This window comes from Gavia stellata, chromosome 20, assembly GCF_030936135.1.
Source record: "Gavia stellata isolate bGavSte3 chromosome 20, bGavSte3.hap2, whole genome shotgun sequence".
Lineage (NCBI taxonomy): Eukaryota > Metazoa > Chordata > Aves > Gaviiformes > Gaviidae > Gavia > Gavia stellata.
The window spans coordinates 1,301,029-1,433,586 of record NC_082613.1 but is presented as its reverse complement, the minus strand read 5'-3'; the positions used below and the strand labels follow the sequence as shown (position 1 = coordinate 1,433,586).

The window sequence follows — 132,558 nt, the reverse complement described above, 5'->3', positions numbered from 1 at the left end:
AGGCACGCCACCCAGGAGAGCACCATCCCACCCTGGCCGGTCCCGCCTGGTCCGCAGCCCCGCGAGATGCACAGGGATGCGGGGCTCTGCCTGCACCGGCTGGGAAGTTGGGCAGGGAGCAGGAGGCGGGTGGTGCGGGGACAGCGGGATCTGTGGGGTGGAGGGAGCCGGGCAGCCCCCATCCCCTCCCGCTCTTGGGGGCTGCTTTCCCAGCGTGGGCAGCAGCGCGGCCCCTTCCGCTCCCCCCGGCCCCCGCCGAGGGACCGTGCCCCCGCCGAGGCCGTCGCCCCCGGGAGGGACCGAATGGGAACCTCATGGCGGGGCCGCCAGAAATAGAAAAGCCTTTGGGAAAGGCAGCTCCCCCGCGGGCTGGGAAAGCGGAAGCGACATCTCAGCTGTGTCCGCAGCCGGCTTCTTCCCAGCCCCGAGCGCTTCCCCATGGCGGGGCAGCACCGGGCACCGGACACCCACCTTCCCCGGCCGATGGTGGCCTCCCACCCTCTGTGTCCCCAACCCTGGGAAACCGAAGGCTGGGGACTGGCAGCTGATGCCGATGCCGATGCCAGCCGCTCCCTGCCCGACTGCTCTGCACAGGCCACCCCAGCTTGCCAGCACACCTGGGCGCACACAAGCCCGTGCCAGGTCCCGGCGAGAGGAAACCAGCCGGCACCACAGCCCGGGAATCTTGGCAGCCGGTGCCCGAGGGGGGTCCCCCGAGGCAGTGCAGCCTGTGGGCAGCTCGCTCCGTCTTCCCGATAAGCTTCAAAGGGCCTGGAGATGGGTTGTGCCATGCTGAAAGACTTCCAGGGATGTGCCTGGGGGCTGTGCCGAGCACTGCCAGGCTCAGCCGGGGCGTCGAGGGAGGACCTGGCGAGCTCCCTGAATGACCCACTGCATTCCCGCTCCCCTCTGCAGCTGGAGAGCTACATCCAGACAAGCATGAAGCCGGAGATGGCTCAGCTGCGGCAGACGGCGGTGCAGAACCAGACCGCCACCATGCTGGAGATCGGCAGCACCCTCCTCAACCAGAGCGCCGAGCAGAGCCGCAAGCTCACCGACGTGGAGGCCCAGGTAAGGGGTGGCCGGGGCGCATGGCACGTGTGTCCCCATGTCCCCACCACCTCTGGGACCGCGGTGGGCAACATGGTTTCTCTGCTACTAAAAGTGGGGCGATTCCCCGAGGTGATGCACGGTTTAATGCACCGGTGCACAGAGGTACCGGGGTTGTGTGCCGGGGAGCCATGAGCCCGGTGACACCGAGGACGTGACGTGGCCCTGACTGCTCACGCCAACGCTCCCCTCCGCTCCTGGGGCAGGTGCTGAACCAGACGTCGCGCATCGAGATGCAGCTGCAGGAGAACTCCCTGTCCACCACCAAGCTGGAGAAGCAGCTGCTGCTGCAGACGAACGAGATCCACAAGCTGCAGAACAGGAACAAGTAGGGCCTGGGGCAGCTCGGGGACCCCCGCAGCCCCCAGGCCCCAGGGGGAGGCTGGTGTCTCCCTCCCCAGGAGCGCGGCTGCACTTTGGGGGGGCTTGGACCCCTCCAGGGGCTGGCTGGGGTCCCTGGGGGATTGCACAGCCCCGGCACAGCCCCTCGGGCTTTGTTTCCCCCTAGCTAAGCACGTCCCAGGGGTGCCCGGCGGGGTGCGATTCAGCGAGGGCGGCAGGGGACGGGGACAGTTCTGGGTCCCCGCAGATGTGCCAGGGCACCACAGCTGGGGCTGGGTCCTCTCTGCCGCCCGCTCCACGCTGGGCTGCTCGGCACAGGCACAGCCGCCCTGTCACCGCTGCCTCTCCCTTTCAGCATCCTGGAGGTGCGGGTGCTGGAGATGGAGACGAAGCACGAGGAGGAGCTGGCGGGAGCCCGCTCGGAGAAGGAGAAGCTGCAGCGCCTGGTGAGCCGGCAAAGCGGCACCATCGAGGAGCTGGAGAAGTCGCTGCTGGCCGCCAGCGTCAACACCAGCCTGCTCCAGCGCCAGCAGCTCCAGCTCCTCGAGTCGGTGCAGAGCCTGGTGCGCCTCGTCTCCCAGGGCAGAGGTGAGCCGGGGCACACGGGCAGGGTGCAGGCAGCGGGAGAGCTCCTTGCCCCCCTCCCGTGAAGGTGCAGGGCCCCTGCGCTCAGCTCAGGCATGGGGGATTTCACCCCAAAAATGAGCCCTGCATTGCACCCATGGAGCAGCTCCGAGTCCCCAGGGGAGGGTCCGTGTCCCAACTCTGTCCCCAGAGTCAGGACATGGCAAATCCCCAGGCTTAGGCTGGCGGCGGCCCCGGTGCATCGCAGCCGCTGCCTCACTCAGCCCCAGGGAGACGACATGGAAGAAAGAAAAATAATCCATGGGCACTAAAGCATCCAAAAGGAGCGGGGAAGAGCAACAAAACCAGGCAGGGCTGTAGGGCTGGTGGGGTTTCTGCCGTCTCACCGTCCCCTCTGCCGCAGCCCCGCTGCCTGGGCAGGAGCAGCTCTTCCAGGACTGCGCCGAGGTGCGCCGGGCGGGCAACCACGCCAGTGGGGTCTACACCCTCCACATCGCCAACCTCAGCGAGCCCAAAAAGGTGAGCGCAGCCCAGAGAGGGCTCCCAGCGCAGCACCCCAGTGCCACTCGGTGCCACCCAGTACACACTAGCCCCATTCCACAGTGGGTGTCCCTGTGGGACGGGCACATCCCAACCCCTCCTGCTGTGGCAGTGCCCCCCTCTCCGTCTGGCCGTGGGGGCTGAGGTGACTCATGGGCTGCAGAGGGGCAGAAGGCGGGGGGTAAAATTGATTTCAAAGGCACCCCCACAGCCCACCCATAAGCACCGTGCCCCAGCCCCTGCCCACGGCTACAGAGGGAGGAGAGACACCCCCCCCAGCCAGGCACTGGGCATGGCACATGCTTGCCAGCCCCTCGGCAAGTTCTAGCACCCATGCAGCACCCATGCTGAGCTGCCCAGCCCAGGGGGGCCGACGCATCCAGCTGCCCACCCCGACCCAGCCCTCATCGCCCCGCTCTGCAGCCCGTCCCGGCTCTCCCCGCTGCAGGCGTACTGTGACATGGAGATGGACCGAGGGGGCTGGACCGTCATCCAGCTCCGCACCAACGGCAGCGTCAGCTTCCAGAGGAGCTGGAGGGAGTACAAGCAGGTCTGTGGCCGCCCGGGGAGGGGGGCACCCTGGGGCACTGCAGGCACTCTGCGCTCACCCACCCCGCTGCTCCCCCAGGGCTTCGGGAACGCAGCGGGCGAGTACTGGCTGGGTAACGAGGCTGTGCACCTCCTGACGAGCCAGGTGCCCTACGTCCTGCGCATCGAGCTGCAGGACTGGGAAGGCGGCCAGGTCTATGCCCACTATGGGAAATTCCAGCTGGGGAGCGAGCGGCAGCTTTACAGGTAGGAGGGAGGCACCGCGCGGGTGGCCGCCCAGCCCTCGATGTCTCTGGCTGTCCCCAAGCCCCACGGGCAGTGGTGACCACGGGCAAGGGCTGGTTGTGGTGTCTCAGGGAGGCACGTGGCCCCGGGGGGTGCAGGATCACACGGGGCTTCACTGGGATTTCCCAGGGGGGTTACGGCTCAGCAGAGCTCCAGGAGGGCATCGCTGCACTGCCCGCTCCTTCTTCTCTCCCCGGGCTCCCCAGATTTTTAATGTATGAAATTGCATCAAGGCCATGGGATCTCCCGCCCTGGCTGGCAGCCAGGCACGGTGCCAGCAGGCAGCCGGGGCACTCGCACCGTGGCTGGACACTTGGGCAAATGGGGGTGACACAGCTGCAGCCGTCGGGCATTCCCAGGGGGTGCTGGGCACCCCCAGGCTGCTACGCCCGTGTCCGGGGAGGGATGCTGCGCTCCTGCCGCCGGCTTGCAAGGACGGCGTGTGCTCCCAGGAACCTCAGCCTGGCTGCAGGCAGGAGGGGTGGCAGGCAGCTGGGTGCTGCGGTGCTGGGCTGGAGATAGGACCAGACCCTGGAGATCTCCTGCACCATGGATCCTGTGCATGCACCGAGCTGACCCCCAGCAAAGAGGACCTGAGGAGCCTCGTGGGGGTGTCCTCTCTGCCCCAGCGTAGCACAGCCTCCACCCTTGGGGACCCCCAGGACAGGCCCTCCAAGCCGGCAGACCCAGGTCAAGCTGGAGCTGCAGGATCTCTGCCTGCGTCCCTCCGTGCCGGCCCTTGCTCAGCTCATGGCATCCCGTGGCCTTCGACTCCCCCTGAGCAGGGCTGAGGGGCTTTGTCACCCCCCCCAGCAGCAGCCAGCCGGCACTGATGGTGGCCGTGGCCATGCCGCGCCACGGCGGGCGGCAGGCTGTCGCTGCAGGACTACAGCGGCACGGCCGGGCAGCAGAGCGGCATGGCACTGCAGGGCACCCGCTTCAGCACCCGCGACGCCGACAATGACAACTGCCTCTGCAAGTGCGCCCAGATGCTGTCGGGAGGTGAGCGAGCGGTGGGACGACACCCACGCAGCCCCTGTGGGTGCCCACCCGGGGTGCCACCCTCCCACCCTGCTCCCTCCTCGCAGGCTGGTGGTTCGACGCCTGCGGCCTCTCCAACCTGAACGGCATCTACTACCCGGCCCGGCACAACATCCGCAAGCTCAACGGCATCCGCTGGCACCACTTCCAGGGGCCCAGCTACTCCCTGAAGGGCACCCGCATGCTGATACGACCCGCCAGCTTCTAGCGTGTCGGCAGCCGGCGTGGCACCGCAACTGGTGCCAGCCTGGCACAGAGGGAGGGGGCCGGGAGAAGGGATGGCTGGGGGAGACTGAGCCCTCCCGGCCACCGCAGGGAAGCTTTTCTCCCAGTTACTGGTTTTTTACTCTTTTTTATCCCATCCTCTGACATCCTGTGCGTCGCGGAGAGGGGCTGAGCCTCCAGCTCCCCACGGCACCTCCGTCACCCAGGGATGCGGGTCCAAGACCCCCCCGGAACCCCCTGCACGGGGTAGCAGGAGCAGGGGGAGTCTTTGGGAAACCTGAGGGGACCTGGGGGTCTGTCCCCAAGCTGGGATGGACAGCTGGGGGCGGCAGCGCTGGCAGGGCCTTGGCAGATCCCCGGGACGGGCAGGATGGAGCTGAGGGGTCACGGGTGGGGAGGGGGCTGCAGTCTGAGATGGGGCTGGGGGGTGGGAGGTGGTGGGAAGGGTCCTGGGGGCGGCTTTTGGGTGGGGGGTGTTTGAGCTGGGGCAGGGGAGGGAGGAGATGGGGGTGCAGGAGGGGGAAGTGGGGCACGGGGCTGAGCCCCCTCGCCCGCAGTTGCGTTGAGATGGCAAACCCGCGCTGAGGGCACGTTTGGGAGCAGCCTGGGAAGAGCGGGGCGCTGGGCAGCGGGGTCTCCGGCCAGCAGCACTGGGGCCTCCTGCCCACCCCCCCGAGCTGCTGCAGTTTGGGCTGGAGGCGTGTTTATTTTTGTACTAAGAGATATTTATTTTCCAAGCGGCGGCGGGGCGGGAGCGGGCGGGGGGGTCCCCGCACCCCACTGCCCCGGGACAGGCACCCATCCCCGTGTTTCAGCAGCTGGGACAAAAGGGTGGGCAGAAGGGCTGCAGGACAGGGCAGGACAGACGGACCCCGGGCATGCCCAGGGGACCCTGAGCCCTGGGCAGCTCAGTGCATGGGTGAGCCTGCGGGAGGGCTGGGCTCGGTGACACCCGCTCACAGCCTGTCCCTGTCACCCTTCTGCAGGTGTCCCTGTCCCCCTGCAGCCCCTGTCTCCATCCCTCTTGGCCCCGTTGCCACTGGAGGCCCCCCACAGCCCCGTGGCAGATCCCCGCAGCACCCTCACCCCTGGGGGACAGGGGTGCCCCACTGGGTCCCCAGGTCACCCGTCCCACTGGCACCCAAGCCCTGGGGACTGGCGACAGCGGTGGCAGCTGCCAGGGACCTGCTGCCCCCATGACACCCAGGCGCCCCTGTGCCTCCCTCCCCAAAACGGGTCCCTCTCGCCCCGGGCAGTGGTTCGCCGGGTGGGTGACAGCAGAGACCCCACAGAGCCGAGGAGCAGAGGTGCCAGGGGACCCTCCGCTGCCACCTAACCCCGGCGCCCACCGCAGCTCCCCGGGGGGACAGGGCCAGTGCCCTGGGGTGGCGCAAGGGACACAAGGACGTGTTGTCCTCCCCGTCGGGACGGTGGGACCCGCTGGCAGGGTGCTGGCACTGGCACCAGCTGCGCACGCGGCGGCGAGGCTGCTGACGCCCTGCCCTCAACGCCATCCCGAGGCATTTGCTAATTAACGGTGATTAAAGCACGTGACGTAGTTGGCACTTCCAGAAGATGCTCATCAGTGGGGCTGTGCGGCATAATTAAAAAATGGAAAATACAGGGTGGGGGGGCCGCCCGCAAGCCTCGCCCCACTCCCAGCGAGCGGCACTGCAGGCAGCAACAGTCCCAGCGCAGCCATGGGCCCGGCCCCCCCCCGGCCCCCTGCACCCTGCCAGTGGCTGGCGCGGCACGGCTGCACCTGGGTGCACAGCTGTGCCAAGTTGGGGGGGCGGCCCCCGCCCCAGGGTGCTGGGCCTGGCTCCCCAGACTGGGGTGCTGCCGGGTTTCTCTCTCTCCCGGCTGCCTGCCTGCAGCCCCTGCCTGCACGTGGGGCACCCATGGGAGACCCCAGCATGGGGGGGGCGAGGGCGATGGACACCCTCCCCAGCCATCCCTCCTCTCTAGAAATAACAGACGGGCTCAGCTGCGGCTCCCCACCGAAACCGGAGCCGGCGAGAGGCAGCTGCCAGGGAAAGTGATAGGGAGCGCTGGGACTGTCCTGCTGTCCCCAGCAGGGACGCGCAAAGGGGGGGCATTCTCAAGGGGGGCACATGTCACCTCGCCGCGGCTGCACTGGCGTTTCATGCAGTCAGTCCCGTGGGTGCCGGGTCAGATGAAGACTCCTGCCTCGGGAACGCAGCTCCTCCTGTCCGTGCATCTGTGCGCACACACGCATGCACATGGACATGCATGCACACAAACACATGTGCACATGAACACATGGACACACAAGCATGCAGGCATATGGACGTGCATGCACACATGGACGTGCACGCACACAAACACGCATGCACACTTGGACACACGTGCACACAATCACACGTGCACACACGAGCATACAGGGCTTTGGACGGCCACGCAGCCACGGCAGGTCTCAGCCACGCAGGTCGCGGCATGCCAGGATCAAGCCGAGGGCCAGCAGCGCCTGGAGGGGCACGCCGGCTGCTCGGCCCCGTGCCTGGCGGGGGGCTGGTGGGGGCCCCCCCTCTCCTTGGCAATAGCAGCAAATTTAGACCAAGCCCTGGACACGCTGGGCTCAGGAATCTGGCAGCACAGCCGGTCCCAGCCGCTGGCGGGGATCCAGTTCCCGCAGCGTTTTCCCCGAGGGCGAACCCTGTCCCGGAGCGGGTGCCCGGGGTCCCTGTCACCCCCCGGTTTCCGGCTCCTCAGGGAGGCACCCAGCGCCACACGTGCCATCATTAAGGATCCCTTGGGTGCGTGCTTCCTCCCCAGCCCAGTTTGTCAGCCTGACTCATGGGCCAGATGCCGTCCCCGTGTCCTGCCCGCCACATCCTGAGCAGCCGGAGCTGCCTGCACCCCAGCGGGAGCTGGACGGATCCTGCACCCTGGGCAGTGGCTCTGGGTGGACGTGCATGGTGCAGAGCCGGGATGGGATGGGAAATCCTTCTTCCCTGTGAGGGCTTTTTTGGGGACCTCCAGTGCTGGGCGGAAGCCCCGGTCAAGGGGAGCCCCGGTGCTGCCCCGGGCAGCGGCTGCTGAACCCAGGCTGTGCCGGGGGGAGGCTCTGGCTGGGGTGGGACGGGGTAGCAGCAGCTCTGGCCCCTTCAAAAAGGAAACCTGCAGCCCTGGGGCAGGCGGCTGGACCTTGTCCCCGGCCCATCACCACCACCACGCACGTGGCGTTTGCCAAGCAGCACCTGCGCCAGGCAGGCTGGCTGCCTGCACGTGCGGAGCCATTTGCAGCCACGGCCGCACCACCACGGCTGGAACCAGAGGGAGGCAGCGGCAGGGCCGGTGTCCAGGCGGAGTTCCCTGGGTGCAGGCGCTGGTGGCTTTGGTGCCACCTTCCCCAGAAGCCACTTGCCCGCGTGGGATGCACCAGCATCGCAAGGAGCAAGGGGACCTCACCGGCGCAGGCAGCGCCCGCAGTGCCGGGGGGCCGCGGTGCCGCACGAGGCTACCTAGGGAAAACACACGGGCGTTTTTCATCTTCAAAGCGCTCCCTGCGCCGACTTTCATCCTTGCGCCTCCCCAGCCCGCCTGGGAGGTCTCCGCTATCACCACCCCATCTCACAGCCCCGGAGGAGCCGGGACTCGGCCAAGCTCAGCAGCGCTTTGCCGGAGCGGGGCGAGGAGGCAGGGGAGGGCTGCATGGTTGGCACGGTGCTGGCTGCGGCACAGAGGGAAATCCCACCGGCCAGGGCTCTGCCGGGACCTGCCGGACCCAACCGCCGCCCCGCTGTGCCCGCCGGGCCCCGCGCTGGCACGCCACAGCACGGCACCCATCGCTCCCACTGGCACCCGGCCGCTCAGCACCGCCAGCCCCTGCTGAGCCGTGGGAACCCTGAGGGTCCCTGTCCTGTCCCGACCTCCACCGCCTCGAGAGACAGCAACGCACACGGCCTCCGAAGCACAGAGATTTAATAAAAACAGCTGCTTTATTATTATTATTATTAATTTTTGTACAGTTCTAACGTCAGGAAAAACAGTAGAAATGAGGAAGAGACCACCATAACCGTCGTCTTCATAAATAAGAGAGCCCAGCGTGCCCAGAGCTGTGCACCCGCCGGCACCCGGGAAGGGACACGAGTGCTCGCAGACACTCTCACACACACGCAGCCCTGGGCTGCTCGAGGTGGGGGTCAGGTTTGCCCCCCCTGCGAAGCACCCCAGACCTCCAGCATTAAGATGGGGGCTGCCAGGATTCGGCCCCCACTCCAGGCAGCGTGGCCCCCGCTGTGGAGGCTGCAGGGGCGCAGCTCCTTCCCCCAGGCTGTGTCCCGGCTCCGTGCAGGGAGGGACCAGCCCCTTACCCCCCACCCTTGGGTGCCGGTGAGGAGCAGGGCAGGTGGGAGCTTCTGGCAGTGCAGGCAGGCTGACCACACACGGGATCCCACGGGAGCGGGTGACGGGAGCATGTTGGAGACCGGCCGCGCACCCAGGGACACACGTGTCCTCTGTCCTCCCGCGGGCTCACGGGGACCTGGCTCTCCCGTGCCAGCGCGGGGGTCTGACAGAGCCAGAGCCAGCAGGAAGGATGCCCGGCCACCACACCGGGGCTCTGCCGGTGCCGCTGCGGTACGGGGGGCAGGGAAGCAAGGGGGGGGCTGAGTTCGAGGGTCCTGTCACCACCGAGAGGTCCCTGCTCCTCCGGGGGCATAGCCTGCGCTCCCTCCCCATCCGGAATTGTCTGCTCGCGAGCAACCCGTCCCCGGCGCCCGCTGCCACCGTGGCACTGCTACACATTGGAGACCTGCTGGGGCTCCCTGGCCTGGCGCAGCCCATACAGCCACTTGATGACGCGGGCGTTGCGCTCAATGACAGAGATGCCATAGGGGACGCGCTCAGCCTGCCGCCCCTCCGGTGTGGCGGCGCTGGGTGGTGAGCGGCCACCCTCCGAGCTGGCCGTGCTCACGCTGTGAAACTTGAGGGACACGATGTCGGAGCTGGCGCGGGCGAAGCGCTCGGCACCCATGTCCTGCACCTCCTCGGGGTCAAGGCCGCAGTAGTTGAAGAAGCGCTCCAGGTCGGCGGTGGCCCGTGAGAGCCGGTCGCTCAGGTCCGACTTGGAGCGGTGCAGCAGGGGCTGCCGGCGGGCGCTCTCGGGGCGGGCAGGCGAGCTCTGTGCCGGGGTCACAGGCAGCCCACCCGGGATGGGGGATGCAGGCACCGGCGTCACTTGGCCCCGTGGAGTCCCGCAGGGACGGACGTCCACCCTCCGCACAGCCACGCTGCCGGGGGGCCTGGCAGCGGTGGGGCTCTCGGGCGGCTTGCCAGCACCCTCCGTCCCGCCACCCAGCGCAGCCGGAGCCTCCGCCCTCCACTTGCACTCCCGGCCCAGCGGGCTCTCCGCCTTGGGGAAGGGGCTGTCGCAGAGGTTGATGAGGTTATTGAGGATCTCCAGGTCAAGGGAGGTCTTCGGGCCACCAGCCTCGGCGCGGCGTGGCCCCGGGGGTGCCCTGCGGCTGGGGGTGAATGCAGCCCGGCGCACGCCCGGGGTGAAGAGGGGCTGCTTGAGCAGCGGCGGCTTCACCGGCTCCTGCTTGGTGCTGGCGACCCGTTGGCTCTTCACGTACTTGGCCTTGTCGGCCTCCAGCCTCTCCACTGCGCTGGGCTTCCCGGCACCCGGCTCGGCGCGCCGGCGGAAATATGCGGGGCCCTTGCGGAGGATGCGGACGGGCATGGCAGAGGTGAAGGGTGCCGTCACCGTCACACCCTTCATGGCATCACCAGCTTGCAGCGCCTCGACGGGCATCCTCTGCGCCGGCACCGGGGCGTGGGGTGGGCAGCCGCCACGGGCAGCGAGGTGCTCAGGTGCTGTCGGCTGCAAAGAGGGGCCGGAGTGAGGGGCGGTGGCGGTGGCCGGCTGGCGGGCGCTGCCTGCCTGCCTGGCCCCTGCCCGCGCCCCGGCCTCGCCGGCAGACAAAGGCTGCACGGGGCTGTGCGGTGCCGCACTGTCTGCGCCGGCCGCGCCGGGCTGCCTATTTGAAGGCAGGGACCACGCCTCCTCCCGCCACCGAGGCCTCCCCGAAACGTCCCCTGGCCAATCCGTGGAGCAAGCCTGCTTCAAACCGCATCCGGGCCAATGGGGCCCGTGGGGAGGGCACCCCGGCCCCGGCGAGGGGCACCCTGGGGAGCGAGGCTGGGGCCGAGAGGGGCGGTTTGGCCCAGCACCCCTCACCGATGCTCTGCCCACATCCCCTGTGCCCCAGGGTGCATCGCCCGTGCCCGGGGGTGCATCGCCCACATCAAGAGGTGCATTGCCTGCGTGCAGGGGTGCATCCCCCACTCCCAGGGGAGCATCGCCCACATCCAGGATGCATCACCCATGCCCAGGGGTGCATCACCCACTCTCAGGAGTGCATTGCCTACACCAAGGAGTGCATCACCTTCACCCGGGGGTGCATCCCCCCATGCCCAGGGGAGCATTGCCTGCTCCCAGGGGTGCATCCCCCATGCCCAGGGGTGCATCACCTGCCCCACTCACCCACCACCCTGCAGGCTGGGGGATTTGCTCAGCCCCCTCAGCTCTCATCCCCTTTGCAGGCTCTGGGACTGCTCCCAGGCTCCCCGCTCCCACCCTGGAGCCCCTTGGAAAGCACCGGCGGGGGTTTCCACCCGTGCTTCCCCGGCCGAGGTGTGCCAGGAGCCACGCTGGGGCCCCGTGAACCCCATGTCCTTGGGCCCCCGCCAACCCCAACAAGCACAACCTCCCACCCCAACGGTCGCGCAGAGGCACTGGCCCGCCCACAGTGTGGGGGGGCCCAAATCAGCCCGGCACCCCTCTGCAGCCCCCTGCCCGGCTGTCCCCAACGCCCCTGCCTGGGGGTGGGCACAGCCGGAGGGGCCCCCACACACAGAGGGGCTCAGGCAGCGGCGGGGCGCGCAGGGGGACGTGCGGGGTCGGACCTGCCCCCACCTCCCCCTCCCTTCCCATTGCACCCCTGGGGTCCCTGGCTCGGGGCGCGGACGAGCCCCGAGGAGGTAACAGCAAGCCCCAGCACTCACCGGGTGCGGTGGTGGGCACGGCAGGGCCCAGCGTGCCGCGGCCCCGCTCTCCTGCGGCGGCCCCAAGCAGGCTGCCGTCACCGTCAGCCGCTCGCCTGCGTGCACAACTTCCTGGGTGCAACCCAGGGCCTGTCCCAGCGTCGGCCACGGGCGGCGGGAGCCAGCCCCGGCACCCACAGCACCGCACCACAGCCACGCCGAGTCACGGCTGCACCGTCTGCAAGCCCACGTATGCCATGTCACCCCCGGCCCCCCCGGGGTCTGTACCCCAATGGGGTCCCCGCGCAGCAGCCGTCCCGGCATACAGTGCATCTGCCTGATGCGCTGTGACGGGCGAGCGCCCGGGGGGAGGCTGGCTGTCCCTGTCCCCATCCCTTGCCCAGGGGGACACGCTGCCTTCTGACCTGGAAAGTGTCTGCAGGGGGGCCAGCCAGGCTTGGGGACAGCTGGGGACGGTCCCAGCGCCAGCACAGACCCTCCTGCCTCCTCCCCTGGGGTGGCTTTCTGCACCCCTCTGCAGGGAACCCAGCGCAGGAGTGACGTGGGGACAAAGCCAGCAGTGCAGGCCACCAATGTCCTTGCTGGGCAAGGACAGGGACAGGCGGGGTACCCCTGCCAGAGCCATGCTTACAGCCCCCACGGGATGGAAGGCTGGGCTGTGCTTGGCGCTGCCCAAATGCACGGACAGAGCCGGGTCCCGCAGCCCAGCTGGTCAACAGAGACCCGGGGTGATGGGGAGCACGGGGTGCCAGCCGGGTGCCCATGCAGCAGTGCCCCTTTGTTCCAGCGCTGCCCGGACCCCATGCCCCGCAGCAGCACCCTGCCGACGGCCAGCCCCACTGCCCTTGTACCCTGTGGCAGGCTCAGGGAGGGCTCCCCAGCTCGGCACCCGGGAGCCCTCGTTGGGGACTGGAGCTCAGCTCGGTGCCAGAGGCTCAGCCCCGAGGCCAAGCCACGGAGGGCACGGCTGTTGGGGCGCAGGGACGAGGACACACGGCCCCCCAGCACAGCCACCTGCGGCCAGCGTGGGCTGCCCTCCCCTGCCTGGCCAGCAAGCACGGCCCGGCCGGGCACAACCTGCTGCTCTGCATTCCTGCGGTGCTGAGCCGCCTGCCCTGGCAGGGCCATGCAGCGCCGGGCTGCACCGAGCCCAGCCAAGCTGAGCTGAGCCACCCTCCGAACAGCCCCAAATCACAGCGACACCATCCCATGCCCCACGCCCGGCCGGAGCACGGGGACCCGAGTGCCAGGGCTGACAGCCCCGCTCATGCCAGGCAATGCCCGGCAGTGGCCCCGGCTCCTCTCCCTCCTCTTGTGGGCAGCCCAGCCGGGCTCACTTGGCACACCGGATCACCTCCTGCCTAGAGTCAGCTGCTCGAGAGAGCTGTGCCAGGAGGTGTGCGGTTGTGCCTCCCTCTCACCGGCTGACCCAGCCCCATGCTGCTGGCACAGGACCGGCACAGGACCGGCACAGGACCGGCACCACCTCCACCACCTACCTGGATCGGCCCTGTGACGTGGTGGCCTCCTCGGCTCAGCTCAGCTGCCACACTGCTTCTCCCTGCGAGGGGTGTCCCGATGTCCCCGCGCCTCGTCCTCCCCAGCCACGTCCTCCCCTTCTCCCTGCGGGACGGCGGCTGGCGGGGCGCTGGAGCGGCTCCGTGCTGCGGCTGCTCCCGCTGACTCAGCGCCGGGTGAGGACGCCCTCCGAGGCAGCTCAGTGCTCACATGGGATTAAAATCACGGGGCATTCCTCCATGCCAGGCTGTGTCACGCAGCGTGACGGTAACTGGTGACGTCCCGGCGCGGATGCCGGTTCAGCCCGCAGTGCCGGCTGGGTAGCGCGGATGCACGGCCTGAGGTGCTCATGCTGCCAAAGCCAAAATGGTTCTGGATGTCCCCTGCCCGCTGCAGGCAGAGGGTCCTGATGCCATGCCAGGGCTTCAGGGAGAGGGGAAAATTCCCAGCCCTCCCGCAGGCAGGGAGCTGCCGCCCAGCTCCCCACGTGCCACCGGCACAGCCAGCTGGCAGGGCCTGCTCCGATTTGGAAAACTTGCCTTGTTTCCCCATGCACCTGGCAGCAACCCTCTGCAATAAACTCCAAAATGCAGCAAAATAACCCGGATAGCAGGAAGGGAGGTGACAGACCGGAGCAGGGTCACCAAGCCCGCACACGCAGGGACCTGCTGGCCCGAGCCCAGCCCCGGGGTGGCTCCTGCCCCATGGTACAGGCATCTCCCGCGGCAAAGACCGGCTCTGCGTGGAGGGGCCGAGCGTTTCGCCCACGCAGCACGGAGCTCGATTACAGCCGTGCATTTTTCAAACTGCTCTTGGAAGCAAGACAAGGAGCTGGCGGAGGGAGGAAAGCCGAGCGAAGCACACGGAAAACAGCCATCTGGGCGCCGGAGGGCTGCCCTGCGCTTGGGCAACGGCAAAGGTGGATCCGCACAACGAGCTCGGCTGGAAAAACACTGCCTGGCACGGCGGGCGAGGGCAGAGCCTGCAGGCGCCTGCCCGGCCCGGCTGCGTCCCCCGCGGCCGCCGAGCCTGCGCTGGGTGCAGGCAGCGGCTGCAGGCAGCTGCCCGGGCACGTCTGGGCAGCCGGGTGTTTCTGGAGCGGGGCGTTGGAGCCAGGCAGCGTCCCGGAGCCTCGCCCTCCCTGGGAGCATCCCGGGATGGGTTTCGGGAGGGCAGCCCACCGCAGGAACGCTCCCCCAGCACCTGGCTCAGCACCTCTGCCCCTGCCCCAGGGACGCGGGGACAGGGCAGGGACGGAGGAATGGCGTTTGGAAACAGGGGGACAGGCGGGTGCCATCCCTGGCTCTGCTCTCACCTCCCACAGAGGCTCGGGGCTGGGCCCCCCCCCTCGTGCTGCTTCGAGGACCTCCTGGGAGCTAAATGCAGCCGCCAACGAGCAAAAAACATGCTCAGTGGCCAGAACCTTCCTGGAAGTGCCGGGTGGAGGCGGCTGCAGGAGCCCGGCAGCACCCGTGGAGCAGCGAGGCCGGGGCTCGGCATGGCTCGGGCAGCCCCAGAGGCGCCCCAGAGCTGGGAGCCCCCCCAACCCCCTCGTCTTGGCAGGCGCTAATTCCTAGTGTTTAATTACAGGCCCTCGCCACGCTGAGGCTGTGCCCAGCTTCGCAGTGGGGGAACGGCCCCTGCACCACGTGCCCTGACCCAGGGTGAGCCACCGCCAGCTCCTGCCTCAGTTTCCCCAGCTGTAGGCTCTGCAGAGCAGCTCTGCCAGGCAGGGGCAGCTTTCCAAAGGACTTGGGGACTCAATGGAGAAGCTGTCACCAGGACCAGCATCGTCTTGCTCCCTGATGCAAGCAGGCAGAGGGAAGGATGCTGCCCGCACCCGGCTCTCCCCACACGTCTCCGCAGGCAGCAGCTCGGGGCCAGGAGCCGAGGAGGTGACAGATGGGGACATGCCGGGCGCGAGGCCTTTGTCTGCACGGTGATGACGGTACGCGGCGGCACGGACCCGCAGATGGCGGCTGCCAGTGGGGCCGGGGCCGCAGCCCGTGGCCAGGCAAGCGCCGGGCCCTGGGGATCCAGCCCTTTTGTCGGGGTCTCACCTCCGGCAGCGGCCCCTTCCCGGCCGCCCCCCACCAGCCTTTCAACTTTCAACTTGACCTGCTCCTTTCACATGGAAATGGGATGCAAATGGGGCCGGGGGGCTGCCAGGGGCCAGCGGCTGCGACCTGCCAGCGGGTCCCCACACCCAAGTCTGGGGGGTCATACCCCCTCGCCTGGGGCAGCCGGTGGTCCCTGGGGTAAGGGGGTCCCCTTTGTCCCCCGGCAATGGAGCAGCAGCCTTCCCCTACCCAGGAAGACCGTCCCCACTGCTCTCAGCTGAACGCAGATATTAGGGGATGGCTCTTGCCTGGGCTGAGCTCGAGGACGGACTCCCGCTCTCCCGGGCTGCCGATCCCCCCATGCCCTCCCACCATCCGGGCACCCCCGCGGCACGGGCAGCATGCCCACCCCGGGGAGCCCCGCTGCCCACCCTGCCCGGCAAAGTCCCGCGGCCGGGGACCACTCGGCTACCAAATGTTGCCATCTGCCTCTGGGGCCTTCGCTCACATCTGCCGGGGGTGCGGAGGGGCACGGGGCCGGGGGCTCAGCTGCAGCGTGGGGAGGGGGCGGAGGGGGCACAGCCGTCTCACACCGCACAGGCAGGGCAGGCAGCACGTGTCGGGCGGATTTGGGTGAGGAGCGTGAACTGGCGGTGTTGGGGTCCCGCATCCAGCACCCCCTCGGGCTCCGCTGCCCCTGCACCGCAGCCATTTGCCCTTGGGAAGGGTCTCACTGCCAGCCGCACCGCTCCTTTGTGCTACCAAATTAAACACAGGACAATCGCCGTCCCCTTCCCATCCGCCCTCCCCGTTCCCTTCCCCATGGACGCATGGGGACCTCAACTGCCCCGGGGCCAGCCTGAGCCCCCCCGTGCCTTGTTTCTCCCAGCATCTTGGACCTGCTCCCCTCCTCCCAGGTCCCCCCGGGTGCCTGTACTGGTTTTGACTGGGATAGAGTTAATTTTCTCCATAGGAGCTGGTATGGAGCTGTTTTGGATTTGTGCTGGAAACAGTGCTGCTAACCCAGGGATGTTTTAGTTATCGCTGAGCAGTGCTTGCACAGTGTCAAGGCCTTTTCTGCTTCTTACACCACCCCACCAGCAAGCAGGCTGGGGGTGCACGAGGAGCTGGGAGGGGGCACAGATGGGACCCCACTGAGCAAGGAACATCCCAGACCATACGATGTTGTGCTTAGCAATAAAAGCTGGGTAAGAAGAAGGAAGGAGGGACACTCCGGAGTGACGGCATTTGCCTTCCCGAGTCACCCGCAGGCGTGCTGGAGTGCTGCTGTCCTGGGGGTGGCAGAACACCCGCCTGCCGTGGGCAGCAGTGAAGGATTGCCTCCTTTTGCTTTGCTCGCGCACACAGCTTTTGCTTTCCCCGTGAAACTGTCTTTATCTCAACCCACTAGTTTTTTCCCATTTACCCTTCCCGTTCTCTCCCCCATCCCACCGGGGCGGGGGTGAGCGAGCGGCTGGGTGGTGCTGAGCTGAGCTGAGCTGAGGTGCCCCTGTACTCGGCGCTGGTGAGGCCACACCTCGAATGCTGTGTTCAGTTTTGGGCCCTTCACTCCAAGAAGGACATTGAGGTGCTGGAGCGTGTCCAGAGAAGGGCGACGGAGCTGGTGAGGGGTCTGGAGCACAAGTCTGATGAGGAGCGGCTGAGGGAGCTGGGGGTGTTCAGTCTGGAGAAGAGGGGGCTGAGGGGAGACCTCATCGCTCTCTACAACTGCCTGAAAGGGGGTTGTGGTGAGGTGGGTGTTGGTCTCTTCTCCCAAGTGACCAGTGATAGAACGAGAGGAAATGGCCTCAAGTTGCACCAGGGGAGGTTTACGCTGGATATTAGGAAAAATGTCTTTCCTGAGAGGGTGGTGAAGCACTGGAAGAGGCTGCCCAGGGAGGTGGTGGAGTCACCATCACTGGAGGTATTCCAAAAATGTGTAGACGTGGCACTGCGGGACATGGTTTAGTGGGCATGGTGGGGTTGGGGTGGTGGTTGGACTTGATGGTCTTACAGGTCTTTTCCAACCTTAATGGTTCTGTGATTCTGTGATTCTGTGAGCTGCCTGCTGGGGTTAAGCCACAAACTGTGTCCTCTCGCCGCTGGCACCCAGCCGTGCCAGCACCGTCCCCGCAGCCCCAGGGGCACAGGGACACCCTTGTCCCCGCTGCAACCCCGTAGTCGGAGCGGAGCCGGAGCCAGGAGCAGGGCAGGGTGCAGGGGCGGGCTGCAGCCCCCGGAGGGACAGGCACAGGCGGGCAGGCCGGGCAGGGCAGGCAGGGCGGGCAGGGCGGGCAGGCCACCGGAGAAGGCAGCCCCGGGTTTTGCAGGGCTGCAGCCTGCTCTCCCAGCGACACCCGGTGGGTGCTGGGGGAAGAGCCACCGTGAGGCATCCCGGGGCGGTGGGTGCTGGGATGGGATGGGATGGGATGGGATGGGATGGGATGGGATGGGATGGGATGGGATGGGATGGGGTGGGATGGAGGGGCTTCTGCTGCTGGGGGTGACCTTGCCTCTGTCTCCTCACCTGGGTCACCTCCCGGCCGGCGCAACTGGCTCATCCGCCGGCTCACAGCTTGGCTGATCGCCTGGTCCCATCTCTCTGGACGTGTGGTCAGAGGTGCCCAGCCCCACAGTGCACCCGAGGTGGGACAGCCGCCACGCTCAGGGTTCTCCGAGGGCCCCATCCCAGCCTGGGACCCTGCAGAGATCCCCGGTGGGGACAGGCACCATCACCGGGTGAAGAAGCAGCCTGAAATAGGTGGGACGCAGTTCAGCCGGGGACAAGTGCAAAGTCCAGGACACCACCAAGAATAATCGCTGGCACCCAGCCAAGCTGGGGTGCATCGGGCCAGCGATGACACTGCGGCGAGCACCCTGCACCGCGGCCGGGCAGGCAGCGGGCGTGGGGCCATCCCTGGCACCAGCGGTACGTGGGGACAGAGGGCAGGGGTGGCCCCCAGGGCAGGGCGGGGGCCGGGCTGTCCCCGAGGCTGGCAGGGAGAGGGCAGGAGGTGTCAGCAGCTGGAGGTGGCATGGTTGGACTTTGGCCACCGGGATGGAGTTTGGAGCGCCCACCCGGGGAGAGGGGCTGTGCTGGCAAAAATTGGGGACCCACTGAGGCATGAGTGGGGGGGGGGGTCCTGAGCTTCTGCCCACTCCAGCTGTGCCCCCGTGCCCAGGCTGACCCCAGCCCCTGCCCTGTGGGGGGGACAGATAGGACTGGAGCTGGTCCCTCTGGCCCCTGGGCACTCCTCCCTCTGGCCACGAGGGTCCCCTGGGGAGTGGGACCCCCCCTCATTCCTCCAAGGACTTCAGAGCTTTTCCTTGCGCTTCCTTATCGCTTTTATCTCATCACACCCTGTGCTGGCAGCCGGCCATCCCCGCAGCTCATGTGTCCCCAGGACTCGCTGGGACCCCCCCACCTGGGGCGGGAGCCCCGACACGCGGCCTTGGACTCCGCTGCCGAGCACGGGGCAGGAGGGTGCGGGGTCCCCCCGGCCACCCCCCGACCCGGGGACTCTGCCCGCTGGGACCAGGACGGGGGGCAGAGCGGGAACCGGGCCGTCACCCATCTGCATCCGGAGGTCGTGACGTGCCTGCCCGACGTCACGGCCCCGGCAGCCGGGACTGGCTCCCGCCCGCGTGCTGCTGCCGAGTCCCCAGAGCGCAGTGAGTCCCTGGGGAGAGTGCCGAGGGGCCGCTCAGAGCGGGAGCCCGCTTCCCTCCCGCCTCCCGCTCCCCACCGGGGCCCCCGATGCCTCCCCGCGGGGCCGGGGCCGTGGGTGGGTTGCGGCACCCACCGCGCTCAGCCGCGGCAGCGGTGGGTGCCCTCCGCCGGGCTGGGCGCTGCGGCGGAGGGCTGGAGCAGGGCTGCGGGGGCCCGGGGACGGGGGGCCCTGGGGGTCCTCCTTCCCGGGAGCGGGATGGGAGCCGGTGCCCGGGGCGGGCAGGGGCTGTGGCCCGATCCTGGCTGACTCAGCTCGCTGGTATGAGCCGAGGCGGGTTTGCAGGTGGGGCTGCCGGGGCCCTTCTCCCCGCGGCCGCCGGAGCCTGCCGGGATCCCACGGGACCCGGCTGGGAGGAGACGGGCGCTGCTTTGCCCTGCCCTGCGGATGCGGTGGGAGGTAGGAGGCCTCGGCTCCCAGCAGAGCAGCTGCCCAGGCCTCCCGGCCCGCAGGTGAGAGCCATCTTCGCCCCGTGCCAGGCCGTGCCATGCCGTGCCGTGCCAGGCTGTGCCGTGCGGCGCCGTGAGCTGGGGCAGGTTCGATGCCCTGCCAGGTCCATCCCAGCCCTGCGCCTGCTGCTGCCGAGCCCCAGAGCTCCGGGCCGGGGCCCGGGCGGAGCCGAGCAAGTCCCGCACCCCGTGCAGGAGGGCGCAGCGTCGTTGCCCGTGGGGAGCGGGGGGCTCAACTGGGCTTGCGGGGGGCTAAGGGGGGCCGGGCCGTGGGGAGGCCAGGCTGCTCCGCGAGTCCCGCACCCCCATGGCGTGTGGGAGAGGAGCAGCTCTGCCTGCCTACCTGCCTGCAGGAGGGGGAACGCAGGCAGCGGTCGCGGGAGGCCAGGGTCAGGGTCCAGGGGGGTCGGGTCTCACCCCGCCACTGATCGAAGCCTCTCCCTGCAGTGCAGCAGTGTTGCCCCCGCGCCCGGGCACCCGTACCCGAGCCATGGTGCTGCTCACCCACCTCCTCGCCTGCGCCTTCGGCACGGGCTCCTGGGTGGCCGTCAACGGGCTGTGGGTCGAGCTGCCGCTGCTGGTGACGGTGCTGCCGGAGCAGTGGGACCTGCCCTCCTACATCACTATCATCATCCAGATGGCCAACGTGGGGCCGCTCTTCATCACCTTCATGCACCGCTTTCGGCCCGGCTTGCTGAAGGAGGTGGCCGTTATCTACGTGGTCGTGGCCGTGGGTGTCGTGGCCTGCTTGCTGCTGGCCTTCCTCTGGAACTACACGTCCCCCATCGCCGGGAGGCCCCACAGCACTGCCTTCCTGCTCCTCACCTTCTTCCTGGCCCTGGTGGACTGCACCTCCTCCGTCACCTTCCTGCCCTTCATGATGCAGCTGCAGCCCCAGTACCTGAACACCTTCTTCATAGGTGAAGGGCTCAGCGGGCTGATCCCCGCGCTCATCGCCCTGGGCCAGGGCTCCGGCATCTCCAGCTGCGCCAATGTTACCCATGTGGTCAACATCACCACCGGCAACGAGACCGTGGAGAGCACCGTCTTCCAGCTGGAGACCCGCTACCTCCCGGCCAACTTCTCGACCCTCCTCTTCTTCCTCCTCATGACTGTAATGATGCTGACCTGCTTGCTGGCCTTCTTCTTCCTCACCAGGCAGCCCAAGGTGTGGGAGCTCTCCCAGCAGCAGCTGTTTCCCAGCACCATCATGCTGAGCTCATTTGACCAGATCCCCGATGAGGGACCTGGCTCGTGGCTGAGCGGAGACTGCCCGTGCCCGAAGGATGCCAGAGGGTCTGGGGACATCCCGCTGGAGAAGGTCTCCTACCCCCTGGCCAAGTTCACCTTCATCTACCTCCTCATCGCTTGGGTGAGCGCTCTGACAAACGGGGTCCTGCCGTCCGTGCAGTCCTACTCCTGCCTGCCCTACGGCAACACCGCCTACCACCTCGCGGCCACGCTCAGCTCCATGGCCAACCCCCTCGCCTGCGTCGTGGCCATGGTCCTGCCTGGCAGGTGGGTACTGGGGCGCCGGGGGCTGCGGCAGGGTGCACCCCGGGGGCTTCTGCCCCAGGAATGGCCCCCACTTTGCAATGAGGTACGGGGAGAAGGCACCGGGTGGGAGAGGGTCCACAGGGTGCCAGTGCCCTGGCAGCAGAGACACCCCAGGAAAGGAGGATGGGGTCAGCAGGGAGCCGGTCAGCTCGTGCCACGGGTCTGTGCCGCTGGCTGGGGCTGGGCTGGCAGCACTCCCTGGTGTCACCCGCATGTCCCTTGCAGGTCCCCGGCCCTGCTGGGCACCCTCACCATGGCCGGGACGGGCTTTGGCGCCTACAACATGGCCATTGCGGTGATGAGCCCCTGCCCGCTCCTCCAGCAGTCCCGGTGGGGCAATGCCATCATCGTAAGTCACGGGGTCCCTCTCAGCCGGGGAGGTCACTGCGCTGTCTCCCGTCCCCGTGGCGGGGGACATCTGTGGCCCCGCTGACTGCTCTCCCCCTCTGCGCTGCCAGGTCCTCTCCTGGGTGCTCTTCACCGGGACGCTCTCCTACGTGAAGGTGATGGTCGGGGTGATCCTGCGGAGCCGCAGCCACAGCGCACTGGTGTGGTACGGGGCGGTGGAGCAGCTGGGCTCCCTCCTCGGGGCCCTGCTCATGTTTCCCCTCGTCAACATCTACGGCTTCTTCAAATCCGCCGACTACTGCAGCCTGCAGTGCCCGGCGTGAGCGGGATGGGCACCCCTTGCCAGCACGCACCCCCAAAACCAGTGAGGGCCGGGGGGCCGGGAAGCAGTGCTGGGACCGGGGCGGCTGCGGGCATGTCGCCCCACCGGGCTCTGCTGGGTCCCTGGGCGGGAGCAGCTCGTTGGCTTTGTCCCCAGCCCGGGCACGGGCCGTCCCCATTGCGTTCAAAGCAATAGAAGGTGTTTGCTCAGCCCTCGGCCTCTCTGGTGCCCGTGTTCCCCCATGCCGGCGGGCAGGGAGGGGCTGCCGGTGCCCCCCACCTGGGTACTGCTTGGCTGGGGGGTCTGGCGCTGTTTGGCATCGTGCCCCAAAACCACCACCCCTGGGACCCCGCGGGTGGGCACAGCCCCAGCTGCACCTGGCAGCACCGGCGGCGTTCCCGGCCCCGTGCCGCAGCGGAAGCAGCAGCTGCCCCCGGGACGGTGGGTTTGCAGCCAGCTGCGGGGAGCGGGGACAAAGGTGGCTTGGGCAGGGCTGTGCCGGAGCCTGCCCTGGCCGTGAGGAGAGGGACCGGGGGGGAGCGCGGGGTGGGGGGCTTTTACAAGGACCCCAATAGCAGCTAGGGAAACTGAGGCACGGTGGGACTGGGGGGACCTGCCTGGCGTTTGCCACCCGGTGCTGTGGCCCTGTCCACACTTTCTGCTCCCTCCCCGTAGCCCTGTGCCCCACTGCACCCCATCCCAGCCCCACTGCACCCCGAGACGGGCAGTGCTGGGGGTGCAGAGCCAAAGAGGGGCCACGGCACAACCCCACGCCCAGAGCGGTGCTGGGCACGGCGCCGGTCGGGGGAGTGGCAAGGGACCAGTGCCAGCGCTGTGCCACCTGGTACCCAACTGCGCCCCGGCCATGCCAGCCAGGGTGGGGGTCGGGTGGGCACCGGGGCATGGCGGGCGTGGGGGGTCGGGGGGCAGCGGCAGCCCCCAGGTCAGGCCAGCACCCGCGCCCCACACGCGCCTGCTCCCCTTCCCGGGGCACGAGGCAGCCGGGCCTTTGTCCCCGGCCCTTTGTCTGGCAATCTGCTCCTCGAGCCGGCGGCAGCGCCAGACCTGCGCCTGTCGTGCCACAAAGCCACGGATTGGAGCCACTTCGGGGCTCCGGCTGCGGCCCGGCTGCCTCCGGGAAGGACGCGGCTGGAATAGCTAATGGCCAGCAGCCCCCCGAGTCGGCGGCGCTGGGGGGGCCCCACGGCTGAGGCGGCAGAGAAGGCAGGGGCGAGGGCAGCGGGCTCTGCCCCCCGGCCCCACCGGCCATCCCCCCGGCAGCTCCTGGCTGGCCCCACAGCAGCACGTGCCCAGGATGCGGCCCCGTGGGGGATGAGGACCAGTGGGAGGTGTGGGAGCACCGTGGGGTGGCTTGTCTCACCCTGGGAGGAGGACGCGTCCCGTGGCCCTTGCGGGGAGACCGGGAGCCGAAGCGGGGACCCGGCCCCTCTCCCCCTGCACCCCCGGAGGATGCTCCTGCCCTTGGAAGCCCCCAAAGACCCTCGCCCACCAGACACCCGCCGCCCCCTCCCTCTCGCCGGGAAATAATCGCCTCCAATGGGAATTATTTCCATACAGCTGCTCGGGAAGGCACGAATTCAGCCCTCGCCCGGCCACAGCGGAGGAGAAAGGCTGAGCCTTTCTTCTGGCGCTCCCCTCCCTCCCCACCGCGGCGGGGGCAGGTTTGGGGGGGCCCAGCCGCTGCAGTCAGCAATATTAGCACAGCTCGGCAGGACTGATTGCAGGTTATTACCATACATTATCTCAGTCCCCTGCCTCTGAAAGGAGCCGGGTTCCTATTCCCCCTCTCCCAGCCCTCCCTCCCCCTGTCTTTTACACTTAATTACCTCCCTTATTACACCACAGCCTGGAGAGAGACAAAATCCCGGGCAGCGGGCGGGCGGGCAGGCCTGGCCCAACTAGGGCGTAAGTAATCGCCCGTTCTCCAAACGTGCCTTCAAGGAGAGAAACGGCACACGCGCGGATAAATAAACCGGGGAGCCGAGGCCGGGAGCCCGGTGCGTGGTGGGGATGCCGGGAGCAGCCCGGCAGGCGACGTCCCTCCCGGGGCCGCGGCCCTCTGGGAGAGGTGACCTTGAACTTGGCAGAGCCCTGACGTCAGGGCTGCGCTGCGGGGCCAGATGGGACTCGTGTCGCTGCCTGCGAGCCCCGGCCGAGCGCTGCGGGAGGGGGGAGGCGAGACCCCCAGCCCACGTGGGGAACAGCCCCGGGACCCCCAGCCCCGAGAGTGGGCCTGGCGGGGTGGGCTGCGGGGTGCCCTGGGCTGTGGGATGCTGTGGGATGCCCCGGGGTCTAGGGTGCTGTGGGATGTGGGATCCTGTGAGATGTGGGATGCTGTGGGATGCTGTGGGCTGTGGGATGCCCTGGGCTGTGGGATGCTGTGGGATGCTGTGGGCTGTGGGATGCCCTGGGCTGTGGGATGCTGTGGGATGCTGTGGGCTGTGGGATGCCCTGGGCTGTGGGATGCTCTGGGATGCTCTGGGATGCTGTGGGCTGCGGGATGCCCTGTGCTGTGGGATGCTGTGGGATGCTCTGGGATGTGGGATGCCCTGGGCTGTGGGATGCTGTGGGATTCTCTGGGATGTGGGATGCCCTGGGCTGTGGGATGCTGTGGGATTCTCTGGGATGTGGGATGCCCTGGGCTGTAGGATGCTGTGGGATGCCCTGGGCTGTGGGAGGCCCTGGTCTATGGAGTGCCACACAAAGCAGTGAGTGGGGGCACGCTGGCCCGATGCGACGGAGAGATAGCCCCAGCCCTGGCTCTGAGCATGGCTGAAGGAGCAGACACGGCTGTCAGCAGGCAGGCCCAGGGTGCTGGCCGCAGGGGTGCTGCTTTTGGCCCGCAGGCCTGATGCCACGTGCCCGGCCAAAGGGGCTGGTGCCTTCCGAGGCCAGGGGTGCCCAGGGCTGCCCTGCACCGGCCGTGCCAGCGCTCTGCCTGCAGTGACAGATGAGGACTGTCCTTAGTTAAGTGCAACGCTCTCGGTGTAGCACAGGGCTCGGGGAGAGCAGGGCCCGCTGCCAGCCAGGTCCCAGTGTCACCCACGAGCCCCTGGCTGGCACAGCCCCAGGGAGAGCCAGCCCCAGGGCCACCGCCTGCCTGCAGGACCGGGGCCTCATCCTGCGCCGGGGAGGGCGGCAGCGCGGCGAGGGGAGGCGGGGGAGTGGGGGCTCCGGCAGGGAACAATGCACCGCCACGAGCCCGGCTATTGTTGTGGGCTGCGAAGGTCACGGCGCTTCCCAGGGACAGGGATGGGGACACGGGAAAAGGGGAGAAGGTGGGGAAAGGGATGGGGAAGAGGAATGGGGAGGGGGAAAGGGACAGTGGGCAGGGATGGGGACAGGACAGAGGCTGGACAGGGATGAGGGCAGGGAAAAGGGGACAGGGATGGGGACAGAGAACAAGGGACAGGGGAAAGGACAAGGGAAAGGCGTCAGTGGGAAGGGACAGAGATGAGGACAAGGAAGAGGGACCAGAATGGGGACAGGGAACAGGGATATGAACAGGGAGCAAGCATAGGGACAGGAGAAAGGGGCAAGAAACAGGAACAGGGGACAGGGATGGAGACAAGGGACAGGGGACAGGGATGGGGACAGGAACAGGGACAGGGATGGGGACCCCCGCCCCGCAGCCCCGTCCTTCACAGGCCCTGGGGGCTGGCGGCAGGGAGACAAAGGCGGTGGGAGGCAGCGCTCCCACCCCCGTCCCCGTCCCCGCGTGTCCCCATTGTCCGTGGCCGGTGGGGGGGGGGGTGAGAACGGGGGGGAGGGAGCGGGGACCCCGCACTGCCGTGATGCCCGGGGCGCCCGGCGCTGCCGGCGGCGCGGGGGGCTCCGGGGGGGGCTCCGGGCGCGGCCGGGCGGAGCGGCCCCCTCCCCCCCGGCCGCCTGCCTTCCTCCCCTCCTCCTCCTCCTCCTCCCCCTCCCCTCCTCCCCCTCCCTTCCTCCTCCTCCTCCTCCTCCTCCTCCTCCTCCTCCTCCTCGCCGCCCTGCTGCCTGCCTGCCTCCCCGCCCCTCGCACTCGGCTCCCCGCTCCTCGCCGCCCGCACAGCCGGGGCCGGAGCGCCGGGCGCAGCGCGGGGCCGGGGCGGGGCGGGGCGGGGGCCGGTGCCGGGGCCGGGGCCGGTGGCGGTGCCGGTACCGGAGCTGTCCAGTGCTGAGGGCGCCGGCCCGGCCCCGCCATGCCCCGCTCCTTCCTGGTGAAGAAGCTGAAGGCGGAGGCGTTCCCGGCCGCCGGGGCCCCCGCGCCCCCCTACGCCCCCCTGGAGCCCCCCTACGCGCTGCCCGGCCCCGCCGCCGGCGATGGTGAGTGCGGGCCCGGGGGCTCCGGGGGGGCCCCCCCGCCGCTATTGTGTGTGCGCCCGGCGGGGCAGCGGGGGAGCCGGGGGGGGGGACGGGGGTCGCGGGGGGCCCCGGCGTCGTGCGGGGGGTGCGGCGGGGCGGGGGGGGTCATCCCTCCCCGCCTCGTCCCGCGCCCCGGGGCCACCGGCCCCTGCCGAAGTTGGTCCTTGGGGAAACATCCCCTGCGCGACAGCGGCAGCCCCCGTGGGCAGCCCACGCTCCCGGGGTGCAGCGGGGGCCGGCGCCTTCCCACGACAAGTTTGGGGGGGGCACGAAGCAGTCGGGCTGCGAGGGCAGGCGGGGGGGGGGCGGCGGGGGGAGCGGGAGCCTCGCCGTGCCTGCGGGTTTCATTGTTCGCAGCGGGGCCCCGAGCCCCCCCGGCAGCGCGGGGAGCAGGCCGGGGAGAGGCGGGGGGCAGCCCCCTCCCCGCAAGGCTGGGAGAGGTGCGAAGGGCCGGGCTGGGGGTGGCCGGGGACCCCGGAGCCCCGTCCTGCCGGGGGACACCGGGGCGGACGCCGGGAGTCACCCGGGCTCGGCAGAGACCCCCGACGGGGCGGCCCTGGGACCTGCCCTGGAAGAGGGTGCGGGGGGGGGGGGGTCCCGGGCCGTGGGCTGGCGGGTCCTGGCTGCTCGGGGACCGGGAGGTTGAGCTGGATGCGGGAATGGGCCTGATCCAGCCACGCACAAGCCAACGTTGCCCGACCGCTGCGTTGCTTGTCCCCCCCTTTTCTACTGCTCGCCGCCCCCCAGCCTTTGGTGGGCTTTCTCTGCTGGGGGCGGGGGTGCCAGGCCCCCCTGGCCCGGGGGTCCTCTGCTCCCCCCGCATCGGGAGCCAAGAGCCGGTGGGGGAGGGATGTGCTGCAGCTGGGCAGAAGCTGCCGACGCTGCTCTCCTGGAAATAACCTTGCTGCATGCTCGGAGGCAGCGTGAGAAATTGCTGAGCAGAGCGCTTTCTGCACAGCCCGCGCGACCGCGCTGTCAGCACGGCGCGGGGGGACGGGGGGGGCGAGCTCTGCCCCCACCACGCAGCCCCCTCCCCACCGCAGGCACCCCCAGCCTCCCTGGGGCAAAGGGCAGCAGCCGCTCGCCCTGGGCAGGGGGTCCCATGGGCGGGGGGTCCCATGGGTGGGGGTTCCCATGGGTGGGGGGGACACCTGGATTTAGGGGATGCTCGGCCGCAGCTGGGGTGGGGTGTCCACGCTGTCCTGCTGGCATGCGCGGGTGAGCCTGGCCATGCACTGACCCCAGGCCCCCGACAGCCCCCGCTGTCACCAACAGCAGGGACGTGTCCTCTGAAGCAGCTGGCAAGGGCCAGTGTGCATGAGGCAGAAGACCACTGGGACCACTTTGGGGTACCTGGGGTGGCAGCGTGCCCCACAGGGTCACTGGCCCAGCAGGGAGAGGGCTGCGCTGCTCCTCCCACGGTGACCTTCATGTGCCAGCACGGAGGGATGGGATGCCCACGCTGCGCCCACTCTGCCACGGGTCAGGAGTCCCTTACCCAGAGCCAGGCCATGAGCAGACCTGCACCAATGTCACACCGGGGTGACACTACTGGAATGGCGCCCAAGCCCCGCTCTGTGCCCGGGGGGCTGTGGGTCTCTCTCCTCGGCGGGAGCCCAGGGCCCCGGTGCTGCTGGCCTCCCGGTGCTGCCCCATCCCTGGGGAATAGCCCCTGCAGGGAATGGGGACCAGGTGGGGGGCCTTTCCCAGCCCCTTTGCTGGGGAAGGGAAACCCGGGGCAGCCTCTTCCCCCTCGCCCCGGCTGCCCCGGGTTTCTGGAGGCGAGGCGGTGGACGGAGCAGAGCTCATTACCGGCGCCTGCCCCGGTGAACAATGAGGCTCTCGGCACCGACAGCTGTCGGGCGGCTAATGGCCCCCGGGGGCTGCCTGCAGCCGGGGCAGCGGGGCGGCACCCGGGCAGGCGCAGCTGGACGTCCCGCAGCTCCGTACCCGGCTCCCACCCCGGGCAGCCCCGCGGGATGGGACCCATCCTGCCGGCAGATGCGGACAGGAGCTGGGACAGACTCAGCCCCTGTGCAGGTGAGGCAGCTCTGGTGCTCAGGGGCAGCTCCTGGGGCTGAGCGGGGACAGGGACCGGTGCATGGGGGACAGCCCCAGTTCTGCACCCCCGATAGGCATTTTTGGCTCATGGCTTTTCCCCGTCCCCAGTGCGGCTGGCCCGGAGGGACAGTGACCCCAATGTGTCATCCTCACAGGGTACCTCCAGCACTGCCTGGCACCCGCTGGCTACGACACCGACAAGAAGCAAGGTCTGCCACCGCCACCGCCGGACCCAGCCTACGCGCCCGGCCAGGAGGAGTACAGCGACCCCGAGAGCCCCCAGTCCAGCTTTTCCGCCCGCTACTTCAACGGGGAGGCAGCGGTGACGGACAGCTACTCCATGGACGCCTTCTTCATCACGGACGGGCGGTCGCGCCGGCGCAGCGAGAGCCAGCGCCGCGGCAGCCACCGTCACTCCTGCCCCGAGTGCGGCAAGACCTACGCCACCTCCTCCAACCTCAGCCGGCACAAGCAGACCCACCGCAGCCTGGACAGCAAGATGGCGAGGAAATGCCCCACCTGCGGCAAGGCTTACGTCTCCATGCCCGCCCTGGCCATGCACGTCCTCACCCACAACCTCAAGCACAAGTGCGACGTGTGCGGCAAAGCCTTCAGCCGGCCCTGGCTGCTGCAGGGCCACATGCGGTCGCACACCGGGGAGAAGCCCTTCGGCTGCTCCCACTGCGGGAAAGCCTTCGCCGACCGCTCCAACCTGCGCGCCCACATGCAGACCCACTCCGCCTTCAAGCACTACAAGTGCAAGCAGTGCGAGAAGACCTTCGCCCTCAAGTCGTACCTCAACAAGCACTACGAGTCCGCCTGCTTCAAGGGCTCCGAACACAGCTGTGCAATAGGGAACTAGCCCCCCAGCCCCCTGCGGCACATCCCCATGCTCGTCCCCATCCCCATCCCCATCCCCATCCCCATCCCTATCCCCATCCCATCCCATCCCATGCCATCCCCAGCCCGGTCCCGGTCCCCGCACCAGCACTCCTGCAGCTGCAGCCGGCCGGTTTGTGGCTGCGCCGTGGCTGGAGGACGCATTCCCGCAGACTCACTCCCCACCTGGGAGGAGGGTGCCCCAGCACTCCCCAGGAAGGGCCGGATCCGGCCGGGCCCACAGCAGGACCTGGCTCCTCGCCCGTGGGTCCCTGAGCCCCCCCGCAGCCAGGCAGGTCTCTCTGCGGGGGACTCACCCGGGGACCTCTTCCAGACCCAGGAGAGACTTTCCTCCCCCAGCTTGTGACTTTCACCTCTATTTATTTAATTTATTACTATTATTTATTTAGAGCTGCTGCTTCTCCTTCCAGGGGATCCCGGGGGAGAAAAGACACTTTTCTGCTCCCCTCAGGAGCAAAACCTCACCCGACCCTAACTCAGACGGGACCATGGGTCAGTACGACTGACGGCTCGGCGGGACTGACGGACGATGCGGCTGATGGCAAGGCAGGGCTGTCAGTCGCCCTCGGAGGCTGGGGTCGCACCGCCCGGGCCCTGGGGCACCCCAATGCCCCCCTGCCCAGCACGGTCCCATGGGACATGGCCCCGTGGCACAGTGCTCACCCTGACACTGCGGCCCCGCAGGCCCGGAGTCAGGGGAAGAGTGAGGGGCTCCCGGCAGAGACCCGTGGGACACGTGCCCCGCCGGCTCCCAGCTCCCAGCTCAGCCAAGCAAGACTGGCCCCCGCCACGGTGATGGGCTGGGGATCAGCCCCCCCGGGAAGGTGCAGACCCCTCGCCGTGCAAAGGGCCAGGCTGGCGGCTGGGCTGGAGACCCAGCCCTGGGGCAGCATCGAAACCCCATCTGCCCCCCGCGCACCCCCAGCCTCTGTCCGGACCCCTCCCCGGCTGGCTCCTGGCCCACTCACCATCGCCCTCCGCCTGCGCTCAGGAGGAGGGGGTCAGTGTAGCCGTAAAGTTTGGGTGAGTCTATTTAAATGTTCTTATTTATATTATTTATAACTTATGCTTTTCACTATTTATTTGCCAAGACTGGCAGGGCCATGCCGACGCCGGCTTGCAGGAGGTGGCAGAGCTGCAGCAGAGCCGCCGTGCCCAGGACACAGCTGCGGTGACACGGACGGGGACAGGACCCCGAGAGCTGACCGTGCGGCAGGCATGGAGGCAGGAGAGCACGAGCTGGCCCAGCAGCCCGGGCTCCTTGCCCTGCAAGCCTCCCCCAAAGGCAAAGCCCTTCTCCTTCGTCTTCCTCGCTGCCGCAGGCTCCTGCTCTGCTCCCTGCCCCGCACCAGCCCGGCGGGGACAAACCAGCCGTTCTATGCAACCTCCCGGTGGAGCATCCCCGCACCGGCCCCAGAGCGAGCACTGCGCGCACGGCATCCCGGAGTGGGGCCCGACCCGCGTCTCCGCTTCCTACCTCGGGCCGCGAGCTGCCATGGCCCCATCACCCCGTGCCGGTGCCCAACACCTTTGGGGTTCAGCCCGGCACCCCACGGGGCCACGCTCGTGTACCCCCACACTGTCTTCCTGCTCCGTCTTCCTCCCTGCACCGTCTTCCTCCTGCCACCTCGGTGCCCGCAGTGCCATGGCCGTGGCTCGCGGGCTCGATGCCTCTCGGGGACGTCCCTGGCACGGTCCTCGCTGCCGTGGCATGGTGGCCACGCACCCACACTCCCGTGCAGGGGAAGAGCATCGCCCCGGCCGCGCAAGCACCCCACCAGCGAGGACGCAGTGGTTCAGGCTTTCCCTGCGATGCCAGCGCCTTTCCACAGCAGCACCGCGTCCCTCGGCCAGGCAGGCACAGAGCGCCGCGCTTCTGCCCCTGTCTATACTGTAAATAGCAGATACTATAGCAATAATTTTCCGTGCATGATAGATTTTTTTCTGCCAGGTTTTGTACTCGACAGCCCCCAGTAAGAGAAGTCTACTGAGAACCGGCCACCTGCAGTATTACTTGTAATGCAATTCAGGGATATAAAAGGGATTTCTGCCACTAACCGTGTGTCTCGGGAGATTTGTACAGGTGGTGGCGGGATGGCGGCATGTGAGCACCGGACAGGGGAAGCCAGCCGCTGGCCTGCCCGTCCTGCGGTGCCCTGGGCAGCCCCGGGGCAGGTGCATTGCAGAGAAAACATCTGCCCCAAAACAAGGGGTGGAGATGCCCCGGCATCCGGCTGACGCACCCAGAGCATCCAGCGCTGCCCGCTTTGCCTTGCCAGCCCCAGTGGCCGGTGGGCAGCAGCCAGACAACCCCCCCGCCGCCACGGTGAGCAGAGGGTTTGTAATGCCACCCTGCTCGCGAAAGCACGGGGGAAGCTGCGAGCAGCGGCAGAGCATTGACCTGGAAATAAAGCGCCGTGCGAAATCCTGGCAGCGGGGCAGAGAGCCCGGCGGGCAGCCCGGGGGGGTGCCCAGCCATGCTCACGCAGCCCCAGCCTCACCCCCAGGGCTCAGCCATGCCGAACAGGAAGGGCTTGGTGAACCGATTTTATTTCAGCTGCTGTCACATTCACATCCACTCCCGCCCGCACGGGCAAAGGTCGGGGGCGGTGGGAACAACCCGGCAGAGCCCCGCTCCCAGGGGCAGCCAGGTGCTCCTGCCCCCCACCCCTCTCACTGCCTTCCTTCCCCACAGACGGGTGCCAAAGGGGGAGGGCAAATTATTTTTGCCCTCCAGCTCGTTGGCAAAGCTCTCACTGAGCCCTACGTTCCTGCTGACATCGGTGCTGCCCCGCAGGCGAGAGCGCAATAATTCACCTGCGAAGTCATCACCGGATTCATCCTACAAAAAGATCATCCTGGAGCCTCGCGAGCCCGTCCCCCACTGTCACTGTCCCGTCCCTCGCACAGGGCAGAGTCACCCCGCGTGTTTCTGAGTCAGCACTGGGGCTGGGGACCCTCTGTGCCCCCCGGGAGCCAGGGCAAGGGGGCTGGCAGCAGCCGTCTGCCACTGCCATGGCCCCGCTATGGATCCAGGCTGCCCCGGCTCCGGCAGCCGGTGGGGTGGGAGACCCAGTTCTTGCTGGGAGCCTCTCCGCCATTTGGGACATTGGTCTGGAGAAATGACCTAGAAAGATTCAGGGCTGGAGCACCATGGTGTCTGCCCGGCCACAGAGCATCCGTGCTTGGCTGCTCAGCTCTGGGGCTGTTTCACGGTGCCTCTTCCTCGCCAAGGACCCCGCGGGGATCAGCGCAGCAGGGAGGGGGCTCTGGGGTGGGGACGCGGTCCTGGCATGGCCAGGCAGGCGGGGGGCTCTTCCCAGCTCCCGGCTGAAAGTGCCGTAGGCAGATCCTTAGAGCCCTGGCACGGCCAGGTGGGAGCAGAGACCCCCGGGCAGCCCCGGGGCAGGAGGCAGGATGGGGACCCCCAGCACACCGAGCAGCCTCGGCGGGGGGTCAGCTGCTGCGTGCCGAGGGGTGTCCCGCTCGGACAAGGAGCTGAGGGCAGCCCCAACCACAGCCTCGCCGGGGCAGAGAGGAGCGGGCAGCAGGCCAGCCAGCGCTGGCACTGGTCCCGGCCACCGGCCCTGCCTGTCCTGCCCCTTCACTGTGACTCTGCAAAACGGCGGGGCGGTGGCGATGACGATGGCGATGGCTGGGCCGGGAGGAAGCAGAGGGGCCCGGCTGGGTGCTGTGCTGCTCGGGGCGGAGCGGCAGGCTCGGCTGGCCAGGCAGGAGGAAGGACGAGGCCAGCTCCCGGTGCCAACCATGGCGGAGGCCGGGGACCAGAGCATCCACACGCAGCATATCTCGGCCGTGCACAACGTGCCCATGCGCATCCTCATCCGGCCCATCCCCACGCAGCTGGAGCCGGGCAAGGTGCAGAGCCTGGTGGAGACCCTGCAGGTGAGCGCGGCCCCGCTCCCCCCGGGGTGTTCGGGGCAGCCGCCCCTGCACCGACCCGTGCCACCCTGGGGAGCACTGCCAGGGAAGCTCGCGGCACCGAGGCCCTGGCACAGGCGGGTCGGTGGGTGCCGGGGCGTGCGTTGCTCTCGAGGGTCTCTCCCTTCCCAGGAGGATCCCGAGCGGGTGCCCCCCATCGACGTGCTCTGGATCAAGGGCAGCGAGGGGGGGGATTACTTCTACTCCTTCGGGGGCTGCCACCGCTTCGCCGCCCACAGGGCGCTCAACCGCGACACCATCCCCGCCAAGATCATCCCGTCCACCCTCAGCGACCTCCGCACCTACCTGGGCTCCTCCACGCCCCACCTGCGCTAGCCCGGCGCCCCGGGGGATGCACGGCCCCCCGCAGCCCCCCGTCCCGGTGGGAGCCCGTGGGCTGAGCTGGGCCTGATCCGGGGTCCCCGTGAGCCTCCGGTGGGGATGGGGTCAGGGCTCCCCGGCCCTGGGGGCTCCCGGGGGTCCCTGCGGGGCGGGGGTCTCCGCGCCCCCCTCCAGCCGGGACTGGGTCAGGGTCTCGCTGGCACCGGGAGGAGCCCGGGGCGGGGCGGGGCGGCGGGGCCGGCAGGTGGCGCTATTGTGCCGCGCCGCCCCGAGCGGCCGCGGGGACCGGGACGGGACGGACCGGGATGAACCGGGACGGGATGGACAGGGATGGGACGGGACGGGACGGGACAGGACGGACCGGGATGAACTGGGATGGGATGAACTGGGATGGGACGGGATGAACCGGAACGGGATGGACCAGACCAGGATGAACTGGGATGGGACGGGATGAACTGGGACGGGATGAACTGGGACAGGATGAACCGGGAGAGGATGGGATGAACCGGGACAGGACCGACTGGGATGAACTGGGATGGGATGAACCAGACCGGGATGAACTGGGACAGAATGGGATGAACCGGGATGGGACGGGATGGACCGGGATGAACCAGGACGGGACAGGATGAACCAGGACAGGATGGGATGGACTGGGATGAACTGGGATGGGATGGGATGGGATGGGATGAACCGGGATGGGACGGGATGGAACGGGAAAGGCTGAACCAGGACGAGACAGGATGAACCAGGACAGGCCAAACCGGGGCACAGCTCAACCGGGACAGGCTGAACCGGGGCACACTGGAACTGGGCCAGGTCACAGCCCATCCAGGACACAGCCAAACTGGGAAGGGATACACACAAACCAGGACACAGCCGAATAGGGACACAGCCGTACTGGGAGGAGGCACAGCCGAACCGGGCACGGCCAGTCCCCAGGCCTCCCCCAGCGACTCTGGACTCACCCTGTGCCCGGACCAGGAGGACCCTGGGCTGTGCCTGCCCCGAAACTGCCTGCTGCCATCCCTGGATACATCCCGTGGTCCTCCTCTCCGTGGGGGACATCTCTGAAATGGGGTGGTGGGGACACCCACTGCTGCACCTGGAATAAAGGCAATCAAACCCCCGCGGCTCCGGGGCCTGGTGCTGGGGGAGGCTGGGGTCGGGAGCAGGCATTCAGCGGCGTGACACGGCACGGCACAGCATGGCGTGGAGGCCTGGCACCTGTGAGAGCGGTGGCTGCAGGCACACGGGACAGGGACAGATGCTCTGTCAGAGGATGGATGCTCTGCAAAGGACAGATGTTTCCTGGGGGACGGAGGGTCTGCGAGGGGATGGATGCTGTGTTCGGTATGGATGCTGTGCCGGGGGATGGATGCTGTGCTGGGGACGGATGCTCTGCCAGACCACACTGGCGTGCAGCTGAAGTCAGGGTTGGCTCTGGCCCGGCTGTGAGAGCACATACAGTCCCGCCATGCTGGATGCCGTCACTTCTGCAAACACCACGTCTTCCCCCCATGTGCAGGCTGGAAAAACCGCCCCGAGCATCCCCTGGGCGTCTCGGCATCCCTCTGAGCCGGGAACCTCGGTCCAGGGAGGGGAAAGGCCACTGACTCACCCCACCACGCTGTGAGTCAGCAGCAGGACTGGGACAGGAACCGCAGCCGGACACTTCTGCCCTCGCTCTGCCCCCTCGGCCACACTCCTCCCCAGACAGATCCTGTCCTCCCAGGGCAGAAACGGGCGGGGGAGAAGGTTTGGGAGGTGGACACGGCCCCCCCAGGCACCCGCTCCGCAGGGCAGCGTACACGGCAAGAGCTGGCAGCACTGCCCGCCGGACGGGGCACACTTTGCCGCTGCCTGCCAGCGCGGCGTTTCCGCAGGAGTCGCTGGGGAGGAAGGGCAGGGTGGGCTGGGGGCTGCTGCACCAGAGCGTCCCTCCGGCCCCTTCCCTCGCGGAGGTGAGGGAAGGGGCCGGAGGGAGCCTCTGGCGCGGCAGAGCTGCATGTGCCGCATCAAAGCTGCTCTCCGCCAGGAGGAAACCCTGCAAGCGTTCACAGAGAGAGCAGCCCTGGTCCACTGCTCCCTGATGGGCCATAAATTTCTCGGAAGAATTGTGGCGTGCTAAAAAGTTTCCTCTTGTTAGAGAGCGGGGGGGGGAAGGGAGGAGGTGGCAGCTCTTGCAGCAGCACAGGACATCACCAGGGTGCCCTCAAATGGGTGCCCCCATGGTAGGGACTGGTTTTTGCCCAGGCCCTGGGCTGTGCCCCCAGTGCTGGGCATCTCCCGTGGGTGCTGCTCACCCCTTCTCCCTGGGTTTGTGCCCCTTACAAAGGGAGCTGGGCGTGAGGCAGCTCAGCAGAGCTCGGACCCCATGAGTGGGATGGATCCTGCAACCCCCTCTCCCATGTGCCTGCACCTCCTGCCTTCCAGCTGGGAGACCCGCTGCAGGATCCACTCTTCCAGCGTCCCATCCTCTGCAAACAGTGCCAGGACATCCCTGCCAGCCCTGCAGGTGCCCCGTGGCACTGCTCACGGGGCTTGGTGGCACCGGCACATCCCCAGGTCTGGCACGGTGCAGGCAGCGTGAGGTGACCCCCAGCCAGTGCTGCCAGTGCTGCAACGCCCCAACTGGCAGAGGACTGGGTCTCACCAGAGCCGGCGATCTCTGCATCAGCTCTGTCCGTCTGTCCCTTCATCCCTCCACCTGTCCCCCTTCCCTCTGCCTGACCCGCGGGGTCTCCGGTGTCATCGGCTGACAGCCGATCCCGGCTGCCTCCAATCCATTCGTTCCAGGGCAGGAACAAAGAGGCTTTGTGGTCTCCCCCCGGCCCGGGCTGGGTGGGGGGGTCCCGGCTCCGGAACTGGGACAGACTTCCCCGCACGACAGGCGTGTAATGCCTTCCAGACCGGCGGCCCTGGCCTGCAGGTACAGCCCGGCAGGCGGAGGGGGCCTGGGGCTCCCCACACTGCCCCGGGGACCCGCCGGGACACCCTGCCACAGCCCTGACCCCGGGGGGGGGTCAGGCAGGGAACTCTCCCAGGACAGGGGCAGCTCTCACAGGGAAATGCCTCTGCCCCCCAAAAGGTTTCACAACGCCCGGTCCCCTTGAGCCCGTCTTGTTCCTCCCCACCCAGGGGCGCTCCAGGGGCTCCCACCCAGGTTTGCCGGCCTGTGGCTCCCTGTGTTAGCAAGCAGGGACAGCCACCCCTTGGATGAGACCGTGTTCCAGTGGGAAGCGGCTGAGCTTGGATGCTGCATGCGTCCAGCGGCCGGGGCAGAGCTCCCCAAGCTCGCCTGCAACGGGGCAGCTCCGCGGGGCTGCAGCCTCGCCGGCCTGAACTGCCCCGAAATCGGGGAGCTGCGGGCAGAGGGGCCAGTCCCGGACACCCCCTGCACTGGGGGCTGGTTGGGGGCTGCGGGGCAGGCTCGGGGGCTCTCAGTGGGGTGGGCTGGGATGAGATGGGATGGGATGGGACAGGAGGGGATGGGATGGAATGGGATGGGATGGATGGGATGTGATATGATGGGATGGGGTGGGATGGGATGGGTTGGGTCAATCCAGCGCTACTTTGCCGGGGCTCAGCAGGGTCAGGCCTGCCTGGTGTCCTGGCGGCCACATGTGCCGGCATTGCCGCGGGTCTGGAATCCATTTGCCTCGCCGGCAGCGGTGTTTTCCCAGCAGGGCCGGAGCAGCCCCACGGGGCTGGGGGCAGCCCTGGCCCCCCGGCCCATCTGCTCCCTGTTTATTTTCTTACACTTAAGTATCACCTCGCAGATAAACACTCTCTGGAGCGGGGGGCAGGGGACATTTCCCCGCCAGCGGAGGCAGGACCCAGCCCTTGGGGTGCCCAGCACCCCGACGCCGGGGGTGCCCCCCCACTGGCCAGCCTGCACCTTGGTGGGTGCCTGGTGGGTTGGGCTGGGGCCATGGCTACGACCCCATGCTCCGGCCACGTCCCCTCTGTGCCACGTGTCCCGGGCAGGGTCCTGTCCGCCCCCAGCCCACCATGCATGCCTGACCCACCGCCCGGCGCTGCCCGCTCCGTGCCCAGGGCTGTGCAGTGCGGCACCGCTCTGCCGGGACGGCAGCTCTCAGCCCAGAAGCCGGTTTGTTTGTCTGGATCATCTGGGAGAGTCATGATGCCAAACACAAGCGTGTCCTGGCACCCACTCAAGTCTGCCGCGTGGTGCAGTGACCGGCGGGAGGTTTGCGATGCCGCAGCCCCTGGCTGCACCTCGTGCCACCCGGCTGAGTCAGGCCCAAGGCACTCGGTGTCGGGGGGGCCGGGGGGGGTCCAGGCACAGGGACGCACGTCCTGTCCTGCACGCCCGCCGGGCAGCACAGGAAAACCCGGCTGCTGCCGCGCGTCCTCCCTCCCCAGCGGCAGCAGCATCCGCAGGCAGCTGGCGGCGGGACAGGCAGGGACTCGGCAGCATTTGCTGCTTCCCATGGCTCCTGTTGCTCTCCTGGCCAGGACTGCACACGTGTGCCAACCTGGGGAGCTCTCTGCAGCAGGAGGTGGTGGCAGTCGGGGTGTATAAGGCACCGTGCACACACAGACCTGCTGCATGCCGCAGCACGCACACGTGTGCACGTGGATGTACTCACACACGTGTGCAACTGCGTGTACACACACCCCTACTCACGTATATCCATGCACACACATGCACGGGTATACACATCCACGCACAATGCCCACACGTGTATGGATGCACGTGCACATACGTGTGCACAGCTGCGCATCCATGCCAATGCACACATGCAGATCCATGCACACACCTTCATGCACATGCATGCACACGTATGCACTGCCCCCCGCCCCACACCGAGCCGTCTCCAAAGCCTGCTGCTCCTTGTCCCCAAGTGCCCCATCCTCTACTGCAGCAGCACAGGGCACCAGCACCCCACACGTGGCCGTGCCCCCCAGAAACACCCCAGGGCAGCTCGGCTGGGCCCTGGGCCTGGGCTTTCCCCCCCCCAAGCCCTGCCTGGCCCCATCAGCTGGTGGCCATGTGTGGGGTGGCCGCAGCTGAGTACACAGCCCCTGCCATCCGTCTTGCCGCCTGTCAGGGCCGGGGGCTGCTGCAGCCCCCCAGCCACAGCCCAGCGGGACGCCGGGGCAAGAGCGGGGCGAGAGCGGGGGTTCCCTTCTCCACGCAGGCACCTGCCTGCTCCCTGCCTGCTGCGCCGAGGGCTTGCCCGTCCCCAGCTCTGCCCCGGGCACCTCTGCAGGGGTCGAAACAGCCCCCGCCTGCGCCCGGGCAGGGGCTATTGCCAGGGCCGGGAGAGGGTCGGGGTCCCTCGCGGGGACCAACGCGCAGCAAGAGGCGGCAGGGGATGGAGCCAGCAAGGGACACGTCCCCATGGCAGTGCAGACACCCGGTGCAGCCCTGCATGCCCCCAGCCCCAGCAGGACCTCCGGCCCCCAGTGCGGCCCTCTCCCCCCTGCCAAGTGATTTACAGGCTCTGCGCAGGCAGACAAATGGCGAAGGAAAACAGGGCAGGGGGGTCCCGCCAGCGAGGGGCTGCCTGCGCCCCGCGGGGGGGAGAGGGGCCGTTTGCTCACAGCCTGCTGGGCTGGGCAGGCAGCAAACCAGTGCCGGTGCCGGTGCCAGTGCCAGGGAGCACGGCCGCCCTTGCCACAGTCTCCCCGCATGCACGGGGAGAGCCCTGTGGGGGACCCACCAGCCTGGGAGCCACCTTGCGAGCTCCAGTCCGGCAGCCACAGGGCTTTGGCCGTGGGGTGTAGTGGGACATGACGCCACCCCATCCCCTGGCCCCCAGACCCCCTCAGCAACCACCTCGCTCTGGGGTTTGCAACATGCCCGCTGCATTCCGCGGCTGCTGTCCCAGCCCCCGGCAAGCCCCTGAGCTGGCCCTTTTTGCCTTATTATTAGCTGGAGATTTCCTCCGGCATCCCCCTCCGGCTGTGGGGCCAGTGGGGCAGATGGGGACCGCAGCTGGGATGGGCTGGCACCGCAGCTACCGCCAGGCTCCGGGGTCACATCCCCAGCAGCCCCGGAACCATCCGCCGGGAGCTGGGTCCTGCCCTCCGTTTGCCTTTGCTGCTTGACCTGCCGTGCCCGGAATATCACCGAGCCGCCGACCTCCGCTGAGCCGCAGGCCGGGGAGGAAGGCAGGCAGGAAGCCTCCTGCCTGCTCGGCTCAGCTGGCTGCCCCCCTGCCTGCTCTCGGGGGTGCCGGGCTTGGGACCGGGGGGGGGTGAAGGCAGGGCGAGACCCACACAGACCTCCCCAGTGAGGAGGAGCAGGGGGTGGCCATCGCCTGTGGTAGTGGGTACCCAGAATGGATCGGGAGCTGACCGCAGGCTGGGGGGGCACCCCCAGCCCTCCCCGGGACGCCGGCGGCTCCCGCTGCTGCCAGCTCATCTCTCCCCCCGCAGGAAAAGACTCCGTGTTTCCACTGCCGGCACACACCTTCCTCCCGGGTGGGAGGAAACGCTCCTGGCTGCCTGGCAGTGCTGCCTGCAACACTGCCCGTGCCCCTGGCCGTGTCCCCCTGTCCCCTCCCGCGGTGGGCAGGCGGGGTCCCAGGCCCTGGGGACACAGGGGCGAGGGGTGCAGAGCATCCCTGCAGGGCTGCCTGCCCTCACCGCTCCCTGCCCGCCCCGGGCATCCTCCCGGGCACAGACACCATCCCAGTGGGGCACGGCAGATGTCGGGAGCAGCGTGTCCCCCATTGGCATCCCTTCCGATAAACACCCCAGGGACCACACTGGTGCCACCCGCTCCCGGATAACTGCCCCATCCCGTTTCCCGTGCCCTGTCCTTGCCCGTGCCGCCCTGTACGGGATCCGGGGCTGGCTGGGCACAGGTGGGCAGGGGCTGGGGACACGCTGCCCATGGGCTGGCACTGCATGTGGCATCGCTTCGCAGGCACTGGGGGCCGAGGGCTGCGGCACGGGGAGCGCTCGCCGTGCGGTGGCCCTGGCACTGTCTGCGGCACTGCTGGTGTCCGGTACCACCATGGGCACGACCTGGAGCCCGGCCCCGGGTGCAAGGTGCCTGCGGCCAGGCCGACGTGCCGGAGCAGGGCCAGGCCCGTGGCCGGAGCCAGCGCTGGCTCCCGTGGGCTGGGGCGAGGATGCTGGCCGCTGGCCGGAGGCTCGGGGGGCCGGCTGGGGGTGGGCTCCGGCGCCAGCCCCTCCCCGGCCGTATAAATCCCGATTCCCCCCGCAGACAGTCGTCCCAGCCCTGCTCGGCCGCCGGAGCGGAGCAGCAGCGGGAAGGCGTCCGGAGCCGGCCGTCGCAGCCGTGCCGGCGGGGGAAGGCTCCCCGCAGCCCGGGGGGTCCCCCCAGCAGGGCCGGGGGCGTGGGTGGGCGCCACGCCATGGCCTTCACCATGCTGCGCCCCGTGGCCGCCCGCGTGCTCTACCCCGACCTCAGCATCCTCTCGGAGGACGAGGAGAACCGGAGCGAGAGCGACACGTCGGACCAGTCGTTCGGCTGCTGCGAGGGCGCCGAGGCTCGCCGCAAGCTGCCGCGGAAACCGGGGCCGATGGTGATGGTGAAGCAGAGGCAGGCGGCCAACGCGCGAGAGCGGGACCGGACCCAGAGCGTCAACACGGCCTTCACCGCCCTGCGGACCCTCATCCCCACCGAGCCGGTGGATCGGAAGCTGTCCAAGATCGAGACCCTCCGCCTGGCCTCCAGCTACATCTCCCACCTGGCCAACGTGCTGCTGCTGGGCGAGGGCTGCGAGGACGGGCAGCCCTGCTTCAGTGCCATCTACGGGGCCAAGGGCGACCTGGACAGCAAGCAGCCCCGCAGCATCTGCACCTTCTGCCTCAGCAACCAGCGGAAAGGGGTGAGCGGGGCGGTGGGACGGGGGTCCCTGGGCTGAGCAGGGCAGTAGGCTCAGCAGGTCCCCATGGGATGGGGGGACAACAGCTCCTGCCCGGGCAGAGAGGGGCAGGAGGCTCGGCACGACCCCGTGAGAACCACAGGCTCTGGCTCCAGCCCCCGCTGGAGGTTTTGGCTGCTCCTGGCCAAATCCTGCTCGTAGCCGCACGCCCACAGCTCCCGCTAGCGTCAGAGGGCCGGGCTGCTCCCCCACGTCCGCCTGGGCCAGGAGGTCTCGGGGGGTTAAACAGTCACCCCAGTGCCGGGGGCACTTGGCCTCCCCGGGGGAGGAATTCAGAGCTTGCAGGCTGACCCCATCCCCGTCCCCAACCCAGTCCCCGACCCCGCCAGCCCCCCCAGACGCTGCGGCAGGGCTGCCCCAGGCAGCACCCTGACATGATGGAGACAGGCGGGGCACGGCAGACACCCCGCATGGGGGGGCCGGGCAGGGTTCCCCGTCCAGTGGCCCCACTCAGCGTCTGCTGGCGGTGCCGGCACGGCTCCCACATGGGGCGGGGGGCTGACCTGGGCACCCCTGCCCTGCCGTGCCGTGCCCTGCCCGCCCAGCTGACCCCCCCTCCAGCACTTTGCAGCTTGGGGAGCACCTTTCCCATGGTCAGCCCATCCCGCTGCCCACGCCGGGGTCCTGGAGGCCCCTGCCCTGGGATGGGCCGTGCAGGATGCAGGGTGAGGGACTGGCAGCTGCCCAGCCCCATGGGCACCCCCGGGCAGGGCCATGGGCAGGGGCTGCCGGACCCGCACCATCCCCACGAGACCCCCAAGCCGTCCCATGTGCAACCTCGAGCAGCGTGGGCACGGGGCACACTCCAGCCCTCAGGCTCTTTCGGTTTCTGCTGCTCCATTTTTAATTGCTCCTCCTGCTCCTGTCCCCCCCCCACCGTCACCGGCCAGACTCTGCAGCCTCCCTGGCTCCCCCCTGGGGACCCCCAGCCCCGGTCCTTGGCAGAGCTGCCCCTGGCTGCGCCCCTCCGGCCGGGACCCTCCAGCCAGGGCTGAGGTGTGTCCCTGGGCTGCTCCCTGGCGCTGGAGCTGGGGGGCTGGCATGGTGCTGGACCCCCCCAGGGGACCCCCCAGAGGCACCGGGGCTGGGGAGCCCCTGCAGCACCCGGGACCCTGGGGGCAACAGCAGGACCTGGGCTGGGACCCAGCTCTGTGACTTCTGGCTCTGGGGCTGGGCTGGAAAGGGGCTGAACTGGTCTGTACTGGGCTGGAAATGGGCTGGGCTGGGCTGGAAATGGGCTGTACTGGGCCATGCCGGGCTGTGCTAGGCTGGAAATGGGTTGGGCTGGGCTGGAAATGGGCTGGGCTGGAACTGGGCTGTCCTGGGCTCTGCTGAGGCATGCTGGGTTATACTGGGTTGTTCTGGGCTAGACCTGGGACACGCTGGTCTGTGCTGGGTTATACTGGACGTTACTGGGCTGAAGTTGTGCTGGGAGGTGGGGCTGAGCTTCCTCATCCCCAGTGGGACTGTGGGTCTGTCCTGGGGTCGTGGGTCTGTCCACGGCTGTGGGTCTGTCCTGGGGATGGGGGCCTGTCCTGGAGCCGTGGGTCTGTCCAGGGGCTGTGGGTCTGTCTGGGGCTGTAGGTCTGCCCCAGGGTGGCACCAGCCCTGCCCATGGGTCCGAGCATTGTGGCACTGAGCAGCCACAGGGGCCGTGTCCCTGTAGGGTGATGGGGCTGCGGGTGGCCCCCCCACAGCAGCCACCCAACAGCCACCTACCCAGCCGCTCACCAGGCACAGCCCCGTCTGTCCATCCATCCCAGGCAGCACTGAGCCACCCCAGGACTGCGGCACCCGCCGTTTCGGGGCAGCTCCTCCGTCTGGAGCCGGCACAGGGTGGCAGAGGGCAGGAGCGGGGCACCCCCGGCCGGGGCACCCCCCCAGCACCTGCAGCTCTCCCCTCCTCTCTCTGCAGGGTGGCCGGAGGGACCTTGGGGGCAACTGCCTGAAGGTGCGGGGGGTGACCCCACTGCGAGTGTCGCGGAGATGAGCCGGGGTCTGGCAGCACCCGCCTGAGACAGCGGCAGAGCCGGCCGGAGCCCGCGCACGCCAGCCCCAGAGACCGGAGCGGGGAGGGGGGGAGCTGCCTGCCCGAGGCGGCAGCAGCCGAGCCCAGGGCCACGGGCCGGGACCGCACCGACACCGGCCCCGGAGCCGGCAGCGGGGCGGGAGGACGCTCCCGCGGCCAAGGCTGCCCGCGCGGGGCAGGGCCGGGGAGGGGGGTCCCTGCGCCCCGGGGCTGGACTGGAAAGGGCCCGTGTGTGGCCGGCGTCGAGGCGCTCTGGGGGGGACGGTGTTGCGGCCCCGCAGGCGCTGGTTGTGCACATGCAGCCGCTTGGAAAATAAACCTTATTTTTCCGATGGGCCGGTGCCTGCCTGCTGCCCTGCTGTGGGGCAAGGTGGGGGGAACGTGGGGTGCCCAAGATGGCCCCGGCCCCCTGGCCCTGCACCCGCCGCTGCTCTGTGCCGCTGGAGCCAGTGCGACCGTCCCGGCTCTCCCCAGGGGTGCACTCCTGGGCCCCAGTGGGATCCACGTGGAGCGAGCCCCCTGGGCACATGTTGTCCCCACGTCCCCAGGCCCTGCCGACAGCTTTGGCCCCGCAAAGGCTACGGGAGCCCCAGCGTGGTCTGCACTGTGCCGTGCCGTGGGATGGGGACGGCATTGCCAGCCCCGTGCCACAGCCACGAGCGCCGGATTGGGGTTGGTGTTGCTGCTTTTGTGCCTTCCCCTCTGCCTGGTACATCATGGCTGCCACGACTGCCACCGCCACCGCGACTGCCACCGCTGCCATGACTGCTACCACTGCTGTGACTGCCAACAATGTCACTGCCACCACCGCCATGACTGTCCCCACTGCCGTGACTGCCACCGCTGCTGCAACTGCCACCACCGCCGTGACTGCCACCGCCACACGACAGCCGTGCACAGTGGGGCTGCAGGCAGCAGCACCTGCGTGGGGTCAGGTGGGGACACGGGGGGCTCCCAGGCCAGGCCCCCCCCCGGGACCGTGCTCGGGGGGGCCAGGCTGGGCTGGGCAGTGGGGAGCGCCGAGCCTGGGAAAGGTGCCGTGCTGGGGCCGGTGGCTCCCAGGGGACGGCGTGTCCCGCGGAGCAGAGGCAGCTGCGGATGGGGCAGACGGGGGCTCCCGGGGCAGCCCCCCGAGGGCTGCGGGACCGGACCTGCCCCATCGCCCCAGGGTGCTGGAGCCAGCAGGGAGCAGGGGGAACACCCTGGGGGTCCCGCAGCAGCCTCCCCCAGCCTGCCCCGGAGACGGGGCGAGGGCAGGAGCCCACCGGCACCTTTCAGCCCCCCGCTCGGCCGAGGCAAGCCTGCCCCGGGCTCCCTCCCCCCGGGTTTGATTTATGGAGCTGACAGCGCGGCGCAGCTGTGAGAGCTGGTCCCAGGCAGGGACCGGGGTGGGTGGGAGAGGTTTGTTCTCAGCGTGGCTAATGTGTCCCAGACCCCAATAAACAGCCGTGAGATTCTCCAAACAGCCCGGGACACAGAATCCCTGCCCCCGGGTTTATCGGGGGGCAGGGGCAGAGGGGGGGGACGGGGGGGCTGCGCTCTGCAAACAGCCCGACCCGCACGTGAGAGGGGGGCGGCCCCTTGAAGCGGCAGCTCCGGAGCCCTCGGGGGCCAGCGAGGACTGGTGGTCCCAGTGCTGGGGGCACAGCAGGTCCCAGTGCTAGGACGGGGGTCCCAGTGTGTCCCAGTGTCTCCCAGCATGTCCCAGCACTGAGTCTGCGGGTCCCAGTGTGTCCCAACCACCGGGTGGTGGGTCCCAGTGTGTCGCAGGGCTGAGCACAGCATGTCCCAGTACCAGTGACTAGGGCCCTATCAAGCTCCAATATAAAGACCGTAGGTCCCAGTAAGTCCCAGTACAGGAGCTGTGCACCCAGTCCCAATGCCAGGGACCAGGGCCTCAGGAAGCCCCAGTGTAAATGCCACGGATCCCAGTATGTCCCAGTGCTGAGGCTGTGGAATCCAGCACATCCCAGTGCTGGGGTCATGGGTCCCAGCACATCCCAGTGCCAAGGACTAGGGCCCCAGCAAGCTCCAACATAACAGCCATGGGTCCCAGTATGTTCCAGTGCAGGAGCTGTGCACCCAGTAAGTCCCAGTGCTGGGGGTGTGCACCCAGTATGTCCCAGTGCTGGGCTTGTGGGTTCCAGCACGTCCCAGTGCTGGGGCTGCAGATCCCAGCATGTCCCAGCACTGGGACCATGGGTCCCAGCACGTCCCAGTGCCAAGCCCATGGGTCCCATCATGTGCCGGTGCCAAGCCCACGGGTCCCAGTACATTCCAGCCCCTCCCAGCACCACGAGAGGGAAACGGTGACTCAGAGGCGCTGGAGCCTGCCGGGCTGGTGGGAGCCGGGCGCCCCTTTGCCCCACGTGGGGTGAGCGCCGCAGCCACCGCAGCCGATAGCCCGCTGATGCTCCCGGCTCCCCGGCAGCCGCGGCCCCGCGCCGAGCCCAGCCGCACCGCCTCTCTCGCGCTCCCCTCCCATCCTCTCCCCTTCCTGCGCGCGGACACCCTTGGAAAGGCTCTTGGCCGCTTTCTCTGAGACAGGAAGGTGTCCCCGAGTCTCAGGAAGGAAAAACACTCAGTGCTGAACCCACAAAGACCGTCTCCGAGGGGCCGGGGCTGGAGAGGCTCCAGGCCTGACATCACCTGGGAACTGGAACCAGAACCACAGCTGCACTCCGCGCCTGGTATTTTTTTCTTTAACTTGTGTTTTTAAACTTTCTTTTTATAGATTTTTTTTTTCCCCTTTCCCTTCTCCATTCCCCTCCCAAATATTTCAGCCTCTCCGCAGTTTAACCTTGCCGGGCCAGCGAGGCTGGAATGCAGCAGGGCTGCACCCGCGGCCGGAGCCCAGCGGTGCCGAGAGCTGCCGCACTGGTGGGGCGGCTGAGGCCGGGTCCGGCTGGGCAGGAGCTGCCAGAGCCGCGGGCAGGGGGCTCGGGCAGGGGCTCAGTCCCTGGTGATGGGGGACCAGGACCCCACAGCCCCCGGCACCACTGTGCACCAGGGCTGGTGGAAAGAGACTTGTGGCCTCGTGGGGACCTGGGATGGTCCAGCCGGGCACAGGGGCGTGGGAGGATGGAGCTGCAACGGCAGAGAGGTCTGGCAGAGCCTGCAGTCGGTGGGCAGCACTGGTCTCCCAACCATGGAGACTGGGGGCCAAGCCATGCCTGAGCCTGAACCGGAGCCGGAGCCGGAGCCAGAGCCAGAGCCTGTGCCAGCTGAGCAAGCGGAGCCAGCCGGGGATGTGGGACATGAAGGCAGGTTTCAGCCCCAGGATCCAGCCCTCCGCATGCCTTGTCCTTTGGCAACACCTTTGGGTGCCACCTGGCCCTCCCTGGGCTCCTCCTGGAGCAAAGGCTCAGGACAAAGACCCCAACGTGTCCTGCACTGGCACCGGAGCAAAGCTCAGCTGCTCGCTGCTCAGGGAATCCTCCCTGTTGCAGTGACCGCAGCGATCCACCAAGCAGTGCGGGTCACCCCCGGCCCTGTCGGACCTGGGAGCAAAGGACTGTGAAGTGACTGCCAAGGTCTGGATGGCAGCGGGTGGGGACAGAGGGACATGGGGACAGGGGGACAGGGCTCTCTGCCCAGGGCAGGTTGGAGGAAATGGGGAGGGATGGGCAGCTAGGCCTGGGATGGGATGGACACAAAATGAACCAGGGGGTGATGGGCACACTGGAATGGGACGGGACGGGATGGGCAGACCAGGGGTCAGTGTGATGGTGCCCAGGCTGGGATGCCGGGCAGTCCCTGCCTCCCCGTGCCGGCAGACACAGACCGTACTTGACCCCGCCAGCACCCTGCCAGGGTCCCAGGGCAAGGAACGGGGCAAATGGTCTGCTTGGGACCCGCAGGACACCCACCAGCTCCTCACCACCCCACCAGGGCCAGCAGTGGCCCTGCAGCTGCTGCGCCCTGCGCCAGCTGCTCCATGGGCACCCGCACTGCCAGGCAGCACCGGTGCCACCACCCTGCCGCATCCCCCCGTGCACTGGACCCCTCGGAGCTGCCCACCCCGCCGGGACCCCGTGCCGGCCACGGTCCCCAGGGATGCAGGCCCCGCTGGCAGGGACAGGGTGTGAAGCCGCGGCGCGGGGTGAACACCAGGTTAATCTCCCGCTGGAGCTTCCCTCTGCAAACAATAAGACAATGCCCGGCCGGGGGCTGCCTGCGTAACCAGCGGTGCAGAGGGGAAGTTGTAATATTTGGATTTAGCACTCGGTAAATTAAGGAAGAAAAAGGAAAAAGCGCTGGGGGTAATCAGAGGAGGGCTGGCCTCGTGCCCTGCCCCACGGCCAGTAGCCCCAGGGGTCTCAGCCCAGCCTGGGGATGGCTGCTGAGCGGGGCCAGTGTCCCCGCGAGCCAGCACAGCAGGGCACGGCTGGGAGCAGAAGATGTCCCCGAGGGCCAGGTAGGGGACAGGCATGTCCCCACCATGGGGACGCGCAGCCCAGAGGGTCGAGGCTCGGGCATTCAGCGGGGCTGTGGGCAGCGCTCGCGGCAAACACAGCATCTCCTGCGACACCAAAAATAGGGATCTGGGCCAGGAGTCTATTTTAATCCAGACCTGCTTGTGCTCATGGGAAATACAATCCTGGTTCTGCAGCTGGGGTGGCCGGCCAGGATAGGGCCCTGGGGGGACGGTCACCTCCAGCTGACAGCGGTCAGGGTGGCAGGGGGTGACAAGTGAGGGGGCTGTCCCTCGGGTGCCTCGCCTGCACGGGGCCGCGCCGGGGCTGCGCAGTGCAAGGGGCCCCTCTGAGTGGGTACAGAGGGTCGTGGGCACCGCAGCTCCCAGGAGACTTACAGGATCGGCACTGGGGAAGGGGTGTCTGGGGTGGGGGCTGAGCCCCATCCTGCCACAGCACAGTCCCTCCCAGGGCTCCTCAACCAAACAGGCACCATCGGCAGAGATGGGGCCATGTTAGCGGGGCTCTTGCTGGGGGCCGGGGAAGGGCCGTGCTGTGGGTCGTCCTTGCAGGTGCCCCAGGGTGCCCAGGGCAGGGACAGCTCTGCAGGACTGGGCTTAACCCCTCTGAAATGTGGTGGGGGTCTGGGCTGCTTTCCCACCCGCTGGCAACCCCACTCCCTGCCCCAGGGCAGACCCCTGCCTGCCCTGGCCCCACTGGGTGAGCAGGGCAGGGGCACGTGGGGAGCCCCAGGGGGCCAGTTGAGGGGTGCGGGGCTGGACCCCACCCTGTGGGGTCTGAACCAGGGGCTCGGGACGGCTCCGTCCCGCCCGGTGTGCCCTGGGCAGAGGTCTCCCCCCATCTGGGGACCCCAGGGTGGGGGTCCGGTGCAAAGCTGGCAGAAGGACTGGGACAGGTAGGGGAGAGGTGACCGCCGGGCAGCAGCAGGCAGCAGCGGGCAGCGGCACGGGAAGGCCTTCGGCACGCAGCCGTGCGCCGGGAGCCCATTTCCCCACAACAGGGGCCGTTATCAGCGGCAAATACTCGGAGCGGTCCCAGGGGGGACCTCCAGCCCTTCCCCTCCACCTACCCCACCGCTCTCCCGCTCCGGCCCACGTCAATGCCGCTGCGAAGGTGTCGGAACAATCGCCTGACAAAGAGCTATTTTTAGGGGCCGGGGCTCGGAGCGAGGATACGGCCCGGCCGCTGACAATGGGGGGAAGGGGGCCGGGCTTCCCCCGTGACCACTCGGCAGCAGAAGGACCTGTAAGATTTCCTCGATGACCCAGGGCCGTACAATACAAGGAAAGCGCGAGAGGGAGATACCCCCGCCAAGACGAGCTGCTCCTTTACCTAATGGGAGTGACCTGGGGTGAGGGGCTGTGAGATTCGGGCCAGCAGCACCTCCCGCGGGGGAGACTCCCACACCGGGAGGGAAGCGGGGTGAAGCGTGGCCATGCTCAGCTTTCCATGAGGCCGCGGCCGGAGGGAGCCTCAGGGGGCCGGGCTGGCTCCTGTCTACTTGTGCCACACACCCACGTGCTGAAGGGTGCGAGGCTCCGGGCACGGGGGGCTCCGGGGGGCAGGGGGGTGTGGATGCAGCTCAGCACGAACCCCTCTCCCCTCCGGCCTGGCTCACAGCTCTGCGCAGGCTGCAGCGCTTGGCCAGAGCCCGGCCACGGTGGCAGGGCAGTGACCAGCCCAGGGCTCCGTGTCCCCAGCCAGCCCTGCTCTGAGGGTGCCGTGAGCTGGGGCGCACCCCTGCCCTGCCCGGGGGGTCTCGGTGCGGTTCCAGAGGAAGCGGCAGAGGGGTCGGGCCATGCCCCAAAGCGTTTCCTCCTCCCCGGGGTCTTTCCCAGCTCAGCCTGCGATAGAGGGGTCTGTGGACGATCTGCTTTTGCCAACCCTTGGAGAGAAAGCCAATCTCCCAGGCTGCACGACAGGAAATTTGGGCTAAAAACGCGAAAGGCAGCGAGCGAAGGTCACCGGGCCCTGGAAGAGGGCCTGGAACGCCGGGGAGGGAGCAGCTCATTCCACCAACGCCGCCGCAGCCCCTGCACCCGCACGGCTCGGGGATCCCCCGGTGCGGAGCACCCCGGGGCCCCACCGCTCTGCAGCGCCCGCAGGGCTTCGGCCGCGGGGCCCGGGGCGGGCAGGCCGTCCTGCGGCCTGGGGGAAAGGCCGCTCCCGCCGCGGGGCTCGGCCGGGCCGCGGGCGCTGCGGGCCCGGCGCGCCTCGGTAGGTCGCAGTTGCCACCTGGTGGCGGGCCCCGCGCACAGCCCCGCCGAGGGGCGGCCACCGGCGGCCTCTCGGGTGCCCCGCGGAGGGGCCCGGGCCCCCGCGGCCGCCGCGCACGGCCAGGCCTCCCGCCCGGGCCGCGGGGCAAGGGCAGCCGACGCGGGCGGGCCGCGCCGGGCTACGGGCCCCGGCGCCGCGCCTGGCCTCGCCTCGCCTCGCCTCACGGGGCGGCCCGAGCTGCCCGCGCCGGGGCACGGAGCGGCGGCAAGGCCCGAGGTCCCCCCGGGCCTCCCCGCACCGCCGAGGCCATCACCGCCGCCCACCCCGCCGCGGACTACAACCCCCACAACCCCTTGCGGCGCGCTTTCCCCTGTGCTGCGCATGCGCGCCCCGCCCCCGTCTAGCGCTAGCGGGCGGCGGGGTTTCCGCTTCCGGCGCGCCTCGCTCTGGTCCCTGCGGCTGGCGGCAGAGCCTTGTGCCTCCGCCATATTGTCTGTGTGCGGCCGGCGGGCGGGCGGCGAGCGGGCGGCCGCGGCAGGTACCGGCGGGCCGCGACGGCTCCGGCACCCCTCTTGGGGCCACACGGCGGGGGCGGGCGGAGGGGGTGACGGGGGGAAGGCGCCACCGTGTCTCCCGCGCCCCCCCACCCCCCACCGCCCCGCTGCGGGCACGGTGTGGTCTGAGGGGCCGGGGCTGCCCCTCAGGAGAGCTGGGCCGCGGCGGGGGGCCCGGTCCGGCGCCGCTGAGGGGAAGCGGGCGGCGGCGGGGTAGGGGCGGGCCCGGCGCGGCGGGGAGGGCAGGGCCCGCCGCCTCCTGCCCGCGGAGGGGTCCTCCGTGCTCTCGGGAGCGCAGCAGGGCAGGGTGCTGCGGGGGGGCCGCCTCGGCTGCCCTCAGCCTGGCCTGGGAGCAGCTCTGGGGCCGCCCGCTGCCCCCGGCCACGCAGGAAGGGCAGGGCCCCACGGAAGGGTAGCCTTCCCCTCCCCCCAGCTCTCCGGGTTCGCACGTTCAGGCGGTGTAGGTGTTATTTACTTAAAAGGCTCTGTCTTGCCTTTTCCCCGCCCTGCCCAAAAAAGCAGGGGGCTGCGAGGTGTGCGGAGGGGCAAGGAGAGGCCTGTTTCTTCTTGCTCCCACCCCCAGCCGCGCAGGGCCTCTGTTCTGGGCCTTTCTGGGTGGAGGGGAAGGTGGTTTTCACAGATTTCCACACCAGTCGCTCTCCTTCTCTGAAAGCAGCAGTGGTCAGTCTCGCCCCTGCTATAATTTAGTTAATTGTGCCTTGGGGCAACGGGCTGTTGGTAAAATATGCTTTGTAAATGAAAGGGCAGATAAGATTATGAAACCCCATGTGTGTTGTCAGATTACTTTATTCTTTCTTATTAAGGGCTTTGGGTGCAACCAATAAAGTTTGGATTATGAACACTCAGTCATCAGTATATTTTCTGCTGACAGAGGTGGTTGATCTATGCAAAGACTCACGAGGGCATGTGCATCGCTTCTGCAAACTAAATTTACGGATGCCGAGCCTGTGTTGTTGAGTGTTTTGGTCCTTCGTGCCCGTGCTGAGCCCCAGTACCTGGTACCCAGTACCACATGCGCTCACCTGGCTCGTGCAAGCTTTGTCCTCAGCGTGCTCTATAAACAGCTTGATAAGAGCAGCTCGTTCTGTATCTGAGGGTCAGCACCCCTTGGGGGTGACTGGGGGCAACATCGTCTTTTAGAGAGAAACAGAGGGAGACAGCAGTGTTTCTGCTTGGGGGCAGGTAGCGATTTAGTTTGCTCTTTGAACACTCTCTCTTTTCAAAAACGTAGTAGTTGCTCAAAATACTCAGGCTTAAACAGAGTTGGTGTTCATGCCGTATTGCCAGTCGACCTGGGTGTTGGATGTGACTCTGCCAGCACGGATTCTGGGTGTAGCATAGGTAGGTGCAGAGAAATCGCTCGTCCTGTGCATTGTGCATACTGGCGTGATGTAGAAAAGGCCGAAGCTTGTGCTAGGAGAGGGGAGACTGTGCTTGGGAAGACTTTAGGCAGGATTTGGGGAAAGTGTGAAGTATTATCAGCTCCTTAATTAGTCCTAAAACTAGGACTAGGGTAATGTTCCAGTTCTCACAGCCCAATGCCATGCTTGGGTAAAAGATACCAACAGTGGTACATCCTCTGTGCAGACACACACTGTGTCTATAACTGGAAAAAGAAAACTGGAATAGGATGCGGCTCCCACCCGCAGAAGTGTCCGCTCCCGTGTACAGGGCAGTCTGCTTTCTACCCTCTGGAGAAGATCCACCCATGTCTTGGGGCTGGAAGTCTGACTCTTCGGATGCCTCTTGGGAGAGAAGGGTTTATTGTAAAGGTCCAGACCTTTGCCTGAGTATGGAGTATGTAGATCTTTGGTAGTAGGCAGTGATCCTTCCCTCTCATGTTGGCAATGGAGAGAGATTTCCTTTTTTTCGCCTTTCTCTGTTACCTGGTAATATTTCTATTATTTATGCATTGTTAGTGAAACCTTGCTGTCTTCCAGTTCCCAGTGTGGGAGGTAGCAGAGAGTTCAGTGTAGACGTCCTGCAGCTCAGACCGGTGAGCTTGCAGAATCTGATGCTGCCCACCAGGAGTTGAAATGGGGTTGAGGAAGGTAGCTTTGTCTCGGCCTTGGCAAAGGAGGGGAAGCGAATGTAGCTGAGTAGCCAGGTAATGTGCTGTGGTGGGGATAAGCCACAGAATATGGAAAAATGTGGTGAGAGAATCGGATGCTGGAGGAAAAAGTGGGTACTTCCAAGTGGGAGATTCAGAACAGGTTCTCTGGGTTTGGCAGGGCACATGGGTTCATGGATTGAGGAGAAATGGGTTCTGTTGGGAATATGGCTCTTTGGAAGAGAGGTAGTAAAACTGGCAGTAGGTTCTAGCAAATATGGAGGAAACTGGATCATGGAATGTTTCATGATATTAAGTGTAGTTTAGTTTTGTGCAGGGGCAGTTAATGGTACTTGTTTACTTGAAAAAAAGCTGATGAAATGTGAGAATGAAGATGCAAGCCTCGGAGTGGGGATTAAGGGAGAAAGACTTGGTAAAATACTGTTTGCTGAAGGTGAAGACTCCCAGAAGGACTTTAGCGTTTGAGATTCGGGGCATTTTCAAGTAGTGCAGGTGACATAGGTAAATAGACATGAAATGGGTTGGTTGTAGGAATCTTGGGAAGACAGGGTGTCAAAAGGTGGTGGAGTTGTAGAGAAAGAAACTGTGTTTCCAATGTGATAAAAGGGATGGGGATGTAACTTTTCCCAATTTTATTAAATGGCGGGTGTCCTTATACCTTCCACTTGAATTCTTTTTCTGCATTTTCTCCTCAGAACTAATTTTCTCTTTTTGTCTTCCCTCATGTCCTCTGAGGAATAAGGGAAAGGAAGGCAGGAGCAGCAAATGGGTGACATTGTGGTGGTGTGATTAATTTCATGTCACATTTCTGAAGAGGCAGGGATTTATTTCTGGGTTACCAGACCTGTCACCTCCGCTGTTCCTCCATTATTGAATTGCTTACATTAAGGTATCTGGTTTATAAGCTATCTGGGTAAGATTGATGCCATTTTAGATTTTATTGTCCTGTAAGGCTCTTGAGAGAGTAAACTCCACAGATTTTAAGATCAGGAAGGACTGCTGTGGCTTAGTCTGGCTACAGACATTATCTGGTTTTGATTGCAAGACAACTCTTGGATAATTTTTCTGAGCTTGGATATCTCCTTCCAGGGGCTTCCAAGAGCTGACTTTCCTGGAACACAACCTAATTGGAGAAAAGGAGTTCTCCTCTGGACCCAGAAAAACTGCTTTGAAGAGGAGACTGCAGCTTTCTGAACTGGTGTTAGTGCTCTTGCTGAAAGCAGAGTGGTTTTACAAGCTGGTTTTGGACCCCGTTTGCCATCAAGGTGCCAAACCTATCTGTTGGTAGGAAAGGTTGATAAGAAATGGGATTGTTGATGCAGTCATAGAATCAATGGTTCACGGATATCTTCTGTTGCTCAGGCGTCAGCAATAGAGGAGCAGCAACGTGAGCCTGACACGAGTCTTACCTGCTCTTTGTTCAGACTGTTCTGGACAGTTTTATTCAAACAAATGGTTTTATTATCCATTTCATGCTGCTGCTTTGGGAAGCTGAAGAGCAGAAGGGAGACCGTGGAGTTCTTTGCAGACTCAAGACAATACCACCACAGACTCGTATTTGGAAGGTTACAATTTCAATAATTTTAATTTTCCACAGTGTTTATTTCTGAGAGTTAGGCTATGTCCTTCTTGTGACCAATTTCTAATTTTTAAGGAGTAGGACTGATTGCAGGGAGGCACTTGCTAAAGCAGGCTGTCCAGCTGCTTAAGCTAATGGCTGGACTATATTATGGCAATTTACTTGAAGTGAATGGCGAATAAAATGTGTACTAGATGGAAGTGGAAAACAATTTTGGGCCAAGGTGGAATTTGGCTGCAGATTGCCAATTGGATGGTCATGTCTTCGAGTGTTAACAGCAGTCCTAGAAAAATGAAGTTATTCCGTCTGTTTTTGCAGAGAAGTAGGCCTCTGCCCTTGCACCTTCTGGAACAACCGAAGGGTAAAGTAGACTTTTTTAATTAAGCTAAGTGTAGGGAGAGTCCAACATGTTCTGCAGTGTTAATGCAGAATTACTTGCCAGAACTTGGTTTCGCTGAGTGGGAGAGGTCTCGCCATGTTGTGCAGAAGTGCCCCCCAAGTCCTCCTGAGTGTCCAGGGAGATGAAATGGTGCCTTTCCCATGTTCTGGCCAAAGCTCTCAGAGAAGGCAGTTTCTTAGCGCATCTTCATGTGCGTGAGTTGTCAGTAAATCTTTATTTTTAGTGTTCTGAAAATGGATGAGCGTTGACGCGCTCAACAAATTAATTTCCTTATAGAAAAGCAAGAGCTCCTGCAATGTTCCTTCTCTTACAAGTTTTGTCGCAGATTTCTCTATCTGTTACCAGTGTGCTGTTAAATTCCAGCCTTGCCTTCTGCAGATTAAGCAGCACTTTGATTGAACTCCAGAAGGAAAAGGAGGGCTTTTTGCTCACCGAGGAAGTTGTGCAGTATCCAGATTTGTGTCAACTCAGCTTACAAATTAGAAGTTACAAGTTTCAGTATTTTAGAACGTATGGCATCCAGGCGTATGTCCAACACATGCGTCTTACCAGGCATATAGATGTATACTTGTCCTAAGCCGTGACTTAATGCTGCGCAGTGGCTTTACTGGGTGAATGCAAGGTGTGAAGAAAGATGCTGTGGAGATGGACAAACTTCTTGTCCTTGTATGTGGCTGACGGTGGTATGGGGTTTTTGGCATGGCGAGGGTGGGTTCAGCATTCATGTCCCTGCTGGGTTACACTGAGTGATGACTGCTGTGGTCACCAGGCTTCAGTTAATCTCCAGAACACTGGAGTGAAGTATTAAAATCTTAGTCAATACATTTATATCGCCTGCAATGTCTGGGAGAGCTGCCTGGCTGGCTGTAGCTGTATAAACCCAGCACTCAGTGTGTTGTGTTAGGGTACCCAGTGCATGACAGATACTGATTTCTGGACTTTAATAGCCAGGGTTTTCCATTTGATTTTTGGAACGGTTGTAGCTAGGTTTGTCTTGTGTTAATGATGATGAATTTTTAGAGGATTATGTTCGAACTTCTACTTTCTGGCAGGGGTTTGCACCGTGTGTGTGTTGCTGAGCCTTCTGGATGCCAGCTGAACCGTGAAGACGGTTTGCAGTGCATTGCCTGCTCGATGGGAACAGCTGATCACGGGGATTTCCTGAAGAAATAGTTACACGCAGTGTACGCTGGTTTATCCTTTGGCTCTGGTAACTGTTCCTGCCTCTAGGAATTGCATGATCAGATCAATTAAAAACGTATAACTTTTACAGATGGTAAGTACAGTTCAGTTGTCTGAGCCCTAGCTAAATCACTCTCTGTACATGAACCATAGGAGTCAAATCAGCTGAACGATTGGCCTGTCAGTACTCTGTGCGTACTAATTAATGAGGAAAACAACTGTGTCACTTAGCAGTAATTAGGAAGGTAGAACTTTCCAGAGGACGCTGCCAGTTGACCTGATGGCAGCTGTGAAGAGCCCGTAGTGGTGCTGAAACATTCCCCTTGGCGAGCCTTCAGGAGGTGTTACCTGGTGTTGCCGGGATCTCAGAAACGGTAGTTTTGGTAATTGATTTCTTGGAAAATACTGTCCAAAGCTCCAGCGTAGGAGCTTTAGTTTTGTGAATGCTCTTAGAAGAAACAGAATCGCTTCCCCTTGAAGTCCTTGCAAGTGCTCTTGCTTTGGCTTTAGGTCGGACCGAAAGAGATGTGTGTCCAAAAAATCCCCACCACCTTTCCTGCGCTCCCTGCTCGGCCTGAGCTGTTGGGGTGGGGAGGAGATGCCAGCAGAAGAGTGTTGTCATCAGTTTCTGTTTTGGTGTGTGTGTACTGATAGGTTAGTTTGGCAATTCCTGGTTACGTTTGTAGCTGGTTTTATTTGATTGTGTCAGGAGTCTTCAGAGCTGGGAGTAAAGATATCCGCTGTGATTTGTGGGAGGCTGGAAATGGTGGCAGGAGAAGCCGCAGGCATGGGAAAGCGGCAGAGCCTGCACTCGACTGCTGGAGCTTGGGTGTCTTGCTGGTGTCGCTGCCTGCTGTGGCTACATGGCCTCATCCAAGATCAGTCTTGGCGTTTTTGTGTTAGGAAAAGGTTTCCCTTTGCTCTGTGTGCTGTGGACTAGCTTAGCTCTGAAAATATGAGGGAGAGTCCATGATTTTTGGGGAGAAGTGCTTTTAAAGTTGACTGTGTTCTGTATAAAATCCCTTAGGAGATGGAGTGAGGAGTGTTTCCGTCACTGGCAGCCTCCTCCTGCCAGAGAAAATCCCGTCCGTTCTGCCCCAGGTACACGTGCTGTTACCAACATTGAAGTTTTGCAGAGAGCAGTTGTCCAGCTAGGCTGAGATGCTGGACACCCATAGAGGGTCTGTGTAAGCTCTGCTAAAATTTAGCTGTTACAGGTCCCAACAAAAAATGAAGACTAACTGTGACAGAACTTCTGCTAGGAGAGCACGTGAGCACCGGTGATACTGCCAGGGCAACCTGGAGAGTGTCAGACGTGGTAGACGCTGCTTTCTGCATTTGTGAAGTAGGAGAGTTAAGTTTTCCCCAAGACTGTGGAGGTTATCATAAAATACGGACTTCAGTAGAACCATTTCATGGTGGGTCTTTGATGACTTCTTCATTGGCAGGAACTGTGAGGAATTCAGGGGAGGAATGGGGGAAGCTGATGAAGGAAGAACCAGTCTCAGTTTTAGGACATTTCTATTATGGAATTACTCCAAGCTGTTTCTTCCAGTTTAAACCTGTCAACTGTTTTCCCTAGTGACTGGTCATGTCTTATTTTGAATTAAATCACAACTGTTCCTGTTTCTTTTTAAAGAGAATGCTTGAGGTCGTTATATATGGTTGTTATACATTATGATTTGTTATTTTTCCACAGCTGGCCACAACCAGCTATTTAAAAGAAATCTGGAAAATAATTTTGGTGGAAAAATGTAATTAGAGCAGACTGTGCTGTTCCAAAAAAAATACCCAGAGAAAAGTTCGATTTCAAACTCAAGCTTTTTTTTAACTCAATTTAGATTTTAAAATCTGCTTTTCTGTTGATGTTGTCCCTTTAGTAGGTAAATGGTCTTCAGGAAAGGATGTAAAATGTCAGTTTTGTTAATCAAGGCTTATTTCTATTTCAGCTATAAAATCATAGAAAAAATATAGGTTGCAAGGGACTTCTGGAGGTCATCTGTTCCGTACTCGTATTGCTGCAGTTCCAGCATCATGAAAATACGCAAATCAGATTTCTTTTGTGAGATAGAACATATTTTTTGTGAAGTTATTTGCTGTTATGTCTTCTTTTAAAGGGAAGCTGGGTTTTGATAAATGTTGGCTGCTAGTAGGCTGTACTGTAGTATTTAAGCATGTCTTAATCTTTTAATTTCAGTGGTGCCTATCCACTAGATCTTCTCCAAACACTGCAGAAGTGAGTGCTCCTTCCCTGGGAGGCTTACAGGCAAGGGATAGATGAGCAATGCGAAGGAAATTATAATCAATTTTATCTGGTAATTGCAATACTTCCTCTCACAAATAAAGCACATTATATACTCATGATCTCAGAGGTTGGGCTTGAGCCATTTGCTATGAAAGGTAATGTCTCACTTGCAGTTGTGGATAAAAGAGAGGAACAACCTTTTGACTCCAGGCTACTTACTGTAATTCTGCTCTTCTTAGCTGACAGAGGGCTTTTCTTTTTTCAAAATGAACTGGCTGCTGTCTGTCTCAGCCTGTTTACAGTCCTAGTCTGTCACAATCGCAGCTGCTAATGAGCTTACATGGGGAAAGTAGAAGTGAGAGGGAAGTGTCTAGACCTGTTTGACCAACCTGTGCATCTCGCCTTCTCCTTGAGGTTGTCTGGGATGGTCTGTCTGGAATTGATAAAGTGATGGCCATGTTTTCTTGACTCTTTGAGTTTGGCTTGGTGCAATTTGGGGCCTATCTTACTCCTTTGGGACTGCTCTCTGCTAGCTGAATCTGAGTTCAAGTGGGTCATCAGTAATGATCATGTTTATCTGGTGTTGAACGTAGATCACCGAGTTCACTCTGCTCAGTCCGGATGAACTTGGAATTGTCCGGTGACACACTGCTCACGCTGAGGGCAAGTTGTGCTGTTAGCAGCAGTCCCAGGGCGGCCAGTGTCAAGCAGTGCTCCTGTTCTTGGGTGCATTATTTATACTCCGAACCTTACCCACAAATGTCATCACTTGGATAGCACTTGCAGGTTCCTTGGGACACCAGTCTTCTGGGAAGCTCTTGGCTTCCAGCTCACTGGGAGTCTGTGTGTGTGGTGCATCTTACTGGTGCAACTTTTTAGGTTTAAGGTTCTGAGTAACTGTGCTTGAGAGAAGCTCTGTGCCAAAAACTTTTACATTTAAAAGGAGGAAAAAAAAGATTCCAGTATCTCAGTTACTCTTGACTTGAAAAAGAGAGGTGAATTTTACTAGGGGCTAAGTAGGTGTGTTTCTCAGAAACTAATTTGCATAGATTTCTTAGCTGCATTTTGTTGCTGCTTGCTGTAAGTGGATACACCTGGAAAGACAGAGGGCGTAGGAAATTCCTATACTAATGGGGTATAGGTGCTGTAAGTACAGATACTTCACAAGAAATCAAGTCCTCCATGGGGGCAGGGGTTGCTATTGGGATTAGAGTTCCTTGTAAGGATGATAAAATCCCTTTTTAGAAATGAGGGGGTTTGTAACAGTGGTTTAAATTAAAATGTTTTAAAAATCAAATTCACAGTAAACATTGAAAGGCTTTTTACCGTTTTATTGACCTTCAGGCACAAAAAGTCTAGCTTGCCAAGCTGCTCAGACAATAGGCTGCTGTTAGAATAATTCTAACTTTTGAGAACTGATCTCTTTTAATTAATAGACCTTCCAATTAAAAAAATTCCTATATGGTGGTAGCACAATTGTTTTTGTCTCTTGACTGGGGCTCTCAGGCACTCCTGTGGAGTGATTATCAGTAGTGCACGCAGTGCTGTATTTGGCTGTGTTCTTGTGAATTTTTTTGTACGCAGGATGAACAGGGTCCTGTGGGGTGCTTTTGATAAGGATGCTGTGTAAGAGATTAGCTAATTATCGGTTTACTAATACTTAAACGGCTTTTTTAAGGGCAGGCCTGTGTGGGAAAACCAAGGACTGAAACTTTTGCATGGTGCTCATTTGATGTAGCTACCACGTGAGTGCCGTTCGGTAATGTCTTCCCAAGGGATGTCACCGCAAGTGCTAAAACAGAAGAGCTGTTTTCTGTCCTTGCACTGGCAAGCCTTAGCATTGAACAGTGTGTGTCAGACAGTAACTGGAAGCTTTGTCTTCCTCTCTCTGTGACCTCTGGTATGTTGCCTAAAAACTCATGCTTATGTTTCCTTGTTAAGCGCTTCTCTACCAGAGAAATTAAAATTTTCAGAGATGCATTGTGGTATTTTGGAGATGCTCAAGACTACATTGGACATGGCAACCTGATCTAATTACATCTACTTTGACTAGATTACTTTTAGCAGTCTCTCCCAATATAAATTATTCTATGATTCTGTCATTAATTCAGGAATTAATAAATGACATGTTCTGTTTGGATTCTGCAGAAATAGAACTCATCCTTTATAACAAGCTCAGGACACTCATCTCATCTAGGTGTAATCACTGCTCACACTGTAGATTTTCTGCCTTAGAACTGCAAGCTAAACTGCCTTTTGCATGACCACACCTGTCCCCATTATTTGTCCCTATTTGTGTCATTCCCTTCTGTCAAAGAGCTTGGACCCACTGCAAAATTACCCCACTCTAGGGGGAGTGAAAGCAAAATATATACAAATTCCTTAGCAGTTTTGAGCAGAGAGAGTGAAAGCTTTTGGGCAGGGTAAGTTTGTCTATATATGTAACTTTGTTTGCTTTAAAACCAAATTATCTGTGCAGACTCTCTCCTCTTCCTGTATAGAGAACAGTAGACAATAATACCTACCTTCGTAAATAGGCATTGTGTGCCATTCTTAGAAGCTGCAGTCGATGATTTCCTGAAAAAGCCCTTCTCTGAGCAGTATGTTACAACATACAGCTTGTGCTAGGCTAGAGCTACATGACAAAAAATATCCACTCTGAAATTTGATCTGTCTTTAGATAATGTGATTGATTTTTTTCTTTTTTCTTTTTTTTTTTTCCATGCTGAAACTGATCTTGCTAAGCTGGATGAGGTGGAGCGGTCATGTGTTCTTTATTGATACTGAGTTGTGCTTAAAAATTAAAATTGCTAAGTCATCTTAGACATACATAGTTTCAGTTAATTCCTACACAAGCAGTATTGGGCAGAGGAAATTAGCCAGTGCATCTCCTGCCAGAAGCACATGGAATGAGGAGAAACAAAAACACAGTGATTAAACTTTGAAATCTAATAAATTTCACTGTACTAAAAGTGTTCTAGTAAACTTGCATGCTGGGTTAATGCCCGAGTACGCTTTTGGAATATACATCTAATTTCTGAGTGTCTGAGTCATGCCACATAAATGGTTTGAGGCCTTAGATGGTTGCTGCCTAATCGTCTGAAAGCGTATTTTGTTAGAGGACTAACATTTTGTCCAGGAATAGATTTTTCTTTTTTTAAATTATTTTTTTTAAGTAATACTTCATATTCTTCCGTTAGCTGAACACCTGGCTGAAGTGCCCCGTCCTTCCTTTATTGGGCTGAGGCCTCAGTCACACCTCTGTTGTGGACTTTGGAACAGTGCCGTGTCCCTTTTTAACCTCGGGGCCGGATTACTGCAACCCCGTCTACCTGGAGCTGCCTTCAACACCATTTGTGTGTCAGTAGGTCAAAAAATAACCCGTGCTGCCAAGGTCCATACCACCTGAGGAGGCAGTCCACGCCAGAAAGAGACCTCGCGTACGTTTCTGCCTCCGAGTGCAGAACCAGCTGCCGGTCAAGTTGTGTGACGCGGTGAAGGACATCAGACCTGTGTCTCCCAGGTTCTCCACCATCTTCGTAGCCAGTGGGTCTTGCTGTGGTCCTTGCAGCAGACCAAAGTACTGCCGACCTCAAATAAATGGCAGGATACTGCCAATAGAGCAGGATTTTGCTTCTAGATTTTTCTTCTGGTGTGATGTATCCTGTCTAAGCTAACTGCTCTGAGCAGATTTCTAGGTCTTTCTGATTAATGGGGCTATTACTTCCTCCTGCAGTCTGGCAGTTGCCTGTTTACTGTGAAGGGATAAGATTGGCATAGCAAATAAATGCATTGTATTTGTGTAGATTATAGCATTGCCCACTGACTGAGTGCCTTTCTATAAACAGGGCTGTATAGTCTCTGCCATATGCCACACACCAAACAATACTCTTTCATGCACTGATACAGCTTTCTTCCTTTTAAGTTATTTTGAAAGCTGACAAAGAGATTCTTGTACTTAAAGCTTTTAAAAATGTGTCGGCTTTCACTCATGAAAGATTTGAGAGGTGCAAAGGCACTATTTTTATTTTAGATAGGACAATATTGGTATAAAACTGTAGTAAGTTACTGTTGTCTGAATATTCAGAAATTATAGTATTTTTCTCTAACATACAGTAACTTTCTTTTGAGTTATTTTGACTAGTCTCAATACTGATAAAAATTAACAGAAGTTTTGCAAAACTCACATTGTAAGGAGGAAGAGGTGGAGGTGCTTACCAAATCCTTTGGACAAGCAGAATGCAAAGAAACATCTTTAGACTATTGCAGCAGAATTTTTCTTTCCTGTGTGGGTAAAGCGTTATAATCCAACACAGATGCCGCTGTCTTTTGGACAGTTGGATTTAATGTCTTAACTGTAGAAAGTTGTGACCAAAACCAGTGCCCCATCCCAGGGGGCAGAACTCTTCTGGCTGCCTGTTTGTCATGAAGTCTTATGAGCATCCTTGAGCCATTTAATCCCTGAATGGATCGTAACGACTGGTGTCTATGAGATCTTCCCGATGTCCTTTCTTGTCTCACTGCTAGTTGGGGATACAAATTTCCTCACGGTAGTCTAATTAGTGTGGATGTAGCTTATCACTATAAATGTCCTACATCTTCTGGAGAATGCTGTTGTCTGTGCTAGGACTTAATTGCATTGTAAAGCATGGTGCTACTTTTTTCCTTAAGTAAATCCAGAGATAAGACCGAGTGGCTGCCTGCTCTGTAAGTCTTGCTCACTTTCAAGTGGGCACTGGGTTATACGTAGAAAGTATCTGTTGTGAGATGGTGGCATGAGATGTCTGTGCAGGAGGGCATGAACGGAGTAGCAAAAGCCTTTGTCAGAATATGTGGAGATGGGAAAAATGTACTATGAAAATCCCCAGAGTGATGTTCAGACTTCAGCAATCTTATCTTTGGATAACGTTTTGGTCCTGATGCTGCTTTCAGGTGAATACATTTAAATTTTTGTTTTGTGGGGAAAGCAGCATGGGTGATTGTGTTGAAATGCCGTTAAGCTGTTTTATAGAAGCCTGCATGGTAACGTACAGGTGAGAGGGTGCTTAAAACTGAGAAAATCCATGCTCTGACACAGTGTCTGGATTTCTCTGCTCTCCTCCAGAAACCTGCTCCTGAGCTGACCAGCCTTGTTTTGTACGTAAATGCTTCGGTTAGTACCTGCGTTTTCCAGTGGGCAGAAAGGGCAGGTGGATCAGTTCAGGGTTTTTTCTTTCCACAGAATGAATTAATGTAGCCACACAAACCTTTGTGTGTGAGCACATGAAAGGCTTCGATCCTTCTACGAATTGCAAGTAAATTCCAAAGTTCTCATTTAAATGAAAATTGGTGTTTCTAGAAGTTGAAACTTCAGAAAGTGCTTAATTTAGGTTGCACAGGTGACCTTGTTGATCTGTCAGCTCTGTTTGCAGCATCGATTATTAGTGCATTGCAAGAGGTGATAGTTGTGCAATCCCGAGTGAACGAAGTGTTTTGGTTACATGGGGTGGCACAAGACTTCTTCCTGGCTGGGGGGGAGATTGCAGCTGATGGCTGTTGCTTTCACTCTGGAGCTGAAAGGAAGGAGTCTGTCTGCAGATACAGAGCATGTTGCATTTCTTCCCTTTTGGAAAGTTATCTTTGCAACCATAAGTTGAAAACTATATGCTGAAAGTTGCTGGGGGGTGCACGCATTACTTTCGCTAGCGGGACCAAGTGATCCCGTTCTGTGTGAGGGAGAGCAGACAAATTGTTTTCAAGCTCTGACAAATGATCCCAGGCCTGTGGCTGGGCTCCAGCCTCTCCTTCTCAGCAGCTTTTAATGATTAACTTAAATATTTTTATAGTATCTTGAGATTTTAACCACTGGTTTTATCTTTTCTCTGCAGGTGGAAGACTCTGAGGCCGTTATCCTCTGTCCAGCTTTGCAGTTCGGGTAACCTCTGATTTCAGACATCTCATCATTTCCGCCTGCCAACCTGTCTGATATGTCGGGACCCGTGCCGAGCAGGGCCAGAGTTTACACGGATGTGAACACACACAGACCCCGGGAGTACTGGGACTATGAGTCGCATGTTGTTGAGTGGGGGTAAGTCTCTGGGCTGCTTATGGATGTTCCTGGACCAGGATCGATCCCTGTAGGATCCACAGTAGTGCACGGGGGGAGTTCAGGCACTTGTGCTGCATTAGGCTTTTTCATGCTCCTTGGCAGATGTCTAGCGTGCATGGCAAGTGTTAGGATCAAAACTTTTCTTCGGAAAAGTGTTCCTTGTCAAAATTTTAAATCCACAGCAGTTCAGAGACAGTTTTAGCAGCTCCCTTAAGAGTTTGGTTTGAAGAATTTTTGCCAGGTATTCAGGAAACATCCCCTTTCAGAGGGAAGAAAATCCTTTTCTGAAACAATCTAAACAGCCTTCGGCGCAGGGCTGAAAAGCAGTGAAAAGACATCTGAAGTTGCTTCTGACTTGGGTGAGGGAAGAGACTCAGCAGACTTAAATAGGTACGTGCTATTTTGTGACTTGTTGCTCACCTCGCTGCCAGTGACTGGAAAAGACGTCTGCTTCTTTTTGAAGGAAGGAGGTGTCTAAATTGAGCTCATGACTAAACTGTCCAAGAATCAGACAGCAGTGATGCCAGCTTCATAGCTCTGCGTTCCTGCTTTTGTATAGCAGCGCCCCAACTAAGTACTGTCCTCAGCTTTGTTGCAGTTCCTGGTTTCTGAAATGTACACAGTCCCCTGAGCATAAGTGATGTTCTGTGCCTAGTCTGTTTTTAAACAGGCTATCACTTAAATTTTTGGTCTTACTGCTTTGTTGATTTTTAACAACATTGTACTAGGAAAAATGTAGCTTCCAAATGTAGAGAGACCGGTGGAAGGGATAGCTCAAGTTTGCTGATGCCAAAATGCATAGTTGGGCTTATGTTGCCTACTACAGAAGAAATAAGTTCTGGATTGAATCTAACTTGGGCAAGTAGAAGCTCCCTGTTTCTCTCCTAATTCTTAATCATCACGTTCAGGAGATGTAAGGCACTAGTTAATCCACCTTATCTGGAAGGTGAGGCAGTGATTTAGTGTTAAGGAGTGGTTTGTAAGTTGTGATGGAAATGACTGAGCTCTTTGGAACTCTCACTTCTTATCTCCACAGAAATCAAGATGACTACCAGCTAGTTCGAAAATTAGGCCGAGGCAAATACAGTGAAGTATTTGAAGCCATCAACATCACAAATAATGAAAAAGTAGTTGTTAAAATTCTCAAGGTGAGATGGGGATTGGGCAAAAGATAAAATCTGTCTTGAAGTGACCAGGAGGCCAGAAAGTATAGCATTTGGTCTTAAAATGTTCAGTGTTCTAAAAGTGAAATCCTTAAAGCCTGACTTTGGAGTGTCATGCAGTGCAATGGGCCATCATTTTGAGCCTCCTAATACAAGCCCTACACTTGGTTATTAAGTCAAATCTCTGCCTGTAAGGAATTAGCCCCTATCTTAAAGAAGTCTTGATGTGCAACACATTTTTACTTGGAGCTAAGCAACACTTCGGCAGCTGACCAGAAACCTCTCACCTCCTCTAACTACCGGTGCCCTGGGTGCTGTCATCTGGATAGAGGCCTGTGAGCTAATGGGATCATTGTCCTTTAAAGATACTGATTAGATTTAGGGACTGCTAACCTGAAAATTTTCATTTCTGCTTGGCATGTTCCATTGCACATGTAACACCCTTCCAGACTGAGTAAGGGTCTCCTGGATGCTCGTTATTCGACAGCCTTGACTGATGAAATGCCTTCATGCGCTTAGGGACATGGTTTAGTGAGGGACTTAGCAGTGTTAGGTTTATGGTGAGACTTGATGATCTTAAAGGTCTTTTCCAACCTAAATGATTCTATGATTTAGTGGCCCTCAGACAGCTCATGGACTTCTTATAGTTAAACATTTACCACATGCCAGTTAAGAAGTTTTGGACTACCAGATCGTGTTCAGACAGCTTTAAAAAAAATATACCATCTTCCTAACCCTTATTCACATGAAACTCATGTTTGTAGTAGCTGTCAGGGTTGTATGATTAAAAAGGAGGCTGCAGATATTTGAGCCCTTACTGCAATGATGTGTAGTCGGGTAACAACAAAATCTAGCTGTTTGAACTTAACTTGCAAAGGCTCCAGTGTATTTTGCTGACTTGCAGTCACCTACCTTGGTCATCTGGGTGTTGAGCTGCCTATTAGCCTCACTTTACTGGAGTGCTTTGTCTTACATGTTGGGTTTTTATTCTTCAGCCTGTTAAAAAGAAGAAAATCAAGCGTGAAATCAAGATCTTGGAGAACTTGCGAGGCGGTCCCAATATAATCACTCTTGCAGATATAGTAAAAGACCCTGTGGTGAGTACAGGAGGAACTTAAAGGGTACACTGGGGTTACGGGTGAAGTTGCTGTGTTTGACTTCAGCTCTGATCTGGCTTTTTGTTTTCCCCTGCTCTTAAATCCTGGTTTTGAATTGCTTAATCAGATCAGCTCTTAATCTGATTAACTTCTTATAGAGGGCCCTTCCCCCTCAGGTCCCGTCAGCCCCTCACTCTGTAAGGATGAGGTACCAGTGAACTGAGACAAGTTAATTCATTCTACAAACAGAGCTGCCAGGGGCTGCAGGCTTTGGCTCTGCTTGATCTGAGGGGAATCACAAGTATGTCTGAGGCAGAGGGGCTTCTAGCAGTTCTAGGAGTAAAAATGGGTCAATTCGTTATCATAAATGAAAAGATACTATCTCAACTTAATGTGGTTGAACACTTTTCTCTCTTTTAGTCTCGGACACCCGCTTTGGTTTTTGAACACGTAAACAACACAGACTTTAAGGTACGGTGTGGGATGTGAACTTCCAATGTTTTCCATTTGAAAGCCACTCGTAATGTTTTTCTGGGGAAAGGCAAGTACATAGGGGCCAGGCAAGTTATTTAATCATTTCCTTCCAACATAGTAACTGTCTTTAAATACGCTTGGGACAGAAGTTAGTAATTTGTCCTTTAGTGCTATTTTGCCACAGAAGTTACAAGGTGAGAATCCAGATTCCAAGTGGTATTCTAACCTTCGGAGCTAATTAATCTGTTATCTTGTGGACCATCAGTGCCTGTCTTTTTGAAACATTTTGCTTTTATGTTCAGCCTATAACTATTTATTAGAACCACTTTAAATGTGGACAGCTGTTTCTGTGGCTTTCCATACTTCTGGGAAAAGGGATTTAAATGTTTCTTTGTCCCCTTCCCTACTGACCTGCCTCAGGAGAAGAATGGCTGTGCAATGCCCTCTGGAATAGCTGCTTAATGTTGCAGAGCACCCTCGGGACTTTTTGAGACCCAGTCTGCAGGCATAAAGCATCGTGCTGGTGCTGGGCGAGTGCAACCTGAGGGAGTTAGTAACAGGAACCAAAATGTACTGTCTGAGCAGAGCTGGAAGTAAACCATATATGTGATTTGTAAGAGGAGGGAAACAGACTGATCAGGGTCGGGTGTGGGATCAGAGTAACTTGGGAAACTCTCACTGTTCCTTCACATGGGTTTGGAGAACCACAGCAGCAGAGAGCAGGGCTGGGTTGTTCTGCATTGGCGGGGATGTGGTATTTTTCTTGGGTGTTGAACACTGATAACGACGTGCTTGTGTCCCACAGCAATTATACCAGACATTAACAGATTATGATATTCGATTCTACATGTATGAGATTTTGAAGGTAAGTTGTTTTTTTGCTTTTTTATCAGTTTATTTCTAGGATTTGCACTCAGCTAATCCTGTAAGAACGGTTATGTCACTAAGGGGCGGGAGGGAAGGGAAGAGAAGGCCTATGGAAGAATTGGATAAAAGAATATGTATCAAGTCAGTATCAATTGTTCAGCTTTGTTTCTGCAACAAATTCTAGTCCTTTTTTTTGGAGGATAGCGGAGCCTTTGGGTATACTGAGATAACTTAAGACCTAAGTCAAAAGTACATGTAGCCTCTGAAAACAGAAAATTGTGAGCTGTTACTGGCTGATTTTGTGCCCTAATGTAATGTAAGTCAAATGTATTTGTCCATTCTTCTGAAACAAATATTTTCTCCTCAGGAGTCTGGAGAAGGGGAGACTTGTTTGATCAGTAGTGTCTAGTAACTCTCCTCTTAGGGACTCTGAAATTCCGTTTTTATGAGAAAGCACATGAGGTGAAGTCAAAACACTTCTGTTGCTGGGACCTCCCTTTGAGAGGGGACTCTAGAGGTGTTTTCTGTGGTGTGCCAGTCTAGTCCAAGTTATAACACTGGGTAGTAAAGTCTTGCTCTCTAGTTAGACTTGGTATATGTGGAAATACTTCTGAATATGATTGAACCTGAAAGGTTCTTGTGACTCCATTATCTGTTTCTTTGCATGTCACCTTCAGGCTCTAGATTACTGCCATAGCATGGGAATCATGCACAGAGATGTCAAACCTCACAATGTCATGATTGACCACGAGCACAGAAAGGTAACGTGGGGTGGCTGCAGGGCAGGGAGGGGTCCTACTTGTGTGTTGCAAATGAGGATCCCTTTTGGGTACTCCTGTGTAGTGGTACTAGCAGACATCTTCAAGGGGGGGCTGCGCTTCCATCATGTGGAGAAATGTAAAATGAAATTCTATACGCTGCTTTTCTTAAGTTTTTATGGATTACATGTAACACATAAATATTGTTGGTAAGGAGCGGTGTGGGGAGAGTATCTAAACAGATCCTCTGATCAACTTCAAATTAATTGAAAATAGTAGACTTGTAAATAAAGCTTCAAACTAAGCTCACCTGTAGTGTCGTTCAGCCAGTGGAGAGCTTGAGTATCCCTTGAGCCTTTTTTCTTTGTTTTCTACCATTTCTAGCTTAGACTAATAGACTGGGGTTTGGCTGAATTCTATCACCCTGGCCAAGAGTACAACGTCAGAGTGGCTTCCAGATATTTCAAAGGACCTGAACTCCTTGTAGATTATCAGGTAAGAATTACCAGGATTTATCACTGACTTGTATATGGAAAGTCTGTGCCATTTCAAGATAGCAAACCAGAAATTTGGATAGCTAGAGATCTGAAGCTAAAGACAGTCCATTCTAAAACGTATCGCAGAAAGCAGTGGCTATAAAGCCACTGAACTAAAGAAACTAAAGAGTAGTCTCAGGACCTGAGGAAGAGCCACAGAACTGTCATCATGGATCTTGGAATACAAATGTTGACTATTTTTTTAGCAAGGCTGCTTTTGCAGTAAGGTACAGGAATGAAACAAAGCCCTTGTGGGAATAGGTAGTACTGCATGAACTTCTAAATTAAGCTATAAAAACATCCCCATATTTGATGGCAGTTTGCATTGTGGAAATGCTGTGGGCTGGAAACAGCAGTGTTACTGGTGACTTTCGGCTAGATCGTGCTGGTTCTGAATGAAGGCACTTCCTCATGTGCCCGTGTACCTTGTGGAGTCCACTCCTTTTGTTGCTTGTTGTGATGCTTCTCAACCTGTGTTTCTCGATGATTCACAACATTGAAGTGTGCGGTGAAAACAGAAAGAGGGATCGGTCTTTAATATCCTTATGGACAAGGATGGAGATAGGATACCTGCTGTTCTGCTAATTGCTGTATCCCAGTTTGAGTAACTGGAGCACTGAGCTCAACAGTGATCTAGTGATGAAGATATTTCAGTCTGTTCCCAGTGTAACGTGGCCACGTTTGTATCTCGGGAGGGAGGGGGGAGCCTGTTAGTATTGGGAGTCTGTTCTGCTTAATTCATTAGAAATTGAATTGTCCTTCTGGTTTTGTACAGATGTATGATTACAGTCTGGATATGTGGAGCTTGGGTTGCATGTTGGCTAGTATGATATTCCGAAAGGAGCCATTTTTCCATGGCCATGACAACTATGATCAGGTGAGAGCTGGTCATGTACAATCTCTGTTCTCTTAGCTCAGTAAAGGTTTCCTGCTTACACTTCTGTTGAGGGATCCAAAGAAGAATTTAAGCATTTCTCTAATGCCTTCTTTGCTCACTTTGAAGCCATGTTCCTTTTCTGAAGTGTGCAAGATTATCTAACCAATTAAATAGAAATAGATTTATAGTGCTTTGTATTTATGAGCTCCTCAGTAGGTATCTGGAAAAAGTTATAACAATAATTATATTAAGGCTGGTGTGTTCTGTGCGTAGATTATGTTATGTGGAAAGCCCCTGCCACTATCCACCCTCCCTCCCCTCTGTATAGAAAGTGAATTTGGTACAGTTTTATATAGATTCTGAAATCTTTGATGTGTTGCCTTTAGGCCAAAATTTTTTATACTTGAACCTTTAACCACGTACTCTGCACCTGACTAACATTCAAACATTCAAGAACAGTGACCTTCTGTTCTCAAACCTTCATTCTGGAGCCCTCCAGGGTGGTGCTTCACCCTTCACATGCAAATTACAGAGTTTCTGCTTTTTTGACCAGTTATTCTTGCCTTCGCCCCCCCTGTTGGTTTTGAATATTTTCTTGCTACAAAGGGAGTTAGTGTTGCAAGGTCTCAAGTTGTAGTGACGTTAAGGTGTGCAGCATCCTCCTGGCTGCCTTGGGTTACTAAGTTCTGACTGTGAGCAGAGACATGTTCCTGATGCCTGTGATTGTGTGTGGCTGGGGGAGTCAGAGTCACGAGGTGACCCCGTGGCTGCTGGTTCAGACCATTGAGATCGAGTTCAAGCTCCCAAGGGAATGTGCTGCTGTATCTTCACGCAGGCTCTGGCATTATCGTACCCTCACAGTAGTGACTTATTTTTCTGTTTGTTCCCAGCTGGTGAGGATAGCCAAGGTGCTGGGAACAGAAGATCTGTATGACTACATTGACAAATACAACATTGAACTGGATCCACGTTTCAATGACATCTTGGGCAGGTGAGTCAAGGTCCAGAGTAGCTCATAAGCTCTTGGTAGACCCAGACAGCTACTGCTTTGTCAGCAGACCTTGAAGTAAACAAAAACTTTATGCTTACGGGAGAAATCAGAGCCAAGATTCTTGAGAGCTGTAACTTTGAGCCTTTGAGCTCTTTTGCCAGTGCTTCTCATGGTCCTTTCTCTGCAAATGGACTTGAGGAAAGGTTTTTAAATGTAATTTAGGCAATAAATGAACTGCTGGATCATAAAGCGTGAAGGGCAAATGCTCTCTCCAGCATTCCGGGGAAAAAAACGAAACGGTGTTTCTCATGATTACAGTGCAGAAAATCAGTTGCTGCTTAAGATGGCATTTACATATTTTTTTTACCCTCATGGAGTTATTTTGTGTGACACATACCAAAACTACAAGGAACTAATGTTGGGGGCATAAGAGAAGAGTAGAAGCTGGCATTTTAGGCCTGTAAATCCATTCTGAACGTGAGTCCTCATGCTGTCCTGGGTTGTGGGGGCTGTGCCGCCGCGTGGAGACGCAGTGTATTGCTGCTTGGCGCTCTGGTGCAGCTCAGCCCCGTTGCTGCCGCACCAAGCAGCGGCCCCTCTTGGAGACGGACATCTGTCGCGGTTCTTGCTCTTTAAAAAAGTGAATTTTGGCATTGATGTCCTCTGCCTAGCCTGATTTGGGTATCTTTTTCTGCAGACACTCCCGTAAGCGATGGGAGCGCTTTGTTCACAGTGAGAACCAACATCTGGTGAGTCCAGAAGCTCTGGATTTCTTAGACAAGCTGTTGCGATATGATCACCAGTCACGACTCACAGCGAGAGAAGCCATGGAACACCCCTACTTCTGTAAGTATCAGCTGCTGTCATCTTCTGCTGCCCAAAGAGTTCTTCCTCTGCCTCTGGGAAATCTCCATTTCAGTAGGTTGTGCAGGTAGAAGCTAAGAACAGCAACATAGTAAGCCTGGTCTGTGCAAATAATTGTGCTGGAGCTGAGGCTGCTTGTCTCTGCGGTGGATAAAGTAGGCCACTGCCACCTACACCAGCCGAGGAACCAAAGCGTGATATGCCCGTGTCAGGCCAGTGAATCAGCAGTGCTGTGTTAAAGAAGCTTTGGTGCCAAACCCGTGCTAATTTCAGCTGGTGTCTGGGTACACGGATCCCTGGGTTTTGATAAAACCAGATAACTGGTTTGTTGAGAAACGGGCCCTTTTAACTCCTTTTGTGTACCTTAGCGAATGGTAGATTCAGGTCTTGGTTTTGCAAGCAAAAATATAACTTTTGCTTGTAGATTTGTTTAAATGCTTGCTGTTTTTCACAAATCTTGATATTTAGTTTTTTTTGGAAACAGCTGTAACAATGCAAAATAGAAATATTTGCTCAGTTATATTTTTTTTCTTACTGCTGAAGGGACTTGTGTAATTACCAAACCGTATAGCTCTGTATTGTGCCTGCGGCAAATATTCAAGTGAAATGTTTTGCAAGTATGAGCATTAGTAAAGCTGAAAGCTTGGAATGTGAGAGTTGGACAAACAGCTAAATTAACTTGTGTCCAAGTAGAGATACAGCTTGTACCGAACTCAGCATGAGGCAGGGCAAAATCTGAAATTCCCTCTTCTGAGGCAGTAGGCTTGGGAGGCAAGAAGGGGTTGTCTCTGTTCAGATAGTAGCGTTATTTACCTGCAGCTGAAAACAAAGAGTTAGCAAGTAAATTGGGGACATCTTACAGAAGACAGCAAGCTCCAGTGACACTCATTACAACTCACAGGCTGCTGTGGGTTCTATGTAGAGACACAACATGTGATTGTAATTCGTGATAATATTTCTGCTTGCTACACCCATTTTCTGGGTTTGGCTTTATGCAATTATGCAGTGGCTTAGCATAGAAAGGAGATCAACTTCACCTTCATTTCCTTCAGCTTTTGCTGTCAAGCAGTCCTGCTGAACTCCAAAGCGCGTCGTTTAGGCGACTTTTCACTGATGACGTTACCTTGGTACCTTCTTGGGTGCTTCCCACTGGAGTTGGCAGAAACTTCTGGGTTCCGGGAGGTGACGGTTGATATTATTTGACGTAGCTTGCCAGGACTGGCTGAGCACAGAGGTTGCGGGCAATCGGTGTGCTTCAGCTGCTGTCTGGCAACATGGCACCTAAGGGTAGTGTGCTCTTCCTAGATCCCATCGTGAAAGACCAAGCTCGGATGGGCTCGTCCAACATGCCGGGTGGCAGCACTCCCGTCAGCAGTGCGAGTATGATGTCAGGTCAGTTCTGCTATCAACTCTTCTTGGTGCGTGGCATTTAAAGCATTTATACGCGCTGTGTGGATGTGAGGATCCAGAAGGGTGAGTCGTGCAGGTGGGGTGTTAGGTCATCTCCTGGGACGGATGACAAGGGCAAGGAGGGCTACGAAGAAGTGGGTTGGGAGAGTGTGATAAATAAGGCCTCGCTGCAGCCTGACCTGCTTTTCTGGTCTCGTTTTAAAAAGTGCTTTGCAGTTGAATTTTTTGGCAGCAGTTTGAAGGACAGTGATCCTGCCATACATCTGCCCATCAGTGACACTTATATGTGTACAAATCTGAGCTCTTTTCAGAGGCTGCAGAGAACAGTGACAGGTCTTTAATCTCAGCTTATTTTGGCAGCTCTGAAAATGTAACAAAGCGGCAGCAAACTGACCTGCGAAGATACCACTTCATTTGAGAAGCTGAGCTGTCCTGGGTGGCGATGCGCTGGTTTCACTCTAATTCCTGCTTGCCTGTCTCTCTTCCAGGGATTTCTTCAGTGCCAACACCTTCTCCCCTTGGACCTCTAGCAGGCTCGCCCGTCATTTCTGCCACCACCACTCTGGGGATGCCCGTTCCAGCTGCTGCAGGCGCTCAGCAGTAGTGAAGGGCTCTGTCTCCTGCTGCCTGAGCTGAGTCAGGTGGGGAAGAGGTTTCCCCCTCCACCTCTCCTCAGGACGCAGCTCGTGCCTGGCAGGGGAAGGGAGGGGATGAACGCTTTGGAGGCACCGTGTCTGAACTGTTGCTTGTGGATTTATAGTAGTTCAGTCATTATATACAAAATTATTATAGGCTGATTTTTCTTTTTTTACTTGAACTTTTCGTAACTCAGGGGATTCCCTGAAAATACCTACAGATGGAATATTTCTCGGACAGTTTTTTTCCCCCCCAAAAAAAAGTACTCTTCATTTAAAAACAAAGATGAATCAACAGCATTTCCAAGCTCTTGCATCCTGCTGGAAATCTCTTCTCTTCATGTTCCCACCATTACTCCTCCACAAGCCTACACCTTGGGGGACTGTGCTGTTCTCCAGAGACTACCAAACCAAGTCTTCGTGAGGCAGGGGAGGGGGATTCTTAAAGTACCACTCACTTTAACCCCACATCCTGCATATGACTCAGCCGGGGTACACTGAGGAGACAATTCCAGTATGGAGAGGTGGTATAAGCTTAAAAGGAGTAAGTGCAGATAATGTCTGAAACCCTAATTGGATTGAATCATGTCTCCTTAGGAGCCAAGCAGAATGCCAACTCACCCCCTTGCATGTAATTTTAGTCTTAAAAGATGAAGTTACTGGTCCAATTGGAGTCCTTGCCACCTCCTGAGAAAGGTGCTCCTGTAGAGTAGCCGTACTCTAATCAGCCCCTCTCTCATGGAGGATTCTTCCTGCCATTGCTTGGCTTGGATCTCTGGAATTAGTTTGTTATCGGGTATATTGTTTTTAAATTGTTTATATAGGTTTCAAGCTGGTGGCTACTTAAAGCTGGAAAAATCAGACTGCGCCAAGTCCAATATCACATCTTCACCCACCATCCCCTCCCTCACGTGCCATGTGGTGAGAATACCAGTTACCTCACAGTCTTGTAAATATGCACTGAGAGGAAGGAGCGAGCAGACGTTAACTTAAACTGAAATGGTAGATCAGTAATTGTGGACAAATATTATCATTGACAACGGAAAAGCACCCTTGTTACAGCCCTGCTACCCCTTGCTGTGTATATATACTTTGTCCTTCATATGTGAAAGATCCAGTGTTGGAATTCTTTGGTGTAAATAAACATTTGGTTTTATTTATCGAGGTTAGATTTAAGCTCCCTGTGTAGAGGCCTCCCCGGGTGGGTGGTACACTTTGACACGGGAGCAGCTGACAGCCCCACGCCTACTGGAAAGGCCGCGTCCCCCTTCACACGCACCTCGCACGATGAGCAGCGCAGAGAAGCCTTACACAAAAGTCACAAGCCAAAGAATCTCTTGGGAGAAGGATCTTTTGCCATGAAAGCAAAAACCCCTCCTCTTCTGTCTCGGCCCTGATGGGTGGGGAGTGGAGATGCTGAACCAATTCTTAGTGTTTTGTGTGTGTTGCCATTCATTGGATTTCAGTGACGTTTTCAGTCACGTAACGCTTGTGGGGCTCAGCTGGAGCTCTTCCCCTTCCTCAGCAAGCGCCAAAGCCTTGGCCTTGGGCTCCTGCTTGTCCTCTGAGCACCCATCCCTCGTTTGTTCCCCTTTGGGGGGTGATGGCCGCATAATTCCATGTTAGTTCAGTTAATTTTGCAAGGTAGGGTGGAGCGTGTGGGCTGGGTTAAACCGACTGAAGGGGAGCGGGGCAGGAGAACATGAAACACAGCCCCTTTCTGTGAGGATCACTGGCAGGGGGGATGAGGTTCGTCACATGCACCAGGGTAGCTTTCTCCTCCGTGACTTCATCCAGTGGAAATACGTCGCACTGGATCTTTTATATGCTAGAACGATGTGAAAGTTGGACTGTGTTGACTGTTACGTTGATGTGCTGGAGCGTAAAAGCACCCAGTAGGGCAAAAATGCAGCTTGTGGTCGTTTGCGCTCGGTTGTGAGCTACACGGGACCTTCAACCCAGTTCTTTTTCTGTTATTTCAAGTGCGGGAGGTTTGCAAACCGGAGCGTGGGCTGCTCCCTCCCAGCCTAAAGACGCGGAGAAGCCGTATGGAAGAGGGGACCGCCAGCGGCTGTTGGTCACGCTGCCCGTCAGCCCTGGCAGGAGGAAGCGCAGAAGCCTGTGCCCAGAGGGACGTTCCTGGAGGCGGCAAGCCCTCGCGCGAAGCGGGGTGCTTGCGCTCGGCGCTGCCGCGCTCTCGCCGCTCCTCTCGGCGACGGAATTCGGAGGGGTTTCTGTGAGGGTGTTGTTTTATGGGGGTGGCAGCAGGACGGGTGGATGCGGTATCCACCCCTGACACCCACACCCTGGGAAGAAGCTGTGCCGTGGAGGTTTGGGGGATTGTTTTTTAACAAAAACCTCGAAACCAACGTCGCAGCGCGGAGCGGGGCCGGGGCGCGGGGGGGCGACAAACACGTGCTGCGCCCTCGGCTCTGCGCATGCGCAGCCGCGCCGCGCCCCTTCTGCCCACGTGATCCGCCTCAAGGAGCTGCGCCTGCGCAGTGGGGCGCCGTGACGTGCCGCCTGCGCGCCGGTGGCGGAGGGGCGGGGGGAGCGGGAGGGGGCGGGACGGGACCGGACGGCGCGGGGAGCGCGGAGCCCCAGCCCGTCCCGGTCCGGTCTACCGGCCCGGCATGCGTCGCAGCGCCCGGGAACATGGCCCGGCGGAGCCCGCCGCGCAACGGTGTCGGCGGCCACGGTACGGGCTGGGCCGGGCCAAGCCTGGCGGGCGGGCGGGGGGCGCCGGTTCCTCTCAGGCGGGCGAGGGCCGGAGCGCCCCCTGCAGGCGTGGCGGCGCCCCCTAGCGGCGGGGCGGGGCTCGGCGCTGCGCTCGGAGCCGCCCCGGCGGGAGGCGGGCGGGGCCGGCCCGGGGGGTCCCGGGGGCCCGAACCCTCCGCCGGGGCCCACCCCCCGCGGCTGTGGGACCGTCCCTCGGCGCGGGAGCGGGCTCCTTCGCCAGGCCGCGGGCTCGGGCAGGCGGGGAGCAGCCGGGGCTGCGGTTTGGCCGCTGCCTGCCTCGAGGCCGGGCCCTTCAGCTCTCCGGGCTTCGCTTTTCCAGGCCGCCCATCACGGCAGTTACCGGGCCGGCTCTGTAGCAGCGCCGGGGCTGGCCCGGCCTTATGAAGCGTTGTGTAAGTGCCGGTGCCCGCGCGTTCTTTCAGCCGTTGGGAACGCAGGGCTGCTTCCCTCTCGGGAACCGCGCTCCAGTCATCCCTCTTCGGCCCGCGGAGATCGTCTGCATTCTCCGCACGCAGGCGGGTGCTGTGCTCGGGTGCTCGTCCGTGAGAACCGTTCCAGGCGCTGGTTTTGGCCACAGAGGTAAATAAAAATCCACTGGCGGCCGGTCAGGCGGACCTTCCGTGACGGTACGGTTTGAGGTGCGGTGCAATGCGATAAGCCCCCGCGCTCTGAGCTTGTGTTTCTGCCTCTCCTTCCAAGTGCTGCGGGTTAGGGTTTTGTGGGTGCACAAAAAAGGTTTTGAAATACAATTTTTTTCTAATACTTGCAGCTATTGTCCGGTGTGCGTTTGAACAGTGTGAATATTGGGGTATTTGCCAGTAAATCTTGGAAGAGGAGCCTGCAATACATGCTCCTCCCTTCGTACTACTCCTTGAGTTCTTTGTGTGTGAACAGGAGTTTCTTCTTCCATAGGCTTTGTCTCCTCCTTCCCGAGGCTTCGGTATGTGACAGCCCAGAGTCTGCGTGTTGCAGGGGATAGGGAACGGCCAGCTGAGCGGAGCTGGTTCATGTTTGTGTGCAAATAACTTTGCTTGCACAAGGGGCGGGAAGGGAAATAAAAAGAAATTGTAGTGACTGGGTGAGCATTAGAAGCTTTAACCTTACGAGGAACTTGTTGTTTGGAGGGGAGTAGGAGATCTGTTGTAGGCTGTTACAGCTTGTTTTCATCCAGAAAGTGTTTTAAAAGGGTACTTTGAGAAGGGACGGCATCCACCACTTGATCAACTTAGCATCTGTGTGTCTGAGCAGCCTGTTGTCCCGCCGTCTCCTGTTCAGACGCTGCAGAAAGCAGTGCTTCCAGCCAGGCGCTCGCATGCAGCTCCGCGGGAGCAGGGAGAGAGAGGGCCGGGGCAGCGCCGAGACGCCACAGGTGCCACGTGGGCAGAGGAACGCGCTCGCCGGGTCGCTGCTGGGAGGGTGGGGCGTTGGGAAACAGCTGTTTCTCCATCGGGATCGTTTTAATTCCTCCCACCCCAAATCCTATTCAGACACGTCCCTCATCAAACGAATCCTGTTTGGATCCCGAGAGCAGCGTTAGTTGGATCTGTCAGAAAAGCCTTTAAGTAAAGGCAGCATTTGCGGCCTCATCCTGCGCTCCAGCCCCGTGGCTGCCCAGCAAAGCCTCCTCAGTGGTAACTCCTCCGGTGTGGGATATCAGGTGGCCCTCGGCCGCCTCTCTCCTTCCTCGCGTGAGGCAGCGGTGGCAAATACCGCGATGCAGTGTGAAACAGTGTCCCTTCTCAGCTCCCCAGGAAGCACTTCCGTGTCCTGTAAGTGTGTTTAACTCATCTGAAACCAGAACACCGTGTGCTTTGTGTGTTATTCCCTTCCTTACCTGCCCCCGTGTTCATGTGCTCCACAAAACAGTGGTATTTGTTTAATACTGTTTAACCTGTGCGTATACTAATAGCTGACAAGTTTGTGTTTGTTGGGAGAGAAGTCAATATGCTTGTGATTCGTTACCTCTGGTATAATTATGCCCTTTCTTGTGACTGTTGCTGTCAGTGGAAATGCTCAGACTTCTCCCTAGGACGGCTGCATCCAGGAGCCGCTGCCTAGCTGGGAGTCGGTAGGAACGCGAAGTCCTGGTCTTAGGAAACACTTGACACCTCAGCTGGCGGCTGCGTCAGAGAGCAAACAGTTGCAGGATGGCTTTGCACGGCTGTCGCAGTCCTGAATGGAGCCATGATCTGCTGGGGAGTGTGGGAGCCGAGGGCGAGGGACCCGTTCGGGCAGGGGTGGCAGCTTCTGTGTCAGGAGGAGCAGCAGTTGCCTCCCAGGGTGGGACCAGCGGGATTGATGGGGAAGCAGTGGGGGTGCCCTGCGAGGTGCCCCCAATGCTGAGCCTGTGGAGATGGGGACAGGCACCTACTGGGGTCATCCCTGGTCTGTCCTGGCAGGACGCGTGCCAACTGTCCCGTGTCGTCTCTCGTATTGTGTGTGTGACATTGCCATGGGTGGATTTTGCCCCCCTGATCTGAGTTGCTTTCCCCCGTGTGCTGGCGTTGCCTATCAGCTTGCCTCTTTGTGATCTTCTTACAGACTTTGATTCTAAGAAGAAAAGAAAAGTGGCAGAAATTTATCAGGCTCTGAACAGCGACCCCATCGACGTGGCCACGCTCAGGCGGATGGCGATCAGCGAGGGGGGGCTCTTGACGGATGAGATTCGTTGCAAAGTGTGGCCAAAGCTGCTAAGTGTTAATACAGACGACCTGCCCCCTCTTCCAGGTACAGAACAGCCTGGACTCGGGTGCTTTGGAGGAACGGCTCCGTGTTCTCTGTGCCATTTAGCCGGCGCACCTAAGTTCATCTGCAGCAGAAAGTATCAAACTTCCTTTTTGTTGCTGCCATGGGGAGGTGGCTGTGCTGAGCCCTGGCTTGGCCGAAATCCTTCTGAGGTGTCTGTTCCAGGCGTAGGTGAAGCAGTTTGTTGCGTAAAGCACGTGTGGTGTTTGGTCCAAGCAGAAGCAGGGAAAATTACCTTCCTGATGAAGTACCTGCATGGTTTTTAAACCTTAGCAATGCAGGAGCTCCAAGTCCTGTAGCTTTTACAGTCACTGTCCCCAGCACAAATTTTGTTGTTCCTGAAACTGTGGCCATTCAGAAGTGTGCATCTCCCCACGTCAGTCAAGAGCTGGATTATGTTAGGTGATCAGAGCTGCCGGAAGACAACATTTAATTTCATGTGATCACATAGATAGTTCAGTGTGCCAGCAAATTCTTTTCTTTTCTGTTTTAACTGTCTTAGCTACCAGTGGGTGCCATTTTCTTCTGAATTATTTCTATTTAATAAACTATTCTTCGTGATATCCACAGCATGTTGTGCCTCGCTGCTGCTGAGTACACTTTGAATTCCACATCAAAATTGTGGAGCAAATGTTTCCAGGAACGCTGGGAGTGGTGTCAGTTTAAGCGTTTTAACATATGTTGTCTAAAGAAATAATACTCTTGTTTCCTCGCACTGAAGTGCCGTTAGCATGAGAACGTGTGGCAGTGAAAGTGAGGGGACAGGGCTGGTGTGTGACGTATGAAAAAGGGGACGTACGATGGGGTGGTGTGTCTGTGTGTGCAGCCTCATCTTCCTGCCTTCAGCAGGGTTTCTCCCGGCTCCCTCGCCCAGCTCTCTTCCCGGTACCTTTGCACTACTCGGTGTTAATCTTATTCCTTTCTTTCTCAGCAGGAAAGGAGCTGCGAGAGGACAATAAAGATTACCAGCAAGTGTTACTGGACGTGCGGCGATCCCTGCGCCGTTTCCCACCAGGTGAGACGGGATTCGCCTCTTCCCACTCTGCGGGGAGAAGGTCTCTAGGTCTGTGCCATGGGGCTCCTCCTGGCTCAGACCTTACTTGGGGGGTTGCAGCAGATGACGCTCCGTTGCTCCGAGAGCCTGACTGCTAGAAAGCCTTTTCCTTGTTAGCTTACAGGGGCTTCTTCATGTAGTGGAGCCGTTCTCCAGCTATCAGTTTCCTTCAGCTGCCTGTGCTACAGCTGGTTTTTGATGTGGCTCTTCCAACGTTACACTTAGCCCTGCCCCGCTGGGCCCCTCTGCCAGCAGACCGATTCCATCGGACAGTTGCAGCGCAGAGAGGCCCGGATCCTGCGTGCCCCTCGCCTGTTGTGACCAGGGTGAGAGTAGGGTAGATGGAGTGCTTGAGAGATGTACCGTTTGCTTCAGTTTATTTTAGACCGTAGCCTAGCTCAGGGGCATGGAAGGCAGGTTTGTCGGTGGTTAGAACAATTTCTGGTGTAAAACAATCTCAAAATCGGGTCCATGCACCAAATTTAAGAGAACTTTGAACCTTTAGAAGCAAAATGGTTTTGCAGTTGTTTAGTTCTGATGGGTGGCTGGTGCCTTGTTGTGCTATTTATAAAACATTTAATCCAGCAGCTGTCTAACTCCGCAGAGGAGTCGTTATTTCTGGACAGAATCTGCTTCCCCCTTCTGCTGCTTTTATTTTGCGTAAACAGTTGATTCACTCTGATTCTCTTTTGAGCACGGATACTGTGTGCAAGCCTGATTCCTGAAGGGTCTGCTTGTACGGATTTTTTTGCCCTTGAATGGCAGCCTCCTGCCTATTTTTAGACACATTAGTGAAGCAGGGGAAAAGGAGAACTTTGTCATTGCAGGATCTCCGCTGGGACTTTCTGCTTGGCCTTTGGGCATTTTATCTGTTGACAAGGACTGCCAGAAACTGTCTGCAGCTGTGCACGGCAGGAACAATGTTTTTCCTGTGACATCCTGTCCCTAAACACATGTTGTTAGCAAGGGACCGATATAAAGTTGTGGCGATGGAGGCCTCACAATCTGATGCAGTTGGCACAGTTTCTGTGAAAATGAGTCCTGTTTAATTTTTTTCTAGAACCTCTGGGAAATTAAAAATTATTACAACGTTCTCAGTAGTGCTGGATGCGCAGTGCAATTCGCTCTTCACAGCGCTGTACAAATATCAGTAAACCCTGCTCCCATCCCCCACGGTCACTTCCTCACAGGTAGGGGCACTGCAGCTCCGAGGATTAAACAACAGAACAACTAGCTGGCTTCCCCAGGGCCACCAGAGTTTTGTGGGGCAGGATTAGGGCTTGGGATATTTTTTTCTGCTAGTTTTACCTCCCTCCCCTTTGCATCACATCCCTTGGGATCAGGCAGGTCGGTAAATGCACAGGTCCTCTCCTTGCACGCTGTGACCGCGCTCACTCCCGTGGCAGGCATTGGTAGGTGACGCAGCCCGTCCCACCGCCGCCTGGTGCTGTCCCCACAGGGATGCCAGATGACCAGAGGGAAGGCTTGCAGGAGGAGCTCATCGATATTATCCTCCACGTCCTCAAACGCAACCCCCAGCTGCATTACTACCAGGGCTACCATGACATCGTGGTCACCTTCCTCCTGGTGGTGGGGGACAGACTGGCCACCGCGCTGGTGGAAAAGCTCTCGACGCATCATCTCAGGTACTCAACGGGCTTGGCTGGGGGAGAGGAGCCGCCTGCGTGTCCTCAAGCTGTGGGGACACCTGTGCAGATGGGGCTGGCCTGGAAGGGGAGCCTGGAAGGCAGAGCCTTGGGTTAAGGCTGGCTGCCTGTCATGTCCGTACCCAGAGGGATGGATGCTGTGAGAGAGCAGCGTGACCACACGATAGGACGTGGCTTTGCAGGGAGTTGTGCTCTGGGGAAGGGATAATTGAAGGCTGTCAGTTAATTTGTAGCATCTCTTGAAGTTGAAAAAGCCAACGCCTATGCATTATTCATAGCGCTCTGGCCGGCTGTGCCGCTGTCAGGGCCTCTCTGGCTCCTGGGGGCTGGCTCAGCACAGTGCCTCCCACTTGCCTTATACAGCCCTGGGCAGTTTTGCACTGAAAGGGTGGTCTGTACGGTCAGTGTCCTGAGCCGCCAAGCCAAGTGACTTTCCTGTTTGTGCACTGAAATGAGAAGAAGCTTTCAGCTGGGGAGTGGTTTGGAGGGGTTCTCCCTCCTCTCCCAGATAGGGAGTTAGGTTCTGGGTGCTGGAAAGGCTTTACAGTTCACGCGTACACTGCAGCAAAATAAGAAGTGTCACCTGACACCAGCATGATTGCCTGGGTCTGGATTTTCTGTGCGGATCAGCCCTGCATGTCCCAGATAGGTAGGAAGGGGGCTGTCCCAAGTACGTAGAATTCCTTGGGGCTGGGGGCCACCCTGCCAGCAAAGCTGTTTATTGCAAGTATGTTTATTTACCTTCTGGCTGCCTCCCTGGAGAGGTTGTTTGTCAGAGCTTCTTTTTAAATCTTTCCTCAGGGATTTTATGGACCCAACGATGGATAATACCAAGCACATTTTAAATTACCTGATGCCCATCATAGACCAGGTGAACCCTGAGGTGCATGACTTCATGCAGAGGTATGCAGACATTCGCTCGGAGCCTCCTAGCTTTCCCCTACCAGTCTCATGTTACTGTTCATGGGCCCGTTTGCACCAGCACGTCCCCAGCACCACAGTGGCTTCCTCAGAGTGAGTCAAGAGCTGACCCACAGCTAATGGTGACAGTCCAAAGCCATGTGGCACTCTGCTTCCGAGCAAACGCAAACCTATGCTGCCTGTCTTGAGGGGTTTGACATGGTGCCATCTTCACCCCAGTGGTCTGCAGTCCGTATCGGAAAGGTTGGGGTTTGTAGACGGTGTCATACAAAGCTGCCACAACTGCTTCACGTGCCCGGTTTTGTGGCCGGTGTCACCTGGCTGTAGTTTGTTGCTAGTTCTGGGGATAATTCCCAGGTTTTGCAATAGGGACACATAAGTGTAGTCCAGGCTGATTAAAGCAGAAGCAGGAAGGAGAGTGGGAAGGTTCAGTCCAGAGTCCTTTTCTGGGCAAGTGGCTCTGTTACATTTCATGGTCAGGCTGTCTTTGGGTACCAAGCTTGATTAGAAACTCCCAGAAGTTAGTAAGCCTTTAGAGTGGAAAGGAATCTGAAAAGTTGACTTTGCTGTTTGTCTTCAGGTGTCCTTCAGGTCAGCGTGCCAGACAGTAACATGGTACCTCACATGTTCAGGTTCTCCTGAAAGCAGACCATTTGGACCTCTAGTGTGGACCCCACTGGATGTGAAATGAGTAGTACTTTGCCTTGGGGTTGTATCAAAAGTGCAGTTCATGGATGTGGACTGAGCTCTGAATGCTCTGCCAATAGCCAGATCTGTCTCCCCTTCCCAGCACGGAGGTGCGGCGTAGGGATCACCCAGGAGTATTTCAGCACTGTTTCCAAGCTGCTGGCAGCGGCTGAGCTAACAGCACTTTCTCTCTGTGCAGTGCGGAGGTGGGAACCATCTTTGCTCTCAGCTGGCTGATCACCTGGTTCGGGCACGTTTTGTCTGACTTCAGGCACGTTGTGCGATTATATGACTTCTTCCTGGCTTGCCATCCACTGATGCCCATTTATTTTGCTGCTGTGGTAGGTATTGGTTGGAATGGTACAGGGATTAATGGAACCATTGTGAGGTGCCCGTGGTTTGGGGCTGCAGAGATGGGCTGGCAAACCCAGTGCTGCTGCTGTCCCTGGCTCTCCAGGGCCCCCCACTCAAGGCCAGTGATGTCCTTGGCAGTGGTGGAGGGCAGGTGGCATCCAGGATTGTTCGATGCAGCCTGGGTGTGTCCAGATCTTCAGGCTGTTCTAGTTCAGTGCCGTGGAGGCAGTGTGACCTGGTGTTTTTATTTGCTTTCATGTGCTGGCTCTGCTGCTGGGCACTTGCTCGGGTGCTGGGGAGCCTGGCTGGCTGGGGGCAGCCCTGCGCTGTGCGTCCATCTGCCCTTTCTCCTATGGGGGGTCCAAACAAATCTCTGTTTGAGGGCAAGCCGCAGAGTCAAGCCCTGCTGGGGTTCTGCCCGCATCTCTGACCTGCCAATAGCAGGGTCTGCTCAGAAGACAGACATAAGTACTCATGAAGCCTCGAGTTTCAGGGAGGGTTTGGCATTTCTCCTCCCAGATGGGTAGTGCTTCAGTGCAGTGTGTCCCCTTGAGGAAGGGCAGGTCTTTCAGCTGGAAGCAAAATGTTTTTCTCTTCTAGCTCTGAAGTGAGTGCCAGCAAGTGACAAGGAGTCATCCCCGCTGCCCCAGCTGTCCTCAGTGCTCTCGCTTCTCTCTGCAGATCGTGCTGTACCGGGAGCAGGAGGTTCTGGACTGTGAGTGCGACATGGCCTCTGTCCACCACCTGCTGTCCCAGATCCCACAGGACCTTCCTTACGAGACTCTGATCAGTAGAGCCGGGGACCTTTTTGTCCAGTTCCCACCATCCGAACTTGCCAGGGAGGCAGCTCAGCAGCAGGCTGAACGGTGAGTGCCCACATGTTCTCTAATCCCCTTGCCAAGTCTTGCTTCCTCATGAAGATCTTCCTCCCTGGCAGGAGGCTGGTCCCAAAGGTGAGTCGGGGACACTCCTTGACCAGTTTCTTCTCTTTGCAGAACTGCCGCTTCCACTTTTAAGGACTTTGAGTTGGCGTCAGTGCAGCAGAGACCAGACACTGTGTTGAGGCAGCGCTTCAGGGAGCGGCTCCGAGGGGAGGAGCGGACAAAATCCATCTTGACAAAGCCAAGGACCAACCGCTTTGTCAAGCTGGCGGTGATGGGGCTGACAGTCGCGCTGGGAGCAGCTGCCCTGGCCGTGGTGAAGAGCGCGCTGGAGTGGGCACCCAAGTTTGAACTGCAGATTTTCCCCTGAAGCCAGAGGAAGGGCATTCCCTGTCACCGCGCCCTTCCCTGGTAGGAAGGGGTGATGTTTGATGAATGGACGTGTCTGGAAACGACCTCTCTGAAGATTATTTTTTATTCTTGCTGCGTCCAGTGACGCTTTTGGCCTTTGCAACAGAGACTGATGGGAACCAGCCCAGCAGGATTGTTCCCCACACCGACGCTCACCTCGTTCTTTCCTCCCCGTGCAGGGGTGAGCAGGTGGGCACCGCCGCTGTCTCGTGAGGAACAGAGGTACGGATTAGTCACGCTCTTCAGGTTGCGCACAGGTGACTGCACAAGTGGAGACCCGTGTGTGGGCTATGCCGAAACGATCCCGTCTTTTCTGTTGGGGATAATTAGTGTGAGCGAAGGCAGATCCTTGCCTGGAGGAGAGCTTAAGGCAGGGTTTGGCCTGGGTGTGTGGAGGGTGGGGGGGCGAGGGGCTGTTACACTCCTGAGAAACCGGGCAGCGCTCTGGCTCTGCATCACTCCCATCTGCAGGCTGCCAGCGTGCCGCGCCGTCTGCGTTCAGCTTCACCAGTGGTCCGACCCTTCCCTTTCCTATAGACAACCTCCGAGTAGAGACAAACCTTTCACAAACCGCTGCCAGCGCCCTGCCGTTGAGGTTGTCTCCAGCGTGTAACACTCCCTGGCTCCTTTTGCTTCCTCATCCTTACAGCCTGATCTGTTTGCAGGAGGGAAGGGTGGGGGACAGGAGCAGACCGATGGGACAGCCGGAGGGAGCTTAGTTCTCAGTCTCTGGGGCTTTTTCGCTGGCAGTAGTGCGGTCATATCTCGGGTCACGAGGTGAGAGATGAGTGTCGCTCGCCTTGCCTGAGGTATGTGCTGTCATGTGCCAGATCGCGTCACCACAAGAGTTAGTGGTGCCAGAAACACCCGTTGCAGACTTCTACAGCTCTGGAAGCAAGCTTTAAAGCGGAGAAAGGCTTTTTCCACCTTGTGAAACAGTTTGCACAGGACACAAGTCATTGCGGTAGGAAGCCTGTCTTAAATCTCCCCCACGAGCCTCTCAGACTTCAGTGTCACCCCTCAGAATAACACAAGTGAGGGAGTTTCCCAGGTAGGCCACCCCCAACCCCTGTGTAGCACCCGTTTCCCCACCCAGTCCTGTTAACAGTCCCAGCGATCCCTGCCCTCCAAGCTAAGCAGCGAATCCTTCTAGACAACTCACTGTCCCACTGAGACAAAGCTAATGGACTGTATATGCCTCTACCTCTCCCCTGAGCTGCTAAACCTCCCGCAAGTGCCCTTACCTGTCCCTTACAGCTCCCACCCAGCTCCCCCGCCATTGCTGTGTTGTGCCCAAAGCCATCTGTGCCGTGCCCAGGGGCTGCACACCTGAAAATTAGGTGTTGATTGAAGAGTTACGGATTTCAGGATAGAGAAGAAAACTCATGCCCTGCAAAGCTCAGCACCCTCCTGTCCCAACCCCCTGCCTGTCGGTTCTTAACCGCCTCTGGGTAAGTTCTGGGTTGCCCCGCGAGCCCTCAGTGTCGGAGGGGCCCTGCCTTTCTGACTGTCAGGCTGGCCAGAGGCCGTGCGGGCAGTTGTCATGCCTGACACGTGTTTGTATAAAGCTCTGAGCAGAGGAGTTTCCTTTGCATGTGCAGGCTGAAATCAGGAGTGTGTGAATCTGCTGTCGCAGAGGCAGGGCAGCGAGACCCGTTCCCTCTGCCGCTCGCTGGTGCCAGTGGCTGGCTTGTGCCAGGGCTTCGGCGCCGCTGGTGAGAGCCGGGGGCTGCTCGCAGGTCTCCTCTCGCAGCGCGGTTGGAGGCAGAGCCTGTTCCTGGCCCTCAGCACCTCCCCGGGGCAGCAGCGGCGCAGGGCGGAGGGCAGGGTGATTTAGCACTTTAGAAACTCGTGGTGCAGGAGAGTCTGTCGTGACCTGAGGGTGCTGCCAGAGGTCCCGGGACCCCTCTGTACGCTCCCCCACTGCCCCGAAAGAGGGGATGGCTGGAGCACCCCCGGGGGGAAGCCCCTGTGGCCCCCCACTCTCTGGCCATGATGCACTTTAGTTCTTGCGTTGTCCCCAAGGAGAGGAAGGGCCTGGGTGGAGACAGTCGCTTCGGGTGCTTCAGTTACTCTGTACAAAGACTTATACATACTCATGTAAATGCAGATTTGTACAAACCCTATAACTGTAAAATAAACAGTTACTAAACACGCTCTCTTCCCTCCCTTTGTGCCGGCAGGGACTGTGGCGTGGGGCCGGGGATGCCAGATCTGCTCTTGTAGCACCCCGTGGCCCAGAGCTGGCACATCCATGGCCAGCCCTGCAGTCACCGACCCGTGTGGCCTCACGCCTGGCAGCCCTGGGGGAAGAGGAGCCAGAGCGGAGCCAAACAGCGCTTGCGTGCCCCCGTTGCTGTTCTCTGTCCATCTGCCTACCTTTGGTTAAACGCCAGGACTTGCACGTGCCGTCGGCTCTCCAGGGTGTCCCCTCCCCGTCAGCGGCATGGTGGGCAGAGCAGGGCTGTAAATAGCCTGACCTCCCGGCCCCTTTTGCACCCCGGGCCGGGCGCCCGGCTGCGGGGGGAGATTCCCGGGCATGGTGCCCATCGGCAGAGGCCTGGCTGTCGCCGCTTTCCCCGTGCAGCCTCCAGCAGCCGGGCACGCTCCACTGAGCCAGGGTGATGCTGCCACCTTCCCCGGGCCGGGGACGGGCTTCACTGGGTGGCACGAGGCTGGCGGACGTGTTTTCCAGATCGGGCAGGGGCTATTTTTAGTTCCCTGTGGCTTCTTCTGCGGGAACGATTTTCTCAACAGTGCTCAAAGCCCTTTGGGAGGGACACGCAGGGTGTGGGGGCGCTGCTGGGGGCGCAGCAGGGTTTTGGGTGGCAGAGGGCAGGGAGGGCTGAGGTTTTACAGCGGAGGGGAGGCTGGAGAGCCAGCACAGCACCGCTCCTGGCACCATGTGCCTTCGTTACTGTGTTAATGCGCTGCCCAGCTCTGGCACGCTGCCGGCACGGGTGCCCTGCCTGGGGCCCAGGCAGCGAGCCCAGCGGTTAAACTGCCTGCCGGGGTCCCTCGCCTGCGGCACAGAGCTGCTGCACCGAGCCCTTCCCGGGCACAGCCAGGCCTAGGGCCGGGCAGCTGCAGCCTGTTTGGGACTCAGCGCCGAGAACAGCCCATGAGGAAATGTCGCACGTCTTTTATTTACCCAAAAAGAGCACAAACAGGGAAATGGTGATCTGTGGAAATAGCCGGGTCCCTCCCAGGTGCTTTTGTGTGGGTGCAGCCTGGCACGCTGTGCAGGTGCGGGCTGGGCGCAGCTCGGTACAGCTTGACACAGCTCAGCACCCTGCCGAGGGTGGGGGCCGTGGCTGTGTCTGACCCCCCTGTGCCTGCTCCCAGCTGTCACAGCTTTGCTGGCGGCACAGTTCCCCGAGGGCACGGGGTCGGGCACCCGGAGCTGATGGCACACACGGAGCCCTCCCAGCAGCATCCCAGTCCAGGTGGCCACATCCTGCCACAGCCACCAGCTGCGCTCTCAGGCCCTGGAGCCCTCCTCTTCCTCTCCTGCTCACCGGCACCTCCGGGCACTTAGGTGTGCAGCTCTTCCTCCCCATCCTCCTCCAGGAGCGGTTGCCCACGCCGGAGGGTGCAGGGCACCCGTACCTGGCAGCTGTACTCTGCCTCGGTGGAACCATGCACGGCACAGCAGGAGCAGCCCCTGTCCCACAGCCGGCAGCTGGGCGTCACCGCAGATGGGGCTGGGGGCGCAGGGGCTCCGGCCTCGCCACTCAGGGCTGTCCTGGGGCTCCTCCAGCCACTTCCTCCAGGCTGGATCCGGGCTGGGCTTGGCAGCTGCCCGCTCCCATCCTGCCCTGTCCCTCCCTGCAGTGGCTCATACCACTGTCAGCCCAATTGCAACATCCCGGGCTGGCCCGGCTCCCCTGCCTGCCTGCCCCACCACCCTCCTCATGCATCACCCTGTATCAGCACCCCCCTCGTCCTCCCACCCTGGTCCCCGGCTGAGGGGACAGCTGTGCCTGAGCCTGGCCGGTGTCACCAGCTCCAGCCCAGGGCTACTGGAGGAGCTGCTGGGTGCCACCAGCCAGGTCCTTCCACCCTGGCTCTGCCGCGGCATGGTCATGCTCTCGTCCTGATGCTGCGGGAGGCAGCGCGGGGATGTGCCAGTGTGCCAGGCCACCAGCCGTGCCAGTCGGCAGGAGCAGCTTGGCTTTCTCGAGGACATAGGGCCAAGCCGAGGGAATGGGAAGCGGAGTTTGGGGCCCTGGCACCCCCATGGTGCCCGCTGCAGCCGGCCTGTGCCGGCAGTGGGTGGGTGCCCCCAGGGCCGCACATGCCGGGTGTGCTGCACAACACCTACATATTGCAACACATGGGTTGCTGTGGGGTGACGCAAGGCCCTGGCGTGGGTCCTGGCCTCGGGGAGACGTGGGACAGGAGCCTCCCGGCACTGGGGAGCGCCAGCAGCCCCCGGGCAAGCAGCAGCGATGGCCCCAGGGGCTCCAGGTGGTCTCTGCTCCCAGAGTGACACTGGTCCCTGAGCACGGCCCAGCGGTGCAGCGAGGACCCTCCCACCGAGACGCAGCAGCACCCCGGGGTGCAGGGGCGTCCCAGGGGAGCTGAGATGTTGGTGGCCAAGGCAGGTGGTGCATGGGGCTGCGCCGGGCTGGCAGGAGAGGGCACATGGCTCCATGTGCCCTGCGTGTGCCCCCATACACCGTGCCCCTTGTGCCCCCCCCAGGTGCCCGCTGCCATGCTCAGCCACCAACAACGACCTCAGCAGCCTCCGAGGGGGAAATTGGGCCAAATGGTTTCGTTCCCGGGTTCTGATCTGGTTCCATGCCGAACGGAATGAGGTGCTGCCAGCGGTGGGGAGCGGCGGTGGCCGCCAGGCGAAACCCGGCGCTTGCGGGTTCCTGACACAGACACAGCAACAGCCACCGAGCCGCCAGCGAAGGGGTTTCTCGGCATCTTTACTGAGTGGTGGCAGCAGCAGCAGCTGTGGAAGCGCGGCTGCAGGGGCCACAGGGTGGGGGGACAGCGGGACGTGGTGGCCGTGCCGGGACTGAGCCGGATGCTCCGCAGTGCTCACCGCAAACCAGCTCCAGGTGATCCAGCCGGCTCCCGGGGTGCAGCATGGCTTGGTCCCATGCTGGGCATCACCCGTCACCTTCCTGGCCTCAGGTGTCCCGCTGGGGCTGGACGCTGTGAACACGGGAGATGCCGAAGGGCACCACCATCCCTGCCACGGTGAAGGCGGCGGGGGGCCGCGGTGAGGGGCTGCCACACTGGATGGGCGAGAGCTGCTGCTCCTCTTCCCAGGGGCGGCGCGGGGCCAGCGCGCAGGAGAGGAGCCCGACGGTGCCCAGCGCCCCGGCTGCCACGCACAGCGCCATGCCCACCAGCCGGCACGTCCCCAGTGCGTGGTTGTACCGCACCGCCTGCACGTCCAGCACAACGAACTCCTCCTCCCCGATCCCCTCCAGCTTCGGGGGCACCAGGGAGCCGGCAGCAAGCGCAGCGGCCCCCACGAGCAGGAACAGGGTCCCCGTGGAGAGGCTCACCTGGGGACAGAGCCACCCAAATGCCATGGCGGGATGCACCCCACGCAGGGTGCGGGCAGGGGGGTGCATCCCCAGGGGGAGGAAGGGTTTTGGGGGACTCTTACCTTCCAGATGAGGGGAGCCCAGGCTCCATGGGGCGAGGACCCATCCCTGTCCCCATCGGGGCTGGCCCCTGTGCAGTCCTCATAGAAGAGGTGGAGGTAGGAGCGGACCCCGTACCACTTCCCCTGCGCCACGCTGGGCCCGCGGCCGCAGCTGCAATCCGGCTCATGGGCAGGCATCGGGCCTGGGGGGCACAGGGGGGGCCGGGCCGTGGGGAGCGCGACGGGACCCTGGGACCCACAGCCACTCCCCCCCTGCATCTGCAGCACCCGCAAGGCTGAGTCGGGTCCTGCCCTCACCCTGGGGTGCAGGGGCGGGGACAGGGCACTTTGCTGGATGCACCCCCCCATGGAAGGGTCATTGCCTGTTTTGGGGAACACCAAGAGGGACCCCAAGAGCTGCCCCCCCCCACCTGCAGGGCTCTGTCTTGGCCACCAGGACCCAGCCGGGGCAGCGAGGCCAAGGCCACATCCTCGGGGTGACCGAGAGCATCGCTGGCTTATCCCAGTGGGGCTTCCACAGGGGATGGAGGAAGGGAACCCACCCTGCACCGCGGGAACCTGCCCGTCCTGGGCCGGATCCAGAGCCGGCACAGCCCCAGCACGGCCCCCGCCACCGTGTTGGCAGGATCAGGCCCGACATCAGGCCATCCGCAGCCACCCAATCGCCGGCGATGGGGAAGGAGGAGCGGTGGCGGGGAGGGATGCGGCCACCTTTGGGGTGGCCAAGGGGCCGCTGCCTTGCGGGGACACGGGGACATGGCCACCACATCGAGGGATGGGGCATTGCCATGGGAACTGCCAGCTCAGCCCTGGCCAGGGCGCAGCCCACGGGTGCGGGTGCAGGAGGGATGTGTGTGGAAATGCCAGCCCAGAGGAGGGGGGGGGACCGGGACCCCTTCGGTGCCGGCTGCGGCACTGAACAAAGCCCTGCGCCGGAGAGGCCTCGCAGGGGGAACGCGCTGCCCGCGGGACCGGCTGTCCCCCAGCCCCTTGCCCCAGCCTGGGTGTCCCCAGAACTGGGGACATGCTTGTCCCTCCATCCCTTCTTACATACAGGGGTCTGGGGGGGGCCCAGCCCGCTGCTGCCACGGTTTGGGGGGCCTCAGCCTGGGGACCACACTGGTGCACCCCTGGTGTCCATTGCTTTGTCCCCCCCCAGGCTGCCCTCATCCTGCATCCCCCCCGTGTCCCCACACAGGCTCACCCCTGCCCCCCCGCCCCCCCAGCCCTGCCTGCTCCCCGCTTACCTCTGGGGGGACAGAGGCCTTAGCACATCCTTCCCCGTCCCGGTGCTGTCACCGACAGCAGTCCCTCTGCTGTCCTTGTGTCCGGGCGGGATCCCACGGCACCGTCCACGGGTGGGCAGCCAGCCCCCAGCTTCAGCACAGCCCCGGCACCGTCCTGCTCCCAGGGACTGGGGGTGGGGATGGCGGGGGGGCCGCGCCGGGGAGCGGGCAGAGCGGGTCCCTGCTGCGAGGCCGGGATCCGCCGCTGCCTGCGGAGCCGGCGAGATGCTGCGTGCAGCCGCTGTGCGTGACTCAGAGCCGGGCCCGTGGCGGCCACGTGTGCACGTGCCTGCGCAGGCAGTGCCGGACACCGGGCACCACGTGGCCCCGGCCCACGGCGAGGTCAGGAGGGCCGCAGCGATGGCCGGCGAGCCGGGACCACGGCCAAGCCAGAGCCAGGGGCCTCCCTGCTCCTGGCCGAGCCAGGCAGTGTCCTGTGGCCGGGCGCTGCTGTGCCACCATGCCAGGGCATCGCTGCGCCCCGCGGTTTCAGCATTGCAGCTGGGGCGCCCCAGGGCCCAGGGCGGTGCTGGGTGCTGTCCCAGAGCGGGTGCAGCCCTGCGCTCCCATGGGGCTGGGGGGGGTCACTGCAGCACAGCCACCCCCCCAGACACCTACACCCTGCCTGGGGACAGCCAGGTCCCCAGCATCGTGCAGGGCAGGGGCCAGTGGTACCCGGGGATGCTCCAGGCTCCCCTTGTTGCCATGGCAACAGCTGCGGGCGGACTGGGGGGGGGGTGGGTGACGCCAGCAGCATGTGCCCCCCGTAGCCCCCCCCGGGCCCTCCTGCGGGGCCGGATTAGTGCCCCCTGCCACCAGGGCTGCCCCCCCCCGGTGGAGCTGACGGTGCCGTGGGGCTGCGTGTGCACAGAGCAGGCACAGCACACGCGTGCACAGCGCACGGCACAGGAGTGCACACATGGAGCACACACAGCACATGCATGTGCACACACATGCTCTGCATCCACACACCACGCACACGGACTGTGCACACGTGTACAGCCGGCACGCACACACACGGGGTGCATGCACACGCACAGGGTGCAAGCACACACACTGCCCACCAAGCAGGTGCTTACACACATGCAGGGAGATGCACATGCACGCACATATGTGCACACACACACACACACGCTCGCAGCCCCCACCAGCGTGGCACTGCTGCCGGGGGGCACCCAGCCCGCTCTGGCCGGTGAGGGTGAACCCTCCCCAGGGGACGGGCGGTGTGGGAGCCCACGGGAACCAGGGCTCAGGGTGGGAGCCCACGGGCTGGGGGGGGAAGCTGACGTGCCCGGGCCACTGGGAACCCCACATCCCCCTGGGAGCCCCGCAACCCCCTGGGAGGAGCAAGGCGGCGCAGGAGGAGCCAGAGCCATGGGCAGTAGACCAACACACTTTATTCCATAGTCACAACAGTCAGGATAACCGTTAGCCGAGCTTCCGCAGAGCCGGAGCCGGCCGCTTCGCAGCCTCCGGGATGGGCCGGGGCTGCCCCTCAGCGAAAAGCCTATTTCTCCAAGACAACAGATACAGGAACCCTTCACTAACACAACACTACAAAGGTGACCCCGAGCGCTGGCGCCCGTCCGCAGGCTGCGCTGGGGCCCCGCCAGCTCTGGGGGCCCCCGGCCCGCTCGGCCGCCGCCGGGGCGGCTTCTTCCTGAGAGAGGTTTGGTTTATTTTTATTATTCATTTATTATTATTATTATTATTATTAGCTTTGTCTCTAGTGATGACGGGATGTCACACGCGCACGCACACACGCTCGCACACGCATGCCAGCCAGCACCGGGCAGCGGGGAGCGCAGCGGGAGGGGGCCGCACGCTGGGGGGGTCTCTAAGCACTACAACCACACGGCACAGAAAATCCACCACTGTCCACAACAGTTCTCCCCCGACAAATACACCCAGCGAGTCTCGAGGAGGGGGCAGGAGGGGGACGGGGTGGGCGGGGGACGGGGACGAAGCGGATGGTGTTGTGCTTGTGGCCGGAGCAGGGGGGGGCCCCGGCTCTGGCTCCGGTTCTGGCGCTGACCCAGAACCTGCTCCTGAGGAAACGTTTCGCCTGACAGTCCGTGGAGGGAGCGCCCCGGCCCAGGGGCGACGCACGGCACGTGGCGGCCGCACGCCCCAAGAAGGCACCGAGGTGCTGGGCGAGATCTGTGCGCGTCGGAGAGCCCCGGGGCCGCAGGACCCCACGGGAACCCCAAACCCGGCTCACGCATGGGAGGGCTCTTGGGGTGCTCCTGGCAGCGGGCTGCCCGGGGGTGGGAAGGCAGATCCCCCCCCCCGGGTGGCAGCAAGGCGGGAGCAGGCTGCCGGCGTCGTGGCTGGCCCGGCGCTTATTTGGCTTTTCCAGCTTGGGTGGGGCTGGGTCCGGGGGGGAACGGCCGGGGGGGGCCAGGGACGGGGACGCGCTCTATACGGGGAACACGTGTCTGATGCGTGACGCCCGCCTGCCTCCGCAGGCTGGCACCCGCACCGGGGCTACTGAAACACCGTGGCTAACGCAACGCCGACACACACACGCACAGCTACCGCTACACACCGACACATCTACAATGCTGATGGCATGGCTGGCCGTCAGGGAGGCGTCCCCAGGGGACCCCGAGGTCCCGCACGGGGACACCGAGCATCCCTGTGAAGGGCCTGGGGACACACCTCTCCCTGTGCCGCAGAGCCTGTCCCCACGGCTCAGCCAGGGCCACCGGCACCTCTGGCAGCGGGGCCAGGCAGGTCCCCCTCTCCGAGCGGCCCTGGGGGGATGCCCTTCCCCTGGTCACGGCTCCATCCAGCCCCACAGCAAGGGGCAGGCGTGGGGCAGCCTGTGGCCGGAGGAACTGGCAGCCCTGAAAGGGGGAGGCAGAGCCCCAGGGCGTGGGTGCCCCGCTGCCCCCAGCACCCCACTGTCCGGGACGGGCGGACACCCAGAGCCCCCGGGGAGTCAGGGGCATGGGGGAACCTCAGCGGCTGCTTCAAGCAGCGGTCCCTGCCGAGCCCAGTACAGCTCCTCCGGGCGCTGCCGGCCTCTGCCACAGGCACGTCCCCAGGGCTGGCAGCTCGGGGGGGGCCGGGGTCCCCGCCAGCACCCCACAAACCACAGCCGTACCTGAGCGCAGCCCCTGCCCCGCAAACACAGCCTGCGGCAGCCGCCGAGCTGGCGCTGCAGCCACGTGCTCTCCGGCAGCAGGAGGAGGCAGCTCCTTGCAGGAAGGAGCCATTAGGAAAAGCAAAGAACAGCCTGGCTGGAGGAGCCGCTGGGGCAGGACCTTCCCTGCCGGGAAGCTCCTTGGCAGCGCTCTGCCGGAATGGCCCTGCTCTTGGCGCAGCCGGCAGCGGGGCACGGTGTGGTGCTGCGTGGAGGAGTGCCACGCCGGAGCATCGCCCACACCCCATGTGCCCACCGGTGTCGGCTGCCGCCGCTCTTGGCCCCGTTTGGGCAGTTGCTTAAGGCAGATTTCCCCGCAGCATTCCTTCCCAGCCACCCCGGCAGCATCGCCCACCGCGGCCGGGCACGGTGGGACCCGGCTCACCGGCCAAGGCGAGCCAGCGCAGAGAACGGGTCCTGCGTGGGCACCGGGTCCCAGGCTAAAATGGGGGCTGGCTGCTTCGGGAAGGGCTTGTCCCCACTGGGGTTGGGGGTGGCTCCGGGCACGGGCTCCCCCCACGGCACAGCCTCCTCCGCACAACCGCCTGGCGAGAGGAACAACACAGCCTCCCGCGTCCACGTGCGGATCACGTGCGTGCAACTTCGCTCTTCCCAAAGCGGGGAGCGCGCGCCGCAGGGAAAGCGCCGGTCCTGTGGGACACCGAACCCCTGAAGCCAGGGACCCCCACGAAACGGGGTGTCGGGCAGGGAGGGCTCCGCATGGCTCTGCTGCCCCTGGCCGCGGCGCAGCCGGGGATCCCTCCCCAGGGGCTGCAACGAGGAAGAGGAGAAAATTGAAGCCGTGCTTTAAATGCAGTCAAAAAGCAAAAGGAATCGGCCGCTCCCCAAGGAATGGGGAGGGCAGGACGGGCACCAGGAGCCGGGGCTGGCGTGGGTGCTCCCGCTGCCCGGAGAGCGGGAGGGAACACGGGGCAGCAGCCGGCGGGATGGGAGCGGCCGGGAGCGGCCATGGCCGGCGGAGCCGCAGGGGGAAGGGGCCGGGCGCAGGGCGCTGACAATGAAAACCCGATCAGACGCTCGCATTTCACGGGCAAATAAGCGCGGCGGCCAGCCACGCGTCCCGCGGTCACGAGGCGAGGGCCGGACAGACGGACGGACGAGGAGTGGGTGTGTGCCAGGGGGATGGGGTGAGCAGGGAGCTCTGCCTTCCAGCGGCTTCAAGGCAAAATACCTGATTCCTGCATGTAAACAGCTGGTTTCGGTTCTTTTTTTTTTTCTGCTTTTTTTTTTGATATGACCTGATTGTGGGGAAAAAAACCAAAAAAAGGAGTGTTACCTGCAGAGCGCGGGACTCAGTAGGTAAAGACCAAGTCCGAGATGCTGGACATGAGCCAGTCCCCCGCTATCATCTCCGTCACCTCGGGCGTGCAATAGTCCGGGAACTCAAAGTGCGAGGAGCCTCCCCGCGGGAAGAGGTCGTGGTCCTTGTCGAAGACGGACCAGTCCAGGGCACTGCAGGTGGCACCGGCGGGGGCCCGCCCGGGCAGGACGCCCAGCAGCTCTTCCTCCAGCTCCTCATCGGAGGAGCTGAAGGAGGAGGGAGGGGACGCGGCCGACACGGGAGAGGGGGACCCGCTCTCCGGGGACCTCCCGGGCTCGGGGCAGGCGGCGGCGGGGCTGGGGGGTGCGGGGGGCTCCTGCGGGCCGCGCTCCCCGGTGGGTGCCACGTGCCAGGCGGCCGTGCCGGGCGCCGTGGGGCAGTCCTCGACGGGCACCTCCGGCGCGGGCTCCTGCGTGGCGTCGGGCGGCTTGGCGGGCTGCCTGCGGCCGGCGGAGCCGCGGCCCAGCACGGAGGGTTTGATCTTCACCGGCAACCGCGGGCGGGACGCGCCGGCGCCCACCTTGCCCTTTTTCCGGGGCCGGTACTTGTAGTCGGGGTAGTCGGCCATGTGCTTGAGGCGCAGGCGCTCGGCCTCCTTGACAAAGGGGATCTTCTCGGAGTCGTGGAGGAGCTGCCAACGCCGGCCCAGGCGCTTGGAGATCTCGGCGTTGTGCATGTCGGGCCACTGGTCCATGATCTTCCGGCGCTCGTGCTGCGACCACACCATGAAGGCGTTCATGGGCCGCTTGATGTGCCCGCTCGGCGTCTTGCACCAGCCGGGCTCGGCGTCGCGGGCGGGCAGCGGGGCGCAGGGCTCCCGCCGAGCCTCCGCGCCCCGGCCCCGCGTGCCGCGCTGCCCCATGCCGGGGCCCGGGACCCCCCCGCCGCCGTCGCCGCCGCCGCCGCCTCCCCGCCCGCCGCTACGCGCCGCACCGCGCCGCCCCCATTGTGCGGAGCGGGCGGCGGCGGCGGGGCGGGGCGCAGGGGACCGCGCCGGGGCCCGGGGGCGCACGGCGGGAGCGGATCCGCCGGGGCGGCGGCCGCTGCGATGCTCCGGAGGGGGTCCCGGGCCCGGCCGGCGGTCTCCGGCTCGGGGATGCTCCGCAGCGGTCCGGTCCGGGGATGCTCGGGGACGCTCCGCACCGGCCCGGGGACGCTCGGGGACGCTCCGCACCGGCCCGGGGACGCTCCCCCGGTTGAGTCAGCGGATGCTCCGGTGGGGTGGGGTGCGGGGCCGCTGCGACGGGAGCGGGTCGGGGGGTGCGCGGGGGCGGTGCGGGCAGCCCGGCAGCCGCACGCCCCCCCGGTGCCGCTCTTATAGGCGCCGCCGCTCCGCCCCCGGTAAACACCGCCGCGCCGGTTCTGTCAATGGGAGGCACCGCCCCCCCCCGGCCCATTGGCCGCGGGGCGGGGGGGAAGATCCGGCTCCGCCAATGGGCGCCCTCCGGAGAGGGGTTGCTGGAGAGAATGGCAGGGCGGCACGCCCCGGTACCCCCCCGGTACGGCCGCCGCCGCACCCCGGTGACCCCCGGTACCTTCACACGAGCGTCCCGGTACCCCGGCCTGGGCACCCCGGTACCTCCCCGTGCCCGCCGGTACCCGCCCGCGATGCCCCGCTGCTGCCAGCACCCGCCGCTCCCCCGGTCTGGGCACCCCGGTGTCCCCGGTGCCCCCTACCCCCGCACGTGGGCACCCCCGGGAGCCCCCACGCCCCTCACGGCCCCCTGGGAGCTGCACCCCGGCCCGGGCACGGCTCTGCCCCGCCGGGACGCTGAGCCTCCCCCCGGGACGCGGCTCCCGGACCCCGCCCCTGCCGGTCCACCGGGCTCCCGGGGCGCCCACTCTCCCCGGTCCCCCCGGCAGAGCCCCGGCCCGGGACAGCCCCCGTGCCGTCCCGCTGGCACGTGCAGCGCTCGGCCCCCCGCGGCGTGGGAAGGCCGCGGTGCCTTCGGGGACGCGTCGTGTGTGTCGTGTGTGTCCCCCCCCCCGCCGCTCCCCAACGGCGTCTCCCCGGGGCTGGGCTCGCGGCGGGGACGGGGACTGCCGGGCGGGGAATGCGCTGCCCACGCGGCGGCCACGCGGCTGCCCCGGTGCCACGAGTGGGGCCTTGTCCCCCGCGGCGCGGCCCGGCCCAGCCAGGCCCCGCCCCTCCCGGCCAGGCCCCGCCCCCTCCGCGGGGCTGCGGGCGGCACCAATGGCGCGGCGGCGGCGGCCCTGTTGCCCCGGAGACCGCGGGCTGCCCGCCAGGGGCCGCGCCCATTGGCTGCTGCCGCGGGGCGCGGGCCCGCCGCAGGGCGCGCGCCCATTGGCTGCGCCGCCGCCGCCAGTTGCTGTGGTAACAGGGGCCCGAGCGGGGCCCGGGGCCCCGCCGCCGCCCGCGGCCTACCCCGGGCACTGCGGCCTGCCCCGGGGCCTGCCCTCCCGCGGGCCCGGTCTGGGCCCCTGGGCCCTGCCCACGCCCCTCCGCAGCCCCGCTGCCGGGGGAACACCACACAACCCCCCCACCGCGGCTCCCCCATCGCGCTGGGCCGCGCACGGGGCCTGGCAGGCCGGGGCCTGCGGGCGGCGCCTGCCCGAGCCGTTCCCGCCCGCCGTGGCCGGGGACCGTGCCCGGCACCGGGCACCCGCCACGCAGCTCCAGCACGGCTCCTGGCACCGGGCACCTGCTCGGCCATTCCCCCTGACCCACAGGGCTTCGCGCCCGGCCCCGCGGGCGGGACCGGGTGAGCGTGCATTAGCCCGGCAACGCCGGTAGCGCAGAACAGAGCTGAGCGGCCCTGAAGCGGCTGCCCCGTGCCCGCCGGTGCCGTGCGCCGCCGCCGCCATCCTCCGGGCTCTCCGGGGCGGCCGACCCTCGCCCCGCGCTGCCGCCGCGGGGTCTGCTCCCTCCCAGCCCCAACCGCCCCGCAAGCAGCGAGTCCCCGTCCCACAGGGCCCGTGCCGCAGGGCTGTCCGCTCCGACAGCTCCCGTCCCGGTGGATCCCGTCCCTCTGCCCCCGGGCTCCTGCCGTGCGGCGCCGGGGCGGAGCCGGCAGGGGGCGCCCCTCCCGCCCCTTCCCGTGATGGCGGGCCCCGCCCGGCCTCCGCACCGGCCTGCTGTCGCCATGGAGACCGACCCGGGGCCGGGAGGCGGGGACGCGGGGTACAGGGGGACCCCCGGGGCGGGCAGGAGGATGGCGGGAGGCCATGGGGTACGGGGGCATCCCCGGGGGGCCATGGGGTACGGGGCATCCCCGGGGGGCGGAAGGATGGCGGGGGGCCGTGGCGAAGGGGGGATCCCCGGGGTGCAGGGGGACTCCCAGAGGGACAAAGGAGCGGGCCGGGGGGTGTCCCCGTGGGGGACAGGCAGGAGGACTCCCCGTGGGGCAGGGAGGATGGGTAGGGGGCTCCCCGTGGGGCAGGGGAGGTCGGTGAAGGTGGGGCTCCCTAAGGGTGCCATAGCCCCGGGGGTGTCGCTGCCCCTCTGCCCTGACTGGACCCACAGAGGCTTGTCCGTGGGGACGGACAGAGCTGTGGGGCTCAGCATCCTCGCCGGGGTTTCGCTTTTTCCTTCCAGAGCCTGCGCGGAGATGGGTGCAAAGGGCCCGGTCCCGAGTGTCGTGGAGGAGCTCGAGAGAACAGTAAGTCTCTTGTTCCCGTGGGGTTTATGGCATTTACAGCAGTGTGGTCACAAACGCAGCGTCTCTCAAACAGACCTGAGACTTGCTGCTGGTGAAGGGCACAAAGGCTCTCCTGGAAGCCCCAGAGGAGTTGCGGAGGGGAGTCGGAACTGTGGGTCACGTCAGCGAGGTCTCTGCTCGCAAACCTCCTCTGACTCCCCATCTTTTCTGTGCTGCTGTCGTGCTGAGTTTAGGATTACAGCAAACGGCAGAAGGCAGATGCAGAGGAGAGGAAATCTCCAGCCCGCAGGTTGACTTTGCCACCGCTCACCAATGAGGACAAGCAGAAGAAAGAGGAGAAGAACAAGCCAGGTTGGGAGAGATTCCCTTGTACGCTGCCCTGCTGCCCCTGCTCGCTGGTGCCGCTTTTGCATTAACCCAGTGCTTTCTGCTGGGAGACATACAGCACAAGCCACAAAAAGAAAATTACCCAAGGGGAAATGCTGAGAATAAAGGGGAAGAACTAGAAAAGGCCAGGGAGCGCTTTGTAGGCTCGGCTCCTGGGCTGTAACTGTGAGCTGCTGTTGCTGGGGCTGTAGAAGGTTTGAATTCAGTCTCTCAGTTGTTCTTTATATTTCCCTCAGCCACATATGACAGGAGACAGTAGATGTAAGGCGTTAAAACTGGACTGTGAAATAAGCACAGGCTTCTTTTTTGTTTTACCAGTTGCATTTATGCTGAGTAGAAAAACACCCTTGCCTTCGGAGACATCATCATCCCAAGAGAAATACAGAAGTTTTACTCAGAGGAAATTAGCGCTCAAGAAGGCTGAATTAGCTAAAACCCTGGAAGAGGTCAAAATTACCACGGTACGTGTCACAAATATCCAGTGCTGGGAGGTAGGTAGCAAATCCGTACAGTTACCCTGCCTGCCTTTAGGGAGGAAATTCTAGCGGAATGACTCACTTTTGCAAAATGGCACGTGTTTATTTATTAATACACTGGAGGTAATTATGCTGCTCCGCTTAATGCTGGTGAAATCTAACCTTGATATTGTCTATCAAGAAAAATTAAGAGAAACCGGGAGAGAGTCCAGACTGTAGCAGTAAGAGGGATGAGATTTAGGAAATGTAACCTGTTAGAAAAGACTGTCGGTATCAGATTTTCTCAGTCTAGCAAAGAGAAGGTTGAGATGGAGGACATGGCCACAGCTTTTTAGTAGGTGCAAGATGGTTATAAAAGAGACGGTGATCCTGCAGCTGGCAGTAAGGAACGTGGGAGCAGGGCTGTGCTGTATGGGGGAAGTGCCTCAGCACCGAGGCTGAGGTTAGTTGTGCGATGCCAGGATGGCCAGGGCCTTGTTGGTGCTGTTACCATGGGACAGCAATGTCCCGGGGACGGCAAACGATGCTAAGAAAACTTGGGGCTGGTGGAACTGGTGGAATCCGCAACCCTTTAATCCACAAATTCCCGTAGAATCTAACCAATCTGAAGAAAAATGCCATCGAGGAGCTGAAGCAGCGCAGTGCCTGCCTGGCAGAGACCAACTGCCGGCTGATGAAGGACATCCAGCACACTGACGACAGCACTGCCAAGCAAGCAAGGGTCTTGCTGCAGCAGTATGAAGTATTTCAGGTGAGGCTTTAGGGTTGGCCTACAGACCCAATTCAGCAGAATGCAGATTTTCCCATTACTCCCATTAGTACTGGAGAAGGATCAGGTCCTGCCCGGCCCCTTCCACCGCACCGAGTGTGACTGGAGCATCTCCCGTCCTGGGGGGAGCTCTCCAATGCCCAAAGATCCTGTGAGGTGCTCTTGTTTTGTGCCCATGTTTTAAAGCCGTGAGAGCACCCTGACTGTAACTGTCCCAAGCAATAGTAGTCAGCCCTGTAACAGCCCAAATCCATCCCTCCTCCATAATGTCCTCAGCTCCAGCTGAAATACTGAGAAAATCTGATACCGACAGTATAAAATCTGATACCGACAGAGGGTCAAGGCAATGGTGCAGACTGTCAATCGGAACCGGCTGGATACAGCAAGGGCGGAGCTCCAGGAGATGGAAAAAACAATGGAAAAGAATCTGGGAAGTGAGTTGCCCACATTGCTATGAAGTGCGGTCTATACAATCGTGTTACCTTTGCTTTCCATCTTCGTAGATTAAAGGCACTGTGTTGATCTTACAAATGTCAAACGGTTCCATTTCTGAAAATGAATCCCGTTTGCTCTGTGGGGATGATCTTCCCGTCAGCCTGTCAGGAGGGAGAGAGCCCCGTGACACCTGGCAGCCTGCACTCCAGGGGGTCGGAAGAATCGCCTCCTTGGCAGCTGTTTGCACCGTCCCGTTGGGGCAGGATCTGGTCAAGGTGGTCTGACTCGGGGTGGCTGTTCCCACTCCCCACAGGGTGTGTAATCTCTGTAGAGAAGGGCTCAGGCAAATGCGGGACAGACTCCTTAGCTCAGTGAACAAGTGAAGCTCTGGAACCCCTGGGTTGAGATTTTCTGGTTTGACTTTCAATCAGAGCTACAGCAGCAGCTGAATGAAGTCACATCAAAGGTACAGGTTCTCCAGGATGAGCTCGGCGTGCTGCGGACCTACATCGATGGGCAGTATCCGGAACAAGCCGTCCAGATAGTCCTTCTGCAGCGCAGCATCCAGAACCTGAAGGAGCAACAGCAGGTGCTGAGAACTCTCCTTCCCTGCAGCGTTGCCAGGGAGGAGGGAAAGGGCAGTGGGAGGAAGGAATGCAATGGTTTTCTTGCCTAACGCTCCCGTTGTTTCTGTGCACTGCTTCCTGCCGTTCTCAGAAGGAGATAGACAAGACAGAAGAAATGGGGAAGGCCGTCTTGGAGGAATTGGAAGAGAAGGCACGGGCAGAACAAGAGGCACTATTACAGAAAGTCATGAAGGTTTGTGGAGTTCATGTGATGTCCCAGCAAGGGGGATCAGTTTCTGGGAACTGGGAGACAAGGCAGGGGCTGCCACACATTGCCCATTAGCAATAGCACGGTGCAGCCAGCGCCCAAAATGTAACAGAGCATCACTGCTCCCCTCCTGATGCCATACTGGAGCTGTTTGTCAGGCTGGGAGGGTACATGAGAAGCGTTTCTGAGTTGCTGCTGCAGTCTGATGTGTTGAAGTATTCTCAGACTCGCTCCTGAGAGTTTGCCACATGGAGGTGAGTGCGCTGTGACCCAGCATTCACCCTGCTTTTATGGTCCCTGTTTTATTACATTATTTAGGTAGCTGCTTCGCTAATTGGCTGTGACACCACTGTAGCAGCGCACATATGTTTGTAATAAATTCATGAGGAAATTAAACTATATGCAGCACTACAGAGCAGGGACTGCTGTCGTTCTTCCCAAAATAGGAGGAACTCCGGTTGTGCGGTTCCTGCTCGCATGATGTGCTTAGTACTTTTCCTGGGTTAGCAGCTTGAGAGCACTAAGAAAATATTAATTACTGACTCCATTTACAGCCTGCTCTGATGTAGAACTGCTTAACCCTTTTACAGGTGAATTTGTAAGCATGGATGATATAAGTTACCCAAGCAACATTAATAAGCTTTTCCTGGGAAACTGAACTGGATCTCTCGAGTTCCTCAGCCTTGATCCGTGATCAGCACAATGTGATCTCAATGACAGGCTCTTTCCAGAGCCAGAACCCAAACCTTATTCGAGCAGAAATCATTTCCTTGAAGAGTGACGCAACTGGACGCAGCCAGCGTTGGCACCCGGCAGCGGCAGGGTTTCATGCTGGTGGTTACTGTGGAGTTTCTTCAGCTGGTTTTCTTGTCTTCATCCACGCAGGAAATGTTGCTGCAGCAGGATGGCCTGAAGCAGATGGCGATAAACAATCACGTTCTGCGACGTGAAATACTGAGGCAAAGAGAGGTGAGCAAGCTGGGGAGGAACCAGAGCAGTGCAGCAGAGCCAGCCACCCTCAGCCCTTGCCCTTTGTGAGGATTTTGTCTGCCTTAGTGGGGTACGTTGCCTTCCATTTCCACTGGAGTCAGTGGGCTGGTAGGGCCTCCTGAGGAGGAGCAGTCCAGCAGGTATTTCAGGAAGCCTGTAGGGGCTTACTTGCACGAGGGATGTTTTCTAGCTCTGCTGTTTGCAAAACCTGTAAAACTTTTATTCCTGTGTCTATTGCAAAGTACTTGTAGAAATGTCATTCATTCAGATTATTAAGGACCTGGAGGAGGAGATTGGTGAGCTGAAGAGAAGCATCCAGACACTCCGCCAGAGCGCAAGAGACCCAAGAGAGCTGATCTTTGCTGACGTTCTTCTCCGCAGACCGAAGTAAGGCTGGTCAGTGGGCGTGCACAGCCCTTTCTCTGCGTCCTTGGGCTGCGGGGTCTCTGGCACTGAGTGCTAATAACCTTACCCCATCATTTTCACAGGCGTTGTTTTTAAACCTACACCCAGCCTGGGTTATAAACCCACAGTTACGTTGGGTTCTGCTTGGGAAGATGGCTGCAGGGTCTCGTGGTCTTGCCTGAGAGCAGCTAGAAACTAGCCACAACTCTAATACTGATCCTTGGTGACATCACATCTCTCTTCTGGGCTTCCCTGCAAGTGGAGACTAATAGTGGCTGCAGCCAGGGACAGTCAGGACCAGCAGAGCTTTTCAAGGCCCTTGTGCCTATGCTGACTCTTTATTGTGGTTTTCACTTTGTGGTTGGGAAACAAAACTGAGGGAAGGGGACAGGCTCGTGAGGAGCATCCCTGTCGAGGCAGGTCTTGTCCATCTAGAGCCGCCTTGCTGGTTGTGTGAAATGGCACCAGCGCTCCGTGAGAACAAAGATGGGCAGCCGTTTCCCTCATCTGTAAAAAAATGCATTGGCAACGTTGCCTGGCAGCAAAAGGGCAAAACTTCGTTATCTTTCTCACTGCTCTTTCCCTGTCCCAGTTCACTGGTAGCTAATTACTTCCCAAGTGGAGGTTGTGGGTAATCCCCACTCCCGTTTACCAGCGTGCGCTGTGCTGATACTGGATATAAGAATTACAAAGGGTAAGGCGAATCCTCACTTCGCGGTGATGGGGAGAAGGCCCTGCCAGCTCAGTCACAGGAATACTGGGCTCTCCTCTCCAGGGACAGACCCAGACTGGCCAAGTCTAGGCTGAAGCGTACCAACAGCCAGCTGTGACAAGCTATTTTCCACCATACCCACAGCAGGCTGAAGGTGTAACGCTGCCCCTTGTCTCGTGGCAGCGGGGTCCTGCCCAGGACAGGACAAATCACAAAAATCACAAATGATTTAGAGCTGCTGAGGTGCCTTGGCTTTCTGTGCTGTCCGCTGACCAGGGTTACAATCCTGAGGAAAAAATGGGTCAAATGTGTTTAAATCTTGAGTATGCTGTAGCCTGAAACCTGTAGTTGTGTGCAAAACAGCGTGCATATGAGCGTTTATTTACAGCAACTGCCTATACAAATTGTTCTCGGCACAGAGACGTCTGTTAACGGAGTCATTCCTTTCCAGCGGGTCCCGCCGCTGCAGATGCAGGCCAGCCCCTCGGCTCCTCCGCACCTCACACGCACACAGGGGTTCTTTTGCATGAAATTATCATCCCTTGGGATGAGCAGACGCTCACTCAGCAAACCGGTGGTGCTGCAGGCGACAAGAGGGGCTGGATCTCCTGCTCCGGGGCCTGGGTTTGAGCTGGAAGCCAGGTATGGCTGCAGCGCTGCAGAGGCACGAGCCGAAGCAGGAGGAAAAGCCTGGAACGTGTCAGGAGACCGCGGCAGGGAAGCGAGCGGCTGCCTGATGGATTACTGCAACTTAATTTTTTTCCGATAAAAAAAAATGATAAAAAAAGGGAATTAATTAGCCTCGACAGCTGGTGGGGCTGGGGTTACTGAGCGGCTGGGAGCAGAGTTAAAAATAGCAGGAAGGCCCAAGTGGAAAGTTTCTGTAACATCACAAGTCAGGCATTTGGTGCTTACCCGCCCTGACAGGCGGGAGCCCGTGCCAGAGCCCTCTCCGCCATCCCTCAGCCCTTTCCCACTGACCTCCCTGCAACTTTTCACACGACTTCACCAGCCCTTCGTTTCTCCTAATTAACCCTTTGGTTCCAGACACCGGATTTGCTTCTTGAAAGAGCAAAATCGGACACGAGCTGAGCTCAGCCTGGAAGCGTAAGGGTGCGTAGGAGGCCAGGACTCTTGCTGGCCCCCCTTGGGTCCCTGTGTGCTGCTGGCAGCGTGTGGAGCCCGGAGGAGCTGTAACCCCCTGCATATCCGTTCCCATCTGCATTTCAGTTTCCCCTCGTTAAAAATCCTCTTGCTTCAAGGGAAGCCGGGCGGACTTCGCCAGCAGCTTCAAGCCCTGTGCTAGGGACACACCGGACGCACAGTTTGTCCTGGACTGAGACAGAGATGGATGAGCGCAGCTCTGAGCAAGCCCAGCTTGCTGTGCTTGTCCTCTCTCTGCGAGAAAGCAGATGTACATGGCTGCTCCGGCGGGCTTTCTCCGCTTCTGTTTGTCTTTCGGGATTGACAGTGCGGGGTGGCTAATTTCATTCCTTCTCCCTCTAAGAGCCACAGGGATTACATCTGGCTCTGCCTCTCCGGGAAGGCCAGCGAGCACCGAGCCCGCCTTGCAGAGGGCTCAGTCGCGAGCGCGGTCTAAGACAGGGCCGTGGAGCAGGGCTCAGGCTTGGAGACGATTTCTTTTGTAGGCAGAGCGGTTAGTGGCTGGGGTAGACCATGAAGAGTGAACCAAAAAGCAAAATAGTGCTGGGGTGAGCTCGAGGTCGGGCCGGGCTCTGGTTCATGCTCAACAGGAGCTGTGCACAACAACCCTCATCTGGTATTAAAGGGTTTTTCCCCCTGTTCCCCTGGCTGCTTACTTTGTCCTGTGTCCCAGAACAAGTGTCTGGGCCCTCCCCGCTGAAAACCAGTCCCGGACCCTGGGGACACAGAGAAAGTGGCACAGCAGACCCAAGGCAGGCTTCCCCCACCCGCCCCATGCAGGGGATGGGACGCCTCCGAGCTCTGGGTGGGCTGCACAGAGCACCGCAGCTGTCACCCACCTCCCGCCCTGGCTGTGCAGGAGCTTCTCCTCCTCCTCGCACCAAACCGGCCGAAACACGGCGGCTCATTCCCACTCTTTGCTTTGCTCCTCCTAACTCTCCTCTCTCTCTCAGGTGCATGCCGGACACTGAGGTGGTCCTCAGCCTCCCCGCCGAGGAGATGCCACTCACCTGACACTCAGAGAGGCTCCGCTCGCAGGCCCCTCGCCCAGTGCACGGCACGGCCGGGCTCGGATGAGGTGCCGAGCTGCGAAGCTTTGCTGTCGGCACTTCTCCATCCCAGGCCCACTCAGCCGCCTTGGGGACTCACTGATGTGGTTATATGGCGCAGTAAAGGTGTTACCATCATCCCTGGCCTGTGCAGGCTGTGCTGTGCTGACAGGCTGCCGGCCCTTGGACGGAGCACGGGGCAAGACCCATGACCGCAGCTCCCGGGGAGGCATCGTCAGCCCTCCGGCACTTGCAGCCTGACCTGTCCCCTTTGCACCGTTGCAGTAACGCCGGAGGGGTTGAAGCTGAACGGGGCCTCCCAGTCGCTGTGCTCTGACCATGAGGGGTGGCCTGGGACTGGCCCTGGTACCATGAGGCTCTGCCAGTGCATCCCAGCGTGGACCGGACTGGTGTCCCAGCGCGGGGTCGGGCTGATGCCGGTGCTCAGGCAGTTTGGTGCCAGCGGTGCCGCAGCGCCCGTGTGGCTCCGGGCCAACCGACAGGTTCAACTAAAACGAGCTCCTGTTCTCGCCCGTGCCAAGCGAGCCTCCGGCCGCGCTTCCCATCGCCGGCCCGTGGCTACGGCGCTGCGGCAGCTGCCGAGCAGGGGCCGAGCAGGGCTCCGAGGTCCCGGCGAAGCACAGCCCCTCCGGGCACCGGGCACCGGGCACCGGGCAGGACCGGCCCGGGCGGAGCCGTGCGCTGCCCCGCGCCGACGCGAGCTGGAGCCGGGCCGGGGCCGCGGGGAGCACGGCGGTGGGGCTCGGGGGCCCGGGGGGACCCTGTCCCACGCCAGAGCGGAGCGTGGCGGAGCCCGCACCCGCGGCAGCGCATTCCGCAGCGGCGCGGCCGGGGCGTCCCGGGGCGACCGCCGTCCCCCGCGCTGCTCCCCGGGACCGAGGGGACGCGCCCCGGGGGAGCTCGCCGTGCTCCGGCACCGGGAGCCCCGCGGGGACCTCGGGGACCGGACAGGGCGGCCGGGGCCGGGGCCGGGGCCGGTGCGGGCGGGGGTGTGTCCGGCGGGGGAGGGACCGGGCGCGGCGAGGGGCTCCACCTCCCGGGGTTTAAAGCCTGGGCCGGGCGGCGGCGAGCCTGTCCCGGGGAAAGTTGTGCCCGAGCTACTACCGGCGCCGGGAGCGACACCGGGAGCCGGGGCCCCTCGGGGCGGCCTCTCCCAGCCCCGCCCAGCCCCGCCGCCCTCGGTGCCGCCGATGACCCTGAACACGCAGCGCGGGAGCAAGAGCCCGCTGCGGCGGAGGGCCAGCACCCCTCTCCCGCGGCCGGGGGTGCCGGGTGCCACGCCGCGGGGCGAGCCCTGCCACCCCCAGCTCGGTCACTGCGCCTCCGAGCCGGGCGGCAGGGCCGCGGCACCGCGGGGCAGCTGGTCCTCCGACTCCTCGGGCTCCTCCGGCTCCGGGGAGCCCCTGTACCGCGTGGTGCTGCTGGGCGACCCCGGCGTGGGCAAGACCAGCCTGGTCAACCTCTTCGCCGGCGTCCAGGAGCGGGACCTGCTGGAGCAGCGCGGAGGTGGGTGCCCGGTGGCGGGCTGGTTGGGGCCCCTCTGTAGCAGGGCCACCCACCGTGGGGCCCGGAGGAGGTGGTGGGGAGGCAGCGCGTGTCCGTGATGGGAAAAACCCGTGTGCGAGGCGGAGAGGAGCCCAGCGCCGGGGCCAAGTCTTGGTGCCCGGGCAGTGCCGTGCCAACTGGGCTCTCCCGGCGTCTTGCAGAGGCCGCGTACGAGCGCACGCTGTCCGTGGATGGCGAGGAGACCACGCTGCTGGTGATGGACACCTGGGAGCCGGAGCAGCAGGTACGGCAGGGCCGGGGCTGGGTGCTGTGGGGAGCCCGTGCTGCCAGCGGGGCTGGGTGAGCTGGGACGTGCCCGGGGGACATTGTACGGGCACAGCCGCTGCTTTGAGGCCTCTGAGCTCCGCCGAGGCCTCCCCGGGGCTTTCCCGGCCGTGTCCAGGGCTCGCCGCTGCCCTTGCCGGAGAGCGGGGGACACATACTGGGCAAGACAGGGGCTGGGGTCATGTCTCTGACCAGCTCTTTGCCCACCTTTCCCCGGCGTGGGAGGCTGCCCACCGTGGTCTCGCCCATGGGGGCTCTCATGGCGAGGCACCGCAAGAGCACGAGCAGCCGTGCGAGCACAGGGTGTCCCTCACACGAGGACGGGGAGGCAGAAGGGGCTGTGGGAAGGAGTGCAGTGCCAGCCCACAAATCCACGTGAGATGGTGCCGCCAGCCAGGACACGTGCTTTAACAGGCAGAGCGGTGGCTCTGAGAGCCTGGCATGGGCATTCCCTCTGCCCAGCGCACGGAGGAACCTCCTGGGCAGAAATGCCAGGGCTGCCATTGCTGCCTCTCTCAAAATGCCCCTTTGCCTCTCTCCATGCTGGGTCCCGGCATTCCTGTGGGTGCCAGCAGGCAGCGACCGATCCGCGGGAGCGGGGACAGAGCTGGTGCCTGGGCTGTGAACTCGGGCACAGCACCCGCTTGGGCTGGGGCTGCATTTTGCATGAACAGCTGCGCTGTCCGGAGATGCCCCAGCACTGTAACGCCCCAACAACAGCCCTTTATTTCCACTATTGCTTAATGCCACCCTGCCCAGCGGGGACTGGTGCCTGGTTCGCGCAGGGCGCTGTGCCTGTGACGCGTTGTGCAGTCGAGGGTGGCTCCGGGAGGTGCAGCCTCAGCCCCCCGAGCCAAGCTGAGCCCACAGCCCCAATTAGTTACTGACAGAGGAGGAAACTCTCAAACACCACCACCCCCAAAATCACGAGCTTTTAATTCACATTTTATTAATGCGGCCACGTCTGCTCCCCACGACGTGGGGGCTGCTGGGGTGCGCTGGCAGGTCCCATTGGTGCCAGGGTGCGCCCCGGGAGTTGTCGGGGCTGCCAGCAGTCCCTGCAGAGCAGTGACACTCATTCCCTGTGCGGTGGCAGGGTGAGGAGAGCTGGCGCCGCAGCCAGTGCCTGCAGGTGGGGAACGCCTACGTCATCGTCTACTCCATCACCGACCGCGGCAGCTTTGAGAGCGCCTCCGAGCTACGCATCCAGCTGCGCCGTGCGCGGCAGGCCGAGGACATCCCCATCATCCTGGTGGGGAACAAAACCGACCTGGTGCGGTGCCGTGAAGTCTCCATCGAAGGTGAGCGGGGGGTGGTCTGGCTGGTGGGGCACCCGGGGGGGCCCTGCACCCGGCGTCCCTGCCCAGCTGCTTCCCATGTGTCTTTCCCCTTGTCCCTGGACGTGCAGCCGCTGCCCCGCATGTGGCAGCGCCCGTCCCCCAGCACCCGGGGTGCCAGCGGGGCTGTGCCCCCTCCCTGCCCTTCCCTCGCAGAGGGCCGTGCCTGCGCCGTGGTGTTCGACTGCAAGTTCATCGAGACATCGGCAGCTCTGCAGCACAACGTGGCCGAGCTCTTCGAGGGGGTGGTGCGGCAGATCCGCCTGCGCCGTGGGGGCAAGGAGGCCCGCGCACGCCCCGTGCCCGGCCAGAAGCGCAAGGAGAGCCTTACCAAGAGAGCCCGGCGCTTCCTCGACAGGCTGGTGGCCAGGAACAGCAGCAAAGTGGCCCTCAAAGTCCGCTCCAAGTCCTGCCACGACCTGTCTGTGCTCTGAGAGCTGCCGCCCTCCGGACCCTCCACACACACAGGCTGGGACTCTCCTCTCTGCTGGCAGCGTGGCCGGCAGCTCCGCAGAGAGCCCAGACAGGGCCGGAGCGATGCTGAAGACGTGGCGCTGTTTTAACCAGTGCTGAGGGATGCCCGGGGTGCTCTGGATCCGTCCGCTTCCCCTCCAGGAGGGGGGACAAGTGGTGCCGGGGCCCCTGGGCTGCACCCGTGGAGCAGATGATGGGATGGGCACCTGCACTTGGGGTGGTGGGATCCTGGACTACAGATGTTCCTGGGGAGCCGGAGCTGAGGGGTGGCTGTGCCCTGGTACAGGTCTGCCTGCAGGGCTGGAGCAGCTCCGGAGACTGCCGGGACCGTGGCCAGTCCTGCTCACGGTGCCCATCCTTCGCAGGGCAGCAGGGACTGGCGAGGGCACCGTAGCGGTGTCCACCTCGAGGACATCCTGGAGCTGGGCCGAGGGAGCACCGGCAGCATCGCCTGGCACCCCCGGCCCCTCTGCACCAGGGCTTTGTGCCACGTCTCACTGGCACCAGCATTTCTTGGACTGAGGTTTTTCTGCTGTCTCTGTACTGGTGCAAGGGGGAAAACCCTCGGTCTGCAGAATAAACTGCATCAGGGAGGTGCTGGTCTCTGGTGGGTCCCTGCCATGGGGAGCCGCATCCCGGAGCCATGTGGCAGGATTCAAGCCTAGTTCCTTGCCTGCGGCTGGGGCAGAGGACCTGCCTCCTGCTCCAGCGAGGGCTCGGCGGGCTCCAGTTTCACCAGCCGAAACATCTCAGGGTAGGGAGAACCACCGTCTGGGGCTTCCTTTGGCCGCCTTTGGAGGAAGTCCCGATTCCTCACCCAGTGGTCGCAGCATCGCCCCCTGCGATGGCAGAAGCCCCCAGCCCCGCTGCACCTCCCAGGTCCCGGCCGGCTCTGGAAAAGCCTCTGGGAAGGGCTGAGCTCTGCTGAGGTGCAGGTTTCAAACCCCTGAGCACCGTGGGAGCTGCAGCCTGGGCAGGGAGCTGGGCGCTCGGTGGCTCCGGGTGCCCCTGGAAGGGGCAGGGAGGCAGGAGCCGAGCAGTGTGGCACCGGCTGCAGCGTGGCCCAGCCGGGAAGGGACGTGCTTGGCTGCAGCAAGCAGCAAGTGACCCCAGGCACCCGGGGAGGTGATGCTGGAGCTGCGTGGGCTCTGCCGGTTGTTTTTAGGCTGTGCTGCAGGCAAGCAGCCGGGACGCCGCGGGGTAGCCTGCTCAGCAGCCCCGGGCCTGGCGCCAGGGAGGATCAGCGGTGCCCTCCCTCCCCGGGTCAGGTCGGGAGTTTCCGCTTGCTCTGCGGCTCGAGCGTGGGGAGCCGCTGGCCGTGGCCAGCACGGTGCAGCTGGAGAGGGGGTTGCCAGTGCAAAGGGGACACTGGGATGGGGCAGCGCCCTGTCCCTGTGGAAAAACAGCCTCTCCACAGGTGCAAACCCTGGCGAGGGCTTCTCCCTGGTGGCTCTGTCCCCAGGACCCGGGAAGCCTGTTCAGGCTTTTCTCCATGTTGCGCGGTGCTTCCCTGGACCACTGGTGACCGCGGCGTTGCTGCTCTCCCCTTGCTGCTGCTCTGGTTCCGGATGCTCTGCTGGGGCCCTGCCCTGGAGCTCCCTGCACCCCGGTTCCTGGTGCTGCTGGACGCGACGCTGTGGTTCACACAGTGCCCATCAGCGGGGCTGGGGGCTCCATGCTGCTGCCGCTCCCTCCCACAGCTGCAGCCGGCGTTTCCCTGCGGCAGGAGGCGGAGGGGGGCCGCGGGATGGAAAGTTGGCAGCTGGCGGAGAGGGGAGTGGAAAGAATGAGCTCAAACCCAGAAAAATGCGGCTGTGCTGGAGGGTGGGAGGAGAGGCCAAGGGGGCCACGGCGAGGCGCTGGGAAACGAAGGGAGGAAGGAGGGAGGAGAGCCCTGAGTGCCGGTGCCGAGCCAGCTCCTGACCCCGGGACAACGCTGGTGGGTGCCACGGCCGGACCCTGGGGCATGTGGAGATGGACGGTGGTTGGACCGCTGCCCCCTCACCCGTCTCCCTCGAGCCCCCGGTTCCCCCATCAGCTTCCAGCCCCGAGGGGACAGTGTCTGCAGCCACCCCGAGGTGCGGGGGTTCATCTTCTCACGGAGAGCAGCGAGGAAAAGCAGAGGGGAGGAGGGCGGCCGCTGCCCAGGGCAGGTCGAGGCCTCGGTCCCCGCAAGACGGCGGTGGCCAGTGGCTGTTTTGGGGTGTGGTTTAAGCGGCTCACACCCCCTGCCAGCATTTGCTTGGGGTTCCCCCCAGCTTGGGACAATGATGCTGCCCCGGTTAACCCGGGGTTGGTGCAAAAAGGGCCGAATCGGACACCTGGACTCCCTGTCCTGCCGTGGCAGCACCCAGGCCTGGCTGCTCCTGCCTGCCCGCTGCCGAGGGAGTGTCGGCTGGGGGGCTGCACGTTCCTGCTTCCTGGGAGCACGGCGGAAAGCAAGTGGAGCTGCTGATCTTGCTCCTTGGGCAGAAACCAAAACCAAAGGAGAAGCTTTGGGGGATTCCTGGAGAGGGACTTTGCAGCCCCCACCCGAGGGGGCTGTGAGGGGGGGTCATGTCTCAGGGCCCAAAGCGGGGCTGGGGTGGTGCAGGGGGCTGAGCAGTGGGGGCGAGGCAGGGAGGGGGAGCATCACCCCTCGTCGAGGGTTCCCAAGCCAAGCTGGGGTTTGGGGGACGGGTGGGCACCTGAAGGGTCCGTAAGCGGCTGGGTGAGGGGGGCGATAAGGGGGTCCGTAGCTGCGCTGTGCCAGGCCTGGGCAGGCAGCAGGGTGGGAAGCAGCGGGGCGTGCATGGGCACACTGCCTGCTGCTGCCCTTGGTGCCCGTCCTTCTCCTTTGTGGGAGAATTGGTGGCAGGGAGAGGACAGCGTCCCGGGCAGGAGGCCAGCCCCACAGAGAGGGGCTCCCGGGAGGCCTTTCCATCTGCCCTCCGCCTGAAACACAAAACTATGAATCACCCCAGTCCTGAAATAGATCCCTTTTTTTTAAAAAAAAGAGGAAAACATTTAAAAAAAAAAAAAACGAAAACCTTGCTTTTCAGTCCCGCTGCGCTCCCTTCCCCCGCCCGTGGCTCACATCTAAACCGGGGGCAGCACCATTTAACTTTGCTCAATCTTTAGCCTCCGCTGGTGTCTTTGCTTCCAAGTGGACTCTCGCCCCAGCGAGGGCGAGGGGGACGTGCGGGAGGAGGAAGAGGCTCGGTGACACAGCTGGGCTGCCAGCGGCTCCGGAAGGGAAGGAATATTTGTGAGGAAAACATACATTTCAACCAATTTTTCAGCAGAGCCCTGGCCCCGGTCCAGCGGCCGGGAGAGTTTGCTGCCATATATGAGGCATTTTTATGGAGGGGGTGTTTGCGGAGTGTGGCCACAGTTGGGCTGGGAGCGGTCACGGGGGAGGCCCGGCAGCGCAGGAGGCGTCCTTGGGAAATGGCAAAGGGCAGGAAAACCCAGGGCTGGATGGAGGGGAAGCCTGGGACGCAACTCGCTCGGGCTGATGGTGGCTGAAGCCGCCGCTGCCTTCCCTCTCGTGGCCCTCATGGCTGGGGGCTGCGGGGAGCCGGGACCCCCCTGCCTGCGGGAGCCCCCCGGCGCTCTCACCCGCCCCTCGCACCGCGGGGTCTGGGCAGGGAGGGACAGGCCTGCGTTCAAAGCCTGCTGCCCGTCCGTAGGCAGTGCCGCCGCGCTCCCCCTCACCGGCACGGCCCCAGCACGGGCCTTTCGGAGACGGGATAAACAGCCATAAACCGGGATAATCCCGGGCTGAGGCGGTGCAGCGGCCTGAGCAGAAGCAGGCGCGGGCAGCCCATCAGCGGGACCATTGGCACCGTCCCACCGGCCTGCTGCTGCCCTCACGGCTCCCGGTCCGCCCTCGCCCGAGGCAGAGGAGGGGAGCGGGGGCACGGGCTGCCCACGCCGGGGCCTTCCACCACCGCCGTGCCCTGCTGCGGGGAGCCAGCCTGGAGACCGGCCCCGAGCGGGGGGCCGGGCCCCCGGGCCGAGCCCATGGCCGGCTCTGGGGGATGCAGGCCCCGGGGGGCGCCGGGGCTGGGGCCGGGCCGGGATCGGGCCCAGCCGCGCTGAGGCCCGCTGTCGGTCTCCTAGCAACGCGGCCCGGGACAGCCGGGGGCGTGGTTAGCGTCGGCGTCGTCGACGCGTGACGCACTTCCGGTCGGTAAGAGGACGTGTCCCTGGCGCGCGCGGGCCGGAAGCGGACCGCGGTGGGAGCAGCCGCCATGGAGGAGGCCGCGGCGCACAACGGCAGCGCCGCCGGGGCCGGGGCCGGGACCGGGACCGGGACCGGGGCCCCCGCGGCCGCCCGCCCGCCCGCCACCCCCGAGGGCATGGCGCTGGCCTACGGCAGCCTCGTCCTCATGGCGCTGCTGCCCATCTTCTTCGGGGCGCTGCGCTCCGTCAGCTGCGCCAAGAGCAAGGTACCCCCGCGGCTCCGGGGCAGCCCGGCCTCCCCCCGCCGGGGCAGCCGCCCCCTCTGCTCCCGGGGGCGCCGGGGCGTCCCGGCCTCCCGTGCCCGGCAGCGGGGGCTGCCCCCCGCCCCTCCCGGGGGACCCTCCGGGGCCTCTAGGCCTCCCCCCGCCCCCCTCCGGGCCCCCCCGGGTGCCCCGTTCCACAGCCGACCCCGGCCCGGCAGGACGTGGCCCCCCGCCCCGGCCCGCGGTGCCCGGCCCCGGAGAGGGAGAGAGACCAGCGCCCCGGTGGAGGCAGGGGACCCCGGGGAGAGATCTGGCCTCCCCCGGGGTCTTCTCCAGCCCCGTCCTCACTGTCCCGATAAATTCAAGTGCTGCAAAACTCGTAACCGCCCCGGTGCCCCCGGAAGAGATGCTGTGTTGGGGGGACTCGTGTGGGGCTTTGCTCCCCTGCCCCGCAGCGCTGGGGCTGGTCCCCGGGGTGCTGCCGCGCTCTCCTGCCCGCACGCCCTGTGCTCTCCCTGCAGCCCATTGCGCTGCGCTCCGCATCTGCGCCTGGCCTCGGGTAGCAGCTGGGACTTAAATCCCAACACTTCGGCTCCTGAAGCTCAGGAGAAGGGACTGTTTTACACAGTCTGGTTTATTACTGCTTTTTCCAGTCCCTTGTCCTCCATTGAGTCTTACATCAGGGGTTTCAGCTGATTTTAGCGGGGTTCCTGGCAGCCCAGGCAACCCAGGTCTGCGAGCAGGGCTTGCCCGTGGTTCAGGGGGAGCCGGATTTCTCTTCGCTCACGCCGCAGGGAGCGAGTGGCTCTTGGGGCACTTCTGCGCCGCCGAGTGCTGTGCGGCAGCTGCCGTGCCCGGGATAAGCTGTTGTTCCTTTGCAGGGTTGCTTTGCATAAGGGCTTCCGCTAACGTGCACTCTGTCCAGCGCTGGCCGCAGGTGTTTGCCTGCGCACGATTAGATCTCCAAGCAGCGGCCAGCTGGGCAGGGGAGCAGGCAGGGGAGCAGGCAGGGGAGCAGGCAGCCCTCTGCCTCTCCTCTGAAAGCTGAAGGTCTCTCGTGGGAAATGCCTTGAAAGGGGGCTGGTTCAGCTGGTGCAAAGATGGCTCAGGAGGCGAAAGGGCTTTATAAATCCGGGGCTTTTGAGCACAAGGAGCGTCCCGAGAGCGAGGTGCGGGATAACAAGATGATTGGAGAGAAACGTCATTCAGAGGGTGATCGACATATGGTGCGCACAGATGGGGTGGCTGACGGAGACGGCCGAGCGTGAGCAGCGAGGGAGCCCGGCTCCCCTCTGGGCAGGGGGAGAAAGGAACAACGCCAGCGCAGTGGGCAGGGTTGTTTCGGTTTTTTTCCCTTCTCCAAGAGGAAAAAAGCAGTAAATCGTAGCAGCCCTTGGAAAGACGAATGCGAGGTTTGTTTTTTCCATCTTGGGCTCTGCCTCTGACACAGCCCCACCTCCGGGAACAACGTGGGACCAGCGGGTGCCCTGTGCCTCTCAAAGCCACCGTGGAGCCCTGCTCATTATGTCTGTTCACCTCCTGCTCAGGTAGGATGCCAGAGCAGGGGCTGATCCACTCCTGTCCTCTCCTTCCCTCCCCAGAACTCCTCAGAGATGCCAGAGACCATTACCAGCCGAGACGCTGCTCGTTTTCCCATTGTTGCCAGTTGCACCCTTCTGGGGCTCTACCTCTTCTTTAAAGTAAGTGAGCGATGCCGATGGGTGCTGGAGCCGCTGCCTGCCATCCTCCCCGCATGGTCAGGAGCTCCCGAAGTGGGGCTGACTCGATTTTTGGCTTACCCTAGTTGGGGGCCATTAGTGTTGGGACAGAAAGTGTGTAAGGCTGCACAGCTTGAGCTCTTCGGTGTCACCATGCGGGAGGACGTCAGTTCTTGCCTGAATTGTAACAGCCTGGGGTAAATCAGGGCCTGTTTGTGCACAGGTTGGTTCTGGAGAGCTGCTGAGGGGCAAGTGCACCCCTGAGCTCTGCCTGCCTCTGTGGGCCGACCTGACGGTGCATGGACTGAAACCAGAGGGTGCCAAAGGGTGCTAGGGACTGCTGAGTTGCAGATGCTGCTGTCTCTGTGTTGTGCTCCGTGCTGTGCTTCCGAAGCCATCTCGGCTGCAGGTCTGGGGGATTGCTAGCTCACGGGCGAGCCCCTGAGTGTTCAGGTGAAGTCTTGTAGATGTGCAGAGCCAACAAGCGGAGTTAGATGACCATTCCTGAGTCACAGACAGGAGATCCCAGCAGCAGGTGCTTTCGCCTGTGTGGAGAAGGTGTCTTGGCTTAAAGCACCTTTGGCTGCCCACGCACGTCTGGTGTGCGGCTGAGCTCCTGGAGGGGCCTGACGAGCCGCGCGGTGCCAGCGCAAAGCAGTCCTGTTGACACGGCAGCTTCCAGCCCCGCTGTCCTGGGCTGCCTGCGAGGTGGCAGGGTGCTCCTGGCTGGCCAGGTGAGGTTTAAGGTGCAAAGTTGGGAATATTTCAGTTTACAGTCCCTTCTCCACCCATCGCAGTTACCTCACAGCAGCTGACTGACGCTGCGGGCTCCTACCCTGCATTGAGCTGCCGCGCAGGATGACAGCCACACTGTGCAGGTCCTTACCCCGGCGTGGGCCTGGGCGCCAGCCCGTGCTGCGGCTGCATCAGGAAGGCGAGTGCGTGCCGCAGCCTGCGCAACCACCGAGGTCAGCTCTGCAGCAGCAGACAGGATCAGGCCTCCCTAGCAATATGCCCTGCTTTCCCGGGGGTGAACGTTAGCCTGTGTGCTCACCGGGGCTGCAGCTCCTCTTGTAGGTCACCAGCAGTAAAGCTGAGCATCTGCTGAGCCTCTCCTGATGGTGGGGTATGGAGCAGCCACCAGACCCTGCTGCTGGGCCCCTCTGGCTGCTGAAAGGAGCCCCTGCAGCCCACCCCTTTCCTGCAGCCCATGTCTCAGGGAACTCCTCCACCTCCTCAGGTGCTTTTTCTGCCTCTTGCTCCTGGTTGGGACGGAGACACCAGGAAAAGAAGTACTGAATGTGCAGCGTGGCCCTGCTGAAGTCGCTGCATGATTGGTGGCTCTTTGTTTTAATATCTGCAACCTGCCATGAGCTCTTGTATTCCAGCATCCCTATTCCAGGAGAGCACGGAGGACCCCAGAGTCCCCCCGTGCTGGGCTGTAGGGGTGTGATTTGGCAGTAAGGCAGCGTGTGCGTCGGAGGGTAGAATTTCTAATAATACCCCATTTAATTAGGGCAGGACGTGCTCGGCCTGCTACAGTAGCGAGGTGGGAGTGCTGCTGCTCCCCTCTGCCAGGGCAGACCCCGGGAGCAGCACGGTCCCTCACTCCCTGCTCCAGCTCACTCTGCAGGGGACGTGCCGGGGAAGCTTCATCCTCCCTTCTGCAGAGCAGGAGTTATTTTTTGATCCGAGCGCCCTATGGATGCGCGACAACTCGCAAACCCGTTGTGCTTGTTCTGTGAGCACGCGGCTATTTCCAACATATTTCACATCAGCGGTGCAAGAATTTGGGTTATTCCAGCTATTCTTCTCGTCTCCCTGGAGCACTGACACAGCAGCTGCCGATCGCAACATGAAGCGCTTCCTCGTGCTGTAGATGAGGACGCTGCGGTAACTGACCTCTCTCTGGATTTGTCTTGCAGATATTCTCTCAAGAGTACATCAATCTTCTGCTTTCCATGTATTTCTTCGTGCTGGGGATCCTAGCCCTGTCCCACACCATCAGGTACAGCGGAGGGAAGGGTGCGACTGGGGCAGGGGTGTCCGAGGCTGCCCGCTCTGCGAGGCAGCGGGGTGTCGAGGATTGGAGGGTTTCTAGAGCAGCATTGCCTCGTGGCAGAGCCAAGTCCCAGCTCACAGGGTGTTGTCCCTTGGCAGTGTGAAGGGCCCAGAGCATGCTGTGAACCCTTCCTTGTGGGGGAAATCTCCAAAATCCCCCTTGGGGGGCACCAAAATCTCGGGGGTCCTGGCAATCTGGTACCCACTACAGCATCACTGGGAGAGCTCGTGGAGGTGTGGGTGGCCACCATCATGGGACAAGTCCAGCTCACCCTGAGGAGCTGCTGTGGATTGGCACAGTCCTCGCTGCCCTGAGGAGGGGAGAGCTCCTCGGCACCCGTGTTCCCCTTACTGGGACGGCTGAAACAGGCAGCTGGAGCTCACAATAACGTCCCCGGCCTCTCATGCCAATGCTTGGCACAAGGTGTTGAAAGCTCAGGCAGTTTCAGTAACTGAAAAAGTAAAACTGGTTTCCTGTTTCCTGAGCTCTAGGGTGTTGGGGACCAGATGCTTTCCCTAGACTGGCACTGTGGCAAGGGCTTTGTCCCCGCTTCCGGCTCTGCAGGAGGGCTGTTCGGTGGTGGCACAGCCAGTTTTGGGTTACCAGATCCGTACAGTGCCAGGGGGCTGCTGGGGCGGCACAGGGAACCTGCTGGGGTCAGGGTGGCTCTTAACTTGGGGGCGATGGTCTGTGCCTGTTGCGCTAGAGTATTTTGGGGGACTGTCACATATGGGCAGATCAGACCTCTGGGGAGGACAAGGTCCTGTGTCTGCGGCTTGGTGGCTGAAGCTGGGGCTCCTGCCAGTCCCTGATGTGGCGAAACTTGGCGTTTCCCTGTCTCAGGAGGGGGTGTGGGCCGACGTCCGTGCTGTGACACTGTCACACAGAGGTGCTGGGCAGCGCGTGCTGCGGGGTTTCTGTCGAACTGCCCTTCTCTTCACCTCTCGTTTCAGCCCTATGATGAACAGATTCTTCCCTGCAAATTTCCCCAACAAACAGTACCAGCTCCTCTTCACCCAGGGCTCCGGGGAGAGCAAGGAGGGTATGTTGGCTCACCGGTCTCTCTGGGGGCCTGAATGTTTTTGGCCTTTACCGTTCTGTTTCTTGCTCGCTTGGTGTTTTGACTTTCAGCCCGTTGAAACAGCCTTCTCAAAGACTTGCCTCTTGCTCCCCGCTGTGCTTCTGTAGCCGGCGTGAGCCCTGTGTGTCCCTGCTGAGCTGGGGCTGCCGCGTCCATCTTCTTGCGCTGGTGGGCGCTCTCCCTCTGTGCTGCCTCTGGCTGACAGCGAAACCCCAGAAACAGATCCCAGAGTGCTATAGGAAGGGAGCTATGGCTGCTGTTAAATGCACTGCCTTTATTTAAGCTCCTTGGGTAGCATAATAATGACTTTTTTGTGCTGCCTTAACTGATCTGATTCAAATCTTTGCACCGGTAGAAGATGCTTTCATAAGTATCCTGCCCAGTGGTTTTACTGGTAAGGAAATACTTTTTCTAGTGATACCACCAGGAGTTAACTGGTGCAGGAAGAGGGAGATCTGCCTCTCCCTGCCTTAGGCAGTGCCTGAATCCAATTTCCTTATTGACAGAAGGATCGCTGTTGCTGTCCATGTGGCAGAGTCTGGCTGAAGGAGAAAGTTCAGGCTTGCCAGGGCCAGCTTGCATGCAGTTTGCACGTGTTTACCATGGGCACAGCCATTTCTGTGGGTACAGTCCCCTCGTTTGGGATGTGGGCGCTGTGGTCTGTGTTGCTCCCCAGCTATAAAGTCACTCGTCTCTGCCCTGCGCCGGAAGGGGAGCTGCCCGGGCTGCCCAAAATCTGACTTCTCTGTTTTATTGCAGAAATAGTGAACTACGAGTTTGACACCAAGGATCTTGTATGCCTGGCCCTGAGCAGTGTTGTGGGGGTCTGGTACCTGCTGAGAAAGGTAAGTGAGCCACAGCCCTGTTGCGGGGAGGCCAGGGACTGGGCTGGTCAGTCCCAGGCCCCTTTCCACACGAGGCCTCTGCAGGCTGAGGCCATGGCTCAGCACGTGCAGTGGGACCCAAATCTCCTTTTCCTGTCGTTCTCAGCACTGGATTGCCAACAATCTCTTTGGGCTGGCGTTCTCCCTCAACGGAGTGGAGCTGCTGCACTTGAACAACGTCAGCACTGGCTGCATCTTGCTTGGGGGCCTCTTCATCTACGACGTCTTCTGGGTAAACGGGAGCATTCCCCGGGGCAGACGCGAGTTGCAGCCGTTGGCGGAAGGCATGTGCGTGGCATTATGCCTCTTTGGAGGCAGCACGCTGGCTGGACACACGTTTGCAGTCAGGATTTCCACTTTCTCAGCCCAGAGGGTGTGATGGGGATGATGACAGAATCGAACAGTGGCAGAACATGGCTCAGCAAATGTATATTCTTTTTACCTCCAGCTTAGAGAGCCCAGGGCTGGCAGGGATCTCATCAGGGCTGTTGTGGGCTACCCGGGTGTGCGGCATATCCAGTTCTGGTGACCTGTATTCCCTGCTAAGGTCTTCCCAGTGCCTGACAGAGCTGCTGGGTGGGCTGGAGGATGAGGCTGCTCTGGGGTATGCTGATCCTGCTTGTATGGGCTGTGCCTCAGCTCTGTCATCTACCGGCTTCGTTAGTGTCCTTCTGTTCTCTTGCACAGAGGACCAAACACCAGAGTGCCTCCAGTCTCTTTCCCTCAGCAGCACCCCAACATCTTCATTTTGAGGCTTTCACTATCTCTGCAATGGACCTGGACCCCTGTTTCTCCCTGTAATGTCCGTATTCCCCAGTCCTTCCTGCTGCCTCCACCTTCTGAATTACTGGGTTTCCAAATGTCTGAGAGCCTTGTATACCTTGAGGTCTGTCCAGCAGCTCTGCAGCTGCCTGAGTAATCCTTCCCTATTTAAGCCGGGCCACTGTGTGTTATTTTGTACTTGGCCGGTGCTGCCCCTGTTTCATAGGCTTGTTAACAGTCTCAGCTCTGTGGTTCATTAGCCTGTGTGCCACTTCCTCCACTGCTCTCAGCTGGAGAAGATTCAGCGTTCTGGCTTAGCACACCCGGTGCCTCGTGCCCTGCTTGGGGTGCGAGTGTCTTCCCAGTGCTTTGGAGACGGTGAGAGTGCAACCCTCGCTGCTTTCCGCTTGCAGGCTGTCTCCCGCCTCGGCTTCCCCAGCAGGTCAGTGGATTGCTGGAGCCTCATGGAAGGGCCGTCCTGAAGTGGAGACCCTCTTACTGTGCCCCTCTGCAGGGACCAGTCACTTGGATCTTAGCACGGATTTAATCACAGTGAGATCCAAGGAGGGTTTCAAGGAGGAAGAACTGCTCAGTGGAGCGATGATATTGCCCCCTGTATAGTCTTGGGGTGAATTTGCATGTGACCCTTTTCCCTGGTCCCAGCGTGGAGTCTTGTCACTCCATGGCAATGCCCAGAGCTTGCTGCACCTTATGGGAAGTTAATGTGATGCCCAATGCTTGCTTTAAGGTTTCTCTTTAATCCTTAGCTCCAGGATCTTACTCACCTGGTGCTAACCAGCACCTGGTTTATGTGCTTGCTGCTGGTATAGCCAAGACTGAAGGCTTGGAGGTGAAAAGGAGCAGAAATAAGGGTGGTTGACCTGTGTGTTTACAATCCATTCCCCAAACGATGCCAGTATTTAAAGCTGACAGTGTAGTACAAATAAATGACCTCAGAGCAAAATGCAGCTGATCTGACAATTGCTCTGGTCCCTGTTGGAAGCTCATGGGCGGCAGCCTGGCGCTGGCTGGGACTCTGTGCTGGGAGCTCCTGCCCTCCGAAGACACTCTGTGCGGTGGTCAGACTTTCCACTGAGTTGTCTAATTAGAGCTGAACCGACCCGCAGGGGTGGTGCTGGGGAAGGCCGGGTGGTTGGCAGCACCGCGCCTCTGCGATGTGAGCGGTCTCCCTGGCGCTGCTCTGAAAGCAGGATGGCCATGACGCGCTCACCTCCTCGAGCGCTGTCCTGTGCCCAGGTGGTGGGCTCGCTCGCAGGACTCCTCTGCCCACAGTTCAGCGGCTCTTTGGCTATTTTCTGCCACTGAGGCCGCTCCGGGCCCCGAGGTGACACTGTAACTGAGCGTGCGTGTGTCCCTGTGCATCTGTAGTCACCCCGGACTCCTCTGCTTCCCCCTAGGTCTTTGGCACCAATGTGATGGTGACAGTTGCCAAATCATTCGAGGCCCCGATAAAACGTGAGTAGATCTTCCCTGTGTGCTGGAGGAGGGGCTGTCCGTTCTGCTGCGGTGGCTGCCCTGTGCACCCCTCCGCCTTCTGGAGATGGCTCAGAAGGTGGGATGTGTGCAGGAAGGTTTCCTGCTAGTGACCCCTTAGACTGCTGCATGGTGCCGCCGACCTGCAGGGAGCCAGGCCGGGTCTCCGAAGAGGGGTGGTTTGCAGACCCCTGAGCTGGCTGGGTTAGTCTGCACCCCCAGGACAGGCACTTTCACCTCATTTAAAAAAAAAAAACAAAACCAAACAAAACAACAACAAAAGCAAAACAAACGGAAACAACCTCTCCCAAAAAACAGCAGGAGAGGTGAATTTGTGCTGTTGTGGAGCATGCAACGGTTTGGGTCTTGGGAGCTGGGGCTGAAACTTGCGCGTGGGGCTGGCCCCACATCCCTCTGTTTCCCATCCCGGTACCCAGAGTTCTCCCAGGAAGGAGAACGGGCTGAGCTGCAGGGGAGGAGGGGGCTGAGGGCAGGAACAGGGTTCTTGCCCTGCTCCAGTCCCTTTTTGCTAGGCACAGTGGTGCTGAGGTCGGCTCAGCACAGACATTTCCCCCCTCACTGTGCCTCTCTCTGCTCTTCATAGTGGTTTTCCCTCAGGACCTGCTGGAGAAGGGGCTGGAGGCCGACAACTTTGCCATGCTGGGCCTGGGAGACATTGTCATTCCAGGTAAGGACAGAAGAGGGGGGATGTGACCGGGGCCGCCCGTCAGCTGAGTGGGTGCCTCACTCTGCCTTTGGCCATGCCGGAGCCCGGCGGGCCTCCTGCCGGGGCTGGGGGCTGTGTGGGCCGGGGGTCTCCCGCCGGGGCCGGGTGCTGTCCCGGTGCCTTGTGCCGCGAGAGGGCACTGTCAGCCCGGGCACGGCACCCGGAGCCGCTGCGGGTCCTGCCCTGCCTCCCTCAGCCTTCCCTACGACCTCCGTCCCCTCACTGTCCCCTTCTCCCCGCAGGGATCTTCATTGCCTTGCTGCTGCGATTTGACATCAGGTGAGCGGGCGGCAGGGAAGGGTCTCTGGCAGGTTGGATCTTGCAGCATATTTGAGCTGCTTTTGTAGAGGAAAAGGGGAAGAGGAAGCCAGGAGCACGGTCGTGTGCTCCCCTCCGGGGCTTGGCGTAGGGACCCGAGAGAGCGGCTGGGACAGGGGGGTGCAAGGGGAAGCTCTTGGCAGAGCAGTCGCAAGCAGGGCTGGCTTTCTGGGTAAGTCCTGAGTGCTGGGGATGAGTTGTTTGAGCTCACGGGCATTGCGGTACGCACGGCAGGGCGGGCAGCACGTAACAGCCCCCCAGAGCCTCACCAGCTCCCGGGCACTGAGGAGGAGAGGGCAGTGCTGTGGCAGCCAGGGGAAGCGGTGACTGTGTGGGAAAGAGCCAGGGGTGCTGGCACCTGGGAAGCGCTCGCGTGGATGCAAATCGGTGCCCGGCAGTGCTGACTGCCTCTGGGTTGCTGTTCATGTTGGAGGAAGCAGCTTCTTCCTATGCAGAGAAGCTGCACCTACCGCCGGGGTGTAGCTTTCAGCCGTTGCCCCACACCGAAAGTCTCCGGCTGGGCAGCTGCCGGGAATGGGCCGCTTCGTGCGACTGCGGTGGTGTGGCCCCGCTCCCGCTGCTGTTGCACAGACCCTCTGGTCTGTGCCAGCTCTTCCAGGTGTTTCCACACACATCCTGCCTGCACCTGCTGGGAATCCCAGTTTCTGCAGCCTTCCCTGTGATAAAAGAGCACAGCACGTGCTGAGAGCAGGCTGCCAGGGACCGGCTGTGCCTCCCCTGAGAAGGTGGGACCCTCTCCCTGGGTCCCAGCATCGATTCCTGCCCCCCAGGAGCCATCCAGAAGCAGGATCGCGTGCCTCCTTCCCTTCCCCAGCCCCTCACCTGGGTGTCACCCCATCCAGTCCCACGTTGCTCCCATGGGACCGGGGGCTGTGCTGGTGGCAGTCTCTGCGCTGGCCCGAGAGCACGGGCAGAGCACAGCTCTCCGCACCCCAGCGTGGTGGAAGGTGGCTGAGAATGCTGGGCCAGCTCTGTTTTGGCCACTGGCATCCCAGCCCCGAGGTCACTGGGCTCTGCTCCCTTTCCCTGCAGCTTGAAGAAGAACACGCACACGTATTTCTACACCAGCTTTGTGGCCTACATCTTCGGGCTGGGCCTGACCATATTCATCATGCACATCTTCAAGCACGCCCAGGTGAGCTCCGCCGTGCTGCCTCCCGCAGACGCACGTCCCAGGTGGGGACACGCCAGCTTGGCCACAAGGTTCTTGCATCATGCCAGGAAAAAGTAGACATGTTCCTCCTTTTGGCTTTGCTTTTCCAGTGCCTGCCTGTACCTTTCCCTGCCCAAAGCTTGTGTGCCTGGCTGGAGCAGAGTCCTGTTTGGGGCAAGGCTGGTTCAGGCAGCGGCATTTCCAACAACAGTACCTCAGCCGGGCTGCCCTGTGTTTTTGTGGCTCTTTACACCCAAGCTGCCCCTGAAGACCCACCCCGCCGTGCTGCAAAGGGGCCCTGGGAGCCCACATGCCGTGGGTGCTGGAGCTGGTCTGCAAGGGGGCCCTCGGTGTGTTCATGGCCCACTGGTACCTCGTGGCGAGGGTTTTGTGGTGCTGCAGCTGTAACTTGGCTCTCAAAGCCACTTTCTGGAGCAGCGCTGTGACAGATGATATGAGTGCAGAGGAGACAGAGCCATCTTGCATCACGCTCCTCCTGAGGGGTGATTTGTGGTTTGATTTAACAGTTGTTTGTCTTCCTGACAGCCTGCTCTTCTGTACCTGGTCCCCGCATGCATCGGATTCCCGCTTCTTGTGGCCTTGGCAAAGGGAGAAGTAACTGAAATGTTCAGGTGAGCGTCAGCTGGGGCCGGAGCTGTTTTGCCTGCGGCGCGGGAGCGCGTGAAGCATGCAGATGTTCCCACGCCTGGGCACAGCTGGAGGGACGGGTTCATCTGGGCACGCTCTGGGTGTGCGCGTGCACATGCATGGGTGGAGGGAGTGGGTCTGTGTTTGTACACGCCGGCCCTGGCTCCAGCCACCTCCTCGTAGCCGGGTGGGAGCTTTGGTGCGGTACCAACAGGCAGGCAGTATCTGGTATTGCTTTACGCCCCGGTGACAAACTCTTCCCGTGCGCTGGCAGGCAGAGGAGGGTGGGACCGCACACCTGGTGCTGAGATACTTGGTCATTGTGTCCCGGGGCCCGTGGGTGGGGGAGAACAGAGCTGGATCCGGCTGCGAGAGCAGCCGGGGCTGGTTTGAGCACATCCCAGCTTCCCCGTGCGGGTTGAAGTATCCTGGTTTGCAGCAGTCTCCCTGCCCTGGGGACTGTAAGTGCAGAGAAAGGGGTCTGTGCTGTGGTGGTGTGCTCCGGCCCTTCTCAGCCTGCCCCACTCCAGGCATTTGCCTGTTCGCTGCCAGCCCGCACCTTTGGTTTCCTGCCGGGACTGTCCCCTCTGAGCCGCGTGGAGCATGGCCTGGCCAGCCTGGGAGCTGTTTCTCCACTGTGCTCAGCCAGTTGTGCTCGAGGCTTGATGGTGGCCGTGTGGTTGCTTGTTTAAGGAAGGCTGAAGCAGAGGAGGGAGGGGAGCGTCTGTCCCAAAGCAGGGCCGTGCACCCCCCAGCCTCCCTGCTCCAGGGGTGCCTCTGCCCACGGGGGCCTGCCCGAGCCCCTAGCCCCCTCAGAAGGGAAACCAGCAGCCGACTGGGGCGCAGCGGGGAGCCGGCTGCCCTCACGTCCTTCCCCTCCCCTGGGACATGCAGGTATGTGTGTTCCCACCGGGCTGTCAGCTGGGCCGGCTCCCCAGCCCTGCCGCACCTGCCCGTCCTTTGATGTTTGCTTCTGACGATCGCTGCTGCAGGCGCTGAGTGTCCTGGGATCGTCCTTCCTGTGCACCTGGGATCCTGCAGCCGCTTTCCCCAGTGCCGTGACTCACCAGCTGACAGCAGCACCACCTCCCGCGCCGGGAAACTGGGGAGAGAGGAGCTGCGAGTCCGGCTTGCCTGGCAGCAAGGCACCCCAGGGAGCCTGGCAGCCGGGCACGGGGGCTAATGCCCCTGCAGAGCATTAGCACCAGCTGCTCCTGCAGCAAAGCGCTGCCCGCTGCTGTTTGCTGAGTGTTGCCAGGGCAAGCGCAGGAGGCCGGGCGATTGCAACCTGGATGGGCCATGGGGTCGGACCCCCTTGCAGTCACTCCAGTTGCAGGCAGAGGAAGTGGGACGCAATGGGCCTCGTGCCTGGAGTGCAGTGGCTCCCACGGCAGCAATCCCACCAGATGTAGCTCCCCTGCATGGCTTTGGTGCATCCTGCTCCTCCCTGCGCTGACCGCAGCCCGGAGCTGGCAGCTCCCCTGTGGTCTGTGCCCACCGGCTGCCTGCACACGGTGTCTCGCAGCAGCCATCGGCTGCTGCCCCTGGGAGAGGGCAGCGAGTTTCTGATGCAGTGGCAAGTAGGCGAGTGGCGGTGCTGCGGGGAGGGTGGGAGCGAGCAGATGTGTGCTGCAGGCCCGGGGAAGGGGTGCTGATGGAGCAGAGGTGGGTGACGTCGGGATCAGTTTTGCAGCTTCCAGCCTTGCCGAGCCTCCCTGGGCAGGCAGTAACCTTCGCTCGGCCTCTGTCCGCTGTCAGCAGAGGGGAACCCGTCCAGCCGCTCACACCTGCTGCAGACGCGCTGTCCTCGAGTGGCAGGAAGGGGTCTGTCGTACCGGTCTGCTGCCTGCACAGCCCCTGGGCCGCTCTGCTGCTGCCTTCTCAGTGCCCAGGCCTGCTCTCCCATGGGTTCCAGCTGCCTGGCTCTACCCGTGCCAGCGGGAACTGCCTTCTTCCCGGGTCTCAGCCCTCACTCTTCCCATGCTGCAGCCCTGCCCTGCGGTCTGCAGGCGAGGGGAGCACAGGCAGAAGCCTGCCAGCACAGCCCCGGGGCCACCCCAGCCTGAGCCAGCGGGTGCCAGCAGCCGGAGGGAACAGCAGGCTGCCTGCGCAGGGTGGTGGGTTTGCAGCAGTCTCACTCCAAAAGTCGTCTGCTTTTTCTCTCTCTCTCCCCCTCTCTCCTTTCTGTCCTCTTCTTCCCCCTTTCCCCTCCTGCTTCCTCTCTCTCCTGCAGCTATGAATCCTCTGCTGAAATCTTGCCACACACACCAAGACTTACCCACTTCCCCACCGTGTCCGGCTCGCCGGCCAGCCTTGCTGATTCCATGCAGCAGAAACTGTCCTGTCCCCGCCGACGCCGGCAGCAAAGCCCTAGTGCCATGTAGCAATCGCACGCGGTGCCCTTTCTCTGTCTGTCGCTCTGGCCAGGTAGGGACTGGTCCCGGCTCTCCCCTTTCCCCGGGCAGAGGCAGTAGCTGTCGCCTCGCTGCTGCGGGCCGGCTTCTCTCCCCATCTTTTGAGGGGAGACTGTGAAAGGGGAGAGGATTTGATATCTTTGCCCTCATCGTGCTTCCTGCTGGAAGGCAGCACTCCTGGGTTTCCTTTTCCTTTGCCAGGGCCCCGGGGACGGTGCTGGGGGGTTTGCAGCCGGAGGAGCGAGTCCCTGGGTGGGGGGGGTCGCCGCTGTTGGTCTTGCTGCAGTTCCCCCTGCTAACCGGCCCCACAGGCACCACCGCTTGGCCCCTCGCATGGCAGCGGTGGGAAGCGTGGGGCTGTCCAGGATATCCGATGGTGCTCCCGGAGTCAGGACAGACCCCCGGGCACAGAGCTGGCCTGAGGGCTCGGCCAGGGGAAGCCCCAGCCCCTGGCTGGGTCCCCCCATCGCTGGAGGTGTCTGGGGGGTGTCGCAGCGCTCGTCTCCCCGCCTGGGCTCTGCCCCGTCGGGTTTCCGACACTGGGGGGCTGATGGCTGGAGCCCACCCCCTCCTCGGCACGACCCGGCTGCTGCAGCAGGGCAGACCCCGAGCCTGCGGCCCCGGGCTGGGCTGTCCCTGCCCGGCACAGGTCTGTCCCCAGAGAAGGGCCGGCCCCACTGAATCCTCCCTCTTGTCCCTCTCGTCCCCAGCTACGAGGAGAGCTCTACCCCCAAGGAGGTGCCGGGGGCCTCCAAAGAAGAGACGACAGAAGCCGCCAAGAAGGAGAAGTGACCTTGCCCGCGGGCTGTGCCCGGCGCCGCTGGGCTGCGGCCCTTCCAGACCCTCCGCAAGCGACAGACGACGAAACAGTTGTGCAAGAGCATCGTGTTGTGTGTGTCGGAGCAGCCACCCAGGTGGGGTATCGATGTACGCTGCATAGCCCCCCCTCCGCCGGCCCCCCGGGGCCGTGCTGCCACCCCCCTGCCCATTTATCTCCTACGGGGGTACAAGGCGGGTGGGGGGCAAACCACAGGCCGGTTTTTAAATTTTGTATTGTGCATTTGCTTTCTCTCATATTAAACCATGTCGAAGGAAGGCGTCCTGGTCTGGCAGTGCTGGGGCCGCGCCGGCAGCCCTTGCCTTGGCCGCTGCTCCAGCTGTAGCCCCTGCTCAGCTGCCTGGCCGGCACCGGGATATCGGCATCACGGCTCTCCGGCAGCCTTGTTCTCCCTGTGGGGCCCGTGGCCGTTGTCTGGCTGTTTCCAAGTGACCGTCCCCTTCCCCCTCCCGCTCCCCTGGCACTCGGCCTTCCCCCAGCCAGCCTCAGCCTGGCCCCCCACTCTGTGACACCCAGATTTAGGGCTGCAGTCGCTGACTCCCGGCCTGTGCCTGCCCGGGTTCGAGCTGGGGTCTGGTTCCGGAGTGGGGTGGGTGAGGGGGGATCGGGGCGCAGGAACACGGCTGCTCGGGGGCTCAGTGAGCTGCGGCTGAGCCCCCACGGCCTGGGTGAGCGGGCACGGGAAAGAGCTGGGTGACCCCAAATCCAGCCCCAGAGTGGGGTGAATAAAGTGTGGGCTGTCCCCCACCTTGCAGGGAGCTGGGCACAAGCCTGCACCCCCTGGGGCGGGGACAGGCAGGGGCAGCTCCAGCTGCACCGGGGCCGCCTGCCGCATGTCCCGCAGCACCGGCGGTGTCCTCCCTGCCCACCCCTGGGGCAGGCGTGCGGAGGATCCTGCATCCCTCCGGCCATGCCCGCTGCCAGAATAAATAGAAAGTGTTTGCCGGCTGGGCAGCCCCTCCACAAAAGCCGTATTGAACCATTATTCCCTGCGTCGGCTGCGAGCACTAAAAGTGGCGCCTCGCGTTCTGCCATCTAATGACCCTTCGCAGTCTCCTACAGATGTTTTCTATGACTTACAGCTCCTTTTCCAACAGCCCTGTCCGCAAAAACAAGAGGGGCCGCTTTAATTCCAATTAAATACCTCCAGCTAAGCAAACAGTGTGCAGCAGGGCCTGGGCACGGGGCGGCCGCCAGGCCCGGCCCACGGAGTCGCTGAGTCTAGACTCCAGATGTGATTTCACCAGCCTCCAGTGTCCCGTGGAAAACGACGCTGGCTCTGCCGTGGGGTGCAGCACCCTGCCCCGAGCTGGGGCCCCGCGCACCGCCACGGCGTGACGGCACATACCCCTTCCCATCTGGCACCGTGTCCTGTGAGGCGCTGCATCCTCCCCAGCTTCGGGTGGTGGGAGCCTGATGCCACCGTGGCCTCACACCCGTTCCCGTGCAGCCTCCGGAGCCCCCGAGTGTGCAGGAACAGGCCGGCGGTTGCACATGGTACCCCCAGCCCCGGCATCGCCCTCCTGCCTCCGTGCTGCCCCGCGGAGCTCGGGGATGCTCGTGCCAGCTCTATGTGCGGCAGGAGCGCGGCAGCGAGCCAGGAGCTTTGCCGGGGCTGCGGGGAGCGGAAGGCCTGGGGAGGGGAGAGCAGGGTCGCCCCTCACCCTGCCCAGCCGATAAGCCGGGGCCGGGCCGGAGGAAGGAAGCGTGTTGGGCCCTGCAAGGAGCCGCCAGCGAAGCCGGCGCCTCGGTGGCCCCGGGCTCGCTCGCCCGCTGCACCTGGGCCCCGCAGCACCTCCGCTCCCAGCACTGCCGCAGCCGTGCGGCTCCACTCTGTCTGGGCCGCTGCTGGGCCACCTTCCCCTCGCCACGGGGTCCCTCCGGCTTGGGGGGGGCTGCGGAAACAAGAACACATCGGCTCCGGCAGGAAACCTCCATCCAGGGAGCTGCGCCCAGCTGGGGCAGGGGCCGGAGCCAGCCTGCCCTGCTGCCGGCAGCCATGGGGTTTGGGGTGAGCCCCCCCTGCCCATGGCCCCTCAGGGCAGCGATGCAGGTGCCCGCTGGCGGGGGGAGCCCCCGGGCACCCTCCCCTCATGCCAAGCTCCTGCCAGGGATTGCAGCGGGGCAGGATGGGCTGAGCTGGGGGCGCACAGGGGGCACCCCTGGGTGCAAATGCCAGGCAGTGGGATGGTGGTTTCATGGGTGGGGAGTGCTGGTGCCTGGGACAGGGCGAGGGACACCGGGGCTGCTTGTCCCCAGAGCCCTGCCAAGCGTCCCTACTGCAGCTGGGAGTGCGGCTGGTGGGATGGGTGCTGGGTGCTGCAGTCCCCCGGTGCAGTGCCTGGTGCCCCGCCGCGTAGGGCCGGGGATGCCCAGCTGCAGTGGGGGTACCGGCGGTGAGAGCCGGGGTCCTGCGGGGTGGCGGGTGCTGGCGGTGGTGCCCGGCCGGCAGCCACGAGCGGGGAGAGGAAGCGGCCGAGAGCAGCCCCAGCCCCAGCCCCGGCCGGCCGGCGAGGAGGGGCAGGAAGCTGGAATAAATCCCAGGAAGGGCCGCCTGGCTCCAGCTGGTCTGGGCTGCAGCGGATGGAGCCGGGGACGGGAAGGGAGAAGGCGGGAGGGGAACGCGCAGGGGCTTTCTCAGGCCTCGGCCCTGCTCCAGCTGTGCGACCGGCCCCGGCTCAGCACCATCCTGCAGTCGGGGGGGGCTGGAGGCTCTGCACAGCCCCGGGGCAGAGGTGTGCGTGTCCCCAGGGCTGATCCGCAGATGGTATGGGGTGAGGAGACCTGGATGGAGCCCAGTCGCCAGCCAGCGCAGGAGCAGCCCGGATTTGGGGGTCGTGTTCACTGGGGGGGCTCCCAGCCTGACCCGTGGTGTCCGTGCTGCCTTCCCCCCTCCTGCTCGCAGCCCTGCGCGCCCGAGCACAGGGCTGGGTGCTGCCGGGGCTGGGGTGCCG

General features: G+C 61.5%; 13 protein-coding genes across 14 annotated transcripts in view; 10 read left to right on the top strand and 3 right to left on the bottom strand.

Annotated features, from left to right (window-relative positions):
* ANGPT4 (angiopoietin 4) overlaps positions 1-5,052 on the top strand; it is a 9,009-nt gene extending 3,957 nt beyond the window's left edge. Inside the window, exons 2-9 of the mRNA XM_059827118.1 lie at positions 916-1,071; positions 1,317-1,438; positions 1,808-2,040; positions 2,441-2,556; positions 3,026-3,127; positions 3,206-3,372; positions 4,283-4,413; positions 4,500-5,052. Coding sequence (XP_059683101.1) covers positions 916-1,071; positions 1,317-1,438; positions 1,808-2,040; positions 2,441-2,556; positions 3,026-3,127; positions 3,206-3,372; positions 4,283-4,413; positions 4,500-4,660 — 1,188 coding nt within the window. The 3' untranslated portion in view covers positions 4,661-5,052. The remainder of the gene's footprint in view (positions 1-915; positions 1,072-1,316; positions 1,439-1,807; positions 2,041-2,440; positions 2,557-3,025; positions 3,128-3,205; positions 3,373-4,282; positions 4,414-4,499) is intronic.
* Positions 5,053-9,439: 4,387 nt separating this feature from the next.
* On the bottom strand, positions 9,440-10,456 carry FAM110A (family with sequence similarity 110 member A). Its single transcript, XM_059827120.1, has one exon. The coding sequence runs from the start codon at positions 10,454-10,456 to the stop codon at positions 9,440-9,442; it is 1,017 nt and encodes a 338-aa protein (XP_059683103.1).
* Positions 10,457-19,954: 9,498 nt separating this feature from the next.
* On the top strand, positions 19,955-21,750 carry SLC52A3 (solute carrier family 52 member 3). Its single transcript, XM_059827284.1, has 3 exons — positions 19,955-20,982; positions 21,247-21,370; positions 21,480-21,750. The coding sequence occupies exons 1-3, from the start codon at positions 19,955-19,957 to the stop codon at positions 21,690-21,692; spliced, it is 1,365 nt and encodes a 454-aa protein (XP_059683267.1). The 3' UTR covers positions 21,693-21,750.
* A 4,143-nt stretch (positions 21,751-25,893) lies between these two features.
* SCRT2 (scratch family transcriptional repressor 2) lies at positions 25,894-28,979 on the top strand. Its single transcript, XM_059827358.1, has 2 exons — positions 25,894-26,017; positions 28,273-28,979. Exons 1-2 carry the CDS (start codon positions 25,894-25,896, stop codon positions 28,977-28,979), a joined length of 831 nt encoding a protein of 276 aa, XP_059683341.1.
* Positions 28,980-32,310: 3,331 nt separating this feature from the next.
* On the top strand, positions 32,311-33,308 carry SRXN1 (sulfiredoxin 1). The gene is given in 3 exon segments (XM_059827398.1): positions 32,311-32,553; positions 32,555-32,923; positions 33,092-33,308. Coding segments are annotated over 3 exon segments (816 nt in total). The 3' UTR covers positions 33,296-33,308.
* Positions 33,309-40,651: 7,343 nt separating this feature from the next.
* Positions 40,652-43,227, top strand: TCF15 (transcription factor 15). Its single transcript, XM_059827297.1, has 2 exons — positions 40,652-41,133; positions 43,106-43,227. Exons 1-2 carry the CDS (start codon positions 40,657-40,659, stop codon positions 43,178-43,180), a joined length of 552 nt encoding a protein of 183 aa, XP_059683280.1. The 5' UTR covers positions 40,652-40,656; the 3' UTR covers positions 43,181-43,227.
* A 20,570-nt stretch (positions 43,228-63,797) lies between these two features.
* Positions 63,798-74,840, top strand: CSNK2A1 (casein kinase 2 alpha 1). The gene is made up of 12 exons (XM_009817110.2): positions 63,798-63,991; positions 65,049-65,160; positions 66,171-66,272; positions 66,693-66,743; positions 67,552-67,611; positions 68,291-68,374; positions 68,756-68,866; positions 69,683-69,784; positions 70,675-70,775; positions 71,473-71,621; positions 72,945-73,031; positions 73,538-74,840. Exons 1-12 carry the CDS (start codon positions 63,891-63,893, stop codon positions 73,651-73,653), a joined length of 1,176 nt encoding a protein of 391 aa, XP_009815412.1. The 5' UTR covers positions 63,798-63,890; the 3' UTR covers positions 73,654-74,840.
* Positions 74,841-76,339: 1,499 nt separating this feature from the next.
* On the top strand, positions 76,340-85,530 carry TBC1D20 (TBC1 domain family member 20). Of its 2 annotated transcripts, none has more exons than XM_059827138.1 (8): positions 76,340-76,382; positions 78,965-79,150; positions 80,103-80,183; positions 81,682-81,868; positions 82,691-82,792; positions 83,697-83,838; positions 84,533-84,717; positions 84,847-85,530. In XM_059827138.1, the coding sequence occupies exons 1-8, from the start codon at positions 76,340-76,342 to the stop codon at positions 85,100-85,102; spliced, it is 1,182 nt and encodes a 393-aa protein (XP_059683121.1). In that variant the 3' UTR covers positions 85,103-85,530. The 2 variants fall into 2 exon arrangements, with proteins under 2 accessions (XP_059683121.1, XP_059683120.1); XM_059827137.1 differs by lacking the exon at positions 76,340-76,382 and adding an exon at positions 78,138-78,192 and having other exon boundaries at positions 80,100-80,183.
* Positions 85,531-90,287: 4,757 nt separating this feature from the next.
* On the bottom strand, positions 90,288-91,123 carry NRSN2 (neurensin 2). The gene is made up of 2 exons (XM_059827397.1): positions 90,776-91,123; positions 90,288-90,671 (listed from the first exon to the last, which is right to left on the bottom strand). Exons 1-2 carry the CDS (start codon positions 91,121-91,123, stop codon positions 90,288-90,290), a joined length of 732 nt encoding a protein of 243 aa, XP_059683380.1.
* A 5,399-nt stretch (positions 91,124-96,522) lies between these two features.
* Positions 96,523-97,413, bottom strand: SOX12 (SRY-box transcription factor 12). The gene has a single exon (XM_059827364.1). It carries the CDS (start codon positions 97,411-97,413, stop codon positions 96,523-96,525), a length of 891 nt encoding a protein of 296 aa, XP_059683347.1.
* Positions 97,414-99,613: 2,200 nt separating this feature from the next.
* C20H20orf96 (chromosome 20 C20orf96 homolog) lies at positions 99,614-107,383 on the top strand. Its single transcript, XM_059827396.1, has 11 exons — positions 99,614-99,693; positions 100,108-100,171; positions 100,405-100,522; positions 100,877-101,019; positions 101,627-101,785; positions 102,138-102,237; positions 102,670-102,827; positions 102,956-103,057; positions 103,958-104,041; positions 104,331-104,449; positions 107,297-107,383. The coding sequence occupies exons 1-11, from the start codon at positions 99,614-99,616 to the stop codon at positions 107,355-107,357; spliced, it is 1,188 nt and encodes a 395-aa protein (XP_059683379.1). The 3' UTR covers positions 107,358-107,383.
* Positions 107,384-108,603: 1,220 nt separating this feature from the next.
* REM1 (RRAD and GEM like GTPase 1) lies at positions 108,604-111,640 on the top strand. Its single transcript, XM_059827223.1, has 4 exons — positions 108,604-108,919; positions 109,120-109,202; positions 110,340-110,544; positions 110,737-111,640. The coding sequence occupies exons 1-4, from the start codon at positions 108,604-108,606 to the stop codon at positions 111,012-111,014; spliced, it is 882 nt and encodes a 293-aa protein (XP_059683206.1). The 3' UTR covers positions 111,015-111,640.
* A 3,649-nt stretch (positions 111,641-115,289) lies between these two features.
* Positions 115,290-129,512, top strand: HM13 (histocompatibility minor 13). The gene is made up of 13 exons (XM_059827217.1): positions 115,290-115,487; positions 117,086-117,184; positions 119,128-119,210; positions 120,218-120,306; positions 121,105-121,190; positions 121,336-121,461; positions 123,410-123,467; positions 124,090-124,173; positions 124,455-124,491; positions 125,584-125,686; positions 126,251-126,336; positions 128,586-128,779; positions 129,477-129,512. Exons 1-12 carry the CDS (start codon positions 115,290-115,292, stop codon positions 128,734-128,736), a joined length of 1,200 nt encoding a protein of 399 aa, XP_059683200.1. The 3' UTR covers positions 128,737-128,779; positions 129,477-129,512.
* The last annotated feature ends 3,046 nt before the right edge of the window (positions 129,513-132,558 follow it).

Excerpts from the sequence above, each read along its gene's own strand:
- FAM110A (XM_059827120.1), bottom strand. The coding sequence starts at position 10,456 with ATGCCCGTCGAGGCGCTGCAAGCTGGTGATGCCATGAAGGGTGTGACG.
- SLC52A3 (XM_059827284.1), top strand. The coding sequence starts at position 19,955 with ATGGTGCTGCTCACCCACCTCCTCGCCTGCGCCTTCGGCACGGGCTCC. Across the intron at positions 20,983-21,246 it reads GCCATGGTCCTGCCTGGCAG|GTCCCCGGCCCTGCTGGGCA; the intron begins GTGGGTACTGGG and ends TGTCCCTTGCAG. Across the intron at positions 21,371-21,479 it reads GGTGGGGCAATGCCATCATC|GTCCTCTCCTGGGTGCTCTT; the intron begins GTAAGTCACGGG and ends CTGCGCTGCCAG.
- SCRT2 (XM_059827358.1), top strand. The coding sequence starts at position 25,894 with ATGCCCCGCTCCTTCCTGGTGAAGAAGCTGAAGGCGGAGGCGTTCCCG. Across the intron at positions 26,018-28,272 it reads CGGCCCCGCCGCCGGCGATG|GGTACCTCCAGCACTGCCTG; the intron begins GTGAGTGCGGGC and ends TCATCCTCACAG.
- TCF15 (XM_059827297.1), top strand. The coding sequence starts at position 40,657 with ATGGCCTTCACCATGCTGCGCCCCGTGGCCGCCCGCGTGCTCTACCCC. Across the intron at positions 41,134-43,105 it reads TCAGCAACCAGCGGAAAGGG|GGTGGCCGGAGGGACCTTGG; the intron begins GTGAGCGGGGCG and ends CTCTCTCTGCAG.
- CSNK2A1 (XM_009817110.2), top strand. The coding sequence starts at position 63,891 with ATGTCGGGACCCGTGCCGAGCAGGGCCAGAGTTTACACGGATGTGAAC. Across the intron at positions 66,273-66,692 it reads ATATAGTAAAAGACCCTGTG|TCTCGGACACCCGCTTTGGT; the intron begins GTGAGTACAGGA and ends TCTCTCTTTTAG. Across the intron at positions 68,375-68,755 it reads TTGACCACGAGCACAGAAAG|CTTAGACTAATAGACTGGGG; the intron begins GTAACGTGGGGT and ends TACCATTTCTAG.
- TBC1D20 (XM_059827137.1), top strand. The coding sequence starts at position 78,138 with ATGCAGTGTGAAACAGTGTCCCTTCTCAGCTCCCCAGGAAGCACTTCC. Across the intron at positions 82,793-83,696 it reads GTGCATGACTTCATGCAGAG|TGCGGAGGTGGGAACCATCT; the intron begins GTATGCAGACAT and ends CTCTCTGTGCAG. Across the intron at positions 84,718-84,846 it reads GCTCAGCAGCAGGCTGAACG|AACTGCCGCTTCCACTTTTA; the intron begins GTGAGTGCCCAC and ends TTCTCTTTGCAG.
- NRSN2 (XM_059827397.1), bottom strand. The coding sequence starts at position 91,123 with ATGGGGGGGTGCATCCAGCAAAGTGCCCTGTCCCCGCCCCTGCACCCC. Across the intron at positions 90,672-90,775 it reads GGGCTCCCCTCATCTGGAAG|GTGAGCCTCTCCACGGGGAC; the intron begins GTAAGAGTCCCC and ends CTCTGTCCCCAG.
- SOX12 (XM_059827364.1), bottom strand. The coding sequence starts at position 97,413 with ATGGGGCAGCGCGGCACGCGGGGCCGGGGCGCGGAGGCTCGGCGGGAG.
- C20H20orf96 (XM_059827396.1), top strand. The coding sequence starts at position 99,614 with ATGGCGGGCCCCGCCCGGCCTCCGCACCGGCCTGCTGTCGCCATGGAG. Across the intron at positions 100,172-100,404 it reads TGGAGGAGCTCGAGAGAACA|GATTACAGCAAACGGCAGAA; the intron begins GTAAGTCTCTTG and ends TGCTGAGTTTAG. Across the intron at positions 101,020-101,626 it reads AAGAGGTCAAAATTACCACG|AATCTAACCAATCTGAAGAA; the intron begins GTACGTGTCACA and ends AAATTCCCGTAG.
- REM1 (XM_059827223.1), top strand. The coding sequence starts at position 108,604 with ATGACCCTGAACACGCAGCGCGGGAGCAAGAGCCCGCTGCGGCGGAGG. Across the intron at positions 108,920-109,119 it reads CCTGCTGGAGCAGCGCGGAG|AGGCCGCGTACGAGCGCACG; the intron begins GTGGGTGCCCGG and ends GGCGTCTTGCAG. Across the intron at positions 109,203-110,339 it reads CCTGGGAGCCGGAGCAGCAG|GGTGAGGAGAGCTGGCGCCG; the intron begins GTACGGCAGGGC and ends GTGCGGTGGCAG.
- HM13 (XM_059827217.1), top strand. The coding sequence starts at position 115,290 with ATGGAGGAGGCCGCGGCGCACAACGGCAGCGCCGCCGGGGCCGGGGCC. Across the intron at positions 120,307-121,104 it reads CTCCGGGGAGAGCAAGGAGG|AAATAGTGAACTACGAGTTT; the intron begins GTATGTTGGCTC and ends GTTTTATTGCAG. Across the intron at positions 123,468-124,089 it reads ATTCGAGGCCCCGATAAAAC|TGGTTTTCCCTCAGGACCTG; the intron begins GTGAGTAGATCT and ends TGCTCTTCATAG.